At 42.4% G+C, this 121,896-nt stretch overlaps 2 protein-coding genes across 2 annotated transcripts in view; both read left to right on the top strand.

Annotated features, from left to right (window-relative positions):
• Positions 1 to 961: 961 nt before the first annotated feature.
• LOC139368236 (sodium channel, voltage-gated, type IV, alpha, a) lies at positions 962 to 102,523 on the top strand. The gene is made up of 29 exons (XM_071106905.1): positions 962 to 1,874; positions 42,316 to 42,450; positions 42,753 to 43,010; positions 47,151 to 47,266; positions 47,435 to 47,743; positions 49,986 to 50,104; positions 50,294 to 50,383; positions 50,584 to 50,712; positions 51,306 to 51,397; positions 52,171 to 52,443; positions 52,554 to 52,617; positions 54,311 to 54,452; positions 54,690 to 54,887; positions 70,769 to 70,954; positions 71,761 to 71,869; positions 75,173 to 75,411; positions 75,681 to 75,854; positions 76,040 to 76,396; positions 93,394 to 93,825; positions 94,112 to 94,241; positions 94,680 to 94,834; positions 94,944 to 95,117; positions 95,409 to 95,531; positions 96,178 to 96,459; positions 96,791 to 96,844; positions 97,178 to 97,315; positions 99,478 to 99,579; positions 100,044 to 100,314; positions 100,546 to 102,523. Exons 5-29 carry the CDS (start codon positions 47,489 to 47,491, stop codon positions 101,967 to 101,969), a joined length of 5,712 nt encoding a protein of 1,903 aa, XP_070963006.1. The 5' UTR covers positions 962 to 1,874; positions 42,316 to 42,450; positions 42,753 to 43,010; positions 47,151 to 47,266; positions 47,435 to 47,488; the 3' UTR covers positions 101,970 to 102,523.
• Positions 102,524 to 117,731: 15,208 nt separating this feature from the next.
• The window catches only part of LOC139368234 (CD79b molecule, immunoglobulin-associated beta), a 6,527-nt gene continuing 2,362 nt past the window's right edge, over positions 117,732 to 121,896 (top strand). The window contains exons 1-4 of the mRNA XM_071106902.1: positions 117,732 to 117,915; positions 118,667 to 118,975; positions 119,349 to 119,467; positions 119,789 to 119,842. Of these exons, the coding sequence (XP_070963003.1) occupies positions 117,852 to 117,915; positions 118,667 to 118,975; positions 119,349 to 119,467; positions 119,789 to 119,842 (546 nt within the window). The 5' untranslated portion in view covers positions 117,732 to 117,851. The remainder of the gene's footprint in view (positions 117,916 to 118,666; positions 118,976 to 119,348; positions 119,468 to 119,788; positions 119,843 to 121,896) is intronic.

Below are 121,896 nucleotides of genomic sequence, written 5' to 3'. Positions count from 1 at the left end.
TCTGCATTAACAGTAATTTGTGTCTTATGTCTTAGTAGTTTTTTCTTTAGGTAACACGTTTGTTTTGGCATAGAGTAGTAGCCTTCACTGTGAAAAGTATTAAGGAAAAAGGAAACAGAAAGATGCCAGCTACTGATTTCAATACTTTTACAGTAATTTCAAAAGGCACTCGCACCTGCAAAAAAGATTCATGTGTGGCAACAGTTGAACAAGATACATAATATCTGATATTTAATAAGCTTACGTATCGGCCTCACGGCCTTCGTCAGATACGTAAGCTTATTAAATATCAGTGATACTATCAAGAGCAGTGTGCGGTTTCCTTTTTCCTTCATCTTGTTCAACTGTTGCCATGCACCTGCAAAAACGATTGCTCAGATGTGCGAGTGCCTTTTGAATTACTGTGAAAAGTATTGAAATCAGTAGCCAAGTTACCCATCCTAACCCGCTGGGAAGTTCATCCTTCCAAGAAGCGCCTGGTCATTCTGTGGCAGCATGGCAACATCATCAGAGTGAACGAACAAGCTCAAGATTAGGTTTCTGTTCAGCTGTTTTGTCTAGATCAACATAGGTTGGAATGAGCAAGTGTGAAGAGAAGAGAGGAAAGGGGTGGGTGAAAAGGGTGCAAAAAAACGTTTTATTCAGAACTTATGGGTCTGCAAGGTGAAATAAGAAGAACCATATCATTGATGACATATCAAAACCGATTTGCTTCTTTTTATATTCATTTGGAAATTAAACATATTTTTTTTAAAAGAGTAGGCTATGTAGCATACTATATATAATCGTGTGTTGAAAACAGTTGGCAGGCTTAAAACGGTTTTACCTCTGACGTCTTATCATTAAATTGAATGGCAGAAAATAAGTAATGTTTCTAATAATCCAATATATTGTTTACCTATAAAGACTGTGCTTTAGGCTTGAGTTTAACAGCAAACATGTCCTGAAGATAGCCTCCATGGACAGGGACGTGGGAAAATCACGTTGGAGGCACTACAAGTTCCAAGAAGCAGACGACGACACTAAATTAAACGTTTGTAATCACATATCATTTTCCATGTATAACCATATTACGCACCTTAGAGCCAAATTGAGCTTTTACAAGGATAGGATTCCTCTCACTCAATCGAATTGTGGGCTCACGGATGGGATATCGGAAGGCACAAGACTAATTCACTCACTGCATTTCCACCTGTCGGCACATGCGCGTAACTAACGAATCTTTAATCTACTCTGGTTTTGTGCATTTACATACAATTTTTTGTTTCTTCCAGGCCACTAATCCGGGTCGTTTATTCGACGAGGAAAATATAGCCTACCTTGTAAAAAAATATGCACTAGTCATTCATGAGAAGGCAATGTAAGGAATAACAAATCCGAAAAATGTAAGGTAAAACATATGAGTGTAGCCTAGCCTACACATTGACATTCAAACATAGCACACAAATTGTAGCCGATAGTCTACATTCAGAACCAGAACGAACCAGCTTGGTCTAGGAAACATTGCACGACTCTCCACATTCTAAGTAGGTCGACATATTTCAAGGAGTACCTGTCACACAGAAAACTGCATGTCATTGCTAAATAAACCTATGTCTTCCATAAATGCTGACGGTTTAAGCCGACTGCGTGGCACCGAGGACCGACTGGACCGAGTGTGGGAACTTCGAAGTGTCAAAAAGTTTTGACGTGATGATCCTACCTGAAGCAACTCTCCGGTTTCATTCAAGACACTACCGCGTCAGCAACAGCTGTCTTGGAGCCTGCACTAGCCTCCAAAAGGAGAGAATTAAGTCTTCAGTAAAAGGCTTGAAGGAAGGCGAATTTCTGTGGAGTTTGAGTTCTGTGGAAATCTATTTATTTTCCTGGGCAAGGTAAAAAAATAAAATAATTATCCACCGCTCTCTGCTCTGTTTTGTGGCGTGCTGGTCCATGCAATTCGGGATCCTTGGGACGTCCCTACCCATTGAAGTTGAAATGTAAAATGGTTAAGGTAAGGGTTAGGGATAGGTAAGGGTTATGGTTAAGGCTAAGGTTAGGGTAGGGGTTGAGGTTCGGGTTTAGAATAAGAACGTCCCAAGGTTACCGGATAGCACTGACAATTCAGAACTATGTAAAGACCCAGGTCACACTGTTCTAGAATATTATGTAGTTTTGCCTCATTGTTTACCCTTGGTGCTATTTTTACATGTCTTACCTGTTAGATGATCAGCAGCTTTTCTCTTTCACCTGTTCCACCAGTTGATAATTGCATATATTAATTGATTTGGTTTAAATTGGATCTGAAAAAAATTATAATTTCCCAATATGCTACTCATCAAATCAAATGTATTGCCATGTGTTTTACACAAACCAAAAGAACAGCACTGCTCCTCATTGTAACATTTTCAATGTAGCTACTGTAATACGCCATGGTTAAATTGTAATAAAGTAGTAGGATAGGCTAGCCCTATATTATGTTCTGCATGAAGATACACATTTTCATTAAATGGACAATCTAAAACTCCTTCAAAGTGTTTTTGCTCATACTGTAAAGCTGCTCTTGATGCATTGGAGACATTCTATGTCAGATAATGATTGCAGGTGAGACACCTGACAAATGCAGTTAGATTATTTTTTTGATTGGTATGAGCATATTTGGGAGTGATGTTTGGCTTGGATTTCATTGTTTTATTTGACTTAACCAGCTTTACAGTGTCTCCATTTGTCTGTCTTGTCTGTCTGTCTATGTGTACAGGTGGGTGTGTGTGTGTGTGTGTAATTACATATGTTTAATGCGCTACTACACTGTTGAAATATAGTAGCACATTTCAGGGGATTGTTTGTAGTGTAGGTACTATATCCCCTTTCTTTGTAACCTGGCAGGTGAGGGCAGCCTGACTCATCACAAGCACACTTCAGGCCAGGCACCTGGTCCTTTAGTCCAGTTTGGGCAATTTCCCTTCCTCCCTCCTTCCCAGGGGACAGATTATATTTAGCCTGTGTCTTAATGGAAGACAGACAGGGTACTGTGATGCTGTGGATGCTCAGTTGTACCCCACCATTCCTCTGCCACTAATCCATGTTGCCCAAATCAGAGGTGTGGGGAGATGGAGACGGCCCCCAGCCCCTCCATTGCCCCCAGGCATTGCTGTTCCCTGGACAGTCGAGCAGACTTGGAGATCAGGTGGTAGCGGCCCGTTCGTATTATTACCTGTCAGCAGTACGCCACCTCTTACGCAACCTGGCTGGCTCCCCAGCCACAATGGACCCCTTTAGTGACGGTGACAAGGCTACAAGTGCAGTTTGGAGGGTTATAGGTGCAGAGTTTTGTGGTTATTAAAGTGGTTATTACATTTGTTAAAACATTTGTCCAATCATAAAGGCTGCCTCTAAACCAGACACATGGATATGTAGGCCAATATTCAATGTGGATTTGTGCCTCGTAATGAGACACTTTGCGTAAATCATCCGTTGATGTCAATTAGAGATTTTCTTGGAAAGTAGGCCATCAGTTGGGCGTCCAGCTACTTTACTGGCACGTGATTGTCTAAGAATTTTTGCAGCATCATTCTGAAGGGGTCTATTGGGACAGAATCAAAGGTGTAGCTGTTTAGATAAAAGGCATTGCTGTTTTGCAGTGTGTGTGTGTAATGGTGTTCTCAGCCGTTTGTATACCGATCTGCTGTGTGTCTGTGTGTGCGTGTGTGCGTGTGTGTGTGTGTGTGTGTTGCAGCACCGAGTATCACATGCTCTTGGACGCAGAAGGTGTTGGTTTTGGGTTTCTTTCACCAAGGGAGGGCATGTGATTGCTTGGAAAGACCTCCCCTATTTTTCCGTAGTAGGCAAAGGGTGAAATGAGGTCAAAGTGAAAGAAAAAATCAAAATGTGGTGTTTTCCAAACCAACTTTGTCATTGGTCATCTTCTCCTTCCATAAGTTTTCCCCAATCATCACTCAGCCCCCCCCCCTTCCAGCCATGATGTTGTTTGACCCAATGAGTAGATCATATCTTACATGAGTCACATCTTCATGTTGTAGTGTAATGTGAAACTGTCTCTGATAACTTAGTCTCATTTCAACATTTGTGTGTAGAGCTATCATAACTGGCTATCAGGTTCTCTATTTAGGTTAATTGAAGGTTTTTTTATCGGCCTCTTTACCGTTGCTCAGAGTCTTTCGGTTAGATGTGGGACTATTCTATTCTCAGTAAATGTTTTAAAGACAAACCAAGGGGGTAACTGGTAAGGATCATGTCCAGTTCCATTTTGTAAAAAAATACATTTGAGGAAGGGCTTAGCATTGTTTTAGTATTCTTTCTCTTGTTGCTGTGTTATGTACAAAACTACTACTATGATTGTAAAGTAATTGTAATCTTGTACCCTTACCTGTATTTAAGACACTTGAACTAAGGTTGTTCACCATTGTTTGTAAGAAATGTAATTCACTTTAGACAAGTTATCCCAATTGGTTAGGGTTAGTTACTGGTTTGGTTAGGTTTAGGAAAGAAATGATAAGATAAGTGTCAAGTGTTGGAGTAGGATTTTAACCAGCAAGTTTGTGTATGACAGCACAGATTCCCTCATGGCCATCACAGTTGCTTGAATTGTTTTATAGACAATACCTAGTTTATGACAGCCCTTCACAGCTCCTAGGAATGTAGTGACAGAAGCATACCACACGTCTAACGCCATCTCCACACCATGCATGGTTGCTGTTTCTAGATCATTACAGCTGCACTTACTTTTAGCAACTATCCAGTGGCGATCTGTCATTCAGAGCAGCCCCACCTGTTTTGAGCCCACATTTTTAGCTAAAACTATACAATGTTATTGCATGTTATTGCATTTCACATATCAGTTTGCAAGCAATGTAATTATTATTTTTTTAAATCATTGAGTTAATAGAGCCGCATACAAACATGGTCTCTTTTTTGCTTTCTTGAGCAAGGCAGCTCCAAAATGCAGGTTTTCAGCCAAGCGCAGTGCTTTCTGTGGTGGTGGGGCAGCCAGCTGAAAATACGGAGCGTAGGGGTTGGTAATGTTCTGTAGTTGCGCCGTGATTGGCTCAGTGTTCTGTCACTCATGGGGACACTACGTCACCTCCAAGTTCTTAAGGGTAGAGCAAAGAAATTCATGCCCCTTGGATGCTTTCATGGAGTTACATTAGAAGTGCTCATCCAAGAAGGATCAAGGTCATTGGCCACAGATAAAATGACGTCAAATCACGTTATACCTACAGTAGCTTTGATTTGACTGATGTCAACATCATACTTTCAAAATCCTAGTTACTGTCAATCATCAAGTCAGTCAAGTCGACAATCTACTGTCAAATCCTTTTAAATCTTTGTCATATGAAGAGAAATAATGAGAAATTATAGATAAAACGTATCGGTGCCCATGGGCCATTGGACATAAACATTACACAACAAATTGGAAATCACAAATTCAACAATGAGTGGTTTGGAAGGAATCAGTGGCTAACTGCAAAGCAATCCCTAGCCTGCTATTCAGTGGAGTGTCTGTGTGGTCCCGAGTCTGGGATTAAGAGTCTCTTTTCCAAACTTAAAATGATAAACATTCAACATTGGCCATGCTGTCAATGAAGCATGATTTGTGCAGCACTCAAAACAACTGTTATCTCGGAACTGTGAAATCTAACTTCAGTGAGTTCAAGACAACTGGGAGCTCAGGGGGGAAAAAAGCTCTTACTGGGGAAATGCATTTTTGAACGGTCACTCAACTCGGAATTGTAAATCAGGAACTCTGGCCTCTTTCTAGAGCTATGACCTGAAGATCACTGACGTCATCATGATTCAACCTTGTTTTTTCAGAGTTCCCAGTTGTCTTGAAAGCACTATAAATCCAGGGAATGACAGACTTTGATGACAAATTTTGATGACAAAATTTGCCAACAAATGACCGTCACGCCCCCTTCCTGTTCAAGTGAGCACAGCACAACAAGGTGAGTCCAAAAATGTCTTGAATGCTGCTGCATATATGATGTAATACAGTGGGGCAAAAAGTATTTAGTCAGCCACCAATTGTGCAAGTTCTCCCACTTAAAATGATGAGAGGCCTGTAATTTTCATCATAGGTACACTTCAACTATGACAGACAAAATGAGAAAAAAAATCCAGAAAATCACATTGTAGGATTTTTTATGAATTTATTTGCAAATTATGGTGGAAAATAAGTATTTGGTCAATAACAAAAGTTTATCTCAATACTTTGTTATATACCCTTTGTTGGCAATGACAGAGGTCAAATGTTTTCTGTAAGTCTTCACAAGGTTTTCACACACTGTTATTGCATTACTCCATGCAGATCTCCTCTAGAGCAGTGATGTTTTGGGGCTGTTGCTGGGCAACACGGACTTTCAACTCCCTCCAAAGATTTTATATGGGGTTGAGATCTGGAGACTGGCTAGGCCACTCCAGGACCTTGAAATGCTTCTTACGAAGCCACTCCTTCGTTGACCGGGCGGTGTGTTTGGGATCATTGTCATGCTGAAAGACCCAGCCACGTTTCATCTTCAATGCCCTTGCTGAGGGAAGGAGGTTTTCACTCAAAATCTCACGATACATGGCCCCATTCATTCTTTCCTTTACACGGATCAGTCGTCCTGGTCCCTTGGCAGAAAAACAGCCCCAAAGCATGATGTTTCCAACCCCATGCTTCACAGTAGGTATGGTGTTCTTTGGATGCAACTCAGCATTCTTTGTCCTCCAAACACGACGAGTTGAGTTTTTACCAAAAAGTTATATTTTGGTTTCATCTGACCATATGACATTCTCCCAATCTTCTTCTGGATCATCCAAATGCTCTCTAGCAAACTTCAGACGGGCCTGGACATGTACTGGCTTAAGCAGGGGGACACGTCTGGCACTGCAGGATTTGAGTCCCTGGCGGCGTAGTGTGTTACTGATGGTAGGCTTTGTTACTTTGGTCTCAGCTCTCTGCAGGTCATTCACTAGGTCCCCCCGTGTGGTTCTGGGATTTTTGCTCACCATTCTTGTGATCATTTTGACCCCACGGGGTGAGATCTTGCGTGGAGCCCCAGATCGAGGGAGATTATCAGTGGTCTTGTTTGTCTTCCATTTCCTAATAATTGCTCCCACAGTTGATTTCTTCAAACCAAGCTGCTTACCTATTGCAGATTCAGCCTTCCCAGCCTGGTGCAGGTCTACAATTTTGTTTCTGGTGTCCTTTGACAGCTCTTTGGACTTGGCCATAGTGGAGTTTGGAGTGTGACTGTTTGAGGTTGTGGACAGGTGTCTTTTATACTGATAACAAGTTCAAACAGGTGACATTAATACAGGTAACGAGTGGAGGACAGAGGAGCCTCTTAAAGAAGAAGTTACAGGTCTGTGAGAGCCAGAAATCTTGCTTGTTTGTAGGTGACCAAATACTTATTTTCCACCATAATTTGCAAATAAATTCAGAAAAAATCCTACAATGTGATTTTCTGGATTTTTTTTCTTATCATTTTGTCTGTCATAGTTGAAGTGCACCTATGATGAAAATTACAGGCCTCTCTCATCTTTTTAAGTGGGAGAACTTGCACAATTGGTGGCTGACTAAATACTTTTTTGCCCCACTGTATGCCTGAGAGATATGTATACTGTAGCTAAGAAAGTAATACTAAGTTTATGTTGTGTGGTAAGCTGTTAGTAGCCCATGTGTCTCACCCTAGTAATTTGGTCTATTTTCCCCTCTTAATTTCGCCTACTGTTCTGACTAGGTGGTGCACATGTAGCCTATAACCTGTGTTAGTGACATGTAAACATCAAATATTGTAAGAGCTTTCATTGTCTGCTTATATGCCCCCTTTATTTATCCTATGGTTCTGACTTGTACAGGGGGATCACCTTAGGAACGACCCATGTACTGAATTCTGTCGCTGTACATTTCAAACGTGCTGAACAAATAGTTATATTGACCACGTCGGTCCTTGCTCGCTCATTAATGTCTTTATCGAAATTACGGATTGCCTCTTATCTGTTTGTTGTCCCCTTATGCCATAGTTTGTACATCTCAATTGTCAGTAGAAAGCAAATTTTTTTAAGCATGTCAGCCAAATCATCTGTGTTGTTTTAAAAGGCAGTAAATGAGGCTGAATGAACTGTTTCGCAGCCAGACAAGGCTCCACTGATAGTCAGGTGTAGCAGTGGTAAGGTGTTGGGACTGCTGTTTGGACTCTGTTGTTGGGACAGCTTTATGTAGGCCCTAACATTTTGTGGACACCGTTTGTCATCGTTATAGTGCAATTAATGTATTGTGTTGTGTTGTGTAGTGGCTTTGCTGGCATGCATCCCACTTCTTTTTTTTTTTTCCCCCACCAAGATTTACATGCTAAAATCGCCACTGCAATCATCACAGCAGTTAAACCAAGAAAAGCCACCCAAGATGTGACCCTAACCAACAAATCAAATCACAGTCTATTGGTTGCGTACACAGATTTCACGGATGTTATCGCTCTGGTCCCGCAAAATGCTTTTGTTTCTAAATTAAGAGATATCAGAACGAGCAATGTCAGAGACTGGAATATAAATATATACATATAATGTATACAAATATTTATACATATAATGGTGTGTAAGGACGGTATGGACAGTATATGAAAAGAAAAGGTGTGTGTATAGCAGTAGTTATATAGTTGAGCCATGACTAGAATACAGTATATACATATAAATTGGGTAAAACAGTATGTAAACATTATTAAAGTGACCAGTGACTGTGTACATAGTGCAGCAGTCTCTAAGCTGCAAGGTAGAACAGTGAACAGTTACTAAGGTTCAGGGCAGGGTGTTGGGTGGAGGCCGGCCAGAAGTGAAGGTTTAACAGTCTGATGCCCTGTAGATAGAAGCTGTTTCTCAGTCTCTAGGTCTCAGATTTGATGCGCTTGTACTGTGGCTCAGGTGGCTGAGGTCCTTGATGATCTTCTTGGCCTTCCTGTGACACTGAGTGCTGTAGATGTTCTGGAGGGCAGGCAGTGTGCCCCTATTGATACGTTGGGCTGACCACACCTCTAGGGCTGTGGCGGTCATAAGATTTTGTGAGTTATTGTCATGGTTATTGTCATGCAAAAGACTGCCGGTCTCAATGTAAATGGTCGTTAATGAACATAAACATGTTTAGCGCCTCCACGCTGATTTCCGGCTTTGGAATATCTACATTTCAAAAAGTATAATAAATCAATTTAATATACACCATCACAATAAATCCATTATTTATTTTAGTCGGGTCTAAATTATATGAAGAAAATGTATTTAAGAAAAATAAAATATGAGTTGTAAGTATGTTATCTGACTATGCTCTATGCTTCATTTTTCTGGCTATGCTCTCTGTTTCATTTAGCTGACAAGATATGCTTATATATATATATATTTTTTTTTTTAAATCTAACCTTTATTTAACCTTTATTTAACTAGGCAAGTCAGTTAAGAACAAATTATTTTTACAATGACGGTCTACAGGGGAACTGTCACGTTCACTGTCTTCAAACTCCCCGTCATAGATGAGCCAAGGCACAGTGTGCATGTAATTCCACATCTTTAATGAAGTGAAACCTTCACAAAAAAACAGGTAAACAGAAACCGAACGTGATGCAAACCGTGGCGCACACAAACACTCACGGACCGTCGCCGCGGGCTCCGGACCAGGGTACGTCGCCGCGGGCTCCGGACCGGGGACCGTCACCGCGGGCTCTGGACTGGAGATCGTCGCTGGGGGCTCCGGACTAGGGCCCGTCGCTGGAGGCAACGTGCCCTGGATTTTCACTGCAGGCTCCGGGCCATGGATCATCACTGGAGGCTTCGTACCATGGATCATCACTAGAGGCTCCGGGCCATGGATCATCACTAGAGGCTTCGTACGTGGAGCCGGAACAGGTCTCACCAGACTGAGGAGACGTACTGGAAGCCTGGTGCGTGGAGCTGCCACAGGGCTTGCCAGGCTGGGGAGACATACTGGAGGCCTGGTACGTGGAACCGGAACAGGTCTCACCGGACTGGGGAGATGCACTGGAAGCCTGGTGCGTGGAGCAGGCACCGGATACACTGGGATGTGGAGGCGCACTGGAGGTCTCGAGCGTAGAGCTTGCACAACCCGTCCTGGCTGGATGCCCACTTCCGCCCGGCAAATGCAGGGCGCTGGCACAGAGCGCACCGGCCTGTGAATGCTCACTAGAGACAGTGCGCATCACCGCAATAACACAGTGCCTGACCGCTCACATGCTCCCCACTGTAGGCACGGGGAGTTGGCTCGGGTCTAAACCCTGACTCCGCCAATCAAAATAAATTTGGAGCTGCCTCTTGGGCTTCCGTGACCGGGTCTTCTCCCCTGCCATAATCTCCTTCCCGGTCCAGCTCGTCCTCCAAGTTGGCGCACGCTGCTTGGTCTTTTTGTGGTGGGTAATTCTGTCACGTTCACTGTCTTCAAACTCCCTGTCATAAATGAGCCAAGGCACAGTGTGCATGTAATTCCACATCTTTAATGAAGTGAAACATTCACAAAAAAACAGGTAAACAGAAACCGAACATGACGCAACCGTGATGCACACAAACACACACAGAAAATAAATAATTACCCACAAGTATGATTCCCAATCAGAGACAACGATAGACAGCTGCCTCTGATTGGGAACCATACCCGGCCAACAAAGAAACAGAAACTAGAATGCCCACCCAAATCACACCCCGACCTAACCAAATAGAGAAATAAAAAGGCTCTCTAAGGTCAGGGCGTGACAGGAACAGTGGGTTAACTGTCTTGTTCAGGGGCAGAATGACAGAGTTTTACCTTGTGAGCTCAGGGATTCGAGCCAGCAACCTGGTCCAACGCTCTAGCCACGAGGCTACCTGCCACCCCAAGTCCTGTGCCATTATAAGTCCTGTGTAATTATTTTATATTATATGATTTTACAGTAAGAATAATATAATTGAACTTAGCTGAATGAAATAGAAAGGACATTTTTCCCATTCCGGAGCGAGTGCGCATATGAAGTGGCTGTGTTGAGTGTAAAAGTGATCACTTGAAACATGTCCTGTACGTAAAATGTTTAATTATTTGACAACTTTAGTTGTGAATGACACAAACCGTAGAATGTTGAGAAAGTCGCAATAAAAGCCTGTGCTTTGTTCCTTGCCTCAGGCTGCACAGCTGTTCTCCTATCAATCTTGTCTTTACTAATATGTTAAATAATTTAGAATGGCCCATTATTAAATGAGCAGGAATAGGGTCAGCGAAAAAAATACATGTAATCTGTATGCACTCGAACACACTTTCTGTTTTTGAATGATGCGGGGTAAGCTACTTCGGTTTTATAGAGGAGCTGTGCTTAATATGAGCAGCTGAGAAATAAATATAAGAACACTTATTTCACTTCACGCATCAACCACTGTTTGAGGAGCATGCTCTCGCTGCGTGACAGGTGATATTCCGCCCCAAACTCTGTATGCCATGGGCTCTCCAGCCCTGTTCCTGCAGCTACCCAGTGCTTAATTTGGGAAACCAAATAAAATCGGTTTGAGAACATCAAAAGTAACATGTTTCTGTTATGAAACATATTTCACTTAACTGTTGACAGCCCCTCTATACGCTCGAGACAGGAATAAAGTAGAGAGGAGGAGATGGAAACGCATGGTGGGGAGACTCTGTATAGCTAAAGGTAATGTGTCACCCACTTAATTTCAAAATCAAATACAAATTCACTATAATTGTAGGCTAACTGTAAGCCGCTCCGCAACAGCATCGCCTAGAGCTATACGTTCTCTCTCAGACTCGTGGATAGACATTTTGGAGAGTAGCATACAGTAACTAGTCCATCCAGTATGCATAATACAGTCCATACTCAAAGGCGATTACTCAAATGGGTTTATTCTAGACCAATTATGTACCAAAGTTATCATAAATCAGTTTTGTTTTATGTTTTTCTGCCACGGGTAATATGCTATGTATTGTATAGTAATTGGCACAATCATCATTTGATTTTTTTTTTTTAAATGTCGGGCTTTGAAACAACATGCAGAACAACCATGTTTTACACTTAGCTCAACCTACTGTTGAACTTCTTTCTTCAATTTGATCATTACATTGAGGTGAGTTTTAAAAGCATGATTCTGTTTTGATGATATGTGTGTGATGTGATTTTCAATTGCATTTCCATTGATGTCAGAGTAGTTAGAGGGACAATAGAGTCCTGAGTACTAGGCCATTAGGACCTGATGGCTGTTAGCAAGTTGGTACTACTAAAGCATGTCCAGAGTGCATAAAAGGACATTACCGTGATGGTCACGTGGAATTTTACTGCAGTCATGACTCGCGATTGCCGGTGTGGCGGTAATACGGTCACCGCAACACCCCTTCGCCACATCCTGTGGAAAGCCCTGCAGTTGCGGACAGTACAATTGCAGTACCAGGCGGTGATACAGCCCGACAGGATGCTCTTAATGGTGCATCTGCCAAGCCACATTTCTTCAGTCTCCTGAGGTTGAAGAGGCGCTGTTGCACCTTCTTCACCAAGCTGTCTGTGTGAAGGGACCATTTCAGGTTGCTTTTGAACCTCTTCACTGCGGCCCCGTCGATGTGGATGGGGGCGTGTTCTCTCTGCTGTCTGCTGTAGTTCACAATCAGCTCCTTAATTTTGTTGACGTTGAGGGAGAGGTTATTTTCCTAGCACCACTACGCCAGGGCTCTCACCTCTTCCCTGTAGGCCAGGGTTCTCCAACTGGCATCCCAAGTTTACTGAGCATAAAAGACTAAAAACACCAAGAAATCATCTCCAATTTATTTTAGTTTTGAAAATCTGTTCAATCTGTTCCCACCCATAATAGAGAGACGTGATTGTATACAAATGTAAGCAAGGTTTGAAACAGATTTCAAGCCTTGCTTATGTTTTATTATGTTTTAGTCAAATATGTATCTGTGATCAATTTGCAGTCAATTTTCAGTCTACAAATGATTTGTAATTATGAGTGTGTTCTTAAATTCCCTCTGGAGTAACAGAGTGCTATCTGGGCATTTGTAAATTCACAGCCTTTCATTCTCAGAGCGTTCAGAGTACACACTGGGTGCTCTGGCCAAGAAGTAGGGTTGATCCAAGCGTTCTGACCTCACAATGGTAGTCAATCACCCAAGCTAACTGGCTAAAGTTGGCTAGCTTGCTATCAAGAGTGTTGGTGACTGTATCTGTGCTGCTGGCAACAATTTAATTGCGTTTTTTTGCAGATGTTTACTGACACCAGTCATACTCAACATGTGTTGTACATTCGTAAACTCAGCAGCTGAATCTAGTTGATGGTCATTGCTGTAGGTTGTCTTATTGTTGGTAATCAGGCCACTGTTGTGTCATCAGCAAACCTGATAATTGAGATGGAGACGTGCGTGGTCACACAGTCATGGGTGAAAAGCGTGTACAGGAGGGGGCTGTGTACGCACCCCATGGGGTCCTTGTGTTGAGTATCAGCGTGGCGGAGGTGTTGTTGCCTACCTACACCACTTGGGGTAGGCCTTCAGGAAGTCCAGGACCCCGTTGCACATTGAGGGGTTCAGGCCCCGAACTTAGTGACGATCTTGGAGGGCACTATGCGGTCGAAGGCTGAGCTGTAGTCGCTGAACAGTATTCTTACATTAGGTATTTCTCTTGTCCAGGTGGGATAGAGCAGTGTGCTGTGCAATGGCGATTGCGTCTTCCGTGGATCTGTTGGGGCGATATGTGAATTGTAGTGGGTCTTGGGTGTCGGGTAGGGTGGAGGTGATATGGTCCTTAAATAGCCTCTCAAAGCACTTCATGATGACAGAAGATAGTCATTTTGTTTAGTTACCTTACTTTTTTTTCTTCTTTTTTTTACCTTCCCTTTCTTGGGTACAGGAACAATGGTGGGCATCTTGAAGCAAGTGGGGACGAAAGACTGGGATATGTAGAGCTCTATTGAATATCGTCTATGTTATCAGTCACCTTGCCATTAAATGTGGTGGTTTACGCATGACCCCATTGAACAAGTTTGATTACTTTCAGAGTTAGCTTAACATGCTACAGTAATGTGCTTGAGCTGGTGAACTGGTAGACCTCACATGAGGTGGCCACAATGAGACACAGGAGGACATTTGAACAGGCGGGGGCCACATTATAGGGGGTCATATTGACAGTCAGAGTTGGAAGTACAAGGTTAACTGGTGGGTGACAGGCGTGGCAAGTGTCAACGGGGGCCGTGTGGATAAAAGCCTTTTGTTTGCTCTGCACGTCTTTCTTTTACAACTTACCACATTCCATCCATGGCATAATGTTGTAGGCCTGCTGTATAGCAAGGGGATTGAAATGGAGGCATCTATGAGTGTTGTTCTTTTAGGTATGTATTGTCTGTATCACTCAATGGTTCTTGGTTTGTTGGATATGCGTGTAATTGAATTGAAATGTATACATAAAACAAATATTTCAATGATTGGAACTTTTTATTTTATTGGGACCTTTTGCTAGACTGCAGATCTTTGATTGACAAATCCTGTACATTTTCAAACCACAATGACAGTAGGCTGTCTTTTGAGTTCCAAATGTAATCAATATATTACTGGAAATCAATTATAATATGTTTTATTTTTTTAACAGCATTTTCTATCCTTGTATGTTTATCATGTCTTAACCCCCTTGGAAACATAGATACCAATCCCCTGTTGTTCTCAAATTTCACCCAGTGAAATGTTGCAATTGCCTAACACGAGACATTGAGGAAAATTGAGAGTCAACCGTCCAAACTGTTGACGATTTTACGTTTCAATATGTCATCAAGGCCTTGCACTGTATGAGCTCATATATCTGGACCTCTGTCCTTGTGCAAAAAACCCAAAGCTTTGTAAGTTAGTTTCCGGATAGATATATCGGTGCTTGCATTCCATGAACGTCTAGTGTAACGCCAAGGGCCTATATTACCCCCTCCATATCCTCAATGGGAATGTCATGTCTGGGTGGATAGGTGTCCTTCATTGATATGTACGGCAGTGACATATACGGTATGAGGATGTTTGGGACGGCCATGAAAATCTCTTCTCTTCCTCTTAGAGTTTGTGCCACAATGGATTGGTGACAAAATTATAAGTTCAATCTAATGTATAGATAGATGTACACTATATAATAATATTTATTGATTTATGAGTGATTTATTGACAGTGAAAGTCATGTACATTTTGATTTTATCGACACATTTTTAGCCTTGTAACTGTGATTTGCTTCCAGGAAGAATCAACAACGTCTGGTGGACCAAAACTTCAAAATGGCCTATGTTTATCCAATAGAAAGTTTGGGAGAAAATCCCGACGTTAATATACATTTGGTGCATAGCCATTGGCTTAATCTCCTATCAATCATCTCTGACAACACCTCCCCCCGTCTTGTGTACCTCAGTTTATGCATTCATCTGTTGTAACATGGAGATTTCAGAAAATATAGCTAGCTGCTTTCCCCATAAGCGTAACACACATTGACCACAGATTTGGACAACGTATAGCCGGCAGGCTGCCTCCTACATTAAGTTAGCTAGCTTCTCAAACTCAGGGGAATGTTTGCTCGCACACATGTTTCTGACTCTAAGCGATGCCCTGCAGTTGTGTGATTCGCTAAGATCAAATAATCATAAACACTTTACTCAGTAAGTTAACTCCCACGAGGACAGATGAGTCATTGGTGTTCCAGGCTCAAAGCCTGGGGGCGAGGTTAGGTCTGAGGTAGAATAGTACGTATGACAAAGGGTAACCAATACTTTGGTTTTGATCAAATGTTCATGCAAGCATCCTTTTACATTTTGTAATCCTTTTTTCCAGAATGGGTCAATTCTTTTTAGTTTTTTGATTGATCACCTGTTATTTATTTTTTTAAATGTGCCAACTTCAGACCTATGCCCTTGGCTGCAGTGTTGCTCAATGTAGCCTACAAATGCCACCAAAGCTATTATTTACTTAATTGAAACAGAATGCAGGAGACCGCCATCTCCGATCTAACTTTTCCCTATGGGAAGACGCAAGTCATCCAGTTCAAGATTGGCTAGCTCTCAAAAAATAAAAATCAACCTGGATTTTCCAAGGGATGGCCTTTGATTAATGGGCAGACCCCACCGTGAATAATGTGATCAGGAAATGTCTCCAATAAGCCCCAGAGGAACAAATCTGTCCCCAGGATATGTATTTTAAGGCCAGCCATCCTTCTCAGGGAGGGAGAGAGGGGCCCCTTGTCTCCTAGAATTGGGTCTTGAAATGGGTGAGAGGTGGGGGTGGAGGGTGACTGTGGGGGCAAGTAGAGCAAAGGGGTTATCGAGGATGCCTGCAAAATGGGAAAACAGAATGGCACAGTGAAGCCGAATAGATTTCGGGAAATGACAGTCCGAAGGCCATCTTTGGCAGGAAAGTTGAAATATGGACTAATAGTAGAAGGGGGGTGGTGAAGGCTAGAGTTGGTGGGAGGTTGGAGGGGCAATGGATGTTTGAGTGGTGTGAACGGAGATTTAGCGCTTTGGGTGTCCGGTGTGTGTGTGTGAAGTAGAGGGAAGGGGGTGTGTGTGTAGAGGCGGAAGCCCAGTGGATTTGGGCCTCATGTAAAATAGAAGGTGGCGGAGTGGGGAGTTAGCCCGGTAAGTTAAGTTGGCATGCTGGCCTGTTTATCGGAGGGATGTGAGGGAGAGAGTGAGGGTTAAACTGGGGAGGAATGAGCAGAGTCATCAGGCTGCTGTAACATGATGCTCCACAGTGATTGCCGGTGGCAGCTGGGCAGCCACCGTATCTGTGTGTGAGCTTGCGTGTGTAATGTGTATGTGTGTGAATGTATGGTTATCTATAATTGTGTTTTTATGTGTATCAATGTATATACACTGAGTGTACAAAACATTAGGAACACCTGCTCTTTCCATGACATAGACTGATCAGGTGAATCCAGGTGAAAACTATGATCCCTTATTGATGTCACTTCAATCATTGTAGATGAAGGGGAGGAGACAAGCATTGAGACAATTGAGACATGGATTGTGTATGTATGCCATTCAGAGGGTGAATGGGTAAGACAAAATATTTAAGTGCCTTGAACGGAGTATGGTAGTAGGTGCCAGGCGCTCCAGTTTGAGTGTGTCAAGAACTGCAACGCTACTGTGTTTTTCACACTCAACAGTTCAAATCAAATCAAATCAAATTTTATTTGTCACATACACATGGTTAGCAGATGTTAATGCGAGTGTAGCGAAATGCTTGTGCTTCTAGTTCCGACAATGCAGTAATAACCAACAAGTAATCTAACTAACAATTCCAAAACTACTGTGTAAGGGGATAAAGAATATGTACATAAGGATATATGAATGAGTGATGGTACAGAGCAGCATAGGCAGGATACAGTAGATGGTATCGAGTACAGTATATACATGAGGTGAGTATGTAAACAAAGTGGCATAGTTAAAGTGGCTAGTGATACATGTATTACATAAGGATGCAGTCGATGATATAGAGTACAGTATATACGTATGCATATGAGATGAATAATGTAGGGTAAGTAACATTATATAAGGTAGCATTGTTTAAAGTGGCTAGTGATATATTTACATCATTTCCCATCAATTCCCATTATTAAAGTGGCTGGAGTTGAGTCAGTGTCAGTGACAGTGTGTTGGCAGCAGCCACTCAATGTTAGTGGTGGCTGTTTAACAGTCTGATGGCCTTGAGATAGAAGCTGTTTTTCAGTCTCTCGGTCCCAGCTTTGATGCACCTGTACTGACCTCGCCTTCTGGATGATAGCGGGGTGAACAGGCAGTGGCTCGGGTGGTTGATGTCCTTGATGATCTTTATGGCCTTCCTGTAACATCGGGTGGTGTAGGTGTCCTGGAGGGTAGGTAGTTTGCCCCCGGTGATGCGTTGTGCAGACCTCACTACCCTCTGGAGAGCCAAAGGACATCCAGCCAACTTGACACAACTGTAGGAGGCATTGGAGTCAACATGGGCCAGCATCCTTCTCCACACCTGTAGAATTGAGACTGTTCTGAGGGCAAAAGGGGGTGCAACTCAATATTTTGAAGGTGTTCCTAATGTTTGTACACTCTGTGTGTGGGTGCGTGTGCGTGCGTGCGTGCCGTAAGGCTGTTTGTGTCACTGTGTGGGCATCTTGGCACCAATTCCTCTGACCAACCTGCCTCTGTGCCTCACCTCTGAAAACACACTGAATTGACTCAGTCACATATTCTGTGTCAGTATACAGGATATCGTAGCAGCCTCTAGTCCCCCAGTTCACAGCTCAGACGCTTTCTGTTGTATCTGCCTGGCTTGGCTTGTGACACACAGTGCACTTGTCTACAGCAAATCTGTAACTTATCCTGCTGTTAGATGAAAAGACTCAGAAGGCCCAGATGTCTACAGAGATTAAAAGGAATTTCAACTCCAGGGTGGATCACCACAGGTGATAATGTCACAAGGTAATAAACACTACCACGCATGCTATTGAATAAATTGATGAAGGGTGAGTTCCCCAAAGCTTTCATAGGACTAAGGTCATCATAAGTTCTTGTTTTGTATTAAGTTCCATTTATTTATTATAACACTCACTCCCTGAACTTGCTTCCCGACTCTCAGCGCATATTGTTACAACTCTAAACTGTGCAGTTTTGTCACACAACACAACGCTACAGATGTCTCAAGCACAGGAATGCGCACCAGAGCTGTTGACAGATAATTAAATGTTCATTTCTATACCATAAGCCACCTAATTGTATATATTTTGGCAGTACGTCCAACCGGTCTCACAACCATAGACCAGGTGTAACCATGCCAGCCCAGGACCTCCACATCCGGCTTTAACCAGCCACCCGAACAGCTGTAACCAGCCACCCGGACAGCTGATTAAACTGTGGGTTTGCACAACCAAATAATTGAATGCAAACTGTCAGAAACCGTCTCAGGGAAGCTCATCTGGGTCTTGACCTGACTGCAGTTCAGCGTTGTAACCAACTTCTGTGGGCAAATGCTTACCTTCGATGGCCGCTGGCATGCTGGGGAAGTGTGCTCTTCATGGATGAATTCCGGTTTCAACTATACCGGGCAGATGGCAGACGTGTGGGCGAGCGTTATACTGATATCAACGTTGTGAACATTGTGTACCATGGTGGCGGTTGGGTTATGGTATGGGCAGGCATAAGTTACATGACAATGAAGACAAATGCATTTTATCAATGGCAATTTGAATGCACAGAGATACTGTGATGAGATCCTGAGGCCCATTGTCGTGCCATTGATCCGCCGCCATTGCCTCATGTTTCAGCATGAAAATGCACAGCCCAAATGTCGCAAGGATTTGTACATTCAGTTGAAGTCGGAAGTTTACATACATATAGGTTGGAGTCATTAAAACTCATTTTCAACCACTCAACAAATGTCTTTTTAAAACAAACTATAGATTTGGCAAGTCAGTTAGGACATCTACTTTGTGCATGACACAAGTCATTTTTCCACCAATTTGTTTACAGATTGATTTTTCACTTATAATTCACTTTATCACAATTCCAGTGGGTCAGAAGTTAACATACTATGTTGACTGTGCCTTTTAAACATCTTTGAAAAATACAGAAAATGATATCATGGCTTTAGAAGCTTCTGATTGGCTAATTCACATAATTTGAGTCAATTGGAGGTGTACCTGTGGATGTATTTCAAGGTCTACCTTCAAACTCAGTGCTTCTTTGCTTGACATGGGAAAATCAAAAGATATCAGCCAAAACCTCAGGGAAAAAAATGTAGACCTCCACAAGTCTGGTTCATCCTTGGGAGCAATTTCCAAACGCCTGAAGGTACCACGTTCATCTGAAATGTCCTCTGGTCTGATGAAACAAAAATAGAATTGTTTGACCATAATAACCATTGTTATGTTTGGAGGAAAAAGGGGGAGGCTTGCAAGCCGAAGAACACCATCCCAAACGTAAAGCACGGGGGTGGTAGCCTTATGTTGTGGGGGTGCTTTGCTGCAGGAGGGACTGGTGCACTTCACAAAATAGATGGCATCATGAGGTAAGGAAAATTATGTGGATATATTGAAGCAACATCTCAAGACATCAGTCAGGAAGTTAAAGCTTGGTGGAAAATGAGTCTTCCAAATGGACAATGACCCCAAGCATATTTCCAAAGTTGTGGTAAAATGGCTTAAGGACCACAAAGTTAAGGTATTGGAGTGGCCATCACAAGCCATGACCTCAATCCTATAGAAAATGTGTGGGCAGAACTGAAAAAGCATGTGCGTGCAAGGAGGCCTACAAACCTGACTCAGTTACACCAGCTCTGTATGTAGGAATGGGCCAAAATTCACCCAACTTATTGTGGGAAGCTTGTGGAAGGCTACCCAAAACGTTTGACCCAAGTTAAACAATTTAAAGGCAATGCTACCAAATACTAATTGAGTGCATGTAAACTTCTGACCCACAATGAATGTGATGAAAGTCATAAATGCTGAAATAAATTATTCTCTCTACTAATTATTCTGACATTTCACATTCTTAAAATAAAGTGGTGATCCTAACTGACCTAAGACAGGGACTTTTTACTGGGATTAAATGTCAGGAATTGTGAAAAACTGAGTTTAAATGTATTTGGCTAAAGTAAACTCCAGATTTGTAATTCCTGGAAGTTGAAAATGTCCCAGTTTTTCCATGGCCTGCTTACTCACCATACTCACCCATTGAGAATATGTGGGATGCTCTGGATCAACATGTTAGACAGCGTAGCGTGTTCCAGTTCCCGCCAATACCCAGCAACTTTGCACAGCCATTGAGGAGGAGTGGGAAAACATTCCACAGGCCACATTCAACAGCCTGATCAACTCTATGCGAAGGAGATATGTCGCGGTGCATGAGGCTAATGGGGGTCACACCAGATACTAACAGTTTTTTTTTATCAACGCCTCTAACTATTTTTGCAGGTTTCTGTGACCAACAGACAGATATCTGTATTCTCAGTCATGTGAACTCCATAGATTAGGGCCATCGTTTACATCCAAGATGGTGTAGCAGTCAGACGTCTTTGTCCTGTCGTGTCCCTTGTATATATAATTTCACATATTTTTCGTTGCATATCCTTTAAAATATTTAGCTAAACCTAAAACATCTAAATACTCTCCTGCAACCCACCTCACCCAATGTTTCACTTTTTTTTTTTATTTTACCTTTATTTAACCAGGCAAGTCAGTTAAGAACAAATTCTTATTTTCAATGACGGCCTAGGAACAGTGGGTTAACTGCCTGTTTAGGGTCAGAGCGACAGATTTGTACCTTGTCAGCTCAGGGGTTTGAACTTGCAACCTTCCGGTTACTAGTCCAACGCTCTAACCACTAGGCTACCCTGCTTTTTTTTCTTGAAGTTTTTATATTTACTTCAGATCTGGAATCCCTCAACTGAAGCTAGCCAGCTAACTACCAGCTATCAGTCAGCAAACCATCGCCAGTGGTCATCAGCTAACCTTCAGCTCGGAAAGCTCTCGTCAGTTCGAACAACGTGGCTCTAACCAGAGCATAACGGACCTGTTACCGCAAACGGAACATTTTCATCTGGATCTTCACAAGTAGCTAACCGCAATCCCGGATGACTACTCCTGGCTAGCGTTTCCATCCCAGAGCAAGCACCAATTAGCTTGAAGCTAGCCCGGCCAGGGCTCCTGTGCTACCACCGAAGTATACTCCTGGGCTACAATATCCGGACCCCTTCTACAGCTGGTACGGGGCATGGAACCCCGCAGATCCCCTACGACTGGAATACCGACATAATCTGCCCAAGGACTCCAACAGGCCCCTCAGGCGCAACGCCCGCTGAATGCCCATTATGCTAACCAGCTAGGCCTGCTAGCTACCTAGAGCTACTTGGAACCCTACTAATTCCACGACTGGTCTATCGACGTCACCGCACGAAGAGGCAAAAACAGACTTACCCCAATCGCGACGTCCCCCAAAGGCTAACTTTCTAGCCCCTGCTATCTGCTTGCTTGCTAACCCGGTTTGCTAACTGCTAGCTTGCCGGGCCCGGTCTGCTAACTGCTAGCTTGCCTGCCCGGTCTGCTAACTGCTAGCCCTTGCTAACTGCTTGCTTGCTAACCCGGTCTGCTAACTGCTAGACCCTGCTAACTGCTTGCTAACCCAGCCTGCTAACTGCTAGCTTGCCCCGGTCTAGTAACTGCTAGCTGCCGGCCCCGGCCTGCTAACTGCTAGCTTACCTGCCCGGTCTGTAACTGCTAGCCCATACTAACTGCTTGCTTGCTAACCCGGCCTGCTAACTGCTAGCTTACCCCGGTCTACTAGCTGCTAGCTTGTTTAGCCCGGCCTACTAACTGTTAGCTTGTTAGCATCGGCCTGCTAACTGTCTGAATCGCCATGTCCCCAGCCAGCCCAACCACTCACTGGACCCATATGTTCACTTGGCTACGCATGCCTCTCTCTAATATCAATATGCCTTGTCCATTACTGTCCTGGTTAGTGATTACTGTCTTATTTCACTGTAGAGCCTCTAGCCCTGCTCAATACGCCTTAACTTTTTATGGCTGCAGGGGCAGTATTGAGTAGCTTGGATGAAAGGTGCCCATATCAAACGGCCTGCTCCTCAGTCATAGTTGCTAATATTTGTATATTATTATTAGTATTGGATAGAAAACACTTGAATTATGTCTGCGTGTATAACAGAACTCATATAGCAGGCAAAAACCTGAGAAATTCCACTTCCTGTTTTTTTTTCTGGAGGTGGCATATTTTCAACCAAGGTCTCATTGAAATTACAGCGAGATATGGATGAGTTTTCACTCCCTACGCCTTCCACTAGATGTCAGCAGTCAATAGAACTTTGTCTGATGACTCTAATGTGAAGGGGGTCGATTGACACAGGAAATAGTCACCACAGCCATGAGTGGACCATGCTTTCACCAGGCGGGTTCACAGGGGAAGGACGTGCGTTCCACCGCTCATCTGAAGTAATTCTAATTCTCCGGTTGGAACGTTATTCAAGATATATGTAAACAACATTCTAAAGATTGATTCAGTACATCGTTTGACATGTTTCTACTGACTGTTACGGAACTTTTGGACATTTCGTCACGTTATAGCGCTTTGACTTTGGATTTGTTTACCAAACGTGCTAACCAAAGTAGCTAATTGGACATAAATAACGGACATTTTCGAACAAATTAAGCATTTATTGTGGACCTGGGATTTCTAGGACTGCATTCTGATGAAGTTCATCAAAGGTAAGGAAACATTTATCATGTATTTTCTGGTTTCTGTTGACTCCAACATGGAGGCTGGCTAATTTGGATACTGTTCTGAGTGCCGTTTCAGATTATTGCAAGGGTTGATTTTTCCGTAAACTTTTTTTGAAATCTGACACTGGTTGCATTAAGGAGAGGTATATCTATAATTCCATGTGTATAACTTGTATTATCATCTACATTTATGATGAGTATTTCTGTTGAAACGATGTGGCTACGCAAAATCACTTGATGTTTTTGGAACTAGTGAATCTAAATAGCCAATGTAAACTCAGATTTTTTTATATAAATATGAACTTTATCAAACAAAACATGCACGTGTTGTGTAACAGGAAGTCCTATGAGTGTCATCTGATGAAGATAATTTAAGGTTAGTGATTAATTTTATCTTTATTTATGCTTTTTGTGAATGCTATATTTTGCTGGAAAATGGCTGTGCTTATTGTGGTTTGGTGGAGACCTAACATAATCGTTTGTAGTGCTTTCGCTGAAAAGCCTATTTGAAATCGGACACGTTGGTGGGATTAACAACGAGAATAGCTTTAAAATGATATAAGACACATGTATGTTTTAGGAATTGTAATTATGAGATTTCTGTGGTTTGAATTTGGCACCCTCTATTTTCACTGGTAGTTGTCATATCGGGATTGCAGCCATAACAGGTTAACCAACCATGTTGTTCCACCTCCTACATATGCGATGACATCACCTGGTTTAAACTTCTCTAGAGACTATATCTCTCTCTTCATTACTCAATGCCTAGGTTTACCTCCAATGTACTCACATCCTACCTTACCTTTGTCTGTACACTATGCCTTGAATCTATGCTATTGTGCCCAGAAACCTGCTCCTTTTACTCTCTGTTCTGAACGTGCTAGATGGCCAGTTCGTATAGTCTTTAGCCGTACCCTTATCCTACTTCTCCTCTGTTCCTCTGGTGATGTGGAGGTTAATCCAGGTCCTGCAGTGCCTAGCTCCACTTCACTCCCACTTCTGTAAACGTAAAAGCCTTGGTTTCACGCATGTTAACATTAGAAGCCTACTCCCTAACTGTGTTTTACTCACTGCTTTAGCACACTCTGCCAACCCAGATGTCTTAGCCGTGTCTGAATCCTAGCTTAGGAAAACCACCAAAAACCCTGACCTCTCCATTGCTAACTATAACGTTTTCCACCAAGATAGAACTGCCAAAGGGGGCGGTGTTGCAATCTACTGCAAAGATAGTAATACAGAACTCTGCAGGCTATCTAAGTCTGTACCCAAACAATTTGAGCTTCTACTTCTAAAAATGCACTTCTGGAGAGAGTTTGCTGCACTGAAAGTAAAGGGGCTGAATAATTTTGCACGCCCAATTTTTCAGTTTTTGATTTGTTAAAAAAGTTTGAAATATCCAATAAATGTCGTTCCACTTCATGATTGTGTCCCACTTGTTGTTGATTCTTCACAAAAAAATACAGTTTTATATCTTTATGTTTGAAGCCTGAAATGTGGCAAAAGGTCGCAAAGTTCAAGGGGGCCGAATACTTTCGCAAGGCACTGTATTACTAGCCTGTTCAAACTCTCTTTCGTATCATCTGAGATTCCCAAAGATTGGAAAGCTGCCGCGGTCACCCCCCTCTTCAAACGGGGTGACACTCTAGACCCAAACTGCTACAGACCTATATCTATCCTACCCTGTCTTTCTAAGGTCTTCGAAAGCCAAGTTAACAAACAGATTACTGACCATTTCGATTCCCACCATACCTTCTCCGCTATGCAATCTGGTTTCAGAGCTGGTCATGGGTGCACCTCAGCCACGCTCAAGGTTCTAAACGACATCATAACCGCCATCGATAAGAGACATTACTGTGCAGCCGTATTCATCGACCTGGCCAAGGCTTTCGACTCTGTCAATCACAACATTCGTATTGGCAGACTCGACAGCCTTGGTTTCTCAAATGATTGCCTCGCCTGGTTTACCAACTACTTCTCTGATAGAGTTCAGTGTGTCAAATCGGAGGGCCTGTTGTCCGGACCTCTGACAATCTCTATGGGTGTGCCACAGGGTTCAATTCTCGGGCCGACTCTCTTTTCTGTATACATCAATGATGTTGCTCTTGCTGCTGGTGATTCTCTGACGACACCATTCTGTATACTTCTGGCCCCTCCTTGGACACTGTGTTAACTAACCTCCAGACGAGCTTCAATGCCATACAACTCTCCTTCCGTGGCCTCCAACTGCTCTTAAACGCAAGTAAAACTAAATGTATGCTGTTCAATTGATCACTGCCCGCACCTGCTCACATGTCCAGCATCACTACTCTGAACGGCTCTGACTTAGAATACGTGGACAACTACAAATACCTTGGTGTCTGGTTAGACTGTAAACTCTCCTTCCAGACTCACATTAAGCATCTCCAATCCAAAATTATATCTAGAATCGGCTTCCTATATCGCAACAAAGCATCCTTCACTCATGCTGCCAAACATACCCTCGTAAAACTGACCATCCTACCGATCCTCGACTGCGGTGATGTCATCTATAAAATAGCCTCCAACACTCTACTCAACAAACTGGATGCAGTCTATCACAGTGCCATCCGTTTTGTCACCAAAGCCCCATACACTACCCACCATTGCGACCTGTACGCTCTCGTTGGTTGGCCCTCGCTTCATACTCGTCACCAAACCCACTGGCTACAGGTTATCTACAAGTCTCTGCTAGGTAAAGCCCCGCCTTGTCTCAGCTCACTGGTCACCATAGCAGCACCCACTTGTAGCACGCGCTCCAGCAGGTATATCTCACTGGTCACCCCCAAAGCCAATTCCTAATTTGGTCGTCTTTCCTTCCAGTTCTCTGCTGCCCATGACTGGAACGAATTGCAAAAATCTCTGAAGCCGGAGACTCACATCTCCCTCACTAGCTTTAAGCACCAGCTGTCAGAGCAGCTTACAGATCACTGCACCTGTACATAGCCCATCTGTAAACAGCCCATCTATTCTACCTACCTCATCCCCATACTGGTATTTATTTATTTATTTTGCTCCTTTGCACCCCAGTATCTCTACCTGCACATTCATCTTCTGCCGATCTACCATTCCAGTGTTTAATTGCTATATTGTAATTACCTAGCCACCATGGCCTATTTATTTCCTTAACTTACCTAATTTGCACTCACTGTATATAGACTTTTTGTTTTATTTTGTTCTACTGTATTATTGACTGTATGTTTTGTTTATTCCATGTGTAACTCTGTGTTGTTGTATGTGTCGAATTGCTACGCTTTATCTTGCGCAGGTCGCAGTTGCAAATGAGAATGTGTTCTCAACTTGCCTACCTGGTTAAATAAAGGTGAAATAAAAAATATTTAAAAAATCATGAATTAATTTCAATTGACTGATTTCCTTATAGGAACTGTAACTCAGTAAAATCTTTGAAATTGTTGCATGTTGTGTTTGTATAGCACTACATTTATATTACAATTTAGTCATTTAGCAGATGCTCCCATCCATAGCGACCCACAACTAGTGCATTCATCACAAGATAGCCAGGCGAGACAACCACATGTTGAACATCACTAAATAATACAATACATAATACAATGCAAAATACAATATAAAATACATAAACATTTCTGTGTGTCTTTTCACAGTCCCTGTCATGCCGCAAGATGTACTTTTATCTGTTTTCTTTTATCTGTTTTTTTTGCTAGCTTAAGTTACCTGGGGTGGCAGAGAGTTCCATGTAGTCATGGCTCTATTTAATACGGTTCGTTTCCAAGCCTCTGATCTGGACCTGGGGACTGTGAAGAGACCTCTGGTTGCATGTCTGTGTGGTACCGATGAGTGTCCGAACTATGTGCCAACTGCTTGAACAAAGTTTGGTACCTTCAACACCTCGCAGAAAGACCAATAGCGATGCGGTTAATCTCTCCTCAACTTTGAGCCAGGAGAGATTGACATGCATGTTATTGACATTCGCTCTCCGTGTACATCTAAGTGCAATACGTGCTGTTCTGTTCTGGACCAACTGCAATTTGCCTATGTTCTTCTTTGCCGCACCTGACCACACAACTGGGCAGTAGACTAGGTGCGACAAAACTAGGGCATGTAGGACCTGTGTGGTTGATTTAGATGTCAAGAAAGCAGAGCAATGCCTTATCATGGACAGACCTCTTCCCATTTTAGCAACCATTGAGTCTATATGTTTTGGCCATGACAGCTTCCTATCTAGGGTTACACCCAACAGTGTAGTCTCAATCGCCACATTATTCAATAATAGATCTAGATGAGGTTTAGGGTTGAGCGAGTGATTTGTCCCAAAAACAATGATTTTAGTTTTTGAATATTTAGCACCAGCCTATTGCTAGTTACCACTTCTTTAACTGACTGGAACTCTATTTTAAGGGTGTCAGTTATTTATTTTACTGTTGTAGCTGATGTGTATACTGTTGAGTCACCAGCGTACATAGATACACAGACTTTATTCAAGGTCAGTGGAGGGTCATTAGTAAAAACAGAAAACAATAATGGCCAAAGCCGGCTGCCCTGCGGTACTCCACACTCAACTGAATTTGCATTAGAGAGGCTTCCAATAAAGAAAAACCTCTGTGTTCTAATAGATAAGTAATTATCAATCCATGATAAGGAAGAGGATGTAAATAAAGCCAAAACAGCTTCCACAATCTTATTATTCTAATTTTCTTTCAGCTAATCATCAGTAATTTGTTTCAGTGCTGAGCATAATGAGTGCCCTTCCCTATAAGCATGCTGAAAGTCTATTGTTAATTTGTTTTCTGTAAAATAACATTGTATTTGGTCGAACATGATTTTTCCCAAAAGTTTGCTAAGCACCGGTAACAGGCTGATCCATACATACATGTATATACTGTATATATACAATACGCAAAAGTTTGGACACACCTATTCATTTAAGGGTTTTTCTTTATTTTTTGTAACTATTTTCTACATTGTATAATACAAGTGAAGACATCAAAACTATGAAATGACACATATAGAAGGAATCATGTAGTAACCTACTTTTTTTTTAACAAATCAAAATATAGTTTAGATTCTTCAAAGTAGCCACCCTTTGCCTTGATGACAGCTTTGCACACTCTTGGCATTCTCTCAACCATCTTCATGAGGAATGCTTTTCCAACAGTCTTGCAGGAGTTCCCACATATACTAAGCACTTGTTGGCTGCCTTTCCTTCACTTTGCGGTCCAACTCAACCCACACTATCTCAATTGGGTTGAGGTCGGGTGATTGTGGAAGCAAGGTCATCTAATGCAGCACTCCATCACTCTCCTTGGTCAAATAGCATATACACAGCCTGGAGATGTGTTTTGGGTCATTGTCCTGTTGGGAAATAAATGATAGTCCACTAAGCGCAAACAAGGTGGGATGCTGCATCACTGCAGAATGCTGTGGTAGCCATGCTGGTTAATTAAGTGTGCCTTGAATTCTAAATAAATCACAACAGTGTCACCAGCAAAGCACCCCCACACCATCACACATGCGGAGATCATCTGTTCACCTACTCTGCGTCTCACAAAGACACGGCGGTTGGAACCAAAAATCTCAAATTTGGACTCATCAGACCAAAAGACAGATTTCCACTGGTCTAATGTTCAATGCTCGTGTTTCTTGGTCAAAGAAAGTCTCTTATTCTAATTGGTGTCCTTTTAGTAGTGCTTTATTTGCAGCAATTCGACCATCAAGGCCTGAGTCTCTTCTGAACAGTTGATGTTGAGATGTGTCTGTTACTTGAACTCTGTGAAGCATTTATTTGGGCTGCAATCTTAGGTGTAGTTAACTCTAATGAACTTACCTCTGCTGTAGAGTATATCTCTGGGTCTTCCTTTCCTGTGGCGGTCCTCATGAGAGCCAGTTTCATCATAGCGATTGATGAATTTTGTGACTGCACTTGAAGAAACTTTCAAAGTTCTTGAAATGTTCTGTATTCTGTGACCTTTATGTCTTAAAGTAATGATGGACTGCCATTTCTCTTTGCTTATTTGAGCTGTTCTTGCCATAATATGTGACCCGTTTCAGGAAACTAGGCGTATGTCGTGGGTCACTACTTCACAGGAGAACCGTTTGAACGTTAAAAATAATTCTGCCTTCATGAACATGTGAACTTCATGTGCCTTAACAACAAATGTGTATGCCATCTGTAAATACAAATAAAACTATTAAATTATGAGCCTAGTTGGTTTAGCCAAAGAAAAAGGGGGCAATCTTCCCGCTAGCCATGATTGGCTGAGACAATGAGTTGGCTGGACATGCCGAGAGATGAGTTTGGATTGGTCTGCAATATAGCATGCTTCTGTCTATTTGAGCTGGTCATGATGTCTAGGTAATTCTGTCTAAAAAAAGTATGTATTGTGTAATAAAACTGCATACGTGTTGCTCTCCACTTTCTGGAGGACTGAGTTTTGAAATCAGTGGAATTAGAGTATAATAGCTAAGGAGGTGGAGAAAACACTTGTCTCTGGATTACCTCTTCAAACTAAGGAAAACCATGGCATCCGAAAGGAGATGCGTCCAACCATGAGTGGTGTATATGGGTAAGATAGTCTAGCTAGCTACATTTTCAGATATTACACATTTCTAATTTTGACAGAAATAGCCATTTGCTTGGCTACCTATAGCCTAATTTTAGCTAGCTAACATTGAACTCTATACTTCCGGCGCCGACAGAGATGGCCGCCTCGCTTTGCGTTCCTAGGAAACTATGCAGTGTTTTGTATTTTTACGTGTTATTTCTTACATTAGTACCATAGGTCATCTTAGGTTTCATTACATACAGTCGAGAAGAACTACTGAATATAAGATCAGCGTCAACTCACCATCAGTACGACCAAGAATATGTTTTTCGCGACGCGGATCCTGTGTTCTGCCTTTTCACCCAGGACAACGGAATGGATCCCATGCAGCGACCCAAAAAACGACTCCGAAAAAGAGGGAAACGAGGCGGTCTTCTGGTCAGACTCCGGAGACGGGCACATCGTGCACCACTCCCTAGCATTCTTCTCGCCAATGTCCAGTCTCTTGACAACAAGGTTGATGAAATCCGAGCAAGGGTAGCATTCCAGAGGGACATCAGAGACTGTAACGTTCTTTGCTTCACGGAAACATGGCTCACTGGAGAGACGCTATCGGAGGCGGTGCAGCCAGCGTGTTTCTCCACGCATCGCGCCGACAGAAACAAACATCTTTCTGGTAAGAAGAGGGGCGGGGGCGTATGCCTTATGGCTAACGAGACATGGTGTGATGAAAGAAACATACAGGAACTCAAATCCTTCTGTTCACCTGATTTTAGAATTCCTCACAATCAAATGTAGACCGCATTATCTACCAAGAGAATTCTCTTCAAATTATAATCACAGCCGTATATATCCCCCCCAAGCAGACACATCAATGGCTCTGAACAAACTTTATTTGACTCTTTGCAAACTGGAATCCATTTATCCGGAGGCTGCATTCATTGTAGCTGGGGATTTTAACAAGGCTAATCTGAAAACAAGACTCCCTAAATTGTATCAGCATATCGATTGCGCAAACCAGGGTGGAAAAACCTTGCATCATTGTTACTCTAACTTCCGTAACGCATATAAGGCCCTGCCCCGCCCTCCTTTCGGAAAAGCTGACCACGACTCCATTTTGTTGATCCCTGCCTACAGACAGAAACTAAAACAAGAGGCTCCCACGCTGAGGTCTGTCCAACGCTGGTCCGACCAAGCTGACTCCACACTCCAAGACTGCTTCCATCACGTGGACTGGGACATGTTTCGTATTGCGTCAGATAACAATATTGACGAACACGCTGATTCGGTGTGCGAGTTCATTAGAACGTGCGTTGAAGATGTCGTTCCCATAGCAACGATTAACCAGAAACCGTGGATTGATGGCAGCATTCGCGTGAAACTGAAAGCGCGAACCACTGCTTTTAATCAGGGCAAGGTGACTGGTAACATGACCGAATACAAACAGTGCAGCTATTCCCTCCGCAAGGCTATCAAACAAGCTAAGCGTCAGTACAGAGACAAAGTAGAATCTCAATTCAACGGCTCAGACACAAGAAGCATGTGGCAGGGTCTACAGTCAATCACGGACTACAAGAAGAAATCCAGCCCAGTCACGGACCAGGATGTCCTGCTCCCAGGCAGACTAAATAACTTTTTTGCCCGCTTTGAGGACAATACAGTGCCACTGACACGGCCTGCAACAAAAACATGCGGACTCTCCTTCACTGCAGCCGAGGTGAGTAAGACATTTAAACGTGTTAACCCTCGCAAGGCTGCAGGCCCAGACGGCATCCCCAGCCGCGCCCTCAGAGCATGCGCAGACCAGCTGGCCGGTGTGTTTACGGACATATTCAATCAATCCCTATACCAGTCTGCTGTTCCCACATGCTTCAAGAGGGCCACCATTGTTCCTGTTCCCAAGAAAGCTAAGGTAACTGAGCTAAACGACTACCGCCCCGTAGCACTCACTTCCATCATCATGAAGTGCTTTGAGAGACTAGTCAAGGACCTTATCACCTCCACCCTACCCGACACCCTAGACCAGGGGTGTCAAAGTCAAATGGACGGAGGGCCAAATAAAAAAATCAGCTACAAGACGAGGGCCGGACTGTTCGAATGTTCATTGAAAAATTTTTAAATGACGCATATAGTCTAGTGAACCTAATTGAACCTACTGAAAACCTAACAAATATATTACAATATGATCAGATAAATAAAGCAATATTTTCTTATGGCTCTGTCAGTAATCTTTAATTTTCAACAGACACAAAAGACAAATTTCCTTTATATAAATATCCCCATAACATGAACATTAAATGAAAGAAACCGGTATTCAAGGCACCATCAGTAGACTATATTTTCTATTTTAGCAAAAGTGGGCTAAATTTACTTCAAAGAAAAAACAATAATAGCAATTTTCTATCATCCACTCAACTGAAATATTTTTAAAATATAATTGGATTGAAATACAAAAAAATAAAGTGCAAAAATCTATTAATCAAAAACAACACTTTGTTTAAGGAGAAGTAACATGCAGTGAAAACAAATATTAAATTTTAACTTTTAAACTTGAACTGAGTAAAAACTCTAAATATGTGATTGCACAGTAATGTTCACTTGTTTGAGGTTGAGGGTGATACTTGGTGGTGTCCCATCTTTTCCACAAGTTCATCAATGTTCGGGGTAAGGCTCTGAGCTGAAGAAATCCTCAGAATTGAGTGGAGGTGTTCAGCAGTAAGTCGACTTCTGTGTGATGTTTTGTTCAGGTTCATCAAAGAAAACAGTTGTTCACACAGGTATGTGCTGCCAAACATAGACAACGTTTGAGCAGCCTGGATGCGCAGCTGGGGCATTGTGCCGGGGAGGAAACGGGCGAACTCCGCAGCACCCACTGCCGCATATTTTGCCCTCAGTGCATCATTGCATTGGAGGTCAATCAACTCCATTTGGAGGTTTGGTGGTGAGCTTTCCACGTCAACAGCAAATGGGTTACCGAGCAGTTCCAACCTGCTTTTTTGTGCTTCAAAGTCAGCAAATCGGCGTCGAAAGTCAGCGGCAAGCATACCTATTTTATCAGCCAACTGTGTGCTCGGGAACGCACTGGTAGAGAGCTTCTCTTTCATGGTCTGGCAGCTGGGAAAGTGGCTCAAATTTTCTTTCCGCATCTGCGTCTCCCACAGAGTCAGTTTGGTTTTAAATGCCTTCACTGTACTGTACATATCAGAGATGACACGATCCCGACCCTGCAGCTGCAAGTTTATTGCATTCAGATGACTCGTAATGTCACACAGAAAAGCCATTTCACACAGAAACATTTCGTCTCGGAGTTGTGTTGTGTCTTTACCTTTGCTGTCCAAGAACAGACAAATCTCCTCACGAAGCTCGAAACATCTTTGAAGCACCTTTCCCTGGCTTAGCCATCGCACCTCTGTGTGATAAGGCAAATCACCATGCTCCGTTTCTAACTCCGTCAGAAATGCCTTGAACTGGCGGTGATTCAAACCTTTGGCTCTGATAAAGTTAACTGTGCGCGTGATGATGCTCATTACATGCTCCATTTTCAAGGCTTTACCGCACAACGCTTCCTGGTGTATGATACAATGATAAGCTGTCAGCTCACCTGTCGCGTTTTCCTCTTGCATCTTTTCCCGTATCTTCGCCACCAGTCCGCTCCTGTGTCCACACATCGCAGGTGCTCCGTCGGTTGTCAAACCCACGAGTTTTTCCCAAGGCAGCTCCATCTCATTTACACATCTTGACACCTCTTCATACAAATCATGCCCCGTAGTTGTGCCATGCATAGGACGTAAAGCCAAAAACTCCTCTGTCACGCTTAGGTTGGAGTCCACTCCGCGGATGAAAATTGACAACTGGGCAATGTCAGAAATGTCGGTGCTCTCATCCACAGCCAAGGAATATGCAATAAAATCTTTTCCCTTTTTCACAAGCTGCTCTTTTAGATTGATGGACAACTGGTCTACTCTCTCGGCAATGGTGTTTCTGCTCAGACTCACATTTAAAAAGAGTTGCCTTTTTTCTGGGCAAACTTCGTCACAAACTTTAATCATGCAGTTTTTGATGAAATCCCCCTCCGTAAATGGCCGGGCTGATTTAGCGATCTCTTCTGCCAAAATAAAACTGGCCTTGACAGCAGCCTGGCCTTGTGATTTGGCTTTTTTGAACAGAGCCTGTCGAGATTTGAGGCCTCGTTTTAATTCCTCTGCCTTTTGTAGCCTTTGTTCCATGTCCATATTCTTGTTTTTGTCCGCGTGTTTCGTTTCATAATGTCGTCTCAGATTATACTCTTTCAGTACCGCCACACTTTCTCCACACAGAAGACACACAGGTTTTCCAGCTACCTTCGTGAACATATACTCCGACTCCCACCTTGTTTGAAACCCCCGGTTCTCAGTATCCACCTTCCGTTTTGCCATTTTTGATGGGTATCTGAAAGTTAATTTTACTGTGATGCTGACGACTGCTGTGCCAATAAATATTGAAATGAAGCAGCCTACTGCTCGGTGCGTCACCTTTGCATTGTGGGAAATGTAGTATTGGTGCGTGTAAAAGATCTGCGGGCTGCCGGCTTGCTGCGGGCCGGTTCTAATAATAAATCAAGATCATCCCAGGGGCCGTAAAAAACCTTCTTGCGGGCCGGATGTGGCCCGCGGGCCTTGACTCTGACATATGTGCCCTAGACCCACTCCAATTTGCTTACCGCCCAAATAGGTCCACAGACGATGCAATCTCAACCACACTGCACACTGCCTTAACCCATCTGGACAAGAGGAATACCTATGTGAGAATGCTGTTCATCGACTACAGCTCGGCATTCAACACCATAGTACCCTCCAAGCTCGTCATCAAGCTCGAGACCCTGGGTCTCGACCCCGCCCTGTGCAACTGGGTACTGGACTTCCTGACGGGCCACCCCCAGGTGGTGAGGGTAGGCAACAACATCTCCACCCCGCTGATCCTCAACACTGGGGCCCCACAAGGGTGCGTTCTGAGCCCTCTCCTGTACTCCCTGTTCACCCACGACTGCGTGGCCACGCACGCCTCCAACTCAATCATCAAGTTTGCGGACGACACAACAGTGGTAGGCTTGATTACCAACAACGACGAGACGGCCTACAGGGAGGAGGTGAGGGCCCTCTGAGTGTGGTGTCAGGAAAATAACCTCACACTCAACGTCAACAAAACTAAGGAGATGATTGTGGACTTCAGGAAACAGCAGAGGGAACACCCCCCTATCCACATCGATGGAACAGTAGTGGAGAGGGTAGCAAGTTTTAAGTTCCTCGGCATACACATCACAGACAAACTGAATTGGTCCACTCACACAGACAGCATCGTGAAGAAGGCGCAGCAGCGCCTCTTCAACCTCAGGAGGCTGAAGAAATTCGGTTTGTCACCAAAAGCACTCACAAACTTCTACAGATGCACAATCGAGAGCATCCTGGCGGGCTGTATCACCGCCTGGTACGGCAACTGCTCCGCCCACAACCGTAAGGCTCTCCAGAGGGTAGTGAGGTCTGCACAACGCATCACCGGGGGCAAACTACCTGCCCTCCAGGACACCTACACCACCCAAGATCATCAAGGACATCAACCACCCGGAGCCACTGCCTGTTCACCCCACTATCATCCAGAAGGCGAGGTCAGTACAGGTGCATCAAAGCTGGGACCGAGAGACTGAAAAACAGCTTCTATCTCAAGGCCATCAGACTGTTAAACAGCCACCACTAACATTGAGTGGCTGCTGCCAACACACTGACACTGACACTGACTCAACTCCAGCCACTTTAATAATGGGAATTGATGGGAAATGATGTAAATATATCACTAGCCACTTTAAACAATGCTACCTTATATAATGTTACTTACCCTACATTATTCATCTCATATGCATACGTATATACTGTACTCTATATCATCGACTGCATCCTTATGTAATACATGTATCACTAGCCACTTTAACTATGCCACTTTGTTTACATACTCACCTCATGTATATACTGTACTCGATACCATCTACTGTATCCTGCCTATGCTGCTCTGTACCATCACTCATTCATATATCCTTATGCACATATTCTTTATCCCCTTACACTGTGTATAAGACAGTAGTTTTGGAATTGTTAGTTAGATTACTTGTTGGTTATTACTGCATTGTCGGAACTAGAAGAACAAGCATTTCGCTACACTCGCATTAACATCTGCTAACCATGTGTATGTGACAAATACAATTTGATTTGATTTGAACCTGGTTGGTTAGCTACCTGCAGATTCATGAAGGGTAGTAACGTCATGAGTTGTGATTATGGTTCATTGTTTACCTAGCTAGCTAACTAATGTTAGCTGGCTGGCTCGCTAGCTAACGTTACATGTATGATCTTATTATTTGTATCTTAGAGCTATGTGCCTGGCTAGCTAGAGCCTAATGTTAGCTAGCTAACTTTGAACTTGGTTGGTTAGCTACCTGCAGATTCAGGCAGGGTAGTATCGTCATGAGTTGTGATTATGGTTAATTGTTTACCTAGCTAGCTAGCTAGCTACATGTCTTAACAAAAGACTCCACTATGCAAGTAACCATTTCGGGGGAAGTAACCATTGCGTTCATAAATTCAGTCTGGCCATCTATTCCGATTTCAGAGCACTCTCGTCTGAGTGTGCCAGAGACCGCAGAAAAACTGATGAGTTTACGAATGCTCAACACCCGTTGAATATGGCTGGTGTCAGTAAACTCATCGGCCAGAGCGTTCGGTGTGTGCTCAATGCGAAACGCTCTGAATTTACGAAAGGACAATCTGAGTCACCACCACTCTGGATAACATGAAAGCCTAACTAGCTCTGCTATGGTGAGTAATGTTCAGTGTGTTGTTCTCTCTCACTTAGATGACTGAAAGTAGCTAGCAAGTTAGCTTGACTGCTGTTGTTAGTACATTTGGATCAAGCCTTAAAGAGATGGGTGTGGCTAAAGCTTAAGAGGGTGTGAATGATACTGAATGGGTGTAAAAAAAGAAGGGCTCAAAAGTGAGTTTGTAAGTTTATCAACTCAACTGTAGTGTATGATATACAATTTTGTAGCTCTGAGTCTCTACTTTTATCCAATGTAAAAAACACAATTTCAAACTTTGAGCCGGTCGGTCACATATGGACTTGGTCTTTTACCAAATAGGGCTATCTTCTGTATACCGACCCTACCTTGTCACAACACAAGTGATTGGCTCAAACGCATTAAGGAGGAAATAAATTCCACAAATTAACTTAAGGCACACCTGTGAATTGAAATGCATTCCAGGTGACTACCTCTGGTTGAGCCAATTTGAAGCTGGTTGAGAGAATGCCAAGAGTGTGCAAAGCTGTCATTTAGGCAAAGGGTGCCAACTTTGAAGAATCTCAAATATAAAATATATTTTAATTTGTTTGACACTTTTTGGGTTAGTGCATGATTCCATATGTGTTATTTCATAGTTTGTCTTCACTATTCTACAATGTAGAAAATAGTAAAAATAAAGAAAAACCCTTGAATGAGCAGGTGTGTCCAAACCTTTGACTGGTACTGTATATACAGTGCCTTGCGAAAGTATTCGGCCCCCTTGAACTTTGCGACCTTTTGCCACATTTCAGGCTTCAAACATAAAGATATAAAACTGTATTTTTTTGTGAAGAATCAACAACAAGTGGGACACAATCATGAAGTGGAACGACATTTATTGGATATTTCAAACTTTTTTAACAAATCAAAAACTGAAAAATTGGGCGTGCAAAATTATTCAGCCCCTTTACTTTCAGTGCAGCAAACTCTCTCCAGAAGTTCAGTGAGGATCTCTGAATGATCCAATGTTGACCTAAATGACTAATGATGATAAATACAATCCACCGGTCCGAGATACTGTTGTGAAGAAGTTTAAAGCCGGATTTGGATACAAAAAGATTTCCCAAGCTTTAAACATCCCAAGGAGCACTGTGCAAGCGATAATATTGAAATGGAAGGAGTATCAGACCACTGCAAATCTACCAAGACCTGGCCGTCCCTCTAAATTTTCAGCTCATACAAGGAGAAGACTGATCAGAGATGCAGCCAAGAGGCCCATGATCACTCTGGATGAACTGCAGAGATCTACAGCTGAGGTGGGAGACTCTGTCCATAGGACAACAATCAGTCGTATATTGCACAAATCTGGCCTTTATGGAAGAGTGGCAAGAAGAAAGCCATTTCTTAAAGATATCCATAAAAAGTGTCGTTTAAAGTTTGCCACAAGCCACGTGGGAGACACACCAAACATGTGCTCTGGTCAGATGAAACCAAAATTGAACTTTTTGGCAACAATACAAAACGTTATGTTTGGCGTAAAAGCAACACAGCTCATCACCCTGAACACTGTCAAACATGCAGAACTAGGATTCTGTATTTTTTTGTGAAGAATCAACAACAAGTGGGACACAATCATGAAGTGGAACGACATTTATTGGATATTTCAAACTTTTTTAACATATCAAAAACTGAAATTGGGCGTGCAAAATTGTTCAGCCCCCTTAAGTTAATACTTTGTAGCGCCACCTTTTGCTGCGATTACAGCTGTAAGTTGCTTGGGGTATGTCTCTATCAGTTTTGCACATCGAGAGACTGAAATTTTTTCCCATTCCTCCTTGCAAAACAGCTCCAGCTCAGTGAGGTTGGATGGAGAGCATTTGTGAACAGCAGTTTTCAGTTCTTTCCACAGATTCTCGATTGGATTCAGGTCTGGACTTTGACTTGGCCATTCTAACACCTGGATATGTTTATTTTTGAACCATTCCATTGTAGATTTTGCTTTATGTTTTGCATCATTGTCTTGTTGGAAGACAAATCTCCGTCCCAGTCTCAGGTCTTTTGCAGACTCCATCAGGTTTTCTTCCAGAATGGTCCTGTATTTGGCTCCATCCATCTTCCCATCAATTTTAACCATCTTCCATGTCCCTGCTGAAGAAAAGCAGGCCCAAACCATGATGCTGCCACCACCATGTTTGACAGTGGGGATGGTGTGTTCAGGGTGATGAGCTGTGTTGCTTTTACGCCAAACATAACGTTTTGCATTGTTGCCAAAAAGTTCAATTTTGGTTTCATCTGACCAGAGCACCTTCTTCCACATGTTTGGTGTGTCTCCCACGTGGCTTGTGGCAAACTTCTTGGCTGCATCTCTGATCAGTCTTCTCCTTGTATGAGCTGAAAGTTTAGAGGGACGGCCAGGTCTTGGTAGATTTGCAGTGGTCTGATACTCCTTCCATTTCAATATTATCGCTTGCACAGTGCTCCTTGGGATGTTTAAAGCTTGGGAAATCTTTTTGTATCCAAATCCGGCTTTAAACTTCTTCACAACAGTATCTCGGACCGGTGGATTGTATTTATCATCATTAGTCATTTAGGTCAACATTGTATCATTCAGAGATCCTCACTGAACTTCTGGAGAGAGTTTGCTGCACTGAAAGTAAAGGGGCTGAATAATTTTGCACGCCCAATTTTTCAGTTTTTGATTTGTTAAAAAAGTTAGAAATATCCAATAAATGTCGTTCCACTTCATGATTGTGTCCCACTTGTTGTTGATTCTTCACAAAAAAATACAGTTTTATATCTTTATGTTTGAAGCCTGAAATGTGGCAAAAGGTCGCAAAGTTCAAGGGGGGCGAATACTTTCGCAAGGCACTGTATATTAGCAACTGGGACTGAGGAGCAGGCCGTTTACTCTGGGCACCTTTCATCCAAGCTACTCAATACTGCCCCTGCAGCCATAAGTTGTTAATGTGAGTTTACACTCTAGCCAGACACCTCGGTATTTGTAGTTGCCCACATATTCTAAGTCAGAACCGTCCAGAGTATTGATGCTAGATGGGTGGGCAGGTGAGGGCAGCAATCGGTTGAAGAGCATGCATTTAGTTCTACTTGCATTTAAGAGCAGTTGGAGGCCATGGAAGGAGAGTTGCATGGCATTGAAGCTTGTCTGGAGGTTAGTTAATAGTGTCCAAAGAAGGGCCATAAGTATACAGAATGGTGTCGTCTGCGTAGAGGTGGATCAGAGAATCACCAGCAGTAAGAGCGACATCATTGATGTATACAGAGAAAAGAGTCGGTCCGAGAATTGAACCCTGTGGCACCCCCATAGAGACTGCCAAATGTCCGGACAACAGGCCCTCTGATTTGACCCACTGAACTCTGTCTGAGAAGTAGTTGGTGAACCAGGCGAGGCAGTCATTTGAGAAACCAAGGCTGTTGAGTCTGCCGATAAGAATTTGGTGATTGACAAAGTCGAAAGCCTTGGCCAGGTCGATGAATACAGCTGCACAGTATTGTCTTTTATCGATGGCAGTTATGATATCGTTTAGGACCTTGAGCGTGGCTGAGGTGCACCCATGACCAGCTCGGAAACCAGATTGCATAGCGGAGAAGGTACGGTGGGATTCGAAAGACCGTGGCAGCTTTCCAATCTTTGGGGATCTCAGACGATACGAAAGAGAGGTTGAACAGGCAAGTAATGGGGGTTTCAACAATTGTGGTGGATATTTTTTAGAAAGAGAGAGTCCAGATTGTCTAGCCCAGCTGATTTGTAGGGGTCCAGATTTTGCAGCTCTTTCAGAACATCAGCTATCTGGATTTGGGTGAAGGAGAAATGTGGGAGGCTTGGGCAATTTGCTGTGGGGGGTGCAGAGCTGTTGACAAGGGTAGGGGTAGCCAGGTGGAAAGCATGGCCAGCTATGGAAAAATGCATATTGAAATTCTAATTTATCATGGATTTATCGGTGGTGACAGTGTTTCCTAGCCTCAGTGCAGTGGGCAGCTGGGAGGAGGTGCTCTTATTCTCCATGGACTTTAGTGTCCCAGAACTTTTCGAAGTTTGTGCTACAAGATCCAAATTTCTGTTTGAAAAAGCTAGCCTTTGCTTTCCTAGCTGCCTGTGTATATTGTGTATATTAAGATATCGACTGTGGTTCATATGCTATCCCAAAACAGCATAGTGGGCTAATCGCAAACATGTCCTAATACACTTTTTTTGCAGACAAGATTAGCAAATGTAGGCATGAAATGGAAACAACAAACACTGAGCCTTCATACCCATGCACAACAGACCAAATAATTAAAGTGCAACTTAATATTGGAAAGGTGTTCCTAATATTTGGTATATTCAGTGTATATACTGTATATTGATGGGGGGGGGGAAGTAACACCTGACTGAATAGTTTTCGGTTGGTTGAATTAGTTTAAATCCATATCATCTAATATCATTTTTTTAACGTTCAGAGACGGTTGAGAAACAAATGAACATATTACTGGTCCTATCAGGAGCTTAAAGGTCAACTGCCCCTTCTGTGGTTTTAAATGACTTTATGTACCATCGATATGCGGCAGAACCCTCGACCTTCAGGCCGAAGTCCAGCGCGTTATCGACTGTGCCCCAAAAGCTGTGCCCCTCCGCGCTTATAAACCCAGGGTCGTTACAATATTATAGTGTGCAAATAGGATAATTATGGTCATAAAGTCAGTCTCGTCCAAAACATAGTTTTGTAATTGAATTCCTCATGATTTACTGGATGGTTGGGTATGGATTATGATCATGCCCACTTTTGACAATTATGCCAAATTGCAGAGAAAACTAATTGTAGTCCGCATCCAGCTGCCATGTGGACATGTGTTGTCAAGGCTGCATATGGGTGGAACGCACATTTCGCTCTGCAATTATGAGTGAAAATGGGCTTCCATAAAGTTGGTGCAAACTTCCAATACATTTCAACAATATTGCCAGGAGTGGATTACATTCGACACGGTCACTTCTGCTGCCTGTCTACCGTCAAACCACTGCACTGGTGTTGGTGAGTACGTTAGCTAAATTAGATAATTGGTGCTAGTTAGCTAGTAGCTACTTTTGGTTATTCAACATTATTTGATGATGCTAGCGAACCAGGCTAGCTAAAATGCCACAGATGAAAGGGGAATGGTACTGTAGCTAGCTAAATACAAGAAGCTAATGCGATGTAGCATGTCAGAGGAAAATTGTGCATAGCTCACATTAGCTAGCTACCTTGCTAACAACAGCTAACTGTAGCCCATTGACATGTAGGGTCAATACAGGGCAGGCACTTGGATACTAGCTTGCTAGCTAATCATAGGATGTAGCCAGCTTACTTTCGATAATGTTTCAAATCTAGCTAACACTAGCCAAGTCATTTCAACTCAGACAGATATAAGTACCCCGGATTTGCAAGTTAGGTAGCTAACTAGCTAGCATTCGGGGGCTTCGTCTGCTTAACCAAAATCAACAGGCTTGTTCTCTTAAAAATTTGTATTTTCTTTGGCAAAAATAAATGAATTATGTTACTTGTCTACTACAAATATGGCTCTGTCAGCGAATACAAAACGTATCAGCAAGCATTCAGCATCGTACACAGCTGGTTGCATAGTAACACTGTCAGATTCACCTGCCTGAATCTGTTCTGTAGTTGCAGTCCTTCTATTAGCATATAAATTACTTCCAAACGATAACTTTTTTTATTCTCTCACTATATGTTTATTGAGTGATGATATTTGATTTCATCCACAGGCTACGTACAAGACCTGGTTGATTTGTAGTTCAGCAATGTTGTTGGAACCCCCTCTGCCATATCAGGAGCTGTTACAGAAGGCTGAGGCCCATACACCATTCCTGCTTGAGAGTAATGGAGGACACTTGAATCAGGTTCGTCACATTTGATCTGGTCAATGGTCAAAATACTATCAGTCCTGGAATTCACCTAACCACCATTGATAATGTAATCAGTGCTCTGTGTATATGTGTGTCTTGTACTGTACGTTGTAAGAAAGCTGCCCCCTTCCAATGGACTATTGGGCCCAGAGTGAGTAATGCCAACAAGTCAGTGACATGCTGGCACGTGTCCCTTGTGAATCAGGATCTCTGATTGGCTATTTCAACTGTGTATTTACTGTTGGCTTCCATGACTGTATGGTGACAGTATTTCTCTCCCTCCCTCTGTGATATAGGAGCTGGGTCGGATATAGGAGCCGTAGTCGGGCTTCTGCATGACCAGTATCTGTGATGAGAGGGACCTGGAGCTGATCTACGCTGCCATGCCAATCAGGCGTTGGCAAACGCCTCAAAAGGGACAAACAAACAGTGATTACTAATAAAACAGTACATCATATCACCCTTTCAATGTGTCACTCATCAACTCTTCCTTGGTTTTCTACAGATGGGAAGAAGAGTTGCTTTTCAGATGGAGTCCTCTGACTGAAAGACAGGTTAATACTGATGTCAGAATTGGGAGAGACCTTGCAACTCAGCATAACATTTTTACAAGACATCTATTACTTTTTGTCTTTTGTTATTAGATAATCTATTGGTACTAGCAGAACACTGCTTCTACAGTATTACGTAAAGTAAGGTTTATTCTACATGGAATTGTTACACTTGAATGTTATCAAAATACTTTGTTTAGAATATCTACAAAAGTTCAGCAATTGAACTCTTCTCATATTACTCTGTAGGCTACTGCCTGATGAATTGTCAGTTACCTACTGAGTAGTATGAGTGCGCCATCCTCCTGCATCTCACATCTGCCTGTACTGTAGTTATTGAACTGCTGGACCCATTGGTTGAGGCAAAATCTGTCATATCCAGGTTGGAGTATCATGCACTCCACCCCTCCTGCCACCTGACTTTACCTATCCATAACCTGTAATACATTACATAGATGGAAGGGACTTCATCACCCAGAGAGCTGTGCATGTCAGTGTGTGGTTAGATGGCCAAATCCTTAGATATGGCTAAATAGAATGCTGTTCTGGTTAGACAGCTGAAATTGTACTCTACACACAACTTTTTTTATTTGCTAGGTAAGTGTAGGCATACTATCTTTATATGCACATCAATATGATATTTACAGCATAACATGTTTTGTCTTTGTAACATGAACACCCATCGGTTTTTGTTGATTAATGCATGTACAGTACACTCAAGCTGGGCAATGTTTGTGCAATATTCACATGTAGCCTACACCTGTTGTAGGGATATTAGTAGTTCTGGGATTTGTCCCCTGGGAAAGATCTAACAGCGGACATAAGGAGAGACGAGACATCTAGTCAGTTAGAATATTGTGTTGTAGGACAGCTGAGCTGACTCAAGAACGGGCCTTCAACACGCTGTTAATATAGTTTCCATGGTAACATGTATTACATGACGTGATGAAACTGCTTTGCAAGCTACTTTCGTAGCAAGGTGTTATAGAAGGATTGTCTCATGAAACACATTCCAGACACTGGCTCTTGCTATCTTGCCATAACTGATTTGACAGAGAAATATCAGCTAGATAGGATGGCCAGCTGCAGCTATCACCAAATCTATGCTAGCTAGCTGCTGTCAGCTTGGCTAAACACAGGTTCAGCGCTGACTCTTGAGATGGCGAGTCAATCAGGAGGGGAGAAGTCCTCAACTTCAAAACGTTCTCTCCATAGCAACGCTATCTTAGCTAACCTTTCTCTACCCACTACTGCCCTTGTTTTTTTTGTGCTTGAATGGCAAAGAAACAAGCACGTCAAACCACACCCCTAGACAACTCTCATTTGCCCTCAGCCATGGCCGCTTGCATTTCCTAATGACCATTGATGGAACACAAGGCCAAATCAGGAAGTGCAGTAGCTCTTTAACCTTAGCTTCTCCAGAGAAAAGCAGACTGGCCGCTGAACACGATGTTGTGCTAGCATGTAAGCAATGCCAATTGGCCTGGATACTGGCCGCCTGCTAAGTTAATAAGTAATATGAGGGGGTGGGGGTTACATTGAGACTGGATCTAGATCAAGGCAATGAAGCCTGGGATCGTTACCAACTCGCAGACACACACACTCTTAGAAAAAAGGTGCTATATAGAGCCTAAAAGGGTTCTTTGGCTGTCCGCACAGGAGAACCCTTTGAAGAACCCTTTTTGGTTCCAGGTAGAACTTTTCTGGGTTCCATGTAAAATCCTTACCACAGAGGGTTCTACATGGAACCCAAAAGACTTCTACCTGGAACCAAAAAAGGTTATCCTATGGGGACAGCCAAAGAACCCTTTTGGAACCCATGTTTCTTAGAGTGTACCACATACTGTACATACAATCAGTGCTTAACTTGGGCAGGAGCTGAGTACCAGCACCTCACATTTTTTACTGCTTAAATTCCTTCACCTCTTATAGAATATTAGCTCAAAAGTATTGTGGAGTTCCTGCACCTAAATAGAATATTCTTTCCCACACGGGCTCACGCTTATACACACATACCTCCCTGCACATATACACACAATCATGATACTTACAAGTGTGTAAGTATGTAACTAATCTTTGTATTTGGTTTCTCAACTACAAAGAGTATCGACGCCAATGGTAAAGGACTTGGCAACCATGGATCCCAAGCAATGATTAGGAAACATTTCAGATTTGATGTTCTGGTTGTGTGCTGTTAATGAAAGGTATACTGAAAAGAATTGCTACTGTGAGAGTATGCATAAGATATATGTCCAGACTGTGGGACATCTATATAAGTACAGCAATGGCCTCAGTGTCATGTTTTAAGGTACCAAAGAGAAGTTAATGTGTTGAATAAAACAGTGTAACAGAGGTGGTTCAGTGAAACATGCTCATGTGATCAGTACACCATTTTTATGGGGACTGGATCTAGATCAAGGCATTCAAGCCTGGGATCGTTACCAAGTCGCAGACAAATATACCACATATGCTAAGTGCTTGATTTGGGCAGGAGCTCACCGGAGCTGAGTACCGGCACCTCACATTTTTTTTTACTGCTTGAGTTCCTGCACCTCTTATAGAATATTAGCTCAAAAGTATTGTGGGGTTCCTGCACCTAAATATAAACAGTATCGGCACACAAAATGAGTACCAGCACCTATTTCAGTCCAAGTCAAGCACTGCATGCACTCTTTCACACATGGGCACACATATGTCCCTGCACATATACACAGATAAGCATGATACTTACAAGTAAGTGCGTAATTAATCTTTGTATTTTGTTTCTCAACTGCAAAAAGTATCGATGCCAATGGTAAAGGACTTGGCACCATGTATCCCAAGCAACGAATACATCCCAAATGTGGATGGGTCTACCCATTAGGCAACATTTCAGATTTGATGTTCTGGTTGTGTACTGTTAATCAAAGGTATACTGAAAATAATTGCTACTGTGAGAGTATGCATAAGATATATGTCCAGACTGTGTGACATCTACACAAATATAGCAATGTCATGTTTTAAGGTAGCAAACAGAAGTTAATGTTTCGACACTAGTGTAATGGAAGTGGTTCAGTGAAACATGCTCATGTTATGAGTAAATTTGCCTAAGATCTAAAGTCTTGCATTAACTCCCTGAGCGTATGCCTATAGGCTTAAGCCCTGCAGCTAATACAGTCATGTGTCACACAGACGACCCAGGTTCAATAGCTGATCAGTGGCATTGGTGGTGTGACCAGGATTTGGTCAGCTGATGTCTGTCAGCTCCTTGGGTTGTTACGGAGAGAATGAGGAGGTCAAAGGGGGAGTGAAGTGTAACAAAGACGGAAGTGGTTTTTCTCACAGAAGACTGGCATGCTGATACACACACTGTTTGTCTACCCTAGCATAATCTAATGAGATGGTATGTCCTTGCCTGAAGTTTACTCCCCGAGCTAATTCCTAGGCTCAATCGGCTACTGCAGTGGTGTGGCACGCAGACACAGGTTCAATAACTGGTCAGTGGCATTGTTGGGATGACCTGGATTTGGTCACTTAATACCTGTCAGCTGCTGGGGTTGTTCTGTAGAGGAGGAGGTCAAAGGTGGTGAAGTGTAACATAGGAGGGTTGGTGAACCACGATCGTGTGATGAGGAATCGTGCCTGAGACTTTACAATTTGTGTTACATTTTTGAGCCAATACCTAGGATTTAGCTCAGCAGCCTTTGTCGTTTTATGGCATGCAGACAACCAATGTTCGATACACCACACTTTGCTAGTGTGAATGACTGGGTATCTAGTGTGCACTAGAAACTGAACTGGGTTCAGAATACTACTTGAAATCATTTCAAATACTTTCACTGTGCTCGATTGAGCGTGCCTGTTGGAATGGAACTAATAGAGCCCGTGGAAAAGTTCCAACCCCTTCCCCGCCCCCCTGGCACTCCTGGCTGGCTGAAGCAAACGCTCAAATTATTTAAATGATTTCAAATAGTGTATGAACCCAGGTTTGACTAGAAACACCAGAGTGTTGCAATCTTGTCTCTGCCTCTCTTATCCTGGCTCACTATATAGAGACCCTTGTGTGAAAGTATCTCTTTTCACTGTCTCTCCTTCTCTAAAAATACCCTTATTGCATGGTTTCCTCCTGTAAAAGTTCCCCCTCTGTTTCTCTACTCACTCCAGGACAGTGTTGTTCAACTCCTGGCGACCCACAGTGTTTTGTTCCAGCCCAGTTCCAGCCCAGTAACACCTGATTCAACTAATCACCTAATTTAAGACCCTTAATTAGTTAAAATCAGGTGTGTTAGCACTGGGCAGGAACAAAAGCATACATACATTGTGGGTCCTCAGGACCATGATTGAAGAACACTGCTCTAGAAAGAACCAGCTATGGCTATGACTCCATAGAGATGTGTTCTATTTAATTCTGTGGATGACTCTCACCCTCGCTCTTTCTCTTTCTATAGCTCACTCTAGACTAGAGCGATTCTGGTGTGGTGGTATCTCTTCGCAATGCGAAGATGGCACCCCTGCTCCCTCCCACAGGCGCTGATGCGTTCCGCCGCTTCACCCCGGAATCCCTGGCAGAGATTGAGAGGCTCATGGAGGAAAAGAGAATAGCCGCGGAAGTAGAGGGGTACGTAGGTGATGGGCCGTCGGAGCCCAGCAAAGACCTGGAAGCCGGCAAGAGTCTGCCCATGATCTTTGGAGACGCCCCAACGGAGATGCTTAACACACCACTGGAGGACATAGACCCCTTCTACAAAGCACAGAAGGTCAGTCCAGGACACCTCAAGCTCACCTAGCAATTTCACTGGACTGTAATAAATAAACATATTTTTGTTTTAGTACCTTTTAAAAAAAATTTTATTTACATAGTCATGACTCAAGCAAAGCAGACTTATCCCGAATATACTATATTTAGACATATCATGACAGCTGACTTAACATAGTCGTGGCCAAACATTTTGAGAATGACACAAATATTAATTTCCACAAAGTTTTCTGCTTCAGTGTCTTTAGATATTTTTGTCAGATTTTACTATGGAATACTGAAGTATAATTACAAGCATTTCATAAGTGTCCAAGGCTTTTATTGACAATTACATTAAGTTGATGCAAAGAGTCAATATTTGCAGTGTTGGCCCTTCTTTTTCAAGACCTCTGCAATCCGCCCTGGCATGCTGTCAATTAACTTCTGGGCCAAATCCTGACTGATGGCAGCTCATTCTTGCATAATCAATACTTGGAGTTTAACAGAATTTGTGTTTTTTTGTTTGTCCACCCTCCTCTTGAGGATTGACCACAAATTCTCAATGGGATTAAGGTCTGGGGAGTTTCCTGGCCATGGACCCAAAATATCAATGTTTTGTTCCCCGAGCCACTTAGTTATCACTTTTGCCTTATGGCAAGGTGCTCCATCATGCTGGAAAAGGCATTGTTTGTCACCAAACTGTTCCTGGATGTTTGGGAGAAGTTGCTCTTGGAGGATGTGCTGGTACCATTCTTTATTCATGGTTGTGTTCTTAGGCAAAATTGTGAGTGAGCCCACTCCCTTGGCTGAGAAGCAACCCCACACATGAATGGTCTCAGGATGCTTTACTGTTGGCATAACACAGGACTGATGGTAGCACTCACCTTGTCTTCTCCGGACAAGCTTTTTTCCGGATGCCCCAAACAATCGGAAATGGGATTCATCAGAGAAAATGACTTTACCCCAGTCCTCAGCAGTCCAATCCCTGTACCTTTTGCAGAATATCAGTCGGTCCCTGATATTTTGCCTGGAGAGAAGTGGCTTCTTTGCTGCCCTTCTTGACACCAGTCCATCCTCAAAGTCTTCACCTCACTGTGCGTGCAGATGCACTCACACCTGCCTGCTGCTATTCCTAAGCAAGCTCTGTACTGGTGGTGCCCCGATCCCGCAGCTGAATCAATTTTAGGAGACGGTCCTGGCACTTGCTGGACTTTCTTGGGCGCCCTGAAGCCTTCTTCACAACAATTGAACCGCTCTCCTTGAAGTTCTTGATGATACAATAAATGGTTGATTTAGGTGCAATCTTACTGGCAGAAATATCCTTGCCTGTGAAGCCCTTTTTGTGCAAAGCAATGATGACGATGTGTGTTTCCTTGCAGGTAACCATGATTGACAGAGGAAGAACAATGATTCCAAGCACCACCCTCCTTTTGAAGCTTCCAGTCTGTTATTCAAACTCAATCAGCATGACAGAGTGATCTCCAGCCTTGTCCTCGTCAACACTCACACCTGTGTTAACGAGAGAATCACTGAGATGATGTCAGCTGGTCCTTTTGTGGCAGGGCTGAAATGCAGTGGAAATGTTTTTTGTGGGATTCAGTTCCTTTGCATGACAAAGAGGGACTTTGCAATTAATTGCAATTCATCTGATCACTCTTCATAACATTCTGGAGTATATGCAAATTGCCATCTTGCAAACTGAGGCAGCAGACTTTGTGAAAATTAATAGTTGTCATTCTCAAAACTTTTGGCCACGACTGTACATGTGTTGCACACTAAGGCCCCAATTTAATCACTTGCCATTAAAGGAAAACCACACTACGGGTTCACGAGATTCACAAGGTTCTCAATCGTTAATGCTGCTTCTGAGGTGTTAACTTCATGCGTTCAAAGAGACACACCCCACACACACTGTTCTTTCAGGGACATTGTCATTGGATATTGCCACTAAACCAAGCCTGTCCTTTAAAATTCTGGGTGAAACCTACAGTGTGGTTTTCCTTTATCTGTGATAGAATGAATTGGGGGCTAAAAGGGATTAGCGAACTAGGATGCTAGCCTGGATTAGCTTGCTGGAGTGTCACTGCAATATGACAGGGTGGATGACTTGACAAATATGATTCCATAAGTTGTCCGGAGTGCATGTAATATCCTTTACCACCATGTAAGCTTTGTGCAGAGTTTAATCGTTATTATTTACAATTTGTTACTTTAGTCCTTCACTTAGCAGTGCGGTAATGTCTTTTCATGTTGTGTTTTTCCAGACCTTTATCGTGATCACCAAAGGAAACACAATCTTCAGGTTCAATGCTGAATCAGCTTGCTACATTCTAAGCCCCTTCAATCATCTTAGAAGAGGAGCCATTAAAATTCTCATACATTCATATCCTTTTTAATGTAGGGACTCTAGCTGCCCTGTGTAGGGAAGGGGGGATTGTAAGAAGGATGGTCTTATATTGTTGTGTACTGTATATAAAGCTGTACCCCAACAGGGTTTCGCGACCTTTGATGTTACTATTGTCTTTTTCAGTACAATCAGTGTGCCCGCCGGTTTGCCTTGACTCTATATTAAGTTATTTAGCATGTTCATCATGATTACCATTCTGTCGAACTGCTTTTTTATGACGATGAGCGACCCACCGTCATGGAGTAAAACTGTTGAGTAAGTATAGCAACCTGTGCTGAATTTCAGAATTGATTCCTGAAAGGGCTATTGCACGCGTCACTGTTTTACCACGATATCTAATGGTTCAAAGTGTCTTAAGTCATGTAAACAATGAATTATCTCTGAATTACAATGTAGCTCACCGAGAGAGAATTGCAGAAGTAGTGCATTGGAAAGATAGTGTTTTCTCATTGCAGGTATGTTTTTACTGGTATTTATACCTTTGAGGCCTCATGCAAAGTGTTGTCAAGAGGCTTTGTTGTCGGCCCTTTTACATTCCTTCGAGATCCATGGAATTGGCTGGATTTCATGGTGATCAGCATGGCGTGAGTACCTAAACACCCGACTGGCTCTCAACCCTCTTTCACTAATGATATAATTGTTAGCAAACTGGAATGGTTAGTAAATGTTTTATAACACATTTTATACATCCAGCCTTTATTTATCCAAGTAAGTAAATTGATAAATTCTTATTTTTGCAATGACCCCCCTGGCCACATTATATTTAAGAAATACATTCTGTGCATTTTTGCCAAAAACATTTAAATACATTCATGATTATATCTTACAAAAACAAATGTAAAACATTTGAAAACATACCCAATAATAATGCTAAAAATAATCTAATAGTTTGTATATACAACACGTCTTGTTGCGAGATGGATAAATGGTTTTGGCCACCCTCTCAAGCAGTGCGTCCATTTGGCCCAAGAATTGGACCAATATAAAAATAGACTCTATAAAAAAAAAGATATTATATACCACAGCAAACACCATGTCTGATGTTTTGTGTACTATTTTGTAACGTTTTTTTAACACACAAGACGTTCTTCAGTGACAGGTCCACTGTTGTCCACTGTCAGTCAGTCCACAATTAAATCATGTTAATATATTGCTTGTACTGTGTGTCTCTCCACAGGTACGTCACAGAGTTTGTTGATCTAGGCAACGTGTCAGCCCTTAGGACGTTCCGTGTACTCCGAGCCCTTAAAACAATCACTGTGATTCCTGGTATGTTTTCATCCAGCCTGGTCTCATTGTCCCAGATTTACATGTACTATCTTAATTAGTATGATATGTTGCTTTCGGAATGGTTACATGAAACAGAAGGTCACTGAAGGAAAAAACTAAAGTAGGGTGGTTGGTCGAGGTGGATGGGCAGGCGTATAACGCGAACTTCTAGCAACCCCAAAGGTTGCGTGTTCGAATCTCATCACGTTTCAAATTTAGCGTTTTAGCTAAGTAGTAACTTGGAACTACACAAATGTTTTGCTACTTTGCAACTACTTAGCACGTTAGCTAATCCTAATCCTAACCTTAACCCTTTAACCTAACTCTCAACCGTTTCCCACCTAACTAACATTAGCCACAGCAAATTGGAATTCGTAATATATCATACGTTTAGCAGATTTGTATTTACCATGTTACCTCTACCCGAGTCCAGGTTGTTTCATCTGCAGCTCTTGTTGAGACTCGCCAAACTGATGTCAATATCAAAATGTTTCCTTGATATGTCTTCAATTAATTGACCTGGTTTGTATGCACACGTTCAGACTTATTGAACTATTGACACTGTGATGTCAGATAATAATAGTAATAGTATCCAAAGCAACTTACTTTTTACACAGTCAAATATATAGTATGGGTAGCCAATTCGGGAAACAAACCCATAACCTTGGTGTTGACAGCACCATGCTGAAACCAGTAAGCCATCAGAGCCACTATGCACGATCTGGTTTATCTCGGCCTGCAGATGTGTCACTGACGTGCATCCATTTGACCAGGATTGAAAACCATCGTGGGCGCCCTGGTCCAGTCTGTAAAGAAAATGGTAGACGTGATGATCCTCACTGTGTTCGCCCTGGCCGTGTTTGCGCTCATCGGCCTGCAACTCTTCATGGGAAATTTGCGCAACAAGTGTGTCCGATGGCCCATCCTCAACTCAACGGTGTTCGACGATTACAACTCCACCTTGTCGCTTGACGCCACCATGGGGTTTGGCGAAACAGAAAATTCCACTGTTCCTGTCGATTTCAAGGAGTACATCAGCAATATAGGTGCGTTTGAACCACTGAGACAAGTCATCTGTTCCTCTACTTCAGGCTGATGTGACGGTATGAACAGTACTTTTAGTTTGTGTTTGATTTGCTCTGTCTTTCGGCTATAGAGAACCACTACTATTTGGAAGGTAGTCTGGATGCTCTTCTCTGCGGAAACAGCTCTGATGCTGGGTATGTTACTTTGTGATAACACAAATGGCACAATGATACAAAGATGAGTTATGAATGTATTTCTTACATTTAGTAAAGCAATTTTAGGGTTTTGATGGAAGGATGCACACCACTGTGGGCAAACAGAACACTATTGGAAAAGTAGTCAAATGTTATGTAAGCATTTATTGGATATTTCAAACTTTTTTAACAAATCAAAAATACAAAATTATTCACTTAAGTTAATACTTTGTAGCGCCACCTTTTTCTGCGATAGCTGTAAGTCGCTTGGGGTATGTCTCTATCAGTTTTGCACATCGAGAGACTGACATTTTTTCCCATTCCTTCTTGCAAAACAGCTCGAGCTCAGTGAGGTTGGATGGAGAGCATTTGTGAACTGTTCTTTCCACATACGATTGGATTCAGGTCTGGACTTTGACTTGGCCATTCTAACACCTGGAATGTTTATTTTTGAACCATTCCATTGTAGATTTTGCTTTATGTTTTGGATCATTGTCTTGTTGGAAGACAAATCTCTGTCCCAGTCTCAGCAGATCCATCAGAATGGTCCTGTATTTGGCTCCATCCATCTTCCCATCAATTTTAACCATCTTCCCTGTCCCTGCTGAAGAAAAGCAGGCCCAAACCATGATGCTGCCACCACCATGTTTGACAGTGAGGATGGTGTGTTCAGGGTGATGAGCTGTGTTGCTTTTACGCCAAACATAAAGTTTTGCATTGTTGCCAAAAAGTTCAATTTTGGTTTCATCTGACCAGAGCACCTTCTTCCACATGTTTGGTGTGTCTCCCAGGTGGCTTGTGGCAAACATTAAACAACACTTTTTATGGATATCTTTAAGAAATGGCTTTCTTCTTGCCACTCTTCCATAAAGGCCAGATTTGTGCAATATACGACTGATTGTTGTCCTATGGACAGAGTCTCCCACCTCAGCTGTAGATCTCTGCAGTTCATCCAGAGTGATCATGGGCCTCTTGGCTGCATCTCTGATCAGTCTTCTCCTTGTATGAGCTGAAAGTTTAGAGGGACGGCCAGGTCTTGGTAGATTTGCAGTGGTCTGATACTCCTTCCATTTCAATATTATCGCTTGCACAGTGCTCCTTGGGATGTTTAAAGCTTGGGAAATCTTTTTGTATCCAAATCCGGCTTTAAACTTCTTCACAACAGTATCTCGGACCTGCCTGGTGTGTTCCTTGTTCTTCATGAGCTCTCTGCGCTTTTAACGGACCTCTGAGACTATCACAGTGCATGCATTTATACGGAGACTTGATTACACACAGGTGGATTGTATTTATCATCATTAGTCATTTAGGTCAACATTGGATCATTCAGAGATCCTCAGAACTTTGGAAGTTTGCTGCACTAAAGGGGCTGAATAATTTTGCCCAATTTTTCAGTTTTTGATTTGTTAAAAAAGTTTGAAATATCCAATAAATGTCGTTCCACTTCATGATTGTGTCCCACTTGTTGTTGATTCTTCACAAAAAAATACAGTTTTATATCTTTATGTTTGAAGCCTGAAATGTGGCAAAAGGTTGCAAAGTTCAAGGGGGCCGAATACTTTCGCAAGGCACTGTAAGTTATGCTCTTGTCTCTGACAAGCAGCATTCTAGATGTTGAGGATTGTGGGGTCAGGGAGGGGTGGCCGGCTGTGTGCAAACTGATTCTTCACCCGCTACCCACCACTGTTGATAGGAAGTGCCCAGAAGGATTCACGTGCATAAAGGCTGGGAGAAACCCCAACTACGGCTACACCAGCTACGACTCCTTCGGCTGGGCCTTCTTGTCCCTCTTCAGACTCATGACGCAGGACTACTGGGAGAACCTGTTCCAACTGGTTGGTACTTACAATATATAATAGAATGATACATTGTTTCATAGGTACAAATTTAAGCCTTAAGTTAGACTTTTCCTGGACTTTGTCCTGTAAAAATGTGAGCGCTCTCCATTCCTCGAAAGGGACTGCAGGGAGTGTGCCTAAAAGGAATTTCATGAGGTTTACTACAAACTGCATGTTGACTTCCCATTAAGTGTCATCCTCCAAACTTGTCTTTGCATGCCTCTTCGTATGCAGACACTTCGAGCAGCGGGGAAGACGTACATGATCTTCTTTGTGCTGGTCATCTTCCTGGGTTCCTTCTACCTCATCAACCTCATCCTGGCCGTGGTTGCCATGGCCTACGACGAGCAGAATGAGGCCACTCTGAAAGAGGCGCAGGATAAGGAGGAGGAGTTTCAGAGGCTTCTGGAGCAATACAGGATCCAAGCCCAGGTCAGGTGACAGCTACTGCATATCCTCATGACAAAACAGGCCAAATCACACTACTACCTTAGAGCTATGGCAGACTTTGTTAGTGATCCCTCTAAATTCTGGAAAAGAAAGTAGTTTTAGACTCCTCCGTCTTTACTGAAAAAGTTAAGATTTGGTCATATTGGCGGTCATAATGGTCTTGGTGAGTTAGTTGACTGTTCTTCCCACATAGAGCCTCCAGTTGCCTCGATGGATGATCAGTCAACCTCACATGACTTGGGAAATGGTAGTCAGAGTTTTCCTTTTTGGCAATTCACAGAAACAAAAGTTATTGCTGCCTTATTAGCTATGGACACAAAGGGTGGTGTCACGTTCTGATCTTTATTTTCCTTTGTTTTGTCTTTATTTAGTATGGTCAGGGCGTGAGTTGGGGTGTGCAGTCTATGTTTTGTGTTTCTATGTTTAGGTTTCTGTTTCGGCCTAGTATGGTTCTCAATCAGAGGCAGGTGTCGTTAGTTGTCTCTGATTGAGAATCATACTTAGGTAGCCTGGGTTTCACTGTTGGTTTGTTTCCATGTCTGTGTTTGTCACCACACGGGACTGTTTCGGTTTGGTTTTCGTTCATGTTCACATTTATTGTTTTGTAGTTCTTAGTGTTCAGTTTATGTTTTATAATAAACGATATGGACACTTACCACGCTGCGTTTTGGTCTGATCCCTGCTACACCTCCTCTTCAGAAGAAGAGGAGGAAATCTGCCGTTACAGGTGGTGGTAGTAGTGATCTTGATAATTATCAACCCATTTCCAGGCTCCCTTGTCTTGCTAAAGTCCTGGAATCATTGGTCAAGAAAAATCTATGGTATTTTCTATTGGTAAATGGTATTCTTAAGGTTAATGAATCCGGATTCAGACCTAAACATAGTACCACTACATCTGCCATGCTTGTTTTAATTATATTGCAAATGCCAAAGATGATAGAAAGAATTGTGCTGCAATGTTTGTAGACTTGTCAAAAGCTTTTGCTACTGTAGACCATGCTATTCTGTTGAATAAGTTGCCCTTGAAAGGGTTGGATAATAATGCTGGCCGATGGTTTCTTATTTCAATGACAGAACTCAGGCCATCAAGGTTGATTGGGTCAAATCTGAGTTCCTTGAGTTGCATAAAGGGGTGCCTCAAGGTTTGATACTCGGCTCACTACTGTTTACAATCTAAATAAATAACATTGGTAATGCTGTAAAAAAAACATATTTTTATTTGTATGCCGATAGTGTTGTGTTCCATCGGTTGGCCAAGCCTTTTCAAATTTGAAATCAGATTTTCTAGCACTGCAGAGGTCACTAATTGGATCTAAAGTTAGTGCTAAATGCAAACAAAAATAAATGCATGCTTTTTTTCTAGCCCCCATAACCCAGATTTAAATGAATTTGTAATGACTAGTTTGAACGGTACACAAATTGAGCAAATTCATTCCTACAAATATCTTGGTATCTGGCTTGATGAAAAACGAATAAAAAAAAAACATGTCACTGAACTGGTCAAGAAGTTAAAGCTCAAGGCTCGTTTCTTTTACAGAAAGAAAGCATGCCTGACTTTTTTTTTAATAGGAAGGAAATCGTCCAGGCCACTTGTCTATTTTAGATTATGGGGACATTATCTATTTGCATGCAACATCATCTACACTTAAACCACTAGATGCTGTTTTTCATTGTGCCCTTAGGTTTATTACTGGTGATGGTTATAGAACTCACCATTGTGTTTTGTATCAAAACGTTTGTTGGGCCTCTTTCTATGTAAGGAGAGAGCAGAATTCTCTTCTGTTTATTTACAAAGCACTCATACAGAAACGTCCTATGTATCTATCATTATTAATTAAATGTGGACTTACAAATGAACAAACACAGGCTTAGATAACACTGGAGGTCCCTTCAGTCTCCAGAGTTGGGTAAAGATGCTTTTAGGTTTTTTTGCGCCCTTTATGGGGAACAACTCACAGAGATCTCTGAATTTAGATGTTCTGGTTCCCCTTGGTCAGTTCAGAGAAATTATCAGAGACCTCTATGTTGATAAAAATTTTTAAAAAAATCTTAATTTGTTTTGTAATTTTGTATTGTATATATGTTTTATGTATTTTAGTATGACTTCCCTGTAAAAGTTTTAAAATAATTTTAAAAGATATGAGAAATTATGACATCAAACTGAACACTATGTAAATACAATTTTTGAAGCCTCTCAGTATATATGGAATAACATATCATTAGGTTGGGGCAATCGACTGATGGTATATTGAATGGCTACCAAATAGAATAGCTTGGACTTACTTTCTCTTTGTGTCAGGGATGCTGGCCCACTAAACCCAAAGTATTATCCTTGGGTTGCACATTTAATCAAATTCACATCAAAATCGCAATATTGACATGTGCAATAGTGTAAATCAATTTGAATTCAATACCTTTTTGACAGAATCCCTTTTGATTTAAACAACACTTTCCATATGTGTTTACCCAGGGAAGAAGTAGACAGCAAGTGATTTTTGGACCTGAATGCCAAAACATTTAGGAGATAGAGGTGCTCAAAGTTGACCCATTTTGTATACACCACCATACCATGAGACATCCATGTATTTAGCATTGGAAAAGATCAGTGGTGGAAAAAGTACCCGACTGTCATACTTGAGTAAAAGTAAAGATACCTTAATAGAAAATGACTCAAGTAAAAGTCACCCAGTAAATTTCTACTTGAGTAAAAGTCTAAAAGTATTTGGTTTAAAATATACAGTGGGGCAAAAAAAGTATTTAGTCAGCCACCAGTTGTGCAAGTTCTCCCACTTAAAAAGATGAGAGGCCTGTAATTTTCATCATCAAATCAAATCAAATCAAATTTTATTTGTCACATACACATGGTTAGCAGATGTTAATGCGAGTGTAGCGAAATGCTTGTGCTTCTAGTTCCGACAATGCAGTAATAACAAGTAATCTAACTAACAATTCCAAAACTACTGTCTTGTACACAGTGTAAGGGGATAAAGAATATGTACATGAGGATATATGAATGAGTGATGGTACAGAGCAGCATAGGCAAGATACAGTAGATGGTATCGAGTACAGTATGTACAAATGAGATGAGTATGTCAACAAAGTGGCATAGTTTAAAGTGGCTAGTGATACATGTATTACATAAGGATACAGTCGATGATATAGAGTACAGTATATACGTATGCATATGAGATGAATAATGTAGGGTAAGTAACATTATATAAGGTAGCATTGTTTAAAGTGGCTAGTGATATATTTACATCATTTCCCATCAATTCCCATTATTAAAGTGGCTGGAGTTGAGTCAGTGTCAGTGTCAGTGTGTTGGCAGCAGCCACTCAATGTTAGTGGTACCTGTTTAACAGTCTGATGGCCTTGAGATAGAAGCTGTTTTTCAGCCTCCTGAGGTTGAAGAGGCGCTGCTGCGCCTTCCCAGCTTTGATGCACCTGTACTGACCTCGCCTTCTGGATGATAGTGGGGTGAACAGGCAGTGGCTCCGGGTGGTTGATGTCCTTGATGATCTTGGGTGGTGTAGGTGTCCTGGAGGGCAGGTAGGGTCTCGAGCTTGATGACGAGCTTGGAGGGTACTATGGTGTTGAATGCCGAGCTGTAGTCGATGAACAGCATTCTCACATAGGTATTCCTCTTGTCCAGATGGGTTAGGGCAGTGTGCAGTGTGGTTGAGATTGCATCGTCTGTGGACCTATTTGGGCGGTAAGCAAATTGGAGTGGGTCTAGGGTGTCAGGTAGGGTGGAGGTGATATGGTCCTTGACTAGTCTCTCAAAGCACTTCATGATGACGGATGTGAGTGCTACGGGGCGGTAGTCGTTTAGCTCAGTTACCTTAGCTTTCTTGGGAACAGGAACAATGGTGGCCCTCTTGAAGCATGTGGGAACAGCAGACTGGTATAGGGATTGATTGAATATGTCCGTAAACACACCGGCCAGCTGGTCTGCGCATGCTCTGAGGGCGCGGCTGGGGATGCCGTCTGGGCCTGCAGCCTTGCGAGGGTTAACACGTTTAAATGTCTTACTCACCTCGGCTGCAGTGAAGGAGAGACCGCATGTTTTCGTTGCAGGCCGTGTCAGTGGCACTGTATTGTCCTCAAAGCGGGCAAAAAAGTTATTTAGTCTGCCTGGGAGCAAGACATCCTGGTCCGTGACTGGGCTGGATTTCTTCCTGTAGTCCGTGATTGACTGTAGACCCTGCCACATGCCTCTTGTGTCTGAGCCGTTGAATTGAGATTCTACTTTGTCTCTGTACTGGCGCTTAGCTTGTTTGATAGCCTTGCGGAGGGAATAGCTGCACTGTTTGTATTCGGTCATGTTACCAGACACCTTGCCCTGATTAAAAGCAGTGGTTCGCGCTTTCAGTTCCACACGAATGCTGCCATCAATCCACGGTTTCTGGTTAGGGAATGTTTTAATCGTTGCTATGGGAACGACATCTTCAACACACGTTCTAATGAACTCGCACACCGAATCAGCGTATTCGTCAATGTTGTTATCTGACGCAATATGAAACATCTCCCAGTCCACGTGATGGAAGCAGTCTTGGAGTGTGGAGTCAGCTTGGTCGGACCAGCGTTGGACAGACCTCAGCGTGGGAGCCTCTTGTTTTAGTTTCTGTCTGTAGGCAGGGATCAACAAAATGGAGTCGTGGTCAGCTTTTCCGAAAGGGGGGCGGGGCAGGGCCTTATATGCGTCGCGGAAGTTAGAGTAACAATGATCCAAGGTCTTTCCACCCCTGGTTGCGCAATCGATATGCTGATAAAATTTAGGGAGTCTTGTTTTCAGATTAGCCAGCTACAATGAATGCAGCCTCCGGATAAATCGTTTCCAGTTTGCAGAGAGTTAAATAAAGTTTGTTCAGAGCCATCGATGTGTCTGCTTGGGGGGGGGTATATACGGCTGTGATTATAATTGAAGAGAATTCTCTTGGTAGATAATGCGGTCTACATTTGATTGTGAGGAATTCTAAATCAGGTGAACAGAAGGATTTAAGTTCCTGTATGTTTCTTTCATCACACCATGTCACGTTGGCCATGAGGCATACGCCCCCGCTCCTCTTCTTACCAGAAAGATGTTTGTTTCTGTCAGCGCGATGCGTGGAGAAACCCGTTGGCTGCACCGCTTCGGATAGAGTCTCTCCAGTGAGCCATGTTTCAGTGAAGCAAAGGACGTTACAGTCTCTGATGTCCCTCTGGAATGCTACCCTTGCGCGGATTTCATCAACCTTGTTGTCAAGAGACTGGACATTGGCAAGAAGAATGCTAGGGAGTGGTGCACGGTGTGCCCGTCTCCGGAGTCTGACCAGAAGACCGCCTTGTTTCCCTCTCTTTCGGTGTCGTTTTTTTGGGTCGCTGCATAGGATCCACTCCGTTGTCCTGTTTGTAAGGCAGAACACAGGATCCGCGTCGCGAAAAACATATTCTTGGTCGTACTGATGGTGAGTTGACGCTGATCTTATATTCAGTAGTTCTTCTCGACTGTATGTAATGAAACCTAAGATGACCTGGGTTACTAATGTAAGAAATAACACGTAAAAAAACAAAAAACTGCATAGTTTCCTAGGAACGCGAAGCGAGGCGGCCATCTCTGTCGGCGCCGGAAGTGAAAAGGTACACTTCAACTATGACAGACAAAATGAGAGAAAAAAAATCCAGAAAATCACATTGTAGGATTTTTAATGAATTGATTTGTAAATTATTTTTATTTCACCTTTATTTAACCAGGTAGGCTAGTTGAGAACAAGTTCTCATTTGCAACTGCGACCTGGCCAAGATATAGCATAGCAGTGTGAACAGACAACACAGAGTTACACATGGAGTAAACAATTAACAAGTCAATAATACAGTAGAAAAAAGGAGAGTCTATATACATTGTGTGCAAAAGGCATGAGGAGGTAGGCGAATAATTACAATTTTGCAGATTAACACTGGAGTGATAAATGATCAGATGGTCATGTACAGGTAGAGATATTGGTGTGCAAAACAGCAGAAAATAAAATAAATAAAAACAGTATGGGGATGAGGTAGGTAAAAATGGGTGGGCTATTTACCGATAGACTATGGTTAGCTGCTCAGATAGCAGATGTTTGAAGTTGGTGAGGGAGATAAAAGTCTCCAACTTCAGCGATTTTTGCAATTCGTTCCAGTCACAGGCAGCAGAGAACTGGAACGAAAGGCGGCCAAATGAGGTGTTGGCTTTAGGGATGATCAGTGAGATACACCTGCTGGAGCGCGTGCTACAGGTGGGTGTTGCCATCGTGACCAGTGAACTGAGATAAGGCGGAGCTTTACCTAGCATGGACTTGTAGATGACCTGGAGCCAGTGGGTCTGGCGACGAATATGTAGCGAGGGCCAGCCGACTAGAGCATACAGGTCGCAGTGGTGGGTGGTATAAGGTGCTTTAGTGACAAAACGGATGGCACTGTGATAAACTGCATCCAGTTTGCTGAGTAGAGTGTTGGAATCAATTTTGTAGATGACATCGCCGAAGTCGAGGATCGGTAGGATAGTCAGTTTTACTAAGGTAAGTTTGGCGGCGTGAGTGAAGGAGGCTTTGTTGCAGAATAGAAAGCCGACTCTAGATTTGATTTTCGATTGGAGATGTTTGATATGAGTCTGGAAGGATAGCTTACGGTCTAGCCAGACACCTAGGTACTTATAGATGTCCACATATTCAAGGTCGGAACCATCCAGGGTGGTGATTCAGGCGTGCGGGTGCAGGCAGCGAACGGTTGAAAAGCATGCATTTGGTTTTACTAGCGTTTAAGAGCAGTTGGAGGCCACGGAAGGAGTGTTGTATGGCATTGAAGCTTGTTTGGAGGTTAGATAGCACAGTGTCCAAGGACGGGCCGGAAGTATATAGAATGGTGTCGTCTGCGTAGAGGTGGATCAGGGAATCGCCCGCAGCAAGAGCAACATCATTGATATATACAGAGAAAAGAGTCGGCCCGAGAATTGAACCCTGTGGCACCCCCATAGAGACTGCCAGAGGACCAGACAGCATGCCCTCCGATTTGACACACTGAACTCTGTCTGCAAAGTAGTTGGTGAACCAGGCAAGGCAGTCATCAGAAAAGCCGAGGCTACTGAGTCTGCCGATAAGAATATGTTGATTGACAGAGTCGAAAGCCTTGGCTAGGTCGATGAAGACGGCTGCACAGTACTGTCTTTTATCGATGCCGGTTATGATATCGTTTAGTACCTTGAGCGTGGCTGAGGTGCACCCGTGACCGGCTCGGAAACCAGATTGCACAGCGGAGAAGGTGCGGTGGGATTCGAGATGGTCAGTGACCTGTTTGTTGACTTGGCTTTCGAAGACCTTAGATAGGCAGGGCAGGATGGATATAGGTCTGTAACAGTTTGGGTCCAGGGTGTCTCCCCCTTTGAAGAGGGGGATGACTGCGGCAGCTTTCCAATCCTTGGGGATCTCAGACAATATGAAAGAGAGGTTGAACAGGCTGGTAATAGGGGTTGCAACAATGGCGGCGGATAGTTTCAGAAATAGAGGGTCCAGATTGTCAAGCCCAGCTGATTTGTACGGGTCCAGGTTTTGCAGCTCTTTCAGAACATCTGCTATCTGGATTTGGGTAAAGGAGAACCTGGAGAGGCTTGGGCGAGTAGCTGCGGGGGGGGCGCAGCTCTTGGCCGAGGTTGGAGTAGCCAGGCGGAAGGCATGGCCAGCCGTTGAGAAATGCTTGTTGAAGTTTTCGATAATCATGGATTTATCGGTGGTGACCGTGTTACCTTGCCTCATTGCAGTGGGCAGCTGGGAGGAGGTGCTCTTGTTCTCCATGGACTTCACAGTGTCCCAGGACTTTTTGGAGTTGGAGCTACAAGATGCAAATTTCTGCCTGAAGAAGCTGGCCTTAGCTTTCCTGACTGACTGCGTGTATTGGTTCCTGACTTCCCTGAACAGTTGCATATCGTGGGGACTATTCGATGCTATTGCAGTCCGCCACAGGATGTTTTTGTGCTGGTCGAGGGCAGTCAGGTCTGGAGTGAACCAAGGGCTATATCTGTTCTTAGTTTTGCATTTTTTGAAAGGTTTCAAAATTGTTTCAAGGTTGAAAGGTTGCTTATCTAAAATGGTGAGGAAGTTACTTTTAAAGAATGACCAGGCATCCTCAACTGACGGGATGAGGTCAATGTCCTTCCAGGATACCCGGGCCAGGTCGATTAGAAAGGCCTGCTCACAGAAGTGTTTTAGGGAGCGTTTGACAGTGATGAGGGGTGGTCGTTTGACTGCGGCTCCGTAGCGGATACAGGCAATGAGACAGTGATTGCTGAGATCCTGGTTGAAGACAGCGGAGGTGTATTTGGAGGGCCAGTTGGTCAGGATGACATCTATGAGGGTGCCCTTGTTTACAGATTTAGGGTTGTACCTGGTGGGTTCCTTGATGATTTGTGTGAGATTGAGGGCATCTAGCTTAGATTGTAGGACTGCCGGGGTGTTAAGCATATCCCAGTTTAGGTCACCTAACAGAACAAACTCTGAAGCTAGATGGGGGGCGATCAATTCACAAATGGTGTCCAGGGCACAGCTGGGAGCTGAGGGGGGTCGATATCAGGCGGCAACAGTGAGAGACTTTAGTAGTTCGAACTGTTTGGGTATGGACCTGGAAAGTATGACATTACTTTGCAGGCTATCTCTGCAGTAGACTGCAACTCCTCCCCCTTTGGCAGTTCTATCTTGACGGAAAATGTTATAGTTGGGTATGGAAATCTCAGAATTTTTGGTGGCATTCCTGAGCCAGGATTCAGACACGGCAAGGACATCAGGGTTAGCAGAGTGTGCTAAAGCAGTGAGTAAAACAAACTTAGGGAGGAGGCTTCTGATGTTGACATGCATGAAACCAAGGCTTTTTCGATCACAGAAGTCAACAAATGAGGGTGCCTGGGGACATGCAGGGCCTGGGTTTACCTCCACATCACCCGCGGAACAGAGGAGGAGTAGTATGAGGGTGCGGCTAAAGGCTATCAAAACTGGTCGCCTAGAGCGTTGGGGACAGAGAGTAAAAGGAGCAGATTTCTGGGCATGGTAGAATATATTCAGGGCATAATGCGCAGACATGGTTATGGTGGGGTGCGGGTACAGCGGAGGTAAGCCCAGGCACTGGGTGATGATGAGAGAGGTTGTATCTCTGGACATGCTGGTTGTAATGGGTGAGGTCACCGCATGTGTGGGAGGTGGGACAAAGGAGGTATCAGGGGTATGAAGAGTGGAACTAGGGGCTCCATTGTAAACTAAAACAATGATAACTAACCTGAACAACAGTATACAAGGCATATTGACATTTGAGAGAGACATACAGCGAGGCATACAGTAATCACAGGTGTTGAATTGAGAGAGCTAGCTAAACAGTAGGTGAGACAACAACAGCTAATCAGCTAGCCCAACAACAGCAGGTAAAATGGCGTTGACTAGGCAGGGAGGGTCGGATTAACTACACACAGAGCCTGAGTGCAGCTGGGGCCGACAGATAAAACATAAACAAGCAGAATGGAGTACCGTGATTAATGGACAGTCCAAAATGCATCAGCTATGTAGCCAAGTGATCAGTGTCCAGGGGGCAGCGGTGGATGGGACTGGCGAGTATTATCCAGGTTAAAAAAAAACTGGCTGGCTGTGCAGAAGGTAAAGCCGCTAGCAGTGGCTAACAATGACTAAATAGCTTGTAGCTAGTTAGCTTGTTAGCTTCTGGAGGTTCTTGAATGTGTTCTAAAAAATAAAAATATTAGCGATTCCGTATCACATTGGGTGAGGCAGGTTACCGGAAGGTATAATCGAATTAAAAATCGAAAAGAGATTGAAAGTAAATATGGGTCCAGTGAGTGGTTGGGCTGGCTGGGGACGCGGCGATTCAGACAGTTAGCAGGCCTGTGCTAACAGGCTAACAGATTAGTAGGCCGGGGCTGAGCAAGGTAGCAGTTAGCGGACCGGGGCTAAACAAGCTAGCAGTTAGCAGGCCGAATTAGCAAGCAAGCAGATAGCAAGGGCTAGAAAGTTAGTCTTTGGGGGACTCACTTTGGGGTGAGTCTTTTTATGCCTCTTCATGCAGTGACATCGGTCGTGGGTCCAGATATTGTAGCCCAGGAGTATGCTTCGGTGGTAGCACAGGAGCTCTGGCCGGGCTAGCTTCAAGCTAAGTGGATGGAAACGCTAGCCAGGAGTAATCATCCGGGGTTGCGGTTAGCTAGTTGTGAAGATCCAGCTGAAAATGTTCCGCTTGCGGTGGGAATCCGGTGGGAATCCGGGGATAATAAAAAATAATAATAGGTCCGTTATGCTCTGGTTAGAGTCGCGTTGTTCGGACTGGCGAGAGCTTTCCGAGCTAAAGGTTAGCTGATGACCAGTTAGCTGATGACCGCTAGCAATGGTTTGCTGGTAGTTAGCTGGCTAGTTTCAGTTGAGGGGGGTCCGGATCCGAAGTAAATATAAGTACTTTAGGAAAAAAAAGCAGATCCGCTCTACATTGGGTGAGGCGGGTTGCAGGAGAGTATTTCGAAGTTGAGGTTTAGCAAAATGTTTTAAAAGATATGCAAAGAAAAATATGTAAAAACGATATATACAAGGGACACGACACGACAAGACGTCCGACTGCTACTCCATCTTGGTGGAAAATAAGTATTTGGTCAATAACAAAAGTTAATCTCAATACTTGTTATATACCCTTTGTTGGCAATGACAGAGGTCAAACGTTTTCTGTAAGTCTTCACAAGGTTTTCACACACAGTTGCTGGTATTTTAGCCCATTCCTCCATGCAGATCTCCTCTAGAGCAGTGATGTTTTGGGGCTGTTGCTGGGCAACACGGACTTTCAACTCCCTCCAAAGATTTTCTATGGGGTTGAGATCTGGAGACTGGCTAGGCCACTCCAGGACCTTGAAATGCTTCTTACGAAGCCACTCCTTCGTTGCCTGAGCGGTGTGTTTTGGATCATTGTCATGCTGAAAGACCCAGCCACGTTTCATCTTCAATGCCCTTGCTGATGGAAGGAGGTTTTCACTCAAAATCTCACGATACATGGCCCCATTCATTCTTTCCTTTACACGGATCAGTCGTCCTGGTCCCTTTGCAGAAAAACAGCCCCAAAGCATGATGTTTCCAACCCCATGCTTCACAGTAGGTATGGTGTTCTTTGGATGCAACTCAGCATTCTTTGTCCTCCAAACACGACGAGTTGAGTTTTTACCAAAATGTTCTATTTTGGTTTCTTCTGACCATATGACATTCTCCCAATCTTCTTTTGGATCATCCAACTGCTCTCTAGCAAACTTCAGACAGGCCTGGACTTTTACTGGCTTAAGCAGGGGGACACGTCTGGCACTGCAGGATTTGAGTCCCTGGCGGTGTAGTGTGTTACTGATGGTAGTAAGTTACTTTGGTCCCAGCTCTCTGCAGGTCATTCACTAGGTCCCCCCGTGTGGTTCTGGGATTTTTGCTCACCGTTCTTGTGATCATTTTGACCCCACGGGGTGAGATCTTGCGTGGAGCCCCAGATCGCGGGAGATTATCAGTGGTCTTGTATATCTTCCATTTCCTAATAATTGCTCCCACAGTTGATTTCTTCAAACCAAGCTGCTTACCTATTGCAGATTCAGTCTTCCCAGCCTGGTGCAGGTCTACAATTTTGTTGCTGGTGTCCTTTGACAGCTCTTTGGTCTTGGCCATAGTGGAGTTTGGAGTGTGACTGTTTGAGGTTGTGGACAGGTGTCTTTTATACTGATAACAAGTTCAAACATGTGCCATTAATACAGGTGACGAGTGGAGGACAGAGGAGCCTCTTAAAACCTCTTAAGGATAGGGGGCAGCATTTTCACTTTTGGATAAATAGCATGCACAATTTCAACTTCCTGCTACTCATGCCAGGAATATATTATATGCATATGATTAGTAGGTGTGGATAGAAAACACTCTGAAGTTTCTAAACTGTTTCAATCATGTCTGTGACTATAACAGAAGTTATGTAGCAGGCAAAACCCTGAGGAATAACTTCCGATTTTTTATTTTTTTTTGCCTCTGACCGTTCCCTCAGTTGTCTTTGCCAAGATATATTTGATAGCGACCATTTTACAGTTCCTACGACTTCCATGGGATGTCACCAGTCTTTGGAATTTGGTTGAAGTTAATCATTGGTGCAACGAACATCCTGGAACACTGTTGAGAGTTACGCAAGACGAAAAAAGGTGCATGGTTTGTTTACTTGCTCTATTGAATACAGATTGCCCCGTCTACAATTTGATCGATTATTAACTTTTAAAAATACCTAAAGTTGTATTACAAAAGTAGTTTGAAATATTTTGGCAAAGTTTATAGGCAACTTTTGAAATGTTTTGTAGTGTCATTGTGTTTTGGCAAGCTGTTTTTTTCCGGATCAAACGTGCTTTATAAATGGACATTTTGGGTATACATGGACGGAATTAATCGAAAAAAAGGACCAATTGTGATGTTTATGGGACATATTGGAGTGCCAACAAAGAAGCTCGTCAAAGGTAATGCATGTTTTATATTTTATTTCAGCGTTTTGTGTAGCGCCTGCTACGCTAGTTATTTTGTTTACTACTGGTTCAGATGGGTGCATGCTATCAGATAATAGCTTCTCATGCTTTCGCCGAAAACATTTTTTTTTTAAATCTGACATGTTGGCTGGATTCACAACGAGTGTAGCTGTAATTGAGTATCTTACATGTGTGATTTAGTGAAAGTTTGAATTTTATATCTGGCGCTCTGCATTTCCCCAGGCAATTGGCCAATTGACACGCTAGCGTCTCCATATCCTTTTAAAGAAGAAGTTACAGGTCTGTGAGAGCCAGAAATCTTGCTCGTTTGTAGGTGACCAAATACTTATTTTCCACCATAATTTGCAAATAAATTCATAAAAAATCCTACAATGTGATTTTCTGGATTTTTTTTCTCATTTTGTCTGTCATAGTTGAAGTGTACCTATGATGAATATTACAGGCCTCTCATCTTTTTAAGTGGGAGAACTTGCACAATTGGTGGCTGACTAAATAATTTTTTGCCCCACTGTACTTAAGTATCAAAAGTAAAAGTATATTCCATTTCAAATTCCTTATTCCATATTCCATATTAAGCAAACCAGATGGAACCATTTAAAAAAATATATATATTTACGGAAAGCCATGAGGACACCCCAACATTCAGACATAATTTACAAACGAAGCATGTGTGTTTAGTGATTCTGCCAGGTCAGAGGCAGTAGGGATGACCAGGGACGTTCGGTTTATTACTTGCGTGAATTGGACTAATTTCCTGTCATGCTAAGCATTCAAAATATAACGAGTACTTTTGGGTGTCAAGGAAAAGGAATGGAGTAAAAAGTACAATATTTTCTTAAGGAATGTAGCAATGGAATGTAAAAGTAAAATGTAAAAGAATGTAAAAGTAGTTAAAAATATAAATAGTAAAGTACAGATACCCCCAAAACCTACTTAAGTAGTACTTTACACTATTTTTACTTAAGTAGTTTGATATCATTTAAAAGCTTACAGAGTTGTCAGACTATTGTATACATTTTTTTTAAATGAAATTGTTTTAATAAAAAATATTACAGATTTGAACCTTTTAACGTCAATTATCAAAAAACATGTAAACTCACACTGGGGTTTTTGTGTTGTGCTGTGCCCACCATTGGTTGAAACACAACACTATGTCATTTCAGTCATAGAACTAGAATTCATAGAAATGGACCTATCCCGTCAGACCACTGCAATTTAGCTGGTACACCATTGAATTTAAATTGGATCTTTAATTACTACCACAAAGACGGCCGCCGGTCCACCCACCGTTGAATGTCAACTTAAATAGTCACGTCTATTCTATTATTTCTATATCTATAATTTCAATAGTTCAACAGTATAGTTTTAAACAGATATTCCCATTCAAGTCAACGTTTTCTGCGTGAACCTCCAACGATCTCTGTGTTCAATTTTGAAAGTTGAAATGTCAATTTTATTCCAATTTTAGTCAGCCAAAACACCCAACCTGTAATGAAGAGCATGTTGTGTATCAAACGATGGCGGGCACAACACAAAACCTCAGATGAGGTAAAATAGGGTCTAAGCTACAACATACTGTATGTGAATATGAAAAAAAAGGAGTTTGTTTTTTCTGGTAAAATTACAATTTGTACAAAAAACGTTTTTTCAAGAAATTAAATAGTTTAACAAACCTGTTTGTAAGCTTTTAAATGGTATCAATCTCAACCGTTTATCTTTTCCAGTGTTTAAAGGTCAGCAAAATAGGTCAACTTTGAGCACTTTTGTCTCTTGAGCACTTCTACAATAGGCAAATACAGTATGTATGGAAGTTTTTGTTCCAATCAAAAGGGGTGCTGTCGAAAAGTGACTGAATTCAAATCGGTTTACCCAATATCCATATCGCAAGAGATGTCCATATCGGAATGTTTTGAAACACCACTCAGCAGCGTGTAAATTAAAAAAAAAATGTGTTTACTCTTTTTCGTCTCTCTCTTCCTCTCTCCTCTTGCGGCTTGTTCCCACACACACCAAGCCACGCCCCCTGTCACTTAAGCAGCACAATTCCTCCTCCTCGCTGTTAGATTCACTTATATTCACTATACGTTTGCATGCTTTTCTGTTAGGTCAAATGCAGTCAAGAGATTGTTCCAAACAAGACAAATACTGCTTTCCACTTTGCGTTTTAACATAAATCATTATATTTCTATGTTCTGAGCTACACTGAGTATACAAAACATTTAGAACACCTGCTCTTTTCATGACCGGTAAATCTAGTTGAAAGCTAGGATCCCTTATTGATGTCACTTATTGAATCCACTTCAACCAGTGTAGATGAAGGGGAGAAGACAGGTTAATAAATAAGGATTTTTAAGCCTCGAGACAATTGAGACATGGATTGTGTATGTGTGCCATTCAGAGGGTGAATGGGCAAGACAAGAGATTTAAGTCCCTTTAAACAGGGTATGGTAGTAGGTGCCAGGCGCATTGGTTTGAGTGTGTCACGAACTGCAACGCTGGTGGGTTTTTCATGGTCAACAGTTTCCTGTGTGTATTAAGAATGGTTCACCACCCAAAGGATATCCAGCCAACTGTGGGAAGCATTGGAGTCAACATGGGCCAGCATCCCTGCAGAACGCTTGACACCTTGTAGAGCCCATGCCCAATGAATTCAGGCTTTTCTGAGGGCGAAAGGGGGTGCAACCTAATATTTGGAAGGTGTTTCGAATGTTTTGTACACTCAATGTATAGTTTACTTATCCAAGTCAAATCGCAATATTTGGTAGCAATTTGAAAAAAAGTATAGCAATTCAAATTTTTGCCCATATCATGCAGCCCTCACTGGCGTAACAAGATTTCTATGGACCCCGCAAGGTCAAAGTTCACCCCTAATCAACTACCAATAGATTTTTTTGAATATACAACTGTCCTGTATAGCCTACCTGAACCTGCATGACATGAGACCACCTCACTCTACCAGCTTGGACAGAAATACAATCCACCCTCAAAACACTAGCTTACTAGGGATTGTTTCATCATGCAGTCTAGCCTCCTATCTTTAACTATATACCATTTAGCTACTACAAAGGTTTTATAAAAATTACACTTAAAATAGCCTAACAATTAGGAAATGTTTTTTTGCTTGAGGATAAATTCAGCCACTATGTATTGTTTTGTCTTGCTAATAGGCTACACAAATGGGCTGCAATATCCAAGGTAAATTAAATCATATTCAGTTAAACTTTTTGACTGCATTTTTGTGTGCAAATGTTTTCACCACGGCCTGTCCGGTAGGCCAGTGGCTGCCCTACTTTACACAATTAACTCTGATCGATGTATCATTGGTGTTTCACAGGAGCAAGCTGATGCTGCTGCTGGAAGTCAGGCGACCCTGACAAGTCGGAAAGAGCTTAGTCATCACTCTGGGTCATACGGGGGCTCTGCGGATGACGAGCAGAGCCTCGGAGATGATGTTATCAAGGATTGTAATGGGAGAATCGTGCCCCGTCTGGCCATCGTTCCAGTGTCCTCTGAGTCGGAGGTCAGTGTGACCTCTCCTTGCTAATGTTTATCTTATAAGGTCAACGTTGATAGGTCAGAATGGGTCCACAGTGGTGGGAGTGCAGTTTGTTTTTGTCTCATTCTTTTACAAATTCACATCAAACGCAGGTTGTTTTGGCTATTGGTCTTTGTTGTCTTGTGTACACAACCCTTCTATCGTAAAAGTTCTGTGACACCTAACATGCTTACCAGACCGTATGTATACGTGTGGTCATGTGGTCTGGTAAAACAAATTATATTTTTAAATATCAAAACAAACTCTGAACCAATTATATTAAATTTGGGGCCAGGTCGAAAACATTTATGGCGAATTTAGCTAGCTAGCTTGCTGTTGCTAACTAATTTGTCCTGGGATATAAACATTGGGTTGTTATTTTACCTGAAATGCACAAGGTCCTCTACAATTAATCCACAGATAAAATGGTCAACCGAATTCCTTTCTCGTCATCTCTCTTTCCTGGCAACCAAATTTAAGGTGCATTACTACAACCGACTGGAGTGTGGACCTCAGTTCATCTTTCAATCACCCACATGGGTATATGCTCCTAAAAACCAATGAGGAGATTTGGGAGGCAGGACTTGCAGCGCGTTGAGCGTCACAAATAGAACCAAGTTCTATTTTAGCGCCCGGCTACGCAGACACTCGCTAACGCGCTAGTGGTGTGGGTGCAATGATTAAATAACATGTATGTGTACATTTATTTTGTAATGCTTGCGCACGCGGTGTAGACAGCATGTAAGATGTTTAGTGGCCAGTGATAATGAGACTTCACCCCCCCCCCCCAGTCGGTTCCAGAGGACGAGCTCAAAGAGGACAGCATGCTCCACCTGGAGCAGCCAGGCCTGAAGAACAGATCGGCGAGTGCTGTTAGTGTTCTCACCACCGTCATGGAGGGTAAGAGAGCGACACATAGTGATGGTCATGATTATGACAACAACAATGGTGAAAATGCTGATAATGATGACGATGATTCTTGAATGATAGTATTACCATTGTGATATCATCAACAATGACAATGATATCATTTTAATTCAGGATTTGTTTCGGGAGAGAGTCAAATGCAGCCCTGCATTGATAACTGTATTCTGAACAAAAATATAAACGCAACATACAACAATTTAAAATATTTTGCTGAGTTACAGTTCATAAAAGGAAATGAGTCAATTGAAATAAATTCATTCGGCCCTTATCTATGGATTTCACATGACTAGGCAGGGGCGCCGCCATGGATGGGCCTGGGAGGGAAGCCAATCAGAAAGAGTTTTCCCCATTAAAGGGGATGCCGCAGGTGAAGATTTGGAGGTCCTGTGCTAGCATAGTTACACATGGTCTGCGGTTGTGAGGCCGGTTGGATGTCCTGCCAAATTCTCTAAAACGACGTTGGAGGTGGTGGTTGACGCATGGTTGACGCATTAAAATTGAATTCCCTAGCAACAGCTCTGGTGAACATTCTGCAGTCATCATGACAATTGCACATTCCCTCAACTTGAGACTGTGGCATTGTGTTGTGTGACAAAACTGCATATTTTAGTGCAGCCTTTTATTGTCCCCAGCACAAGGTGCTGTTTAATCAGCTTCTTGATATGCCACACCTGTCAGGTGGATGAATTATCTTGACAAAGGATCGAATGCTTACTAACAGGAATGTGAACAAATTTGTGCACAAAATTTCAGAAATAATCGTTTTGTGTGTATGGAGAATTTCTGGGATCTTCTTTCAGCTCATGGAACATGGGATCAACACTTTGCATGTTGCGTTTATATTTTTGGTCAGTGTATTTTCAGAAAAAAATGTCCCTATAGATCCATTCATAAGGCATACAAATATTTGTTTTTTTGTCTACTTCAACTACTATCATATATATACACACACACAGTGGGGCAAAAAAGTATTTAGTCAGCCACCAATTGTGCAAGTTACCCCACTTAAAAAGATGAGAGAGGCTTGTAATGTTCATCATAGGTACACTTCAACTATGACAGACAAAATGAGAAAAGAAAATCCAGAAAATCACATTGTAGGATTTTTAATGAATTTATTTGCTAATTATGGTGGAAAATAAGTATTTGGTCACCTACAAACAAGCAAGATTTTTGGCTCTCACAGACCTGTAACTTCTTCTTTAAGAGGCTCCTCTGTCCTCCACTCGTTACCTGTATTAATGGCACCTGTTTGAACTTATTATCAGTATAAAAGACACCTGTCCACAACCTCAAAACAGTCACACTCCAACTCCACTATTGCCAAGACCAAAGAGCTGTCAAAGAACACCAGAAACAAAATTGTAGACCTGCACCAGGCTGGGAAGACTGAAAGTAACAAAGCCTACCATCAGTAACACACTACGCCGCCAGGGACTCAAATCCTGCAGTGCCAGACGTGTCCCCCTGCTTAAGCCAGTACATGTCCAGGCCCGTCTGAAGTTTGCTAGAGAGCATTTGGATGATCCAGAAGAAGATTGGGAGAATGTCATATGGTCAGATGAAACCAAAATATAACTTTTTGGTAAAAACTCAACTTGTCGAACACCATACCTATTGTGAAGCATGGGGCTGGAAACATCATGCTTTGGGGCTGTTTTTCTGCAAAGGGACCAGGACGACTGATCCGTGTAAAGGAAAGAATGAATGGGGCCATGTATCGTGAGATTTTGAGTGAAAACCTCCTTCCCTCAGCAAGGGCATTGAAGCTGAAACGTGGTTGGGTCTTTCAGCATGACAATGATCCCAAACACACCGTCCGGGGCAACAAAGGAGTGGCTTCGTAAGAAGCATTTCAAGGTCCTGGAGTGGCCTAGCCAGTCTCCAGATCTCAACCCCATAGAAAATCTTTGGAGGGAGTTGAAAGTCCGTGTTGCCCAGCAACAGTCCCAAAACATCACTGCTCTAGAGGAGATCTGCATGGAGGAATGGGCCAAAATACCAGCAACAGTGTGTGAAAACCTTGTGAAGACTTACAGAAAACGTTTGACCTCTGTCATTGCCAACAAAGGGCATATAACAAAGTATTGAGACACTTTTGTTATTGCCCAAATACTTATTTTCCACCATAATTTGCAAATAGATTCATTAAAAATCCTACAATGTAATTTTCAGGATTTCTCTCATATTTTTAAGTGGGACAACTAGCACAATTGGTGTGAAAAATACATACAGTGGGGCAAAAAAGTATTTAGCCAGCCACCAATTGTGCTAGTGGCATGTATGTGTGTATGTGTATATATATATATATATACAAGAAACAGACCAATGACACACAGTACATTTCATGGTATATATATATATATATATATATATATATATATATATATATATATATATATATATATATATATGTGTGTGTGTGTGTGTGTATATACGTACATATACATGTACATGTGTATGCCATGAAATGTACTGTGTGTCATTGGTCTGTTTCTTGCCTGTGAGACAAACATAACCATCCACAGTAGGAGACATGTCAAGTCCCTCAGGCAAGTTTAGAAATACACTAGGCTTAGTTGGGAGTGGATGCAGTCTTCGCTCTAATGTGAAGTGTAATTGCCTAGCTTATCATGTGGTTGTAGACATGGCCTTCTGACCCCCCCCCCCCACCTCTCATTACAGTAGCATTGTCTGAAGTCTGTCACACACAGAGCAGCCAATCACATTGTGTATGTGAGTGAGGGGGGAGAGAGCCCTGTTAATGTACAGTTGCATGCCCTCTTGGTGCTAAGCTTGAGCTATTTCAGCCTTCCAGGGCGGGCTGGCACCACGGGCATGAATTCTGGTGTTACCCACCGTTGCATTTCATTTACTTGTTGTTTTTGTTTAGAACAGACAGATGGCCCATATTTGTACACATTTAACGACACATGAATGTCACCAATGCATGTTCTTAAACTCAAAGAGCGTTGAACTAGGGCAATGAATGACAAATGTCCCTAATTCTGTCAATCATCCACTCATCCCCTCCTGTCACTTTTTAGAGCAGGACATTTTGCTCGAATGCCAGATCAATATTCTAGGGGTGTCTTAGTAGTCTTGGGTAACTTTGTTTCGTTGTCTTTTTTTACTTCATAACAACGGCAAGAGGGATGAATTGTAGAGTTTTCAGCCATAATTCCAAATCATATAAAAAATGTTTGTTTGTTATTATGTTTCTATTAAACATTATTATTGAACTGGTCATCTAAACCTTCCCTCTCTTTCTAATAGAGCTGGAAGACGCCCAGAAGCCTTGTCCACCCGGCTGGTACAAGTTTGCCGACATCTTCCTGAAGTGGGACTGTTGCGTGCCCTGGGTATGGTTGAAGAAGTGGTTGCTCTTTATTGTGATGGACCCCTTCGTGGACCTAGGCATCACCATCTGCATCGTGCTCAACACCCTCTTCATGGCCATGGAGCACTACCCCATGAGCCCAGAGTTTGACCACATGCTCTCCGTGGGGAACCTGGTAACAACTTTTAAATGGGTAGTTTAGAAGTAGATGTTAGCTGTTTAAAGCTAGCTGTATTGCTAGCTCAAACTTGCATTGCTACTCTCGCTTCCTTATTATAACGCCGTGACATATCATTTCAGGTGTCATGTTGTTCGCTTGAATCGGATATTACTTAGTCTTTTCTTGTGTTGATGAGAACATATCTTAACATCCGAGTTATGGTATTTGACATGATGTATCCAAATGACAACTTGTTTATATTTCTGATATGAATCCCCCTCTAGGTTTTCACTGGGATCTTCACAGCAGAGATGGTCTTCAAGCTTTGCGCCATGGATCCGTACTACTACTTCCAGGTCGGCTGGAACATTTTCGACAGTATCATTGTCACGTTCAGTCTGGTGGAGTTAGGTCTAGCCAATGTCCAAGGCCTGTCCGTTCTCAGGTCTTTCCGTTTGGTAAGACACATTGATTTCCAGTCAATTCATGTCTGTGAAATAGTATTCGTAGATTAACTTTATTGTACTCATTTAGTTTACAGGGACAATGTACAACAATGGAACTTGCATCAAGAGCACATCAAGCCATGAAAAATGCAATTTGTGTGTTGTCTGTCTGTTAATGTACTATGTGTTGGAGGCAGCTGCGTGTCTTCAAACTAGCCAAGTCGTGGCCCACGCTCAACATGCTGATCAAGATTATTGGCAACTCTGTGGGCGCTCTGGGCAACCTGACCTTGGTGCTGGCCATCATCGTCTTCATCTTCGCCGTGGTGGGCATGCAGCTCTTTGGCAAGAGCTACAAGGAATGCGTGTGTAAGATTGCCACCGACTGCGAGTTGCCACGTTGGCACATGCACGACTTCTTCCACTCATTCCTCATCGTGTTTCGCATCCTGTGCGGGGAGTGGATCGAGACCATGTGGGACTGTATGGAGGTGGCCGGAGCCGGGATGTGCCTGGTGGTCTTCATGATGGTCATGGTCATCGGAAACCTGGTGGTGAGTGCAGCAGACACCCAACTGTAAACCTAATCCCTAAACCTAACCCTCATCCTAAAAGCTGCGGTTGTGGGAAATAGCACCACGGACGTCCCTCCAACATTCTTATTGTTTTTGTTACCGAGCTCAGGAGGGTCGCGGAACATGGTCCAAAAAATTTGCAGTGCATATTGTGCTCTTCTATTGCATGTGCAATGTCAGAGGGGGAAAAAGTTTGTTGTTTTCATTAACTTCTTTGTAATATCACAAACGGGCGTAGCCGTTTCACCATAGAGTCGATGCCCACTCCCGTGTGGGAATCTAATTTGCGTGATAAATGAAATCCCCCTCAAAACAGTCTGTTTATGCTAGAGATACCAGCGTCTCAACCCACCGTATCCGCCGATGTCAGCCTCCCGCACCTGCGGTGGAAGGTGGCAGAGCTACAGTGGTGTTAGTCAGACCAGGAAACGTTCCCGAAAAATTGGTTTTCATGGAAACGTCCACAGAGTACAAATGGTTTGGGCAAGAAACTATGTTAGGACTCACTATGGAAAGGTGAGATGCTCTCAAATATGTACGTATCAGTTGTTTTTGCTCTACGACGCTCAAGCCTCACAAGACTCGTCTGAAGGTAACCTAGTACCAGACTGAAAAATGTATGGAAGTGAGTAGGGAATTTACACATGTATACGGGTAATACATGTATTTTGTTTCCAGAGCTTACTTATATCTCTCAAAAATAGGACAGACACTGTCTTATCTAGTTACGTAAAGACTATCCCTTTAATTAGGGTTGTATGGAAGTATAAATAGATTTTCAATGTGAGGGCACAAATCTTTTAAGTATAGTGAACATTCTAGAGATCCTAGATAATGCCTCTCAACAACACACGCGGTCCCCAACTGTGAACATCTGTCACTACTGTCAACTCGTAAATCTCCGTAACAGTTATTCGAAATCTCTGCAGACCTAACGATTATAGTATTGTAATGCTCAGTCAATCCAGGAGATATTGTGCACACAGCTGATGGAGAGTCTATTTTTAGAGACACCAAGAACAGACACACTACATGGCCAAAAGTATGTGGGCACCCCTTCAAATTAGTGGATTCGGCTATATTCAGCCACACCCGTTGCTGATAGGTGTATGAAATAGAGCACACACCCATGCAATCTCCATAGACAACCAGTAGAATGGACTTACTGAAGAGCTGTGACTTTCAACGTAGCACCGTCATAGGATGCCACCTTTCCAACAAATTGTCAAATTTTTGCCCTGCCTAGAGCTACCCTGGTCAACTCTTAGTGCTGTTATTGTGAAGTGGAAGCGTCTAGAAGCAACAAAGGCTCAGCTGTGAACTGGTAGGCCACGCAAGCTCACAGAACGGGACCACCACGTAACGAGTAAAAATACATTTTGGAATTGCTAATGAGGAGTTAATCAACAAACCATATACAGTGCCTTGCGAAAGTATTCGGCCCCCTTGAACTTTGCGACCTTTTGCCACATTTCAGGCTTCAAACATAAAGATATAAAACTGTATTTTTTTGTGAAGAATCAACAACAAGTGGGACACAATCATGAAGTGGAATGACATTTATTGGATATTTCAAACTTTTTTAACAAATCAAAAACTGAAAAATTGGGCGTGCAAAATTATTCAGCCCCCATAAGTTAATACTTTGTAGCGCCACCTTTTGCTGCGATTACAGCTGTAAGCCGCTTGGGGTATGTCTCTATCAGTTTTGCACATCAAGAGACTGACATTTTTTCCCATTCCTCCTTGCAAAACAGCTCGAGCTCAGTGAGGTTGGATGGAGAGCATTTGTGAACAGCTGTTTTCAGTTCTTTCCACAGATTCTCGATTGGATTCAGGTCTGGACTTTGACTTGGCCATTCTAACACCTGGATATGTTTATTTTTGAACCATTCCATTGTAGATTTTGCTTTATGTTTTGGATCATTGTCTTGTTGGAAGACAAATCTCCGTCCCAGTCTCAGGTCTTTTGCAGACTCCATCAGGTTTTCTTCCAGAATGGTCCTGTATTTGGCTCTATCCATCTTCCCATCAATTTTAACCATCTTCCCTGTTCCTGCTGAAGAAAAGCAGGCCCAAACCATGATGCTGCCACCACCATGTTTGACAGTGGGGATGGTGTGTTCAGGGTGATGAGCTGTGTTGCTTTTACGCCAAACATAACGTTTTGCATTGTTGCCAAAAAGGTCAATTTTGGTTTCATCTGACCAGAGCACCTTCTTCCACATGTTTGGTGTGTCTCCCAGGTGGCTTGTGGCAAACTTTAAACAACACTTTTTATGGATATCTTTAAGAAATGGCTTTCTTCTTGCCACTCTTCCATAAAGGCCAGATTTGTGCAATATACGACTGATTGTTGTCCTATGGACAGAGTCTCCCACCTCAGCTGTAGATCTCTGCAGTTCATCCAGAGTGATCATGTGCCTCTTGGCTGCATCTCTGATCAGTCTTCTCCTTGTATGAGCTGAAAGTTTAGAGGGACGGCCAGGTCTTGGTAGATTTGCAGTGGTCTGATACTCCTTCCATTTCAATATTATCGCTTGCACAGTGCTCTTTGGGATGTTTAAAGCTTGGGAAATCTTTTTGTATCCAAATCCGGCTTTAAACTTCTTCACAACAGTATCTCGGACCTGCCTGGTGTGTTCCTTGTTCTTCATGATGCTCTCTGCGCTTTTAACGGACCTCTGAGACTATCACAGTGCAGGTGCATTTATACGGAGACTTGATTACACACAGGTGGATTGTATTTATTATCATTAGTCATTTAGGTCAACATTGGATCATTCAGAGATCCTCACTGAACTTCTGGAGAGAGTTTGCTGCACTGAAAGTAAAGGGGCTGAATAATTTTGCACGCCCAATTTTTCAGTTTTTGATTTGTTAAAAAAGTTTGAAATATCCAATAAATGTCGTTCCACTTCATGATTGTGTCCCACTTGTTGTTGATTCTTCACAAAAAAATACAGTTTTATATCTTTATGTTTGAAGCCTGAAATGTGGCAAAAGGTCGCAAAGTTCAAAGGGGCCGAATTCTTTCGCAAGGCACTGTAAGAGTGGGGAATATACAGTGGTTCTTCCTTTATAAGTTTTACGCTTATGCCGTGACCGTTTGTGGTAGATGGTGGTAAATTGCGTCATTCTTTTTTTATTTATCTTTATTTAACCAGGCAAATCGGTTAAGAACAAATTCTTATTTTCAATGACGGCCTAGGAACAGTGGGTTAACTGCCTGTTCAGGGGCAGAACGACAGATTTGTAACTTGTCTGCTCGGGGGTTTGAACTCGCAACCTTCCGGTTACACGCTCTAACCACTAGGCTACCCTGCCGCCCCGGCAACAATGGCTGACAGTTAAATAACGTGCCATAGATTTCTGCGGCGCCCTGCATGCTGTGCTGCAGTACGCTGCAACTTTTAAAGGAAGAACCACTGTACAATAAGAGGAGGCACTCCCATTTACAGTACAGTATTTGGAATGGTGTTTTCAACCTTTTCTGGGTTAGTTCTCCAGTCTTTGGCAAGGTGTGGCACAACTCTTGATTATGTGATGTTACAACATACCTTGTCATGTTTCAGAACACCTCAGGATGAATGTTTCAGTGTTCAGTGTTTCAATACTTCAGTAGAGTTAAGGTCTCGTCTCCTTTAAGGTGGTGGCAGCTCAAAAAAATGCACTTCATTTTAACAGTGTAGTGTCTAAGTTACAATATATGCTGTTGGTCTGGAAGACACAGCAGCCATAGGCAGCAGGGGACTTGGATGAGGGTTGGGGGGGTGTGAGACACAAAAAAAGCCATGTTAGTGTTGGCGCGAGAACCCAGTGCTTTTGTTAGCTCGTCGGGATGAGAATAGCCATTTCCGCTTGATTCTATTAATAACCACCAGAGAGAGGAAATGCATTTGGCCTCACGCCGCAAATATTGTGCTTGTGTGATCAGCTGCTAACAGCTCATCTGCATGTCCTTGTTCTGGAAGATGAGTAAAGACCGGGACAGGGCCTCCCATCCAGCACCCCATCATAGGTGGAGTGGATTGCCTTAGCCACCACTTGTGGTTCCATGCAATACCAAGGCATCTAAGCCAACCACTATCAGTAGTGTCCCTCTACAAATCCTGTAATCATATTACACTATATAACAATATACCAGATCATTTCTATTAGGGCTGTCAAAAAATCCAGAATTTGCTCAAAGTGAGCTGTAGATTAATAATGCTCAAAGCACGGGCCTCCTGAGTGGCGCACTGGTCTAAGGCACTGCATCACAGTACTAGCTGTGCCACTAGAGATCTTGGTTCAAGTCCAGGCTCTGTCGCAGCCGGCCTCGGCCGGGAGACCCAAGGGGCGATGCACAATTGGCCCAGCGTAGTCCGGGTTAGGGGAGGGTTTGGCCAGCAGGGATGTTTTTGTCCCATCGCACACTAGCCACTCCTGTGGTGGGCCGGGCGCAATGCACGCTGATATGGTCGTCAGGTGTACGGTGTTTCCTCCGACATTGGTGTAGCTGGCTTCCGGGTTAAGCGGGCGTCCCGAGTCCGTACGGGAGTTGCAGCGATGGAACAAGACTACCAATTGGATACCATGAAAAAGTGGTAAACAATATATTTTAAAAAATCTCAAAGCGCATAAAAAGCAAAACAAACAAAAAACGAATTTACAATATTTTTTTTTCTAAAGTAACGGGAAGCATAATTAGGTAAATTCATAAAGAACACATTTTTTTACCTCCAATGTAGGATGTCCAATTAAAAGCTCATCTTTTGACCAATGGTCAAATAATATGTTAATTGTGTATGTAATTCTCTAAGAAAACCAATGGTCCAAAACTCATGTCTCGATCATAATCAAATTGATTTATAAAGCCCTTTTTACATCAGCCGATGTCAAAGTGCTGTACAGAAACCCAGCCTAAAACCCCAAACAGCAAGCAATGCAGATGTAGAAGCACGGTGGCTAGGAAAAACTCCCTAGAAAGGTAGGAACCTAGGAAGAAACCTAGAGAGGAACCAGGCTCTGAGGGGTGGCCAGTCCTCTTCTGGCTGTTCTGGTTGGAGATTATAACAGTACATGGCCAAGATGTTCAAATGTTCATAGATGACCAGCAGGGTCAGATAATAATAATCACAGTGGTTGTAGAGCACATATGTCAGAGTCAAGGCCCGCGGGCCACATCCGGCCCGCAAGAAGGTTTTTTACGGCCCCTGGGATGATCTTGATTTATTATTAGAACCGGCCCGCAGCAAGCCGGCAGCCCGCAGATCTTTTACACGCACCAATACTACATTTCCCACAATGCAAAGGTGACGCACCGAGCAGTAGGCTGCTTCATTTCAATATTTATTGGCACAGCAGTCGTCAGCATCACAGTAAAATTAACTTTCAGATACCCATCAAAAATGGCAAAACGGAAGGTGGATACTGAGAACCGGGGGTTTCAAACAAGGTGGGAGTCGGAGTATATGTTCACGAAGGTAGCTGGAAAACCTGTGTGTCTTCTGTGTGGAGAAAGTGTGGCGGTACTGAAAGAGTATAATCTGAGACGACATTATGAAACGAAACACGCAGACAAAAACAAGAATATGGACATGGAACAAAGGCTACAAAAGGCAGAGGAATTAAAACGAGGCCTCAAATCTCGACAGGCTCTGTTCAAAAAAGCCAAATCACAAGGCCAGGCTGCTGTCAAGGCCAGTTTTATTTTGGCAGAAGAGATCGCTAAATCAGCCCGGCCATTTACGGAGGGGGATTTCATCAAAAACTGCATGATTAAAGTTTGTGACGAAGTTTGCCCAGAAAAAAGGCAACTCTTTTTAAATGTGAGTCTGAGCAGAAACACCATTGCCGAGAGAGTAGACCAGTTGTCCATCAATCTAAAAGAGCAGCTTGTGAAAAAGGGAAAAGATTTTATTGCATATTCCTTGGCTGTGGATGAGAGCACCGACATTTCTGACATTGCCCAGTTGTCAATTTTCATCCGCGGAGTGGACTCCAACCTAAGCGTGACAGAGGAGTTTTTGGCTTTACGTCCTATGCATGGCACAACTACGGGGCATGATTTGTATGAAGAGGTGTCAAGATGTGTAAATGAGATGGAGCTGCCTTGGGAAAAACTCGTGGGTTTGACAACCGACGGAGCACCTGCGATGTGTGGACACAGGAGCGGACTGGTGGCGAAGATACGGGAAAAGATGCAAGAGGAAAACGCGACAGGTGAGCTGACAGCTTATCATTGTATCATACACCAGGAAGCGTTGTGCGGTAAAGCCTTGAAAATGGAGCATGTAATGAGCATCATCACGCGCACAGTTAACTTTATCAGAGCCAAAGGTTTGAATCACCGCCAGTTCAAGGCATTTCTGACGGAGTTAGAAACGGAGCATGGTGATTTGCCTTATCACACAGAGGTGCTTTGGCTAAGCCAGGGAAAGGTGCTTCAAAGATGTTTCGAGCTTCGTGAGGAGATTTGTCTGTTCTTGGACAGCAAAGGGAAAGACACAACACAACTCCGAGACGAAATGTTTCTGTGTGAAATGGCTTTTCTGTGTGACATTACGAGTCATCTGAATGCAATAAACTTGCAGCTGCAGGGTCGGGATCGTGTCATCTCTGATATGTACAGTACAGTGAAGGCATTTAAAACCAAACTGACTCTGTGGGAGACGCAGATGCGGAAAGAAAATTTGAGCCACTTTCCCAGCTGCCAGACCATGAAAGAGAAGCTCTCTACCAGTGCGTTCCCGAGCACACAGTTGGCTGATAAAATAGGTATGCTTGCCGCTGACTTTCGACGCCGATTTGCTGACTTTGAAGCACAAAAAAGCAGGTTGGAACTGCTCGGTAACCCATTTGCTGTTGACGTGGAAAGCTCACCACCAAACCTCCAAATGGAGTTGATTGACCTCCAATGCAATGATGCACTGAGGGCAAAATATGCGGCAGTGGGTGCTGCGGAGTTCGCCCGTTTCCTCCCCGGCACAATGCCCCAGCTGCGCATCCAGGCTGCTCAAACGTTGTCTATGTTTGGCAGCACATACCTGTGTGAACAACTGTTTTCTTTGATGAACCTGAACAAAACATCACACAGAAGTCGACTTACTGCTGAACACCTCCACTCAATTCTGAGGATTTCTTCAGCTCAGAGCCTTACCCCGAACATTGATGAACTTGTGGAAAAGATGGGACACCACCAAGTATCACCCTCAACCTCAAACAAGTGAACATTACTGTGCAATCACATATTTAGAGTTTTTACTCAGTTCAAGTTTAAAAGTTAAAATTTAATATTTGTTTTCACTGCATGTTACTTCTCCTTAAACAAAGTGTTGTTTTTGATTAATAGATTTTTGCACTTTATTTTTTTGTATTTCAATCCAATTATATTTTAAAAATATTTCAGTTGAGTGGATGATAGAAAATTGCTATTATTGTTTTTTCTTTGAAGTAAATTTAGCCCACTTTTGCTAAAATAGAAAATATAGTCTACTGATGGTGCCTTGAATACCGGTTTCTTTCATTTAATGTTCATGTTATGGGGATATTTATATAAAGGAAATTTGTCTTTTGTGTCTGTTGAAAATTAAAGATTACTGACAGAGCCATAAGAAAATATTGCTTTATTTATCTGATCATATTGTAATATATTTGTTAGGTTTTCAGTAGGTTCAATTAGGTTCACTAGACTATATGCGTCATTTAAAAATTTTTCAATGAACATTCGAACAGTCCGGCCCTCGTCTTGTAGCTGATTTTTTTATTTGGCCCTCCGTCCATTTGACTTTGACACCCCTGTTGTAGAGGGTGCAACAGGTCAGCACCTGTGGACAGCAAGGAGTCATCAGGCCAGGTAGTCCTGAGGCATGGTCCTAGGGCTTAGGTCCTCGGAGAGAGAGAAGGAGAAAGAGAGAATTAGAGGGAGCATACTTAAATTCACAGGACACCAGATAAGACAGGAGAAATACTCCAGATACAACAGACTGACCCTAGCCCCCCGACACAAACTATTGCAGCATAAATACTGGAGGTTGAGACAGGAGGGGTCGGGAGACACTGTGGCCCCGTCCGACGATACCTCCGGAAAGGGTGAAACAGGCAGGATATAACCCCACCCACTTTTCCAAAGCACAGCCCCCACACCACTAGAGGGATATCTTCAACCACCAACTTACTACCCTGAGACAAGGTTGAGTATAGCCCACGAAGATCTCCCCCACGGCACGAACCCGAGGGGGGCGCCAACCCGGCAGGAAGATCACGTCAGTGACTCAACCCACTCAAGTGACGCACCCATCCTAGGGACAGCATGGAAGAGCACCAGTAAGCCAGTGACTCAACCCCCGTAATAGGGTTAGAGGCAGAGAATCCCAGTGGAGAGAGGCAATCTGTTAAAAAGTTATTGGAGTGTTAACCCTTGTGGGACAGTCAGAATTATGGTGATTAAATCAATGGAGGCCAGAGGAAAAAAAGTGGTCAAAAATATGGAAAATTTAGTAATGTCAGCTAGGCTGGATTCTGAAAGAATTAAGGCTACTGGCTACCTGATATACTCACTTTCCCGATGAACTCATCTTTCCTGTTGAATTCACAGGACATAAAACAATATATAGAGAGGTAAGACGGATATCGATTTTGAGACATGACATGTAGAATTTTAGTATACGTTTCTCATATTAATTAGAAAGTCCTGTTCTCTTTTGAAGATTTCTTACAAAAACAAGTGTGCCTCTGTGAAATGGCAATGGAGTGTAAGTGTAATACAAGCTTTTTATTTTCAAAGCCTCTTACATTTATTTCAACTCGTATCATGGTAATTTAGGTTTTTGTTAACCAGGTAAACAACTTTGAAGACGACCACCACAAAATGTAAAATCCTCAAAAGTTGTTGCTTAGTAACCTGCACCTCCATGTCAACAGTGCTTGGTGCTTATTATGGGATAGACTAGATAAGTTACGAAATCTAACTTTTTGGATATAATGTTAGAGAAAGACCCCACTGAATTATTGAGGACATGAATAATCACATTTGCCTTGTTAAAATGTATTTTATAACATAAGAAATTTTAATTTAATCACAAGTTCGTTTTCAATACCTCTGGGTAGAGTTGGTAGACAGACACCTTACTTGATTGTCAACTTGTTTTTGCATTGCATTGTAGATTTTATCTGTACAGATTATGTATTTGGGATATTTTCAGACTGCGATTAATCATCATTAAAATAATATTTAAGCACTTAAATTATAAAAAGTTTAGTTAAAATCCTTAAGAATCTAAGTAACATAATTTAAAAAATCCCCATCAAAATCCGTCAGTTTAAGGTAGAGATATCAGTTTTTTTTTTGCATCTCAATCCACCGCGTCGGCCAACCGCATCTGTGGTGGAAGGTTGCCGAGCTACAGCGGTGTTTGTCAGACCATGAGACCACGGTCTTCTCACAAAAACATCTGTAGCGTCCGAACGGTTTGGCCTAGAGAAACTATTATGACTACTATAGAAAGGGGAGACTCTTTTGTTCATTTGTTACCCATTCAAATTAATGGAAGCATGAAGGTAGTTTGGTGCCAACAACAATAAGGGGTTAAATAAGTGTCCGAATACAGGGGAGGTGCCCGAAAACTTGCCTGTTTTATAGAGTTTGCTAGAGGGCACACCTTCCACGAGTGCCCTCTCTCCACCTCCATTACCTCAGAATGGGAGAATTCTGAACAGTTCTCTCACATGAAAACCAGTGATGAAGGCCCACTTTCCACATTACCTCTACTATAATTTACATAAGCCTTGTATGAGAGACACAGTCTGCCAAAACATATTGTTTGTGTTTTGATGCTGCATTATACATGCACTAAACCCCCCCCCCAAAAAAATGTTTTCACAACCCTCTCTTAAAAACACAATTATTCAGATTGCAGAACCACTTTGGATGTTTCCACTTTGGATGTATCATAATACACATTCAGTTTACATTCAAACAACCACCAAACACCAGATCTCAGTTCAGTTTCATTACATTTCGTGGTTTTACTGCACAATAATGGTGTTTTGAGTCATTCTATTTATTAATCGGCGGAGGGAGGGGGGGGGGGGCTTCTATCTATTTAAGTCAAATGACTTTAGCCAGCAAACAGTGGTTCTGACCTTGGGTATCTGCTAAGACCCAGCTTAAGTGAGCCCCCTGGCACGGACGGAACAAACACGGACAGCTGAGCGGCGAGAGGGGCTCGGGGATCAGATCCAAGAGAGAGAGACGTCTGCAGAATGCATCACTAATTGATGGGGAAGGTAATCAAATGTCCCATCACACGAACACACGCTGTATGGAATATGGGGGAGGTTCCTTTTGAGTACAGTTGCGACTTACGAGCACAATAACGGTAGGCCGCTCCAAGTGGCAGCCAACAATGTATATTATGGTTGGTCATCATCTCGATTTGAACTCTTTGTCGGCTCCCCTCCAGCCTGTTTCTCCCCCGATGTCTCTCCTACAAGCCCTGTATTTGCTCCAAGAGACTACTTCTACCATTCTCAGTCCAGTTTGCCCCCCCAAGTCCTTTTTTTCTTTGTGGTGTTATGTTATCAACAAGTTAGCCCGTTGTCAGCCCTATGTCTCAACACATTTTGTGATTCCCTCCACAGCCCTATCCACTGCTACCGTAGCCCTTCATTTCTAGCCCTTTCGAGCCCCCTGTGCTGCTAACCCCCTTAAGCCTTGTGTTTCTGCCCCTCTCAGCCCTTTCCCAGGGCCTCTGGCTGATTCACAGCTCCTTACAGAGGAATGAGAGAGATCAGCCTTGCCCAGTCCACCATGTAACCATGATCTACATCTTAATCTGAGAAATAAGAACCCAGATATGGTCTAACGGGGTTTAGACACTAAAGATAGCCACCTCCAGAAGAATCGCAGGCAACATTATATTGTCACCACCGAACGACATCAACTTTATATGCGTTATGTATACGAGACGCACAAGGTTTATGATTAAACGGATTCATTTTATTTTACAGCACGAGGCTTGGTGACACGTGTCTCACAAACGTTCCTGTTTAGAAGGCACTTGAAAATAGTGTAAGTTTGCTTCTCTTCATTATCTCGCTCTCTCTCATTAACATTTGAGTCATTTAGCAGATGCTCTTATCCAGAGAGACTTACAGTTAATGCATTCATCTTAAGATGGCTAGGTGGGACAACCACTTATCACAGTCCTTGTAAGCACATTTTCCTTAATAAAGTAGCTATTAAGTGTGAGTGTTAGTACATGCAAGGCAATCTTTTAAGAGGTAGGGTTTCAGATGTTTTCGGAAGATGGGCAGGGACTCTGCTGTTCTAGCTTCAGGGGGAAGCTGGTTCCACCATTGGGGTGCCAGGACAGAGAAGAGCTTGAACTGGACAGAGCGGGCAGCAACCCCTGCTTCTTATCCAGAACAATGCAGCCCACCTGGTCTTCAAACTTCCGAAGTTCTACCATATCCCCCCGCTACTTCTCACACTCCACTGGCTTCCAGTCGAAGCTCGCATCCATTACAAGACCGTAGTAGTTGCCTATTCAAAAGAATACAAAAACACAACCATGAGGCTAAGCATTTCCTAATCGAAATGTACAACTATGACTTCCCATTGCAAAAGCATTTCACGTTTAGCACACAAAGTATCCGCTGACCGAAAGTTTAAATGCAACAAGTTATTTTCAAAGAGATGGATAACAGCAAGCGCCCTGTGATAAAAAACACACTTCCACTCACCAGATGATCATTTGAAACTCAGCTTGTCGTTGAAAGTTATTCTTGAAAAGGGAGAAGCTAACAAATTAGCAACAACTTCCTCTTCAATAACACCTGCTGCAGCCACTGCAAACCTAGCCTACTAGACCGTGGATAAACTGGAAAACTACTGCTCGCTGTTGTGCAAGGACCTGTTGGCCTTTGAGAAGGCAAATGTTTCCATACATTTTTTGGTAGCCAATGGCTGACTTAGCTAGCTATATTTATCTCCCCAGAGACCAAAAAGGAAAAATCCTGATTGGATCTTTTTTTCTCTTCAGTGTTAACCCTTTTCAACAAAAACTAAATAGATTAAATCAGAACATCATTGAAAATAATAATGTAATTAGAGGTATTATTATAGGAGGCACTCAATGTTCCCCGCTGTGTTTGGGTTAGTAATAATTTGTAGAGTGGCTCTATTTTCCCCCAGCATTCAGCATTTCACCATTCTTAATGTCTAAAGAATCCATATGTTGTTCTGAAATATGAATACAGAAATACTGGACATTTCAAACTCTTATTATGGTGATGATTTGACAAAATTACAATCATGGTCTTGAATTGGACTCACATTTTCCTGGTCTCAGCCTTGGCTTGGTCTCTGACCCTTTGTCTCCCTCCTGGTCTCGGTCTTGACTCGTTCTCACCCCCTCCGGTCTTGGTCTTGACTCGTTCTCACCCCCTCCGGTCTTGGTCTTGACTCGTTCTCACCCCCTCCGATCTTGGTCTTGACTCGGACTCGATTTGCTCCGGTCTTTGTCTTGAACCAGTCCCACTTTAGGTGGTCTCGAACACAACACTGGCGGAGAGCCTCCATGACACGGAGAAGAGCAGTCTCGGTTGAGTGACCCGTCTCGAAGCCTGACTGGTTATGGTTAAGAAGATCGTTCTGAGAGAAATAACGAGAGAGTTAGTCAGCGACAGCACGCTCAAGTGTTTTGGAAAGAAAAGAAAGAAGGGACTCAAGTGTTGATTTCTTGAGAAGGGAATCGACTCTGGCAATTTGGAAGTCCGAGGGGAAGCAGTCAATGGTCAGGGATGAGTTGATGAGGGATGTGAGGAATGGGAGAAGGTATCCATAGATGGTCTTGAGGAGGGAATGAGATTGAGCGGGCAGGTTGTCGTGTGGTCAGACCTCACTAATCAAATAAAATGTGTTTTATATAGCCCTTCGTACATCAGCTGATATCTCAAAGTGCTGTACAGAAACCCAGCCTAAAACCCCAAACAGCAAGCAATGCAGGTGTAGAAGCACTGTGGCTAACAACTCCCTAGAAAGGCCAAAACCTAGGAAGAAACCTAGAGAGGAACCAGGCTATGTGGGGTGGCCAGTCCTCTTCTGGCTGTGCCGGGTGGAGATTATAACAGAACATGGCCAAGATGTTCAAATGTTCATAAATGACCAGCATGGTCAAATAATAATAATCACATGCAGAACAGTTGAAACTGGAGCAGCAGCACGGCCAGGTGGACTGGGGACAGCAAGGAGTCATCATGCCAGGTAGTCCTGAGGCATGGTCCTAGGGCTCAGGTCCTCCGAGAGAGAGAAAGAAAGAAAGAGAGAATTAGAGAGAGCATACTTAAATTCGCACAGGACACCGGATAGGACAGGAGAATTACTCCAGATATGACAAACTGACCCTAGCCCCCCGACACAAACTACTGCAGCATAAATACTGGAGGCTGAGACAGGAGGGGTCAGGAGACACTGTGGCCCCATCCGATGACACACCCGGACAGGGCCAAACAGGAAGGATATAGCCCCACCCACTTTGCCAAAGCACAGCCCCCACACCACTAGAGGGATATCTCCAACCACCAACTTACCATCCTTAGACAAGGCCGAGTATAGCCCACAAAGATCTCTGCCACGGCACAACCCAAGGGGGGCGCCAACCCAGACAGGAAGATCACATCAGTGACTCAACCCACTGAAGTGACGCTCCCCTCCTAGGGACAGCATGAAAGAGCACCAGTAAGCCAGTGACTCAGCCCCTGTAATAGGGTTAGAGGCAGAGAATCCCAGTGGAAAGAGGGGAACCGGCCAGGCAGAGACAGCAAGAGCGGTTCGTTGCTCCAGAGCCTTTCCGTTCACCTTCACACTCCTGGGCCAGACTACACTCAATCATATGACCCACTGATAAGAAGAGTCTTCAGTAAAGACTTAAAGGTTGAGACCGAGTTTGTGTCTCTCACATGGGTAGGCAGACCATTCCATAAAAATGGAGCTCAATAGGAGAAAGCCCTGCCTCCAGCTGTTTGCTTAGAAATTCTAGGGACAATTAGGAGGCATGCGTCTTGTGACCGTAGCGTACGTGTAGGTATGTACGGCAGGACCAAATCAGAGAGATAGGTAGGAGCAAGCCCATATAATGCTTTGTAGGTTAGCAGTAAAACCTTGAAATCAGCTCTTGCCTTGACAGGAAGCCAGTGTAGGGAGGCTAGTACTGGAGTAATATGATCAAAATGTTTGGTTCTAGTCAGGATTCTAGCAGCCGTATTTAGCACTAACTGAAGTTTATTTAGTGCTTTATCCGGGTAGCTGGAAAGTAGAGCATTGCAGTAGTCTAACCTAGAAGTAACAAAAGCATGGATACATTTTTCTGCATCATTTTTGGACAGAAAGTTTCTGATTTTTGCAATGTTACGTAGATGGAAAAAAGCTGTCCTTGAAACAGTCTTGATATGTTCGTCAAAAGAGAGATCAGGGTCCAGAGTAACGCCGAGGTCCTTCACAGTTTTATTTGAGACGACTGTACAACCATTAAGATTAATTGTCAGATTCAACATAAGATATCTTTGTTTCTTGGGACCTAGAACAAGCATCTCTGTTTTGCCCGAGTTTAAAAGTAGAAAGTTTGCAGCCATCCACTTCCTTATGTCTGAAACACAGACTTCTAGCGAGGACAATTTTGGGTCTTCACCATGTTTCATTGAAATGTACAGCTGTGTATCATCCGCATAGCAGTGAATGTTAACATTATGTTTTCGAATGACATCCCCAAGAGGTAAAATATATAGTGAAAACAATAGTGGTCCTAAAACGGAACCTTGAGGAACCCCTGAAATGTACAGTTCATTTGTCAGAGGGAAAACCATTCACAGAGACAAACTGATATCTTTCCGACAGATAAGATCTAAACCAGGCCAGAACTTGTCCATGTAGACCAATTTGGGTTTCCAATCTCTCCAAAAGAAAGTGGTGATTGATGGTATTAAAAGCAGCACTAAGGTCTAGGAGCACAAGGACAGATGCAGAGCCTCGGTCTGATGCCATTAATAGGTAATTTACCACCTTCACAAGTGCAGTCTCAGTGCTATGATGGGGTCTGAAACCAGACTGAAGCATTTCGTATACATTGTTTGTCTTCAGGAAGGCAGTGAGTTGCTGCGCAACAGCCTTTTCTACATTTTTTGAGAGGAATGGAAGATTCAATATAGGCTGATAGTTTTTTTTTAATTGTTTTTTCATATTTTCTGGGTCAAGGTTTGGCTTTTTCAAGAGATGCTTTATTGCTGCCACTTTTAGTGAGTTTGGTACACATCCGGTGGATAGAGAGCCATTTATGTTCAACATAGGAGGGCCAAGCACAGGAAGCAGCTCTTTCAGTAGTTTAGTTGGAATAGGGTCCAGTATGCAGCTTGAAGGTTTAGAGGCCATGATTATTTTCATCATTGTGTCAAGAGATATAGTACTAAAACACTTGAGTGTCTCTCTTGATCCTAGGTCCTGGCAGTTGTGTAGACTCAGAACAACTGAGCTTTGAAGGAATATGCAGATTTAAAGAGGAGTCCGTAATTTGCTTTCTAATAATCATGAGCTTTTCCTCAAAGAAGTTCATGAATTTATTACTGCTGAAGTGAAAGCCATCCTCTCTTGGGGAATGCTGCTTTTTAGTTAACTTTGCGACAGTATCAAAAAGGAATTTCGGATTGTTCTTATTTTCCTCAATCAAGTTGGAAAAATAGGATGATCGAGCAGCAGTAAGGGCTCTTCGATACTGCACGGTACTGTCTTTCCAAGCTAGTCGGAAGACTTCCAGTTTGGTGTGGCGCCATTTCCGTTCCAATTTTCTGGAAACTTGCTTCAGAGCTCGGGTATTTTCTGTATACCAGGGAGCTAGTTTCTTATGACAAATGTTTTTAATTTTTAGTGGTGCAACTGCATCTAGGGTATTGCGCAAGGTTAAATTGAGTTCCTCAGTTGGGTGGTTAACTGATTTTTGTCCTCTGACATCCTTGGGTAGACAGAGGGAGTCTGGAAGGACATCAAGGAATCTTTGTGTTGTCTGTGAATTTATAGCATGACTTTTGATGTTCCTTGGTTGGGGTCTGAGCAGATTATTTGTTGCAATTGCAAACGTAATAAAATGGTGGTCCGATAGTCCAGGATTATGAGGATAAACATTAAGATCCACAACATTTATTCCATGGGACAAAACTAGGTCCAGAGTATGACAGTGAGTAGGTCCAGAGACATGTTGGACAAAACCCACTGAGTCGATGATGGCTCCGAAAGCCTTTTGGAGTGGGTCTGTGGACTTTTCCATGTGAATATTAAAGTCACCAAAGATTAGAATATTATCTGCTATGACTACAAGGTCCGATAGGAATTCAGAGAACTCAATGAGGAACGCTGTATATGGCCCAGGAGGCCTGTAAACAGTAGCTATAAAAAGTGATTTTATTAGTTGCAGGATTTTATCTGAAGAGAGAGGGGAGAAAGAGGTCAAGGCATTGGGTGAGTGGGACCAGTGGACTCAGTAGGCTGATTTAATGAGTAGACGTTGTCAACCTTCTTTTCAAAGTGGTTGACAAAGTCATCCGCAGAGAGGGAGCAGGGAGGGGGATGGAAGATAGAAAATAGTTTCTTAGGGTTAGAGGCAGAAGCCTGAAATTTAGAGTGATAGAAAGTGCCTTTAGCAGTGCATACAGAGGAAGAGAAGGTAGAGAGGGCGAGTGGAAGGATGATAGGTCCCACGGAAGTTTAGTTCTCCTCCATTCTTTGCTCACCTGCCTTTAAGCTCGCAGTAAGTCACTAAGCCATGAAGCAGAATGGAATAGATGTGTCTTTTGGCTGTCTTTTAATTCTCCCAGGACACCTCCCTTAAACGCACAAGGCTTGGAGTAGCTGGGAGTAAAGTAGGATCAGATTCCCCACACTGCCCTGTCAGACACCTTCTCTCTAACTTTCAAAGAGAACTGCCACCTCTACCTCCCTGTAGGTGCTGAACCTCTTCCTGGCCTTGCTGCTCAGCTCATTCAGTGGAGACAACCTGTCCAGTGATGACGACGGTGAGATGAACAACCTCCAGATCGCCATCGGCAGGATCAACTGGGGCATCGACTGGGTGAAAGCCTCTGTCCGCCACATGGTCCTGCAGCTACTGGGCAAAAAGGCCACCGGGGACAAGGAAGGGGGTGAGGGGATCGAAGGAAACCCCGAAAAGGAGACCTTTGCACTAAACCACTTAGACACGTGCCAGGATTCCAAGATGGCCGACGGGATGACCAACTGTGTGGACGGGCTTCAGGCAGACGGCGAGATGAGCCTCAATGTGCCCATTGCCCAGGGGGAGACGGACTTTGAGAACGATGATGACTACAGTGGGTCTTTTACATCAGATGAAGAAAATGGACAAGGTGATCACTTGAAGGTACAGTATGATGGCAAACTGAAGACGATAATTGTACTCTGCTTTATCTATGAACTAATAATTGTCAGTTAATAAACTACTTATAAACCCTTCATAAATCTTTCAAGTATACCATGTAAAGTGTTACCTGGATATTTAAGCAAACAAGTATAAGAATTAGGACAAATCTCACCTGTGGTTCTCTTCAATCCAAGTTCACAATCCTACATGAGTTAGATTTCTCCTCTCTGATGTTGTGGCTGACATTTTGTCTCAGCCACTCAGTCTCTTTCCTCCCCATCGATAGTTGTTGGGTGCAGTGGGTGACGAGTCCTCGGTGTGCAGCACGGTGGACTATGTACCTGAACCAGAGCCTGTGGAAGAGGAGGAAGAGGAGGAGCCAGAGCCAGAGGAACCAGAAGCTTGCTTCACTGATGGTACACAGGAAATACTGTCCCCTGCTTAAATAGATCTGGGTTGGGTTTCCTGATTTTCATGGTCTTTACAATGTATTGTTACTAAATTACAAAAATGCAACGCTAATATCAAGTGTTTGATGTCTAATTTTCTTGTGGAAATATCTGTAAACTTTGTCCCATATCACACAAATTGGCACATCAGCATTCACAGAGAGAGAGTTACTGTATTCTATTTCATGTAAGGTGGGACCATAGAGTTTGGAGTCACAGCTTAATAATGTCAGTAAAGTGATTGCCATGATACGTCACATCTTTTATTTGCGGGATTGTCCAACTCGCTCAGGACCTGGCTAGACTTTAGGCTATGCTACACAGACAGCACCTCGGGGGGCAAGTGAAACAGTCCAAATGAAGCGTACAAAAACACCATGTTGGCATTTCTCTCGCTCTCTCCAGGCTGTATCGCTCGATGGCCGTGTCTGACATTTGACGTCTCTCAGGGCAGAGGCAAGAAGTGGTGGAACCTCCGCAGGACCTGTTTCACCATCGTGGAACACGACTACTTTGAGACCTTCATAGTCTTCATGATCCTCCTAAGCAGTGGAGCTCTGGTGAGTGAGTTCCTGGTCATTGACCTATTTACAGTTGATACTCCATTACTCTGGGAAGGCCACTGGTTATATATATTGAGATTCATTTTCTTTGGCTCACTTCTGATAGGCTTTTGAGGATATTTACATTGAGAGGAGAAGAACTATCAAAATCATCCTGGAGTATGCAGACAAAGTCTTCACCTATGTCTTTATCATTGAGATGCTCTTGAAATGGGTGGCGTACGGCTTCAAGACCTACTTCACCAACGCTTGGTGTTGGCTGGACTTCCTAATTGTGGATGTAAGTTTCCATTGAATTGTTTTTGAAGTGATATTTACACAGAATGAAACGTGGGTTAAGCAATGTTACAACTATTATCACTGTTGTGGGCGAGCTCCATAATACATGTACGTGAAAATCAAGGAAGACATTGACATTTGTGTTACCTTGTATTCTCCGCAAGTAATTTATTTTTTTTGTTATCCTGCTTGGCAGAAAATACAAGACCTTAAATTTGTAAAGTTTTGGTCATTCGAACAAGCATATAACGAGATGTTGGGTGACTACAATGACGTTACAATCCTGCCTCAGGTTTCCTTAGTCACTTTAGGAGCTAACTGGATGGGCTACTCTGAACTTGGACCAATCAAGTCTCTTAGAACACTCAGGGCTCTAAGGCCACTTCGAGCCCTGTCAAGATTTGAGGGAATGAGGGTGAGTAACTGTTTCAAACCTATCAGTACAACACTTAAATATCCACGCAGACAGAGAAAGACACACCGACAGAAATGCTGATACAGACAATCCTAAACGCATACGCACACTGACACATCTCTGACAGTGACGTCTTGTGACAGAGTTGACTGCGGTTAGCTATGACTATTGCGATGGAGGTGATGTAAATGGTCATGACTGACTGTTAGGATGTAGGTGGTGTTAGGGGTCATGACTGACTACTGTGACAGAGCTGACGTTAGTGGTCGTGATTGACTATTTTGACTGCAGGGAGCATGTCTTACTATTGGGACAGAGGTGACTGCAGTAGTCATATAAATTATTATTGTGACCGAGGTGATGTTAGTGGTCATCATGACTGACTATTGTGACGAAGGTGGTGTTAGCTGTCTTGACTGACTATTTTGACTGCAGGGAGCATGACTTAGTGTTGGGACAGAGGTGACTGCAGTAGTCATATAAATTACTATTGTGACGAAGGTGGTGTTAGCTGTCTTGACTATTTTGACTGCAGGGAGCATGACTTAGTGTTGGGTGGCGGTGACTGCAGTGGTCATGGCTGACTATTGTAACGGAGGTGACTTTAATGGTTTTGACTGCACTGTGTCCTGTCTATGGGAGGAAGGTGGTGGTAAACGCTCTTGTCGGCGCCATCCCCTCCATCTTCAATGTGCTGCTGGTGTGCCTCATCTTCTGGCTCATCTTCAGCATCATGGGGGTCAACCTGTTTGCCGGAAAGTTCTACCGCTGCATCAACACCACCACGGAGGAGCTGTTCCCCATCACCGAGGTCAACAACAGGAGCGACTGCCTTGCCCTGCAGCACGCCACCCAGGAAGCCCGCTGGGTCAACGTCAAAGTCAACTACGACAACGTGGGCTTGGGCTACCTCTCTCTGCTGCAAGTGGTGAGGGCCAGGGTTTCTAAGATGCATGGGTGCTGTGCGCTGGCTCTCAAGCTGTGGCCCAATCCTCCTCCTGGAGAGCTACCCTTCCTCCTTTTGCTCCAACCCTACTCTAGCACACCTGATTCAACTAATTAGCTGCTCACCAGGAACTCGATTAACTGAATCAAGTGTGTAACAACAGGTTTGGAGCAAATGCCTGCATACCCGGTAGCTCTGAAGGAAGAGACTTGGTCACCCCCTGGTCTACTAAAGTATTTAATATTGTTTCCTTCTCTGAGGGTGTTGGTGTACTCAAAAGTATCTGAAAAAAAAGTGCCCTATCTCTCTACAGGCCACATTTAAAGGCTGGATGGACATCATGTATGCTGCCGTGGACTCTCGAGAAGTAGGTACTTATATAAGATACTGTAATATAAACATTTGGTTTGGGGAGCAGTTATTACCACAGAATACAAAAGTCATAGCATTCATGAGTAAGCCATTGAAAAATGTGTATACATGCTTTATAAATGATCATAAATGTGATTCATGCTTGTGAATTGTAAACGCTTCAAAATGCTTTTATTAAAAGTGTATAGTTATACACAGTTAGTCAGATATTATTCATGCTTATTCAGGAAAGTCAAAGTGTTACCGGACACATTGATGGCAGTTGAATTGTTGTAAGTAAATCGTTTTTTTGTTTGTTTGACGAGCGAAACTATTTATGGTCCCCTAGGTGGAGGAGCAGCCCTCGTATGAGATCAACCTCTACATGTACATCTACTTTGTCATCTTCATCATCTTCGGCTCCTTCTTCACCCTCAATCTTTTCATTGGTGTCATTATTGACAATTTCAACCAGCAAAAGAAAAAGATAAGCGCCATCTCTTTTTTATTTATTTTTTACTAGTAAATAAAGTGATTAATAGATGACAGATATATAGTTGGATATAGAAATCCCCGACAACTGGATGAGTCGCCATTTTGTAAAGGTTCGGAAATGACCCAACCATTAGGTAGAAATTATGTTGAATATAATAGTAAACTACGTTCATATTATGTGAATAAAGGCAACAGGCCGTGTACGTCTCTGGAGGAATCTAGTCAAGGTAGCGAGCCTTACATCACCTCTCAGTAGGACAATAATGAGCATGTCTAACTTGCGCCGTTATGCAATTATTAAGAGACAAGATACAAATAGCTTGTTCTAGCATTCACTTATTGAGGCAAGCACATCAGAGATGTCAATGTGGTACCCAAGCATATGCTATGTGTATAGTGTAAATAACAACTACCAATAGACCTACTAAATTATAAGCGTGTAGTTAATCAAATAATTGCTCTGTAAAACGAGAAATGCATTTACTCAATTCAACTAATATAATTTATTAGTCCCAAAATAATTAGTGTACATTAATAAAACATGATTTTTTTTTTGCAAATGTATTAAAAATAAGTATTCAGATCCTTTACTCACTACTTTGTTGAAGCACCTTTGGCAGTGATTGCAGCCTCAAGTCTTCTTGGGTATGATGCTACAAGCTTGACACATCTGTATTTGAGGAGTTTCTCCCATTCTTCTCTGCAGATTTTCTCAAGCTCTGTCAGGTTGGATGGGGAACGTCGCTGCACAGCTATTTTCTCTCCAGAGATGTTTGATCTTGTTCAAGTTCGGGCTCTGGCTGGGCCACTCATGGACATTTAGACACGTGTCCCGAAACCACTCCTGCGTTGCCTTGGCTGTGTGCTTAGGGTCATTGTCCTGTTGGAAGGTGAACCTTCACCCCAGTCGGAGGTCCTGAGCACTCTGGAGTAGGTGTTCATCAAGGATCTCTCTGTACTTTGCTCCATTCATCTTTCCCTCAATCCTGACTAGTCTCCCAGTCCCTGCCGCTGAAAAACATTGGCACAGCATGATGCTGCCACCGCCATGCTTCACCGTAGGGATGATGCCAGCTTTCCTCCAGACGTGACCCTTGGCATTCAAGCCAAGGAGTTCAATATTGGTTTCATCAGACAGGGGAATCTTGTTTCTCATGGTCTTGAGTCTGTAGGTGCCTTTTGGCAAGCTCCAAGCGGGCTGTCATGTGCCTTTTACTGAGGAGTGGCTTTCGTCTGTCCACTCTACTATAAAGGCCTGATTGGTGGAGTACTGCAGAGATGGTTGTCCATCTGGAAGGTTCTCCCATCTCCACAGAGGAATTCTGGAGCTCTGTCAGAGTGACCATCGGGTTCTTGGTCACCTCCCTGACCAACGCCCTTCTCCTCCGATTGCTCAGTTTGGCATGGTGGCCAGCTCTAGGAAGAGTCTTGATGGTTCCAAACTTCTTCCATTTAAGAACGATGGGGGGCCACTGTGTTCTTGGTGACCTTCAAATGCTGCAGAAATGTTTTGGTACCCTTACCCAGATCTGTGCCTCGACACAATCCCGTCTTGGAGCTTTACAGACAATTCCTTCGACGTCATGGCTTGGTTTTTGCTCTGATGTGCACTGTCAACTGTGGGACCTTATATAGACAGATGTGTGTCTTTCCAAATCATGTCCAATCAATTGAATTTACCACAGGTGGACTCCAATCAAGTTGTAGAAACATCTCAAGGATGATCAATTGAAACAGGATGCACCTGAGCTCAATTTCAAGTATCATTGTAAAGGGTCTGAATACTTATGTAAATAAGGTATTTCTGTCTTTTATTTTTAATAAATGTGCTAAAATGTCAAACTGTTTTCGCTTTGTCATTATGGGGTATTATTTGATGAGGATTTTAGATTAAAGCTGTAACGTAACAAAATGTGGAAAAAGTCAAGGGGTCTGAATACTTTCTGAATGCACTGTATACTGTACAGATACTCTTCAAGAATCAAACTGTATTTATAACTATTTTAAAAGTCCAACAATTGATGTACCAATCGCAGATTGACTACAAATTTTAAAAAATCAAGATTGAATATATACAGTTTTAATTCATTTTGATATATACCTGTATACATGTAAATGCCCAGAATAATTGTTGATTTGATTTTGATCCTGCACTTTGGTGATGACATCTTTATGACAGAGGAGCAGAAGAAATATCATGAAGCCATGAAGAAACTTGGCTCGAAGAAGCCAGTGAAGCCTATCCCAAGGCCTACGGTATGCAACACATAAATGGCATTCGGTTATAGCCACACACTTATGCTACTCTCTCTAGTATTAAGATTCATTACATCTTTCTAATCCAAGACTAAATGTACTCTACATAAGCACCTTCAATAAATACATTGCTGATTATAGGGATTACGTCATTTGATCAATGATCTTTTGTGTTGAAAGTGCATTTTTTATGTGTAGAATTTCAATGTCAATCTTTTGACCAGTAATTGTGTGATACATTTCATGTACAAGTAATAATTAAATTATGTTATGGGGCTAAAGTCTGCAGGTCCTGCTCTGAGTATACCACATACCCAGTGACATTAAAATGCGTGACTTTGCCATGACATCATCGTTGACCCACCTTAGCCTGTTCTACACAACATTGGCTTTAACACACCTAAGGAAATTTGTGTTTGTGTCTCCCTCACTCTCTCTTTCATGTGACCCTCGGGCCCCTACAGAACATGATTCAAGGCGCTGTGTTTGACTTCATCACTCAGCAGTTCTTTGACATCTTCATCATGGTCCTCATCTGCCTCAACATGGTCACCATGATGGTGGAGACGGACGACCAAAGCGCGGAGAAGGAAAATGTCCTTTACAAGATCAACCTGGCCTTCATCGTCGTTTTCACCGGCGAGTGTCTGCTCAAGATGTTTGCCCTTCGCCATTACTTCTTCACCATCGGATGGAATATTTTTGATTTTGTCGTGGTCATCCTGTCCGTTGCGGGTTTGTACCTCAATATTCTTTACACTGTATACCTTATTGTATACTGTACATAGGATAAGTCATAGACAAGTTACTACAGGGTTGGGATCAATTCCATTTAAAATCAAGTTGATTCAGAAAGTAAACCAATTGAAAAATGCCACACTGAAAAGCATTGAAGATGAGATATTTCGACAGTAGATGGAGAGGTGTGATTGGTCATTAACCATTGTTTATCTAATTTCCCTTCAGGTATAATGCTGTCGGACATCATAGAGAAGTACTTTGTGTCACCCACCTTGTTCAGGGTCATCAGGCTGGCTAGGATAGGCAGGGTCCTGCGTCTCATCAAAGGTGCCAAGGGCATTCGGACGCTCTTATTTGCGTTGATGATGTCACTCCCTGCTCTGTTCAACATCGGCCTCCTGCTCTTCCTCATCATGTTCATCTTCTCCATATTCGGCATGTCCAACTTTGCCTACGTCAAAAAACAGGCGGGCATCGACGACATCTTCAATTTCCAGACGTTCGGCAGCAGTATTATCTGCCTGTTTGAGATCACCACCTCTGCGGGTTGGGATGGTCTTCTGCTGCCAATTCTAAACAGCGGTCCTCCAGACTGTGACCCAGACATTGAGAACCCGGGCTCGGACGTTCGGGGCAACTGCGGCAACCCAGGCATGGGTATCATGTTCTTTTGCAGTTACATCATCATGTCCTTCCTGGTGGTGGTCAACATGTACATCGCCATCATCCTGGAGAACTTCAACACGGCCCAAGAGGAGAGCGGGGACCTGCTGTGCGAGGATGACTTTGTGATGTTCGACGAGACCTGGGAGAAGTTCGACCTTGAGGGCACGCAGTTCATCGAATACGCCAAGCTGTCAGAATTTTGTGACACCCTGCAGGAACCCCTGCGTATCGCCAAGCCCAACCGGATCAAGCTGATCTCGATGGACCTGCCCCTGGTCACGGGCGATAAGATTCACTGCCTGGACATCCTGCTGGCCGTCACCCAGGAGGTGCTGGGAGAAGGGGTGGAGATGACGGCCATGAAGGTGAGCATCGAGGCCAAGTTCAACATGAACAACCCCACGACCGACTCCTACGAGCCCATCACCACCACGCTGCGGCGCAAGGAGGAGGAGGCAGCAGCCGTGATCATCCAGCGGGCTTACCGCAAGCACCTTCTCAAGCGCTCCATCCTGCATGCCTCCTTCATGCGCCGCTCCAAGAGGCAGATAAGGCGGGAGGAGAACGAGGAGCCCCCGGAGACGGAGGGACTTCTGGTGCGAAAGATGAACGTGCTCTATGGGAGCGACCTGGACCTTGCCGCAGAGATGGAATTGGCTGGGTTGCGAGCGCAACCCATATCGGCCCCTCTGGTGTCCAATCGGTCATCGGACCTCCCCAAGCAAACCCAGACCACCAGGCCGGAGCCTGGCAGACCACTCCTCTTGGTGGTCCCCGTTGAGGTCACCAGTGAGGTGGTGTTACACTCAGCCCCTGTGACGTCTGATCCGCCATTGGACCTCCCCGAGCAAACACAACCCACAGGGCTGGAACCTACCTGGCCGGTGCCTGCTGGGCCAAACCTCTTGGTGGTCCCCATAGAGGTCACCCCCTATTTGTGTAGCCGTGAGTCAATAGACAGCCTGCGAGAGTCGATTGTATAACAAAAAGCACTTGAGGGAATTCACCATGGTCTTCCTATTGTATTTTTCACAGATTTGGTGAGTAATTTTATGTGTTGGGAGTGTCGCCAATATAGTTGACGCTTCCACATAGCACTACTATGAAGTGATTACAAGTAGCTGATGGTTTAGGTATAATAATTAAAGTCAAGTTTATTGATCGTAATAGGGGGTCTCGTTTTCTATTTTTGTAAGGCCATTTCTAGAATTGATCTATATTTGACCACTGGACTGTTAGATAACTCTGTATTCTATTTTATACCTACAAACAATTCACAATCTCACAAAATATAAAATGTTTGATAATTAGTATCCATACATATCCCATAGGAATTGGGCATGTTTTTGACAGTGAACATTACCCACATCTAATTGTTTTGAAGGAATGCCTAAATGCCTTTATTGCCATAAAAGCATTTCATACTCAGATCATGCCTTATTTTGACATTTTGGAATCACCTTATTTTTGGGGGGAAATCACCCAGATTCACCTGTGCCTACTCCAGTATGCCAAAGTGGAATTATGTTTTTCAATTTTATTTTTTATTTTTTTTAAATCTTTTAACAAATGAATTAAAAATGAAAAGCTGAAATGTCTTCAGTCAATAAGTAACTTATTAATTATGGCAAGCCTAAATACGTTCAGGAGTAAAAATCTGTCAAAAGTCATAAAATATGTTGCATGGACTGTGTGCAATAATAGTTTAACAGGATTTTTTTGGATGACTACCCCATCTCTGTACCCCACACACACCCCTGTAAGGTCCCTCAGTCGAGCAGTGAATTTCAAACACGGGTTCAACCACGAACACCAGGTAGTTTTTCCAATACCTTGCAAAAAAGGGCACCTATTGGTAGATGGGTAATAAAATAAAAAGCAGACATGAAGATTTTAATTCCACTTTGGATGGTGCATCAATACCCCCAGTCACTACAAAGATACAGGTGTCCTTCCTAACCACTCCGGGATTTCACCATAAGGCCAATGGTGACTTTAAAACAGAGTGCAATGGCTGTGATAGGACAAAACTGAGGATGGATCAACAACATTGTAGTTACTCCACAATACTAACTTAATTGACAGAGTGAAGAGAAGAAAGCCTTTACAGAATACACATATTCCAAGACATGCATCCTTTTTGCAACAAGGCACAAAAGTAATACTGAAAAAATTGTGGCAAAGCAATTCACTTGTTGTCATGAATACAAAGTGTAATGTTTGGGGCAAATCCAATACAACACATTACTGAGTACCACTCCAAATTTTCAAGCATAGTGGTAGCTGCATCATGTTATGGGTATCCTTGTAATCATTAAGGACTGGAGAGTTTTTCAGGATGAAAAAGGAATGGAGCTATGCACCAGCCTAATCCTAGAGGAAAACCTAGTTCAGTCTGCTTTCCACCAAGCACTGGGGGATTAATTCACCTTTCAGCAGGACAATAACCAAATCTACACTGGAGTTGCTTACCAAGAAGACACTGAATCTTTCTGAGTGGCCGAATTACAGTTTTGACTTAAATCTGCTTCAAAGTCTATGGCAAGACCTGCAAATTGTTTTCCAGCAGTCATCAACAACCAATTTGACAGAACTTGAAGATTTTTGTAAAGAATAATGGGAAAATGTTGCACAATTCATGTGTGCAAAGCTCTTAGAGCCCTTACCCAGGAAGACTCACAGCTGTAATCGCTGCCAAAGGTGAATCTAACATGCATTGACTCACGGGGTTGAATACTTCTTATCAAGAAGTTCTATTTCTTATATATATTTTTTACAAATGTTAGCATTTTTCTTTCACTTTGACATTAGAGTGTTTTGTGTAGATCGTTGACAAAAAATGACAAATCCATTTTAAATCCCCTTTGTAACTCAACAAAATGTGGAAAAAGTCAAGGGGTGTGAATACATTCTGAAGGCACTGTATATCCCTCCAGTTCATGTTCAAGCAGTTTACCATGTAACTGCCAGAGGCACCCCCGTCTCAAGGCCCCTCGGAGCTGGCTGCATCACTGTGTCTAACAGGTCTACTGGTAATCATTTATTTTACAGTCCGGTATTGACCATTTAATTAAGAAATGTCTTAATTAAAGTAAGTATAAATTAATTGAAATGGTAAGTACCCGTTTCAACCGGGATGTCACACAAATGATCCAAAATATTATATTTCTTGATTTTGTCTAAGTGTCATCTCCAAAATATATTTACTTACTGGGATGGGTATCGGTTGGTTAACAAGGGAATAATTGTCAACTGAATGTTTACATGAGCCTTACGTGACACAACCGTGTACTGTTACTGGATGTCTGTCTGAAATGTCTCTGATGAGTGAGCCAATATAATTCTGTGTTGCAGTGGTATGGATGTAGTTCATAATACGAGTGTGAGATCATGTGCAGTTTGTTTTATTGAGTTAATCAAAAATGTACATTTTTATTGACTAGGACCAGCCATGTAATCTTACCGGCACAATCGAGTCGTAGAACTATTCACTTAGCGCCTGATTCCAAGTTGGCTCCATTGAGCACCTGCGTAAGTCCCTCGTCTATTACTCTGCCTGCCCGGTGACTGTATATTCTTTGTTTTATTATTACGGCCAACAGACTATTGAATGGTATAATTGTTTTGCTCTTCGGTCCCACTTTATTTAGTTAGTCCTCTATAGATGGTCTACACATTCTACACGGTAAGTCTCAGAGCTTTGAACACCTGGGCTTGAAGAATTTTCAAAATTCTTCAAGCTCTGTCAAATTGATTGTTCATCATTGCTAAACAACCATTTTCAGGTCTTGCCATAGAATTCCCCGTAGATTTAAGTCAAAACTGTAACTCGGCCACTCAGGAACATTCACTGTCTTCTTAGTAAGCAACTCCACAGTGGATTTGGACTTGTGTTTTAGGTTATTGTCCTTCTGAAAGGTGAATTCATCTCCCAGTGTCTGGTGGAAAGCAGATTGAACCATGTTTTCCTCTAGGATTTGGCCTGTGCTTCACTCCATTCCATTTCTTTTATATCCTTAAACACTGCCCGGTCCCTAACGCTTACAAGTATACTCATAACATGATGCAGCCACCACTATGCTTGAAATTATGGAGAGTAGTACACAGTAATGTGTTGCATGTTCTGGACAAATCCAATAACACTTTGTATTCAGGACAAAAAGTGAATTACTTTGCTACATGTTTTGCAGTATTACTTCAGTGCCTTGTTGCAAACAGGATTCATGTTTTGCAATATTTGTATTCTGTACCGGCTTCCTTCTCTTCACTCTGTCAATCAGGTTAGTATTGTGGAGTAACTACGGTGTTGTTGATCCACCCTCAGTTTTCTCCTATCACAGCCATTAAACTCTAACTGTTTTAAAGTCACCATTGTCCTTATGGTGAAATCCCTGAGTGCTGTCCTTCCTCACCGGTATCTGAGTTAGGAACGATGCCTAGGGTTACCAACTTTCTCACTACCAAATAAGGGACAAAAGGTTGCGTGCCAGTGCACGGTGCCACGGGGGTACGGTGTTGTGTGAATGAATATACAGTGTATATTCTTATTCAATTGGAAAGGCAAAACATTTGTATATTCCATTTAGCCTATAGCTTTATTAAAACTGTATCGTTGTGTAAACATATGTGAATAAACCTCTAAATAAATGATAAAATAAATCACATTTTGGACCTTTTTTACAGCAAAAAAAATAACCTTTTCAAATGCAAAAGTGGAAAAGAGGGGCATGAGTCACTCACCAAGTCTACATATTTTTTGCTGCTCTTGACTGATTTCAAGCAGTCCTTGACTCTTGCATAGCCAGAGAGAAGTCATTATATGACAAGTCACAGTTCCCAGATATTTTAATTTATTTTTCCTTCAGCTCTGTGCTACAGCGGTTTCTTGAGTCTGACCATTTAATGGTCATCAGACAGAAAATCTTCTCTACAAAGGCATTTGAGTCTGGCACACTGAGGACCAATGAGACAATCCTGAACATGTTGATCAAGTTGGCTTTCCCTAGGTTTTGGAAAACTGCCACCTACTTCTCACTACTACTTCTCACTGGTGGATTTTGTGGTATCCTGTCTGGCTTTCTGCATTTCCTCCCGCTAGCACAAAACTTTTCATAGAGTTGGTCCATACTGACTGTCTGTCATTTTGAGGGCCACCACCGCCTGTTCCAGGTCAGTGAAGGAGAGCTCACGAAGAATGCACCGATATTGCTAGCACCTTTAGCTAGCGTGGCCTTGTGCTTTTCTGTGGATGCATGCTGAGTTAGGTCATTCTCCCCTTCATGGCCAATTGAGAATTCCCGACACATAAAGTACAGAAAGCTTTCGTTGAGTCACCACTGACGGGCTTAACCCACGTCCTTTTTTACTTCACATTGTGCAGCTACAATAAACAGTCTTTTTTTGCATGTTTATCCATATTTCCTTGATATGCCAAACCGACTGAACAATAACAGTAATGACTTTGCAGAAATTGGCGCGTTTACACTATACTGTGATTGGATGAATATACGGGACAAGGGAGGTCCCGTATGGAACAAACCAATTTAGCCCAATATAAGGGACATTCCGGCTAATACGGGACAGTTGGCAACCCTACTGGTGCCTGTATCTTTGTAGTGACTGGGTGTTTTGATACACCATCCAAAGGGTTCATTAATAACTTCACCATGCTCAAAAGGATATTCAATGTCTGATTTTTAATTTGTATTACCCGTCTACCAATAGGTGCAATAATTTGCGACGCATTGGAAAAACTCCTTGGTCTTTGTGGTTGAATCTGCGTTTGAAATTCACTGCTCGACTTGAGGGACCTTCCAATTATCTGTATGTGTTGTGTACAGAGATGAGGTAGTCAATAAAAAAAATGGTTAAACACTACAGGATTATTGCACACAGAGTGGCTTAAGCACATTTTTACCTCTGAACTTATTTAGGCTTGCCTTAACATATGGGATGAATATTTATTGACTGAATACATTTCAGCTTTCAATTTGTTTCATCGTTTATTAAAAAAATAGTATAAAAATAAAATACACAAAAAAAACATCATTCCACTTTGACATTATGGTATATTGTTTGTAGGCCAGTGACAAATCTCCATTTAATCCAATCTAAATTCAGGGTGTAACACAACAAAATGTGTAAGAAGTCAGCAGGACAATAACCTAAAACACAAGGCCAAATATACACTGGAGTTGCTTACCAAGACAACGTTGAATGTTCACTTAAATTGACTCTCTGCCAAGACTGGAAAATGGCTGTCTAGCAATGATCAACAACCACCTTGACAGAGCTTGAAGAATTTTAAAAGGAATAATGGGCAACTATTGTACAATTCATATGTGCAAAACTCTTACAGGCATACCCAGAAATACACACAGCTGTAATCACTGCCAAAGGCGAGTCTAACATGTATTTACTCAGGGGTGTGAATACATATCTAAATGAGATATTTCTGTATTTAATTTTCAATACATTTGCTAAAATTTCTAAAAACATGTTTTCACTTTGTCATTATAGGTACTTTGTGTAGAAAAAAATAAATGTAATCAATTTTGAATTCAGGCTGTAGCACAACAAAATGTGGAATAAGTCAAGGGGTATGAATAATTTCTGAAGGCACGGGATGTGGACTTAACGCAACATTAGTCTGGAAGTCTGAACACAAACTTTGATTTTGGAGTGAACTGTCCCTTTAAGTCTTTACTCATGTTGTTATGATAGCTGCACTTACTGTTGTGCACGTTGTAATTGAATGAAACAAATATCTTACCTGGAAAATGTATAAATGAATGAAATAAGCACTTTTGAAGTGGTTTTCCGTGCTAGAGTGTAGGAAGTTGTTGACCGTGTCTCTCGTTCTAAACTACTTGGAATGGAAGTAGAGCACCTTTTTAGTGTGTGTTCAACTGCTTTAAACGTCGTCCCTGAAATGAATGTAACAGCTGCCAGACCTTAACATATTTCTTAAATACTTCTTGTGAGGGGTCTCTTTTTCTTATGAAGAAACTGCAGTTGTGGCAGTAATTCCTATTACAAATACTAGAGATCTGCAGTGATGGTATCTGAGATGATATATCATCGCTGCAATACTTACATTGTTTGACAGCTTGCTCCTTAAATGGCAAAATCGAAATGAAATACATACTATATACCAATGTTTACATTTTCAATGTAGGGGGAGTCATATGCAAAACGTTAGTAGTAAGCTTATAATCAGTGTTGCCTGTATATACTTTTGGCTCAGTATTGGAGGTTCTCTTTTTTTTCTTGTGACTTTCCCCCCCCCCCCCCTTTGTATTATATTTTTAAAGCCATTTAATTAATGTACAATTTAACCATGTTACTTGAATAAAATATTTTAAAATGGGGGAAAAGGACACGGGCTGCTTTCATATGTTTCAAACTGTTCTGAAGTATTTGGAATGGAATGTCAGGTTTAGGGATCAGGGTTACATAATTGTAATTGTGACTGTGTGAATAATAATGTATGTTGCAATGCGGGCTTTCCCACAGTAATAAATGCACGCCCTCTATTGGTTGCCCTTACATAAGCACAGATGACACTCAATATGCAATTATTTGTTGTTTCACACCAGCTATTTTTAAGGTTACAAGATGTATTGGCCACAGGTAAAAAAAAATAAAAAAAAGATCTTCAGAATTGAAAAGCTGTTACTGAAATGTAGTTTGTGCCAAAACAATTCCCCCAAATGACAATGATTTCCATAATACATATTTACATTTCAATTTCTTTTCACCAATGTCGAATAAGTAAATAATCAATTAATTCAGCAACTTCCAAGTGCTTATTCAGGGGAGAGTGAGTAAAAATGTAAAGACAGCGGTTGAGATTGGAAATGGAAAACTGTGAATACCGGAAGACCGATTGTCACAGACTGTCAGGCTAGTTTCACCTTTCTGTTGGGATTAGATGCGTATTGAATGTCTTGTACTTACATACAACGTACCATGCTGAGGTTGCTGAAATTCCAGAGAACTTTTGTCATATAGCATTTATAGCCATGTAACTAAACACTGTTGGTGAGTAGCCTTTAAGGGAAATAACACATTCAAATCAAAGTCTGTCAGATATTTTTAAACCTCTATAGTAGTCTAATGTCAAGATGAAACCACATCCCATGACATTGGTTGTGTAGATCCAGCTATATGCCTCCAATGCACTTGAATGCTATAGATAAGTGCCAAATAGAACCAGGAAATTAGACATTGCTTATATTTTCTATTCATTTGTGATTGATGCAAATAGCTGGATCTGCTCAACCGATGTCGTGAGACATGGCTTCATCTTGACATTGCTCTACATTGAAAAAAATCTGACCAACTTCAATTGAAACAGTTGAATAGGTTTTGTGTACTGTTATCCCCTCATAAAACCGAAATGCAACCACTTATATTTGTAGTCGCAACAGGGAACTGAGTATCCAACATCTTTAAAGAGGCTATAATGAACTTTTGCCTCTTGATAGTGCTCTTAAGCCAAAAGGGATTCCCTAAATTGGCTGAAATATTGCTCAGAAGTAACCATATTGGACAGAAAGGGGCACACATACCCAGGCCCATGAGCAAAATATTAAATTATTAGCCTTAGGGATTTTTTGGTTTTATATATGTGTATATATACAGTATATGTGTATTTGTAATAATAATCAAGCGGAAATATGAAGTAAACATTTAGCAACTGCAATTATGTACAGCCTCTTTATCGACAGCTTAATACTGTACATAGGCCCCCTCTTCCTTAACAGTTACGTGGGTAAAAGGGGGAACGTTCATCTGGATATGTACTTAGGAAATGAGTGCCCAGACAAAATGTCAGGGGCGGCCAGTGACCTTCAGCCTTCATGCCAGTTGGTGCTAATGTCTCTCCCAGGCTTCGCTCAGCGTGGTCACAGTGGGCAATGCCTGCCATGCTTGTATACTGTTTAACACTCTTCTGAAGCAAGGGACAGACTATAAAAGATATACTGTTGGAGCTGGTTTCCTGGAGTCAGATTGAGCCTAGTGATGGGCTAAAACAAATCTATTCCAAAGGAGGATATCTGCTTTTTAGCACAGAACTAGGCTTAATCTGGGTCTGGGAAACTGACCTTATGTTGTTCTCTCGTTTAGTCTTCTTTCTGGAAAGGAAGATGGCTTAGTAAGGGGGTGGAAGATCATTAGATGTAGTAGGTTGTTGTTTTACTATGTGCCTATGGATGGATACATACATACATACATACATACATACATACATAGTGCCTTGGGAAAGTATTCAGACCCCTTGACTTTTTGCTAGGTTACAGCCTTGTTCTAAAATGTATTTAAAAATATATATATCATCAATCTACACACAATATCCCATAATGACAAAGCAAAAGTGTTTAAAAAAAAAGTTTGCTAATTTATTAAAAATATAAGAAATATCACATTTACATAAGTATTCAGACAATTTACTCGGTACTTTGTTGAATCATCTTTGACGACGATTACAGCCTCAAGTGTTCTTGGGTATGATGCTACAAGCTTAGCACACCTGTATTGGGGAGTTTCTCCCATTCTTCTCTGCAGATCCTCTCATGCTCTGTCAGGTTGGATGGGGAGTGTTGCTGCACAGCGATTTTCAGGTCTCTCTCGATCGGGTTCAAGTCCAGGCTCTGGCTGGGCCACTCAAGGACATTTAGAGACTCCTGCGTTGTCTTGGCTGTGTGCTTAGGGTCGTTGTCCTGTTGGAAGATGAACATTTGCCCTAGTCTAAGGTCTGGAGCAGGTTTTCATCTCTGCACTTTGCTCCGTTCATATTTGCCTCGATCCTGACTAGTCTCTCAGTCCCTGCCACTGAAAAACATCCACACAGCATGTTTCTGCCACCACCATGCTTCACCAGGTTTCCTCTAGACATGACGCTTGGTATTCAGGCCAAAGAGTTCAATCTTGGTTTCAGCTCAATCTTGTTTCTCAGTATCTGAGAGTCTTTAGGTGCCTTTTGGCAAAATCCAAGCGGGCTGTTCAGTGCCTTTTACTGAGAAGTGGCTTCCGTCTGGCCACTCTACCATAAAGGCCTAATTGGTGGAGAGCCGCAGAGATCGTTATCCTTCTGGAAGGTTCTCCCATCACCACAGAGGGACTCTGACCTCATGGCTATGTTTTTGCTCTGACTTGCACTGTCTACTGTGGGACCTTATATAGACAGATGTGTGCCTTCTCATGTCATGCCCAATCAATTGAATTTACCAAACGTGGACTCCAATCAAGATGTAGAAACATCTCAAGGATGATCAATGGAAACAGGATGCAACTGAGCTCAATGTCTAGTCTCATAGCAAAGGGTCTGAATATTTATGTGTATATGGTATTTCTGTTTTAGTTTTAATAAATTTGCAAACATTTTTAAAAACCTGTTTTCACTTTGTCATTATCATGAAATGCTTGTAATTATACTTCAGTATTCCATAGTAACATCTGACAAAAATATCTAAAGACACTGAAGCAGCAAACTTTGTGAAAATTAATATTTGTGTCATTCTCAAAACCTTTGGCCACGACTGTGTATGTGTGTATGTATATATATATATATATATATATATATATATATATATACACACACACACACACAGTGCATTCGGAACGTATTCAGACCCCTTGACTTTTTCCACATTTTGTTACATTACAGCCTTATTCTAAAATGTATTGAATAAATTGATATATATATATATATATATATATATTAGTACCAGTCAAAAGTTTGGACACAACTACTTATTCAAGGGTTTTGTGATTGCCAAGAAACTGAAGATCTCGTACAATGCTGTGTACTACTCCCTTCACAGAACAGCGCAAACTGGCTCTAACCAGAATAGAAAGAGGAGTGGGAGTTCCCAGTGCACAACTGAGCAAGAGGACAAGTACGTTAGAGTGTGTAGTTTGAGAAACAGACACCTCACAAGTCCTCAACTGGCAGCTTCATTAAATACTGTAGTACCTTCAAAACACCAGTCTCAACATCAACAGTGAAGAGACGACTCGGTGATCCTGGCCTTCTAGGCAGAGTTCCTCTGTCCAGTGTCTGTGTAATTTTGCCCATCTTAATCTTTTCTTTATATTGGCCAGTCTGAGATATGGCGTTTTCTTTTCAACTCTGCCTAGAAGGCCAGCATCCCGGAGTTGCCTCTTCACTGTTGACGTTGAGACTGGTGTTTTGCGGGAATTCCACAAATAAACATTTAACAAGGCACACCTGTTAATTGAAATGCATTCCAGAGGAATACTTCATGAAGCTGGCTGAGAGAATGCCAAGAGTGTGCAATGCTGTCATCAAGGCAAAGGGTGGTTACTTTGAAGAATCTCAAATATTAAATATATTTAGATTTGTTTAACCCTTTTTTGTTACTACATGATTCCATATGTGTTATTTCATAGTTTTAAAGTCTTCACTATTATTCTACAATGTAGAAAATAGTAAAAATAAAGAAAAACCCTTGAATGAGTAGTTGTGTCCAAACGTTTCACTGGTACTGTATACAGTGCCTTGCGAAAGTATTCGGCCCCCTTGAACTTTGCGACCTTTTGCCACATTTCAGGCTTCAAACATAAAGATATAAAACTGTATTTTTTTGTGAAGAATCAACAACAAGTGGGACACAATCATGAAGTGGAACGACATTTATTGGATATTTCAAACTTTTTTAACAAATCAAAAACTGAAAAATTGGGCGTGCAAAATTATTCAGCCCCTTTACTTTCAGTGCAGCAAACTCTCTCCAGAAGTTCAGTGAGGATCTCTGAATGATCCAATGTTGACCTAAATGACTAATGATGATAAATACAATCCACCTGTGTGTAATCAAGTCTCCGTATAAATGCACCTGCACTGTGATAGTCTCAGAGGTCCGTTAAAAGCGCAGAGAGCATCATGAAGAACAAGGAACACACCAGGCAGGTCTGAGATACTGTTGTGAAGAAGTTTAAAGCCGGATTTGGATACAAAAAGATTTCCCAAGCTTTAAACATCCCAAGGAGCACTGTGCAAGCGATAATATTGAAATGGAAGGAGTATCAGACCACTGCAAATCTACCAAGACCTGGCCGTCCCTCTAAACGTTCAGCTCATACAAGGAGAAGACTGATCAGAGATGCAGCCAAGAGGCCCATGATCACTCTGGATGAACTGCGGAGATCTACAGCTGAGGTGGGAGACTCTGTCCATAGGACAACAATCAGTCGTATATTGCACAAATCTGGCCTTTATGGAAGAGTGGCAAGAAGAAAGCCATTTCTTAAAGATATCCATAAAAAGTGTTGTTTAAAGTTTGCCACAAGCCACCTGGGAGACACACCAAACATGTGGAAGAAGGTGCTCTGGTCAGATGAAACCAAAATTGAACTTTTTGGCAACAATGCAAAACGTTATGTTTGGCGTAAAAGCAACACAGCTGAACACACCATCCCCACTGTCAAACATGGTGGTGGCAGCATCATGGTTTGGGCCTGCTTTTCTTCAGCAGGGACAGGGAAGATGGTTAAAATTGATGGGAAGATGGATGGAGCCAAATACAGGACCATTCTGGAAGAAAACCTGATGGAGTCTGCAAAAGACCTGAGACTGGGACGGAGATTTGTCTTCCAACAAGACAATGATCCAAAACATAAAGCAAAATCTACAATGGAATGGTTCAAAAATAAACATATCCAGGTGTTAGAATGGCCAAGTCAAAGTCCAGACCTGAATCCAATCGAGAATCTGTGGAAGAACTGAAAACTGCTGTTCACAAATGCTCTCCATCCAACCTCACTGAGCTCGAGCTGTTTTGCAAGGAGGAATGGGAAAAAATGTCAGTCTCTCGATGTGCAAAACTGATAGACACATACCCCAAGCAACTTACAGCTGTAATCGTAGCAAAAGGTGGCGCTACAAAGTATTAACTTAAGGGGGCTGAATAATTTTGCACGCCCAATTTTTCAGTTTTTGATTTGTTAAAAAGTTTGAAATATCCAATAAATGTCGTTCCACTTCATGATTGTGTCCCACTTGTTGTTGATTCTTCACAAAAAATACAGTTTCATATCTTTATGTTTGAAGCCTGAAATGTGGCAAAAGTTCGCAAAGTTCAAGGGGCCGAATACTTTCGCAAGGCACTGTATATACACAGTGCATTCAGAAAGTATTCAGACCCCTTGACTTTTTCCACATTTTGTTACAGCCTTATCCTAAAATTGATGAACTTGTTTTTTCCCTCTGTAATGTAAACAATTTGGAAAAAGTGAAGGGGTCTGAATACTTTCTAAATGCACGATATACACACTACATGACCAAAAGTGTGTGGACACCTGCTCGTCAAACATTTCATGCGAAAATCATGGACATTAATATGTAGTTGGTCCCCCCCTTTGCTGCTATAACATCCTCCACTCTCCTTGGAAGGATTTCGACCAGATGCTGGAACATTCCTGCGGGGACTTGCTTCCATTCAGCTAGAAGATTATTAGTGAGGTTGGGCACTGATGTTGGGTGATTAGGCCTGGCTCGCAGTCTGCATTCAAATTCATACCAAAGGTGTTCGATGGGGTTGAGGTTAGGGCTCTTTGCAGGCCAGTCAAGTTCTTCCACACCGATCTCGACAAACCATTTCTGTATGGGCCTCACTTTGTGTATGGGGGCATTGTCATGCTGAAATAGAAAAGTGCCTTCCTCAAACTGTTGCCACAAAGTTGGAAGCACAGAATCATCTAGAATGTAGCAATACGATTTCCCTTCACTGGAACTAAGGGGCATAGCCCGAACCGTGAAAAACGTCCCCAGACAATTATTCCTCCTCCACCAAACTTCACAGTTGGTGGCACTATGCATTCGGGCAGGTAGCATTCTCCTGGCATCCGCCAAACCCAGATTTGTCCGTCAGACTGCCAGATGGCGAAGCGTGATTCATTACTCCAGAAAACGCATTTCCAATGCTCCAAAGTCCAATGGCGGCGAGTTTTACACCGCCCCAGCCGATGCTTGGCATTGCGCATGGTGATCTTAGGCTTGTGTGTGGCTGCCCAGCCATGGAAACCCATTTCATGAAGCTCCCAACGAACAGTTTTTGTGTTGATGTTGCTTCCAGAGGCTGTTTGGAACTAGGTAGTGAGTGTTGCAACCGAGGACAGACGATTTTTACTCACTACTCGATTCAGCTCTCGGCGGTCCAATTCTGTACGCGTGTGTGGCATACCACTTCCCAGCTGAGCCGTTGTTGCTCCTAAAAGTTTACACTTCACATTAACAGCACTGACAGTTAACCGGGGAAGCTCAAGCAGGGCAGACATTTTACAAACTGACTTGTTTGAAAGGTAGCATCCTATGACCGTGCCACATTGAAAGTCACTGATCTCTTCAGTAAGGCCATTCTTCTGGTAATGTGTGTCTATGAAGATTTCATGGCTGCGTGCTCGATTTTATACACCTGTTAGCAACGGGTGTGGCTGAAATAGCCAATCCACATACTTTTGTAGATAGAAAAAGTGTGCTGAAATAGAAGTGGGCCGTATTCAAACCCATGATGCAGCAGTATTTGTGTTTCGGAGGCATAGACCTAGGCCACGACACATTTACGTACTTAAAAAAAAAAAATCTGCGTCTGAGACACATGGTTATGTTTCGTCACTGTTTCTGGTGCTTTGTGCATTCTTACTGTGCATAAATCTGGTACATACCATGGAGCATGATTCATTGATGTAGCATTTTGCAGGCATCAGCCTGGTTCTTATCTGAGCGCTGACATACATTTTTTAAAGTCAAAAACAGGGAACCATGTAAGGCACTTCAGCGACTGCATCACCCCCGCCCCAAAGGACTATTGGTGCATCAAAGCACTTTTTTTAAAGTGGATTTCATAAAAGCCTCAATACACTTTCTCCCCAAAAAAGCAAAAATGATCCTGAATTTCCCCTGAAAATTGTGGTAGTGACTAACACGAGCAAAGGAATCATTATGGAGATATTGTATTGTAGATAAATGAGTAATGATTCACAAACAAATGATGTGCTGTGAAAATATTTAAATGCAACTTTCAAATATAAATCACGGTATGGATAATTACTCATTCATTTACAACACATTTTACAGCAATCTATCTCCAGCATCACTCAGCTTGGTCTACATCAGTGGTTCATGCATGTGCGCACAATCGCTGCACAAGTGTAGCCTGTCATTACAGCCATAAACAGTGACGTATTTTCAAAACGAAAGATACAGAAATACATTGAGTTGTACACCTGCATTTTGGGCTGGAAGTCATTCGTATTAGCAGCCAATATCAACTAGGGATATCATGTCACTTCTCTGGAGACCAGAGCAAGCAGGATCATACTGTCTACCTGTAGGCTCAGCCGTAAAGGCTCTGCATGGTCAATCCAACCTCTGAAGTGGCCATACAGCAATTACTGAGATGCAGACTCTGCAGACATCAGGGTGAGTTGGATGACCGTTCAAAACTATTTTTCCCAGTCGGTGCAATTTTCCTTCTGAGTTTCCAGTTGTCTTGAACCACTGAAGTCGGAAGTCGGAGATTTCCGAGTTCCCAACTGTTTTGTACACGCATTAGAGACATTATGTCAGACTATTTTGCAGTTGACTGTCATAGCCCTACATTAAAAGTACTGTATGTTATCGAAGTTGAGAGGACAATCAGAAATACTGACAGAATGTTATGCAATTGACTGCTATAGCCCCAAATTATTTTTTTTAAACATTGGCTTATAATGACATACTCACAGTTGAGGGTCACAAGAAGCAGATTTCAAAATGGGGTCGTTACCTGGGTTAAGGTAAGGATTAAGGTTTGGGATAGGCTTAAAACAAAAATAAATAAAAAACACTTTCTATTGCTGGATTCAAACTTGCAACCTTTGGAATCAGAGGCACAAACAAACAAAAACAATTGTCAAAAACAACTTTCCATCGCTGGATTCAAACTTTCAACCTTTGTCATCTGAGGCACAAACAAACAAAAACAATTGTCAAAAAAAACCTTCTATCGCTGGATTCAAACTTGCTACCTTTGGCCCTTTGGAATCAGAGGCAGATGTTTCACGCTCTCAATCCCCCATAACCTTTTTGTGACCACTGGCTCAGGGGGTCAGGTCCTCCAGTTTGAGAACCACTGGCCTACATGTTACCAGCCCAACATGTTGCAGCAGATCATTCTAAACACACAGCACCACATTGCTTTATCATAAGGTATGAGGTATGGAAGGGAGGGGTATCCATTTTAAAGTAGGGGGCTCTGATAAGCATGTTTGAGCGGATTATGTCAAATATCACACGAGTACACTTTATTTGAATAGACCCTATGTGGACACAAGTTGCAGAGGAAAGATGTTTGTTGGAAAATGTTAACTGTTTGTCGACTAATTGTTTTCTAAAGGCAGTTTAATGAACTTGGGTCATACCTGTTAGTGTGTGACTTCAGTTTGTGTTTGGTAGTTTGCAACTTAAAGGGATAGCTCAACCAAATGACAAATTCACATTTTGTTTCCTTACCTTGTAAGCAGTCTGTAGACAAAGACAATTCAGTGCAATTCACTTCATGAATACAATTCACTCTTTGGGGTTGTTTATGTTGCCACTGCTACCATCCGCTATCTTTGGCATTTTCAAAACTAACATGTAAGTCAAGCAAGATTGCAATTTTGAAATGTGGGTGAACTATCCCTTTAATCATATCCTGTCTCTTATTTGTTTGATTATCTTGAATGGGGCATGCGCAACCAAACAGTGGTCACACCCACTGATGCTGGTGTCTCTCTCCACGCTACAGTCAAGGTGCTATTCTGCATAGATTATTTTGGGGCTAGTACAACTTGTGCTTTTGCAATCTACAGTAGTAATGTTGACCGCCATGTGCTGGCTACTGGTTGGATGTTGTGGGCTCGCCTTTGTGAACCTCTCAGGTAAGAGATTGGTACACTGACTTGTTTTAAGAGTGATTCCTAGCATGTGTGCTGACAAAATGAGACATAAAACACTGGAGTCATCACTTTACCCCAAGCATTACATTTAGGCTGCTCTTGAAGTTATCTTTGTATCGATATTTACAAATATTTGACATGTTGGATATTTATAAACGTTTGTTTTGCAAGTATTTTGTGTTGTTGTTGCATTGGACCACGTCTCCAGCATTGTTTCCTGCCCATCTGTGTAAAAGAGGAAGTCAAACTAACCTCACAATATATCTGTAATAAACATTTAGTTATGATCCATGTACAATTTGTTACCTCCAAGATTGTTTAATCCATTGTATTAGCCATTAATTTATGTTATTTTTTTTACATTTACTTCGTCGTTTTGTGTAATTGTAAAATAAGCAGAATATTTATTAGGCTGTTACTGTAAAACAGGCATACGGTCATTTGAAATAGCTTGGGTAGGCTTTATACATTATTTCATATACTGATGTCTAACACGCTTACACATTTATATATGATATAATTCATCAGAATCGAAAGATTACAGGAATTATATGAAAGATTAGTGTTTGATTATCTATGTGATAATTGCCATTTCCTCATAACAAATATCTGACAACATTTGCTGATGAATCATGTTAATTTAACAGTAGTAGGTTTTATAAAATAGTTCAACGCTTCCATCACCTGTCTCACTGACCAACCCTTGTGTCTCTCATCCCATACGTCTCTCCAGTGGCTTTAAACAGCCCCCTACAGGTCACCCAGAAGCCTCGTTTCCATTGGGTGAAGACCAATCGCACTGTGGCCATATTCTGTGTGGTGTCGGACCGAAACCAAACTGCCACGGTGGAATGGTACAAGGCCTCAGAATACAACACCCCTAGGAAGAAGATAGAGGGGGACCGGGTCACTGTGAGGCAGAAGAGCATGTTACGAAATTCCTCGATCGAACTCAGACATGTAGAGACGGAGGACACCGGATTTTACTTTTGTCTGATTAACAACATCACCTGGGGGCCAGGGACAGAGCTACAAGTGCTCAGTAAGTAGACTACAGTATAGCCCAATGCAATCTCGGATGGTGACATAAAATGTTAAGAATGATTGGTTGAAAACTATTTGGAATCGTTTTTGTCAATGGGATGGCATCTGTTTAAGGATATGTTTTGCTTTATTAACTACTATGATTTAAAAATATATATATACATAATCCGCATCATTGTCATCCTCGGATTTAAAGATGGTCATAGATTGTCAAAATTTACAAACTTGTAATTATCTCTCTCTCTCTGTGTGTGTGTGTGTGTGTGTGTGTGTGTGTGTGTGTGTGTGTGTGTGTGTGTGTGTGTGTGTGTGTGTGTGTGTGTGTGTGTGTGTGTGTGTGTGTGTGTGTGTGTGTGTGTGTGTGTATAAAGGACCCTCTAACAGTGAAAATGCAGAAAGGAGAAGCAAGCTGAAGGATGCTTTGATATTTCTCCAGGCGTTACTCTTAACGCTGTTTGCTCTTGCCCCACTGCTACGCCACCAATCCCTGGTGAGTCGCTTGACACAATAAATATACCTCCCTGAAAACCTCAGCAAAACAAAATGATGCATTTTTATGCATTATCTGGTGTGATTTCAATATGTTTGAATGTACCTGACACAACAAAACAGATGAAATAATTTATTCACATTGACTACTTACATTCTGATCTTCGAGATTTTCAAAAGTTTCATTATTTTGACACAAAGGTGAGAGGGTACAGTGTATGTATGATACAGTATGTGTAAAATATATGGTGTAATATGTACAATTTGATACTTGGTTTTTATTATGCAGAATTGTTTTCAGATGTCTTTAATTTTCTTTCAGTTGAAGAAGGAAGATGCCATTTATGAGGAACCTGAACATGATCACATCTATGAGGTACAGTATGCTAATGATGATGACAGGGTCTTCTGTGGTTTTTGATGAAAATGGAGCTAAAACCACCTCAATTCTCTATTTGTTCTCCCTACTATCTTGTATGCTGCAATAGGCTGCAGTGTAACAATTTGGTTCATATTAAAAGGACAAGACGTCAGAGTTTGGGTCAATTCCGTTTGAATTCATGTCTGTTTAGGGAATGTAGGCCTATTGAAAATCAGGTTGCACCTATTTTACGATGCGAAGGTAACACTGTAAATTATTTGAGTTCCTTTGGGAACCATTAAAACGTATACCACTCAGAGCCATTTGGTATCATTACCATTATTAACTACCGTATAGTACCAGAAAGTATCCACTGTTACCGCACAATTTCTCATTCTGGAGTGGCTGTGCAACCTGTGTTCAGGACATCTATTCGTGTGCACCAAACAACCTTACGTTCTGCGCATGTTACTTTACGGGGGGGAAAATAGGGATTGAAATGCAGCCCATGCAAAACAACTGATATCTCGAGTTTTAACAGACAGATTTTTTATGGGGATGTTTTTATTATGCTAATTTCATTCCCGCAGGGAAGTGTTAGTTACTGTGTGGATTGTTATTAATGTACTTTTTTTTTGGAGGGGTTGATACATTTTATGTTAGGGAAAATCAAGTTTGACATTTAAAAAAAAACTTTAGAAGCCTTCAATACACTACAAGTTTCCTGCATCAACAGGGTGATCAAATTAAGATCCGACACCTGTAGGTTACATCAATTGGTGGGTAATTACAGTCAGCATATAACCAACAAAGATTTCCTTATGTTATGTCTTAAAATAGATTCAACATAAGATACCTACCTATACACGGCACATAGGCTACCGGTAGATTAATTCCAGCCCTGTTAGTTCTAAATAAAATTAAACCAGTTGAAATCGCACTCTAAATGTATTAAACTTCAAAATTGCATTGTGGGTATACGTGTACACTGTACAGACTTATCTATGGATTGTGCACCCATGAAATGGCGTAATCAACCTACTCAGTGACACCCACAGAAGACAACTCTGCATAGTTTTTTGTTTGTTGTTGTTGTCATTCTGTAGCTCTTATTGCAGGATTTTGACAAGTCCCCTCCCCACTTAGTCTAGTATGTGTGTTGAATATTCATGAGGAAGTAATTTCCCCCAGTCAATGTCCTGCTATAAGAGCTATGATGCTAATATTTGTGTAAACTCTACAAAGTTGTCTTCTGTGGGTGTCACTGAGTAGGTTGATACAGCATTTCATGGGTGCACAATCCATAATGTTAGGCTGTACAGAGTATCATGAATGTTCAATATGCGCAATAGACTAAGTGGAGGTGATTTTCGACAGTCAAAGTCCCACATTAAGAGCTGTGACACTAATATTTTTGTTAACATTAGCAACAATAGTGGAATCAGCCTAACTTTAGACGTGATCGGCTATCAGTGACAAACAGGAAATTGTGTTTTTCCTCACAGCTGCATGCTTCTTTCTCTCTCTCTCTCTCTCTCTCTGCTTCAGTGACTCTTTAACCACAGCTTGTTTGTTACCATTGTCATAATGTGGATAACAAAATGTTTTCATTTTAGCATTTGCTAAGGTGGTGTTGTTTCCTTTTTTTGTGTCATTCCAGCATACACTTCTTATTTTCTGCATTCATTTGGCCCCCCCCCCCATTTTTTTATATTAATGGTGGGGCTTCATCTTCCTTAAGCACTGCTTCTAATTAAAATAGTACGGAAATATTTAGGTACTACTTTTGCTCTAACTTGCTTTACACAATCAACTTGTTGATATACCAGTAAAGACATACCAATAGCATAACCATCCAATTGTCATTAACAAATGGAATTCATGCAAAAGCAGCACATTGTACATAAACTGTAGCCTACTTTTGTATTTATTTGTACGAGTGTATTCATTGCATGTGCACAAAATTACATTTCATCACAATACGTTTAGTTGTAATGTAGTAAATAGTACATTTTCCCACCTTCCCCCCCCCCCCCCCCCCCCCCCCCCCCCCATCCCCACGCCATTTT

This window comes from Oncorhynchus clarkii, chromosome 16 (genome assembly GCF_045791955.1).
Source record: "Oncorhynchus clarkii lewisi isolate Uvic-CL-2024 chromosome 16, UVic_Ocla_1.0, whole genome shotgun sequence".
Taxonomy (NCBI): Eukaryota; Metazoa; Chordata; class Actinopteri; order Salmoniformes; family Salmonidae; genus Oncorhynchus; species Oncorhynchus clarkii.
This window is presented reverse-complemented; position numbering and strand designations above follow the sequence as displayed.

Bases quoted from the DNA above. Each gene is read 5' to 3' on its own strand.
- LOC139368236 (XM_071106905.1), top strand. From the start codon at position 47,489: ATGGCACCCCTGCTCCCTCCCACAGGCGCTGATGCGTTCCGCCGCTTC. The intron at 50,105-50,293 runs ATATCCTTTTTA...ACTCTATATTAA, and splicing joins ATTAAAATTCTCATACATTC to GTTATTTAGCATGTTCATCA. The intron at 99,580-100,043 runs GTATGCAACACA...GGGCCCCTACAG, and splicing joins AGCCTATCCCAAGGCCTACG to AACATGATTCAAGGCGCTGT.